Consider the following 132571-nt stretch of genomic DNA (forward strand, 5'->3'; position numbering starts at 1 on the left):
CTCGGCTTCGTGGCAGCTGCATCCTGAAAAGGTCCCAGCCCGTATGACCTTGGCTAAATGGATATAGAGAATGAACAGATGGAAACTGAATTATGATTGAACTTACAACCAGTTAATGGATGCTTTTACATTCAATGTACTAACTCTATTATATGACTGTATTACAGCTCTTTGCTTTGTCAACTCCTCTGGTGGACAGGAAGTGGTGTTTCTAATGCCAGTAACAACAGTGTGTCTGGAATGAATACAGGAAGAAATAGGTTGCAGGTTGTGTAATGAGTTCTGGATGCTTCAGAGGAACTACTGTAGTTCATACACTGATGTCCAACCGTATCTAAAGGCTAAAGTGTTTATAGCTGTTCTGAATAGCTACACTAAAATGTGGGCCAAAAAGCCGGTTGTCATAGTTCCTCCTGGGTGCATTACACTACCTCCCTGATCTCTTTATCTCTTCAAACATTCTGTGCCTTTTGTGTGGCTTTGTAGTCTTGATGCAATGAATTGTACAAATGAGGATAAAGATTTTGCACTGCACTTTTGTAAAGTCTGACCTTTGAGGCATTTGTGGTGTTGCGCTCAGTTGCACATAGAAAAAGTGATGGAAATGGTTGCCTTAAGTCGTCATGACTCAACAAATAATGCTCTGATAGATGGGAACCAAAAGCAGTGCCACCTGCAGGCAATACATCCTCAACAGCTTTACAGCTAAGCATGAAAGAGGACCAGTATAAAAACACATTGATTGACAGGTAGTCAGTGGGAAAGTAGAAAAAAGAACCACATAAGTAAATTGAGAGTGTCATGGTGACCTGAGTCTTTCCTTCTCTGTTCTCCTTTAGCCTCACAAGTCCTCACTCACTGCACAGGAGACAGAGGTGGATGCTTCTCGAAAACCTTAGCGAGGCAGCACTGGAGGTGGTAGAGTTTATCAGACCAGACTGCTTAACTAGTTCTCAACATTTAAACTTCAAATCTCACATGTGTGCAGCTTGTGTATTTCTCCCCAGGATGAGGCTGTGCAGCAGTGACACAGAGGTAGCTAGCTGGATGTTTTGTACACTGCATTTGATAAGTGGCACCACAGTTTGGCTCGTTTCCCAACTCTAGTGTCTGAACTTAAAAGTTATTTTCTGGTGTGCTCATATTATTTTTCCCATTCGTGCACTAATCTCTCTCCTGTGCAGCAGAACACTGTACTGTAGAGAGTGACTGTGAAGTAGAGCAGTGCTGCAGCACAAGCAGGATGAGACGGACCAAACATATTCAGTACAGAAAAGAACAAGCAGACAAACATTTTGTTTTAGTTGATATTAGTACTTTAACATGTGTCCTTCAGCTCATACGTAGTGATAAATCGAATGCATTTGGGCAAAATAGCTGTTCCCCTGCTTCTTTCAAAGCCTTATCATTCCCTATTTGTACACTACATATCTTCAAAATGTCCTATTTGTTTCCAGTCACCTGGCCCTGCTCCTCTCCAGTATATTTATACTGCCAATATACCACCATGTGCCAGTTGTTCCAAGTCACATTCTTGGAACAGAAATAGACACAGATTGGAATGTGGTTTAGTCCTGCTGAATTCATTCAAAACCAGTTGAGTAGAAAGTAAAAAGAAAATGCATGGTCGCATAATAAAAATGGAAAGGACATATGCATCTTGGAAAACACAGCGTGAAAGAAAAAACATTCAGCACGAAAGAACCCATCTAATAAAAAAGATGTTTTTTTCAAGGCCGAACAACACAAGGCTGCTGCTGACACAAGCCCCGGGCAAGTGGCATTCAACGCTTCATTCATGGCCTCACTACATTTCTCCACTGGCAGTGAATATTACATCTTTATATTCATCTACAAAAGAACTACAAGTGGTGTAGCTTGAATAGTACTTGGATGGATAATGGATTCGAAAGCACCACAGATTCTGCCCTAGATACATGTTTTCATGTGGAAGCCCTCCAAAAGCAGGTCTGGTTGATTCTGATGAGAAGACAAACAGCTGGATAAAGAAGATCTCATGTGTAAACCAAGAGATTTATTCTTTGGAAAAGCAAGAAAAATACTGAACATAACAATGATGCTAATCTCATGGGTGTTAGGACTGAAAATGTGGTGGGTGGGTGTGCGGATGCATTGTTCCAGGCTCAGATACACCTTATCCCTGTGCTGCAGTTGGAAAGAAGTCAGCGCTGCAGTGAAGCACTGTCACCCAGATTTTTTGTTTTTGTTTTTAGCATTTCTTAGACCGGGACGATGAATGTGCAAACAGCAAACGTTCTGACATTTTCCAGCTACAGTCAACTAAGGACATATTTGCTGTTCTGGAATATATTTAAACATTAAGACACCGGCTGTGTTACTTTTTTCTGAAACTTAAATAAACTGGTTCAAACTGAATTTAACCAGATTTTTGAATTCCCACTCTACTTGACGACTGAAAGCTTGGAAACACCGAGTGCAGTAAGTGGAACCTCATTTACTATTCTTGTCAGTTGTACAACATTTACTTTCTGGATCTTCTGGACCCAACCACGCAGGCTTCAATCAAATCAAAGCAAAGCAAAGCTTTTCCTGTTATACTCTAAATCTTTCAACTAATTAAACCAAACAATCTGCCCACAACCAGAGGCTCTGGCGTGGCACATACATATAAAATTGTTGCAGTGTAGATTCATGCACTGACAAACCACATTGGAGAGAGCTGAAATGCACTTTACAGGCTCAGTGAACAGCTTCTCCTCAAAGCCTGGTGCCACCACAGCAGCCACACAGTAAAGGAAAGAAGCCAGTGAAGAATTACTGTCTTTGTCCGAGAATGACATCAAGTGATGTCTGAGGCAGCTGCCTAATATAATAGCAGATGAATCATTTCCTAACAAGGATACTGACATACTTCCTGTGAATAAAATGCCCTCTGATTAAATTGCCCATTTGGCAGAATCCCAAGTGTAAAGCCCTTCGTTCTCCCTTGATGGTGATCTGCTCCTCCTGAGCCACGTAAAGATGTGTGTCCTCATTAAAGCAGGAGGAGGTGGTGAAGAATTCTCTGCTGGCCTCAGTTCACCTCAGACTGCCCTTACTGAAATGCTGATCCCGGCTTATGTCTCCCTGCAGGTGAGACGACAATCACACCTAACAAAAGGAGCCAAGTTTGGAAACGGCGTCGTGCTTTGGTGACAAACAGAGGTTTGATCAGAGGTACTATCAGTGAAGTATCTTGATTTAAACACACTCACTAACACACAGACAGACAAAGCTCACGCTGTCCCAAGGGGAAAATGAGGCTGCAGTTACTGCTGTCTGTAATCCTGCTCAAACACAGTTAAAACACAGTCTGCTGTGGCCCTTTTTAGGTTTATGGAACAAACTATCCTGAGGATTACTGTTCACATGGACAGACTGTAACTCCAGCAAAAACAACAAGTCAGATTCACTAAAGCAACACGACGGCTCTAACTTAGGTTTAGGTTTAAAAGAAAGACATTTAATTTAATATTTGAATAAAAGCAACAATAGTAAAAGTATTAATAAACATGAATAAACACAAACCTTCCACTGCACCAATGCAGTAAATAGAAATGAAATCTGAATTCTATTTGGAGATGGAAGGACATAACAACCCCTTTAACACAAATCTCCACATGCAAACACAAAGAAGGAGTTCATAACCCTGATTGCTGAGCTTATCCAGACTGGAGCAAAACCACCAGACAGAATAAACATGTCAATCATCAACCTACCAACAACAAAGAAAAGTGAGCCCAGAAAGCTCAGTTAAAACTGCATTAACTAGTTTTATAAAGGGGATTCAAGGGGAGTAAATGAGGCACGATGAACAGCACAGACACACTGATCATTTACATGGATATTAGAAAAATTAGAGTTGGACATTAACTCTAAACTCATTTAATGCTAAAATAAATCAGAGCTGGTTTCAGTTTCTGCAACAGAACTCATTCAAGGTTTTAGAGGAAACGTCTGAAAACTGTGATGTGAGCAAACTCACCAGGTTTCAGTGAAGGACACATCGCAGCCAAACCCTCACTTCTTTCACCTTCAGCGTCCGAATCCAACAGGAAAACATCTCTGCTCAGGACACTTTCCTCCTTCCTCTTCTTCCCCTCCTGCCTCTACTCAACCAGAGTTTTCCAACATCTGTCACATCAGAGTCGCGCAATTTACCTCGTCCTCCTTTTTCATTAATTTCCTTTTTCCGACTGCCGAGCACCTCGGGGACTTTTGGGATAATTGCGCTACTAAAATAATTTAGGTCGGTGCCGGGCGCGTTGTGCGTGGTGATGCTGTGGAGCAGCCGCTGCGCTCTGACCGCGGAGCTGCTGATGCTGCGCCCTGCGCATCTCCTTCCCTCCCCTCAGCTGGAACTGAAGTCCCACTGATTTAAGGCTGGTAAAGCCTCCAGTCCACATGTAACGAGTAGTGTAACGAAGAATGCAGCTGTAATAAACACAAACGAACCTGTTCCTTTATTTTACACTTAAACACCACACTCTGATCTTCGACAGTTTCCTCACAGCAAGCAGCAGATTGAAGTATGTAAAAGTTCCAATGCTGCAGTCTGAGTCCGGGTTTTTGCACGACTTCTATGTCCTGCTCTACATTTGAAATGTGGAAACTGCTCGTTGACAGCTCTAGTCTTTTACCAGAATAAGGTTTTACATATAAAACGAACCATATGGTTCATAAAATGTTACCCATGTTCTGAGTGTGTCATCCAGCTGACAGCAGCCCCCCAGCCTCTGTGTTTTTATGTATTTCTAGGGAACCCTCGACTATATTTCAGATAAAGTATGTTGGAGTGCAGTTTCTCCCAAGATCCTTTGTACCCAGAGCATCAATCTGGAATACTGACAGCTCCAACTTCGTTATTCTTGCACCTTTCTGCCCTTTTTGTGCTTGACAGCAGCAGTACAAGTAGTGAAATGACTACAGATTGTATTAGAGAGTATTAATAGTAGTATAAATTAGTAGTAGTAAAAATTCTGTGATACAGCTAAAACCCCGTCATCCATTATGTTACTTAACATTTCACTAAACTTTGAATTACATTATTAGATTATTATTCATGCACTACTCAGTTTGTACACAGTTTCAGTGTTGCTAGTAAATGTGAATCTAATACTTATAATTTGAATTATTTTACACTGTTCTGTGAAACTTTTCCCTGCAAGGATAAAAAAGTTTTATACTGTATTTTATTTAAATGAATCTAATAAGTGGAGCAACAAATAGATTTTTTGCCTCTGAAATGTAGAAAAGGAAACGATAAATCAGAAAATGGAAATCAACAGTCAACCTGGACAAATGCACTTATTTCCTTTTCTCCACTTCCAGCTTGTGTTCATTTATATTATATATTTTTATTTATAACTGTTGTGTAACAAAAACCAACAACCTGCTAAGAACAGAAAAGGTCTCAGTGTTGATAATGTTATATCTTTACAGTTTATATTCCAATGATGTGATTCAATGCCCCAGATTCCCAAATTCCACTCCACACATCATGGACTGTACCATTAGCTGTTGCAATGTTTTTTATTTTTTTAAGCAACAGTACAGCTATGGTGTCATTTTGGCGACCGTTCCCCCCACATTGAAAATACTACACTCACCAAGTTTACAGCCTGTTTGATCAGCTCATAGCTCCCAGGCTCTAAGACAGGCTCTAAATGAAGAGTTCTTTAAGCAGAATTGATCAGTACAGAAATATAACGGAGGACTGTGGGGTTTTACCACCAACCCAGCTGCAGTTTCAACAGGCTGATGCACATAAAAGCTGATTTTCGTCAACAAACTAACTGTTACAACGCAGCCAGGATGCTGGAGAGACGTGCAAATAATAATATGGGTGGTAAAATCCCCAAGCTGTCAGCTCGGAGGGGATTTGTTTTTTTTTTTATCCGCTACACGGAGTGAGTGCTGGCATGTTTCCAGGACAGTACATTACTATCACAGCTTGCAGGGAGAGACGGGCAGATATGCATGGGTCAGCCAAATCTCTGGATTGAACAACAGCTGGATACGATAAAGATGAGTAGGCACCCACCCTGTAGTAGAGGCGAGGAATACCCTCCCTCTCTCTCTCGCCCACACACATACAAACACTGTCTATTAATGAGGCTGCCAAATGCAATCTCAGACTCTTGCTTTAAAACATTAATAGCCCTGGAGGTGGTCCATCATACTTCTCAGCTCACTCCGAGTCGTCCTGTTGAATTAGGATCATCATGGTCACACCGGCGGATTTGCTGATTGTGTGAAGATGTTGTTTATCTGTGCTGCTCCGCATGACGAGGCAGGAAAACAGGAGCTGTCCAGAACAAAGTGACTCCTTCTCCTCTCTGTCTTGTTTAGCTTCCCCCTGGTGAAGCAACCTTTCCTCTTCGGTCACAACAACAGAGATGCTTTCTACTCCAGGCTGAAAAGCTTAACATGGACCTGGCGTTACGCACACACACATCTGTACTTGCTGTATTGTGAGGACTATTTGCACAGTGTTCTCTGACAAAGTCTAACAGCAGAAGTGTTTACAGCTGTACTGAAAATGGAAAAGAGTGTGATATAAACGTAAAGTAAAGATAAGATGGACTCTCTCAAATTCTTTATCCTCTCTCTTTTCGATTCAGCTTGTTGCCCCCTGAACATCTATTCTTCAAATCTTCATCTAACCGCTTTGTCTGCAGCTACAGATGCTCCATGAAGCACTAGGACCTTATAACAAGTCCCCAACCTTAGCGCCCACACAGGTTGTGAGTCTCTACTCTCTCATTACTCTCACATAGTGTTTGTTGTATGAATGCCCTCACATAGGGAAACAGGTGTCTGTTGGAATTACCTGTGTAAAGTTCTCTGCAGCCGCAAACATGTACTGCACTGCATGATGTAGATGTATTGGTCAATATTGGCTGCTGGTACCTCTACAGTGATATTTATAAAGTAAGTGTACTGTAGAAAATAAAAACAAAAGTTCTAATCTAATCTGTCACTAGACCTACCTACCATCCTACCTGGATGGTAGATAGGTAAGAGAGAGAACAGATTTCAGTTTTGCATACTTTCTCACCTCCACACCCCAGTGGGAAGTGGGCATGATTATCAAATTATGATTTTCTGGAAATCATAAAAAAATGTCTGCAGCAACTCTGTTCAATTAAAAGTCAGAATTTCAGACTCTGTTTAATGATACAACAAACACATGTAGAATATGTGTAACCTAAACATAATGCTAACTGCAACCCTAAAACCTGAAACATCCGAAAAACTCTTAAAACTGTTATAGATGTAAATCTTCAGTGGGTCCTCACATGTTCTAAAAGCATTTGCACTATACAAGATTCCCTCTGATGAGACTTTAATAGTTTAGCTGAGAAAATCTCAGACTAGGTGAAATGTGTTTATTGACAGAAACTCTGGGTCTGAACTTGCTGTTGTTGCTTTTCTCCACTGAAGAGCTGGTTGAATGCACCAAGTGTGCCAGCTCCAAATAAATCTCAGAAAACAGTCAAAGTGAAGTTACACGGGGTGTTAAAGGCCACTCAGTACACTTGTGTTTTTATACATTACTGCTCCATTGGTTTCTCAGTGCAGCTGCACTGGTTTTCAGTCCCAACACACGCACCAAATGGGAGCAAACATACCACAAAGGCCATAGCCAAAATATGCCAAGGTATTGAAGCATTCAGCTGTTGCAAACGGGTGCAGAAACATTTTCACAGTGACTGCATTCCAGCCTAAAATGCAAAGCTATCCACCCAGAGAGACCTACACTCTCGATTTTAGCATGTGTGCCTATCAGGGTTCCATTCGTGAGCAGCCCAAACAGACGAGTGCACCCTGAAAAAGGCAGAGACCAAGGTGAGAGCAGACATCCAAAACCGAGGCTGTCTGCAGAGATGGACAGAATTTAAATGAAATCCACTTCACTTTTATTTCAGTCTAGAGGGAGCGCACCATCAACTCCTAACATCTTCAGTCTGTTTTCCTGACAAGCAACATTTTGTGGCAATGGGAAACTTTAAAAGCATAAAAGCTGAAGGGGACACGAGGTTGTTAGAAAATAGCAGATTTACTGCGTGGTTGTCACATCAGTTTGCACATACTGATGAAGTATGGAATAAATGCACTAGTGACGGTTTGGGCTTTTAGGGGAACGTATTCTCATTCATTGAATAATTTGGTGAATGTTGTTTTCTGCTGCGTGGACCCTCATGGGAAACTACAGCTGGAGCATGTGCTGTAGATCATAAATAGTTACAGAAATCAGAAGCGAACAGAAATCACTGTGTGGTTGCTGCATTTTGCTCTTTTCTCTAACTTTTTATTGAGACCCAGCTAAATTACTACAGCTCAGTTAAACCTCATCTGCTATATGAAAGCATCGTTTCAGAGCACTTCTATGTACCTGCATTCTTTAGGATTCTTAGTTGCAGTTATATGTGGAGATGACTGCGTAGCCCGAAGGTGAATCTGGCAATTTACATATGATGCTTCATCTGTCTGTGTTTTGGCAGGATGGTGGTACTCCCTATAAATTCCAGAGGGGTTTAATTAGATATGGTTCCTTCCAGAAAGGTCAGCATGGCCTGAAATGAATGGAGCCAATTAGGAGGGAGGAATAATAAAGCTTGACCTTTGGCCTCTAAGTCCTAAAACTTACAGCAGCACGACAGCGAAAGATACGTGATTGATCAGTAGAGACTCGTTTATGCATTCTCATCACAGCGGTATAATTAGGAAAAAACATATTACAAATATCACTTGTAAATTTGTATATTAGCTCCATTAAAATGTACCTGTGGACCTAATTTGCTTCCATCCCCAGTCTTTTTTAAATTAGTGTAATTTGTAGAGTGCAGTTTCTGCATGATTAGGCAAAGACGTGACCGGATTCTCATCAACATGGGGCCATGTTGCAAGACAAAAATAAACAGCTGATGTGTATCGTGTCCACGTGCACATGAGGAGAATAATAATAATTTCCTGTCTGTCATTTACCAAGTGTGTGTTTGGAAAACAAAATACTTGAGTAACTTTCAACATCATTTCTGCTCAGGTTGACTGTGCAAACAGGAGAATAATGATGAATTGATTAATTTGGAAGAGATTAAAACCCACAATGACATAACCATTTAAAAGAGCTTTAAAGATCTCACATTCAACAGAAACCCAACTCCAAGTGGTCCAGGTTGTAAAGCCGCTTCAATGTGATTTGACGTTAGCTCGTTACAGGGTCAGTGATTATGAAGCACACTGGAAACAGCTGAAACCAATATGAGTCCAACTTTGACTTGTTTGACCCGATCTTATGTGGAGTTCACACATATGAAGTCAAAAGGCTGAGGAAGCGACAGCTGCTGTTTATTGCTGCTATTAATTTTAAGCAAATGTCCACTGGTGTAGTTCAACGGAGTCAATCAGGATCAAACTATTTGCCACCATGGTCGGCATGTCTGACTGTTTTGGTGATGGGGGGATTTGAATCAAGGAGAGTGGCTTTAAATTGGATGATCGCTGTCTGAAGATTGATGTCTTTGTAGTTTCTTATGAATTTACTTATATCAAAATAAATAACAGAATTTAGACTGTCATAGGACATTGAACTTTTCTCTGATACAAATAAAACAGAACCTCTTTATGTACTAGGTTACTGCTGTGTCTATTAAAGACTGGGACAGCGCTTTGGCACTTTGCTGCCTGGCTGATATAATATTTAATTTAGTGCATGTATCAGCAAAGTAACAATGGCTTCTGTCCAGCATGCACCTCCAACAGGAAGAGTGTCGGGGGAAGAAAAGGGAGCAGGAAGAGAAAGAAGACTTCTCAAGTGCTCATCCTTTTCATAATTGCTGCCAGTGACATCTGGTCATCCTGCTACCATCCATCAGCCGGGTCTGTTCTTATAATCATGAACATTACATAGGGATTATTTCTTTCTGCAAATCAATTCCATTCTGTAAGGTTGGCTTGTAATGAGACGTAGACAAAAGGAAGTTCAGCCAACCATTTCCTTCAAACTAAGGTGGAAGAAAGGCTTCAGTTTTTGCAAAAAGGGGACACTTAATAAAAAATATACCTAAAAAAACAATGAAAATAACCATATTATAACAAAAGACATACAACAAACACATTGTAGTCACAGGCGTTCTGTAATAAATGTCAGCAGTCCAGTTTTAATCCCTCTTTTCATTGTTTTTTCAATTAAACATTTGCCAACAGGGCTCACTTGCCCTGAAGCTGCTGAAATGAAATCTCTACAAACCCACTAATGTAAATCTGCATCTTTTATCAGTGGAAGCTGAGCTGGACAGTCAACTTGTATAAATAAAGGTTGCACTAATGCTTTTCCACAGACCAGAACATACTAGCACAAATAGACCTTTTAGCTTTTTAATCCACGTTGTGGCCTCAGCTGTTGTCTCCTTTAATGAGAGTCCAACTAAGGCTGAGTGCTCAAGTATTCTTTCGGGTTAAAATCTTGGCACGACTATAGAGAGTGTCACAGAAGCTACAAAGCTTGAGCTCATTTAATTTTTGCATGTCAGCAATTTCTGTGTAGCCCCCATCTAAAAATGTGAATTAAAGGACATGAGAGTGAGGCACTGCAGCACTTTAAAATCTCATGTCAACTGCTAATCCCCAAAGAATGAACTTGGAGATGGATCAGCACATGACAGACCAGTGGAAAAATTATGAATGTGAGCTGGCAGCTTGTGTTTGTGAAACAGGCTTTGATTTCAGTGTGCGTGATATGAGGGGTTTTCTCTCTCTGCTTAGAATAAATGCTAATCCCTTAAACACCACAGCACATGTATGCATCTGTGGACAGCACAGACACACAGCAGCCGGGCCATATAAAGAGATTAGATGCCAGAAATCATGAATGACTTTGCTTTGCTGTCAGTTTATGACAGGATTCGTTGATAATTTTCTCCACGACACGTGACAATGGCAGTGAAAGAGAGGAGTCAGGGACCGCCACACCCTCACAAACAAACAGAGCCATGGTGTTGCAGGGACAGCAGTCGAACCAGTGATGCTGGGTGACGGAGCTCCTAACCCTGTCTCTAAGGGTGAGCCCAGCCACCCTGTGGAGGAAACTCACCTTGGCCGCTTGTATCTGGGGCCTCATTCTTTCAGTCATGACTCGAAGCTCATGAGCATAGAGGAGTATAGGAACATGGATTGACCGGTGATCTTGCACCACGACAGACCTTTACATCGGCCGCATTACTGCTGACATCACACAGATCCGTCAATGTCACGCTTCATCATCACTCATGAACAAGACCCCAAGGTACTTAAACTCCTCCACTTCAGGAAGGATCTCTCCTCCAATCTGTAGAAGGGAAGCCACCTATTTTCAGTTAAGAGCCATCGCCACAGATTTGGCGGTGCTGATTCTCATCCCAGCTGCGTCACCCTCAGCTGCAAATTGCCCCAGTACACCCTGAAGGTCCTGGCTTGATAAAGCCAATGGGACAACGACTTGACAACGTCATCTTCAAAAAGCAGGGATGAAATCCTGTGGTCCCCGAACTGTAATTCCTCTGGCCCTTGACTGCACCTAGCATTCTGTCCATGAAGACAATGAACAGAACCAGTGACAAAGGGCAGCCCTGCTGGGATCCAACATGCACTGGGAACAGATCTGACTTATTGCAACCCCCACAGAAAACCACAAGAGACATAGTCAAATGCCTTCTCCAAGTCCACAGAGCACATGTGGACTGGTTGGGCAAAATCATGAACTCATAAACCCTCAAGCATCCTAGTCCTAATTCTCCTCTCCAGCACTCTGGCATAGACTTTCCCGGGGAGACTGAGGAGTGTGATCCCTCTGATGGTGAAACACACCCTCCAATCCCCCTTCTTGAAAAGAGGGACCAACACCCCGGTCTACCAGTCCAGCGGCACTGTCCCCAACCACCACACAATGCTGCAAAGGCGTGTCAGCCATGAATATAATTGCAAATAAATGGACTCAGGTGTGTATCTAGACTAATTTATTTAAAAATGCAGCGTGATCAAATATAAAACTAGAATTTTTTAATTTGTCTTCACTGTGGACATTGATTGTAAAGTAAGACTTCAAATGGTTCAAATAAAACACAACTTTTTTTGGACTGACTATAAAGTAATGGAATATTATTATTAGTGCAATAATAAGTGCACTATTAGGGAACCGAAACAGACCATCAGCCAGAACCATAGTTCAGCTAAAAACCACCTACACTTGCCAAAGTCCAGAAGTACTGCTCAAAAAAGAATTGGCATCATTTAGGCACAGATTCACCAGCAGGCTGTATTTAGAACACCACTCACAGAGACAGATTCTGTCAGGAATCAAATTTTATCACCCATTTCTCTAGAAACTTAACTAAATGTCAGTATTGTATATGCATAAGACACTTTGTGTGGGATTTTGACACCATGAGTGTGCAGTTTATTACACAGCATCCAGCAGGCTGATACCCAGCATTCCCTGTGGTCTTTGTTTGTGAATGCTGTGGCACTGATGCAACCCAGACAGGAAGGAGACACTGATTAACAATGTAGATCAAGGAAAACATAGTGAAGGTACAATCTGGATACACAGACACCCTAACGAGTGAATGCTAAGAAGGATAACAATATTCTGATTAATGTGGTTCTATCTGTAAACACCACCCACATGCTGTTTATTGTATCACCAGGTCTGAGGCTTGTATTTTCTTTCTTATTTCAGCCCACATGATCCATACACCCCTCAATAACATTCACTCTTGAAGCAGGTGGATCTTATACATAGTTTGCACTCATGCAGTACAACGTGATGAGGAATTTGATTGTCCCCTTCTTTTCAGGCCCTTGTGTATTACAGTTATCTTAAGCTCTAAGGAGATAGTTTGGACCTCAGGGACAGTCTATGTCAAGCTTGTTTAGATTTGTAGTAAAGCCAAATTTGAACTTAAAATGCACATTGATGTAATAAATGATTAAAATCTGATAGGTCAGGCTGGACTAGTAACAAGCAGGCAGTCACACAAGGCATACAAACCAGGTGAGAAAAAGACAAAGAAAAGTTCAGGGTTCAGGTAAAGTTGACAAGAAAGCTGCAAATAAATAACTACCTGATAATGAAGACAACCTGCTGGCATATGTAAAGAGGGCAATGAGCAATGAGAGCAGGTACACAGACAAGACGGAGGTACCTGCAGGGAAACAAAAGGCAGGTGAGAGAGTTTAGATTAGAGCCAAAACAGAAGCTGCCAACATGATACTGATAAGTTTTTCCCACTATACGAACGTCCCGACCTGCAGCTGTATTTGTACCCGTTGTATCTTCCTGTGCATTTGTATTCATTGTCCTCCACCTGCCTTACAGACATGTTCTGGGAGTTAAAGGAGGTAGTACACTGGACCTTTCAGCTTTTTAATTTCCCTCCTCTCTTGAATAATTTTTTAGGAACAATGGAAACAGACACATGACAATGTCCATTTTTAAATATATGACTGATGTTTCCCTCATCCAGGTCTACAATCCTTCCCACCTGCTGCACACTGCCAGCAAATCACATCTTATGGTCCCTTCACCTCAAAAGATCCCAGCCCAAACTTTTCAGCTCAGTGGTTCCACGTTGGTGGAACAAGCCACCCACCAACAGAGACAGATAAAATATATAAAAAAGCACGACAGAACGGACAACCTTTGCCCTACTGATTCAGGTCATTGCAATGTCCAAGTTACAGGTCATTAAACTCCTGAACATGAATTGGTTTGATTAGTTTACCCCATAAAGAGCTGTAGATTTATTACTTATTTATCACTGTTTGCATCATCACTGAGAGCAAAGTGGTACCAATTTAATATTTCATAAATGATTAGGATTGTTTGCAGAAAGCCTTCTGCACACACTTGATGGCACCATACACTGGATCAATTTGGTCGCTGTGATAAACTGTTGGCAGGTAATTAAAGTGTATAGTGCTTTGACACATTCATGAGTTAAATTGACCTTATAATGTGTCATGGCTGGGAAGTTAGCGAATCAGTGTCTACTTATAGCAGCAGACAACCAGCAACATTAATATTTCTGACTTCTAGTTTCTTCTCCAACAATTATTAAAGAAAACATTTTTCTGGCCTCTGTAAATGTCCTGTTTTCACCAACTGGCTGCTGCTGCTTAAATTGAGGTTGTGGTTGTGGTTAATTTGAGAGACTTTCCCTAACCCTCCAACCTTAATCCAGAAGGTCACAAACCAAACCATCGAGAATGTACCTGTGATTCATTGTGTACGTGTGTTTGTACTAACAAATTGTCTGTTGTATGTCCTTGTTCATGCTGTTGTCTGCAGTCTGTTGTTTGTTCTATTTTTTGTTCCACGCTGACTTTGTGACCAGGAGGAGGTTTGAATCTTCTTCAGGCTAATTCAGCTCCCTCTAATTAACCTACTGAACACTGTCTGGTTGGTTCAACCTCATTATACATTCAGATTAGATCTCTCATCTCTCTTAACCCTGATTACATGAATACACCTATTCTTATTATGAACATCAACTTTGTTTTTCCTGCATCCTGTTTCATCTGGACCTCAGTCTGTCTGGATATTTTTACAGAACTGCAAAATCAGGTCACAGTTTTCAATTCTTATTTCTCTTTATTTCAGAAAGAGCCTCTTAATGTGTTGTCTTTGCCCACAGCAACAAAATACAACTGTATTAAAACTTGTTTTCCACCAGAAAATCTAATCGGCTGCAAGAATTTCATATAAACTGGTCACAGAACAGAACAAACTATTTCCATCCATCCATTATCTTAACTGCTGATCCTGTTTAGGGTCGCAAGGGTAGCGAGCGGGGGGGTGGAGTGGCGGTGGGCTTGAGCCAATCCCATCTGTCGTGGGACGAGCGGCGGGGTACACCCTGTGCAGAGCACAATTCTACTGCAGGGCCAAACATAGAGACAGACAGTCCTTACCCGCAAGAACCCACGCAAGCACAACTCCACACAGAGACGGCCCAAACAGCTGGCGGGTTTGACCCCGTGACCTTTCTGCTGTGTTGTTCAAAGTGGCGTTTTGGTGTTGTTGTGGCTGCAGATGCTAAGTTTATAAGTTATGAGTCTTTATTCTCCATCTGTTTCCTCCCTGGTGCATTATTCCAGCAGAGGTGAGTGTTGTTTTAATGTTTTCATTTATGTTACCACTCATGATCATTCTACCAACGGCTTCGTCTTTTATTAGTCTTTAATTAAGTTTAAGGTTATTGACTTTGCACCGACAACTATTTTCAGCCACTGGATACTCTCAGATAATAGTTTGTGCTGCTGTTCATCAGTTGTGTCATTGGCCAAATCGGAATTTAATATTATCATTTTGATTTCTCATTTCATTTGGGTGTATTACAAAGCTACATCACTGTTATTTATAATTTTGGGAGAACTACTCATTACCTGTATCAGCAGCCACCAGGTGGCATCTGGGAGTTTGCGAGTGTTCATATAAATATTTCTTTGACACCAGTCTTACCAGGATATAAGATATAAGAAAAGCTCTTTATTTAAATAAAAATACTGAAGACAGAAGCAACTATCTCTGAAACCAGTCACAATTCTGGATTGGGAGCCTCTCTCTTGTTTGCAGTGATCTTAGTTTTACCTAAAATGTTTATTCTTCTTATTAGATTCAGGTTGCAGAGTTAAATTATGAGACTGTCATCTATGTTACAGGTCATGTGATGCATCAACCAACAGCTGGTTAGCTTAGCTTAGCATATAGATAAGGATAGGAAACAAAGGAAAAACTGCTAGCCTGGTAGTCTGGCTTTATTCAAAGGTTTAAAAATCTGCCTAAGAGCATGTGTAATGCTGGCTGTGTATGCACCAACAGCTAGCTACAGCCTCACATTTTATACATATGAGGATCTTCTTATCCAATTATACCAGTTATAATGTTAAAATGACTTTCTAACACAGCTGCTGTATAAGCTTCCTCCAGGAGTGGGTAGTATTGATTTATTCAATTTATAAAACACCAAGACAAACAAATTGCTCCATAAAATTTAAGACTAAACTCGCTTCTTGAGTTAACAGGCAGCATATTGACACAGTCAAAGTGGTGCTCATGGAACAACAACTACTTCTGCCCTTGACGAACAATGCATGCTCAGAATAAAAAAAGACAATCTAATCTGTTGGAATCCAAACAAGCCTTTAAAATCTCTTTGGTGTCTGCTCCTCTAATCTCTGAACTGGTCAATGAAAAGTGCACAGGTCAGACCAGGACTTAAAGCCTCTCAGACTACCTAAGTATATTGGCAGGAGAGAAGGATCTGAATGAGGCCTGATGTTTTCTGGTACTTAAACACAATTGATTTCAGAAGTGAACAGCATTAGCGTTACGCAATCTGTCCCTGAGGGAGTTCTATGGATCAGGGATGCATATAGAGAATAGGATGTTATTTGTTTTTCTCTGCAGTGCCGCGGTGCTGTGATGTAAGATTACTTCTTTCCATTACTGAGCCAACTCGGTTTTGCAACAGCCAGATGCCAAGATCCCGTGATGGTCTGAGTCAGCGGCTTGATCATATGACTGGAGCAAAGGATCCTGGGAGCTGAGCTGCTTCCAGTTATGTGTTGGGTTTGGACGGTATGTGCTGAAATGAGAAACAGATGTAGCCTGAGAGAGGGAAGAAAACAGGAATTCACTGTCAGGCTGGTCCTCAGAGTACTTTTCATCTTACAGAACGAAAAAACAGAAAATCAATGACAACATGTGATAACTTTGTCAACATCAGCTTATATAGAGATATTAATAGATTTCCTAACATTTCAGATAAAAATAGATCTGTTGCCTGTTTGCTAACCAGAAATATCTATCGCTGCCTGTAACGCATCCCCTACACACACCCATAGATTTACTCACAGGTCGTGACCTTCTGCCTGATGGTATGTTCACTGGTGCTGAGAATGGACGGTAGATCAATGGAGATACTATCAACCATGAGTCTCATTATCTAAAGTGGTCATGGTGAAAGCAGCAGGAAGAGTTTTAAAGAGGCTTAAGATGCTCGGTGGTGCCTTGTGAAAGCCAACGAGCAGACGCTTCAGAAAAAGAGAATTGAAAAAAGGGCCCATTGATCAGATTGATAGAGAGGTGTCAGTGATGAGAGGCCGGGCCTGCAAGCCACTCAACTGGGCTGCACTTAACACAGCAAATATCTTAACACAATGGAAATCTTGGCACTGTGTCAGAGATTGTTTGTGACCTTGAAGAGCAGTGAATCAGCCGACTTAAAAGAGACAAGAGTTACATATTCAAACTAGATAGCCGTGTAAAACAACGCTCACTTCACTGAGCAGAACAGTGGGAATAACACCAAAATGAAATTTACAGTAATAAAGAAATGCATAAGTTGTCTTCGGTGCTAAAGTCGAACCATAATGATCAATGTAATAAAGTGCTTATTAATGTGGTATTAAGGGCAGTTTCGTTATGTGACATTACTTCTTGTGGAGATCCATGAAGGCTCTCCATTTAACTTACTGTTCAGTACAAATCTCATTACATGAATGAGTAACCTGCTGCAACTCAGACATGCATCACTGGACATATGAGGTACACGGGACCCGTATATTTAGAAAGGTGACTACATGCGCTGCACTGCTGCAGGAGTCACACGATATGTTCATATATAACACACAGACCTGACACAGGCTGTTGACTAAGTGCATGAGGAAGTATGTGTCCACCAAAAGCGACCAGACGACACAGCACAGAGAATAAATATGGTAACAATATTTTTGACCTGCTGGGGGAAATTTATTGAAATTGTTAAATTTAACAACTGGATGCTTGTGATCAAGTTTGATATGTTCATGCACTATTAAAGCTTCGACCTTCCATTACTAAAAGTACCATCACAAAGGCACTTTGCCAGCTGACAATAAACATATATGAACACTCTTTATTTTTGAGAATCTGTTCATAAAAAGTGTTTGTGTATTTAGTTAATTGTTGTTTACAGCTGTACTGTATGAAAAAAGAATCAGGATATTGTTTTTTGTTTTTATACACTGCTGTCTTCCTGCATCTCCACTCCAGCAGAGTCTATCGTGGAATATCCAACTACACAAAAACTACAGTGTTCGATTTTCCGATGTGGTTTTGCATGAAGATGTCAGTGTTTTACAGATTGTTTCACTTTGTATTCCACCAAAACACCACCCTCTAATATGTCGTTTAAAGGTGCACATTGTTTGTTTTCTGTTCCGCGCACATATTGCAACACACTTTATTTCCTTATTCATTCCAGTAAGACATGAATACAAAAGATTTCTGTGGAATTTTCTGTGGAGTGAACCTCTGACACGGCCAGAGACACAACTCTGCTTCCTGACATATTGTTTTCTCATGATTATTCATTCAATTTAGCCCATTTCAACTATTCCTCATGCAACACAAGGGACTGTTAAACCTAGAGAGATTTCGAAATGTCTGCTGGGAGACATGTCGATGTTTAGTTCTGATCGATCGCCTGCTAATAGACAACTAAAGTATTTTTAGAGCAGAAGTAGTGCAGAAGAAGTGACGTGTGTTCTTATTGTTCTTAATTTGGTTTCACTACTTACAAACACCGGAGCCCAGGTTTTCTTCTTCTTCTATTCAAACATGCACACTCTGCCCTGTGAATTACACCAGGGACCTGTGCCAGAATTACCAGGGACTCTTTTGGCTAAACGTTTGTTTGTTTCTTGCTTTATAATTTACTTAGTGAGTTTAGCATAATGATGTCACATACAGGAAAAAGCAGTTCAAACCCGGCAGTAAAAACCTTTACAATTTAATTGAAATATTCTGTCTGAGAAGAACAGAGAATTTTCAGCTTCTTAACAAATAAAGATAAAGTTGTATCCAAAGTCCAATGTTTGTATCAGAACGTGGTGACAGTTTCAAACCACACTGAAACACTCCTGTCAAAGTTAAATAACATTTAAAATATCATTTTTTAAGGTTACAGAGAAGTAGCAGAAGTTCTCACAGGTCTGGAAATGATGTGCTGATTCAGAAGCAAGAGGTCTAAATGTGCTACAGTACTTTTACATTAAAACTGTGTCTAGACCTTTTTGACTGAATCCTGTGCATTACAGCTAAGAATGAACGAAGCACATGTTCACGTTTTACTGTGCTCTGATAAATAATATAAGTGATGTTTAATGTTAAAATAAAGTAATTTTGATGAAAGATTCAAAAGCATTCTGGGTTATCGAGCAGTGATCCAGACTGCAGCAGCGTACAGACTCTGTGAAGTTTTCAGACGTGTAATCCAACACCTGACATCATCTGGTTTAGGGATCTTTGCTATTTGAGAGAAACCAGATGTGATTCCCCTGCTAGGAAAAAAAAGCCTCCTCCCAGACTTGGAGCTCCCATTGTACTTCCTCAAAATCCAACGATATAAACACACACACACACTGACCTACTTCCACAGCCGAAGAACGAGGTATCAGACTCAGAGGGCTTCACCTAACTCTTTAACTGCTGGACATGAGGTAAAGATCACTGTTTACTGATTTCCTGGTGCAGAGTTTTACTTTCAGTTTAGTGAATTCCTTCTGTTGGAGGGCAGATCGTATTATTAAGTCTACTACTAACGTTTTGTACTAAAAGGGAAACTGAACCGTGTATAACTGAGCTGAACCGAACGAAAATAACACAGAACCCACTTTAGTGCAGATTCACAGACACAGATTCTCCAGTAAAGACTATGACTCTGTAGATCTCTCCCTGAATTTAGGCTCAGATGAATTCGTAAGTATTTTTTCCAGCTTAGAATAGGATTGGGATTAGAGAATGGTTTTTGACCCAGTTGTACCTTAATAGAATGATTTTTGGACGTTAGGACTGCAGACTTATCTGTGAGTTGTGTTGAGGTGTGCAGCATTAGTGGAAAATCTACAAGAGGTATAAATATTGATGTCTCGTGTAAAATATGAATTCATTTCTAAAAACTACTATCAGGAGACTTCTTGTGACTCATGCAGCCACTGCTGTGCACATACAGTTTCAGGAAACTGTAAATTATTTGCATATAGATCATGAGACTCTGCTATTTAAATCACTGCTTTGCCATCAAATCAGCCAGGGGTGAAGTCATGGCACATATATTAAATGTGTGTAGGAAGTAGTTCACTGTACACAGCCTCGAAGCTAAAGGAAAGTCTGTTATCTGCTGTTATTTTAGTTAAGCTGAACAAGTCAGAGGCCTTTATGGGAAACTATGGGCACAAATGCATATTAGAGACAGGATGTCATAAAACGACGGCAGGAAGGTAGAGAGACGCAAAGGTCGTGAAACAGGAGTGTGAGTTTTTTAAGGTCCTGACTTGAACGTGCAGAGACAAAGAATCCCTGATGGGAGAGCAGCGGAACCTTTTCCACACAACAACCAAGCGTTAATCTACTTTGATCCTTCATGTTGGGACTTGTACTCATGTTTGGTCTGAAGCTGCAGAGGGACGATATTCATTACCTTTCATTCTGATCACATTTCTGACAAAATAAAGCAGCAAATCAGCAGACTGTGCACAAGCTCAGCAAACTTCACAGACTTTTGTTGCTGGCAGATTGGAAACAGACCTCAGACCAGCAGTCACATGTTTTCCACTGCTGAGCTTCTGCAGCTTTTCCCTCCAAAACCTGCAGTTAGAGCAATTCCATGAGAATAGAAACTACATTTTACTCTTGTTAAAATGACTGTGACTGAACACTAAAATATTCTTATCGTGAAATGCAGGGTAACAAACTAGTTCAGCTTGACATGAGCTTTTGTGTGTAACTGTTTTTGCAGGATGTTGTCGTGTGTCTGCGTGTTGCTGCTGGCGGCCTCAGCGTTGGCCCACCTGGATGAAGTTACTCTGGATGCACAGTGGGAGCAGTGGAAGGGCACACACAGTAAAGAGTACAATGGCCTGGTCAGTGTTTGCTTACTTTTACTGCATTTTAAAGGTTTCAATTACAAAGGCACAGAGTGTTGTACTATGCAAAGAAGGAGTAGAGAAGGTTTAAAAGACAAAATGGGTGTCAGAGTTTAAAAAAGCCCAAAATAAAAGGGCATCAAGGAATTTAAAAAATGTTTAGCAGTAGTCTGAGTATAACCTCAAGCTTTTGGCAAAGACGTTATTTAATCATGTCAAAATATAGCTACTGTATCGAGCCTGAATTTAAATGCTAAAAAAGATTTTTGCAGCTTGATCCCCAGTGGGACTTTTTAATATTTCAAGTCTTTCTTGTGACTGAATCACTGTCTAACTGTAAAACGCTCGGTTCACGACTTCATTTATATCTGATTCCAGAACACGTCCACTTCTTCCCTTTTGTTTTTCATAATCCATGACTTGATTTTCTTCAGTTGGAGAAAACAGGATTGCACAACCACATGCTTGAGAAGGGAAAGTCAAAGAGCAGCGTGATCATTTATAAGCTGCATATTAGTCTGTGCACTTCTGTGGTGAAGCTTTGTATTTTAATTAGCAGGCCACAGTCCACATCTGAGCATCTGGATAAACCAACCAAACTGTCTTTTAAAGAAAATGTCTGAGAAAGTTCTTAAATTCTGACGTGCATTGGTCTAAGTTCAGCTTTTCCCAGAGGTTTAACCAGCAGAAAAGATCGGAGTGACATTAATGGGAGAAGATGTCAAAATTTCATTAAAGCTGGAGCCTCTGTTGTTCCAGAGAAAATGTGCACGTTGACGGAGTCACTGAAAATGTTCTTTTGTCAGCGCTGACTCTTTGCAGGAGGGAGTGAGTTTTCATTCCAATATTTATCTTAAAATGTCACTTTACCCATTCCACTCTATGAATTCACAGGCATGCTCTGCCTCATCCTGTGGTCTTCTTTTGCTTTGGTCTCCAACTGTCTTTGAGCTTTTTGTGTTCCCTCCCTCTCTCTCTCTCTTTCTCTCTGCATCAGTGAGCAGCTCAACATGTGGACATCTTTGTGTTGTGTTTGACTCACTGTCTGTCTACATCTGACTCAATTTAACAGCCAGTCAGGTCAGTGTTAGTCTCTCTCTCTCTCTCTCAGCTGGCCTGTTTCTGCTGTTGCCAGTCTGGTGAATATTTATTTGAGAGAGGAAGCAGCTCTGATGGGAAAACATTAAAACAGAGCAGATGTTCCTCATAGAAGTTTTAAGTATCTTGATGCTCAATACAAAATCTCCATCTGTTCGGCTGTATTGTTCTGTTTCTCGACATTCAGGTGCTTTATACATGTTAAACAAAACTAAGTAAACATAGCAAGTTAAACGTTGGGTCCAGATAGAGGAAAGGATGAGGACGATGTCTGAATGATTAATATACAGTATGTTATTACATGTTTATCTTTTGTTTGTAGGAAATTGGTGCAAAGGATCATATCAATCAAGAATTTAATGTATCCAAGAAGAACTCTATTGGGTTTTTGTCCATGTCATTATTCTTTACTGATATAGACTAGTCTGTGTAGCTGTGTTTGGTTTTGGTGCCTATTGACACACCTGAAAAGTGTTGTGGTGTAGAGGCAACAAAGAAGTGCTGGTGAAAATCTGTGCTGACTGGTAAAAAGCCCTAAATACTAAACAATTCACCTTTTTGCTGTTGAAATTGTTTTTGTGACTATACTGTAGCTGATGCACAGTTTAGAAAGAGAGTTTTTCAAGTTCCACAAGTGGTTAAAAAAGTACTTTGGTTAAGTTTGTGGTTGTGACACTTGTGATTTCTCCAGTATTGAATCAAGAACACTATTGTTCCCTACATGAACGTTATTTAAGTGTTATTTAAGTTTTACTAGGTGATGGTTTTGCTGTATTAATTATATGTTTATTTCAAAATTACCTGATAATTCAATAATATATCAATGTAATTTGCAGCAGTTTAGTTACAGAGCACAATAATCACAGTAATCAGCAGCATTAGTTGGTATGATAATACTGTAGCTTTTAATACTGTTTCTTTTACTTAATGTAGGGCATCTAGTCCAAAAGGCTGAGAAAGTTTTACAAATGAGCAGTAAACTGTTTTGTTACAGAGGAGCCAGATGCTACTTAAACCTTATTCAACTTCTCTCATTTACCAAATGACAGTCTGGTTCTGGTTATCTGATCTGTTCTTCTGTAAATGAAGGAAGTTAGTCATCATTAATACACACGGGCACTTTCCAGATGTCCTGTACACCTGGTGATGATACCTGAGCTTCTAAGACTCATCGGACAGAGAAAGAGGAAGCTGTTAGACGTATGTACGATGTGTTCACAGCACACAGCAGCAAGTTTTCAATTACTGTTAAATTCAAACACTACAATAATGTTCTTTACTGTAAATGTTAAAGCCGAACAATGTCAACTGGAAAAGTGAGAAATGTGAGTCTGGCACTGGTTGCTCTACTTCTGGGTTTTGGCCTGAAGTGGAAACAAGACAGATGGAGTAATAGAACACAGAAGCAAAAGTAAAGCAGGACGTGCACAATGAGAATTTACACTGACTGCATCTTTGTTATCCTGAGCCAGTAGTTCGGAAAAGTTCATTTCCAAAAGACTGCAGACCCACTTTTTCCAAGCTGATTTTGCCTTTTGTATTTACTCGTTTGAGAGTTTCTAGTTTTAAGGATTATAAATTAAGCTTTAAAAGAAGTCTCATTAAATGAACAAGCTGTTTCTTAATCAGCACTGGGATGTTCTCCTCACTTCTTTTACCCGTTTTGTCTTTGAGTTTCATAGTCACAGCATTTCCCACTTTTCTTCTGCATTTGTTTCTTGGCTGTGAAGAAGGAAGGAAATGTAGTGTAGTTGGTGTCAAACTAGAGTCGACTGCAAATTTCCTTCCTGAGTGCTCGCTGAGCATCTGTTATCTCCTTGCTCTTCACCTCAGGCTAGAGGTCACAGCTCCACAGCTGTGGAGTGTGTTGGTGTGTGGAGTAAGCCTTTCATCAGCAGTTCCTTATGTACAGTACATGAGCATGTGTTTTGCTGTTTTTATCTGTGTGTACACGTAGTGAGCAGAACAATCTCTGTAACATAGGAGACAGAGAGTATAAGAGACATATAATGGGGCCTAATAGTCTGAAGAATAACATGGACAAAGCTGTATTTTAACACACATTGTGTTATGGCATGGACGGTAGCTGTAACTATACAAGCTCTATTTGGGAATGTGCACTGGTTTAAATGTCCCAGTTAATGAAGTTGGGCTGTAACACAGACAGGCTTTCTCTCATCGCTAATTAAAATGTAAATTTGGCCTATTTGACCAGATTAATTTCTTTCAGCTGTCAGGTGTTGGTGCAGGAGGGAAACAAGAGGGGGAGCAGAACTTAAAATTGAAATAGAGGTGACAGCAGAACATGGCTCCATCAGCGTTCATGTTTCTAGACAGAACATGCTATAAAATGTGTTACAGCCAAGACAAGAAATTAAACCTGCTATTGTCTGAATTTGAAGGACAACACACTAGTTTAATGGTGCCTTGGGGTAAATCTTGTCAACCTCATAATCAGCTATTATTGTGAGATCCCTTCACATTTATCAGCTCATGGAAGCAAGAAATAAACACTTAACTTAAATAGCTCAGAGGATAATTTAACTTGTACCTTTTGACTTGTAAAGCAAAGTAACGCGCTCGTCTGTTTGTCCCAGAATGAAGAGGGGATCCGCAGGGCCATCTGGGAGAAGAACATGCTCATGATCGAAGCACACAACCAGGAGGCAGCGCTTGGCATGCACTCCTACGAGCTGGGGATGAACCACCTGGGAGACATGGTGAGTCTGACACAGTCCTGCATGACTCCACATCTCACCCTTTGTCTGTTTCAGCAGATACGGTAGGTTGAGCGTAGGTAGAACGTTTTTTTAATCTTATCATCGTGTAGTGCTCTTCATGAGGCTCTAGACTAGTACGCCTCCACTTCCTTTACAAGTCTCCAACATGCTCTGAAATACTTTGGATGACAAGACTATAATACATTTATTTGTGGCCTTTCTGGTACAATCATCTTAGCATTTCCTACAAGCTGTGCACGAACTCGTGCTATGAGTGGTTAATATTTGATATATATTCACATTTCATTAAATTAATGTCTGTGGTGACTTTTCTTATGAAAACTAGCTTCTAAGTGCATAATTTTCCCTTTTCCTCAGCACTTATGGATTTTCACAGTTTGTTTTTTCATTCACTCATGCATACTGCAGCTTAGTGAGGTGAAACAGGATGTCTTCAGTGTCCCTAAATCAGTCAGCATATGTCATGACTAATGGTTGTTTTTGCATGATGACGCTGGGTGTAACTAGCTATTTATCAGTATAGAGCAAAATAAGACAGCGTGCCAGAGCGTGGCTCATTTATTAGTGACAGGAACATGTATACACATCCAAATTCTGGATAAATGGCCAATTTCATGTTCATGTAGGAACAGGTGGCCAGGAAATGAAGGACGTGTTTCCATTTTTGTTTTGACTGCAGCACTTAAGTGAAATGAAAGAAATTAACAGATGGTGTGTATTTCTTCCATTAATGATCTCTCAGATTACAGCCTGAGATTCAATGCAAGCACCGGGGAATTCTGATAATAAGACGTAGATGACTGCTAAATATTAGAGAATCTGCAGTGTCATTCTGACAGATATGAGATACAGATATCACTTTAATTCCTCTTTTACATTTCATATTTCTCTTTTGTCTCTTGTTCTTGTTTTTCTAGTAGTTTTAAATCTGTTGTGCTGTCTCTCTTTGACATTTACACAGTGACATTTCCTTTTGGAGTAAAGTGTGTTAAACCCATCTCTTCATGAATACGTTTCATCCCCAGTCACCCCGCTCAATCAAATCCCCTCTCTTCCATATCTTCTTTTACTTGTCCTCATCTTAAGTCTAAAAATAAATCCTCTCTACCTCCCTCCTCTTGTTCTTGTCCTAAAACATTTTTATCTCACATGATTATTCCAGAAACCACGGAAAGTTTCGTTCCATCTATATTCAGGCTGGTGCAACCAATATGAAAAGTGTGTGAATGAGAACTGTGTCTGTGTTCATGTAGACATCAGAAGAAGTAGTTGAGAAGATGACCGGCCTTCTGGTCCCATTGAACCATGAGTCCAGCTTCACCATGGATTTGGACGACAAGGTGTCCAAGCTTCCCAAATCTGTCGACTACCGCAAGAAGGGCATGGTGACGTCCGTAAAGAACCAGGTCAGACAACAAAGATCTTAGTAGCTACTGTACATAAACAGCAGAACCTGTGGAACCCTTTAGATTTGGTTGTTTTTGGTAACGGTTCAATGGGATGTGTTGTTTATGTTGTTCACTTACAACAGGTCTACACAGAATTGCACATGGATAGCGATAGCTGAAGAAACTAGTAAATAAATAAGAACACTACATAAAGAGATCTATTTTTACTTCTACAGGAAAACCCTAGAGACTCTACACATGACTGATAAAATGAAACCGAGTTCCTTTTCGGGCAGGGAAGTTCAACAACCTGTTAGTTGACTACATTGTTGGAACATGGTGTGTTGTCTCTGCACCCTTGGCACCAACATCAGTGGCCACACCAGTTCCAGGAACTATGATAATAAACAAAATAGAGAACTAAAAATTAACCTGATCGAGAATTGAGCTCACACTTAAAGAATTCTCACGTTGTCTCATGTAGGACGTTGTTTTGTTTGCAGCTTCATGTTCTTGCCTTTAGCTTTGTCAGTAGCTGCAATGAAACATAGAAATATACAGATAGTGCTTCCTGCTGGGTTTTGGCGTGTGATGCTGTTTGTAGGAGAAAAGGTTCCCAAGCGTGTTCTGGAAATGTGGCTGTTGCAAGCAGAAGCAAAAAATAATGACATCAGCTGGGATTATATAAAGGAAGTGTTTAAAACAATAACATGTTCATCCAGTAACAACACAGTGGAAATATCTGTCAATGAGCAGGTTGATTAGGCAAAATATGAAAATAATTATTAGTATGAAAACATTATCCAGAAGATATAAGGTCGTCACCCCAAAGTGAAAAGGCTTTTTATTTATTTGAATGAAAAACACTCAATAACGTTCTCCAGCAGCGGCCTTCTCCAGAGGGAGGCTTGGAAAAAGGCCAAATAAGACTCGGTGGATGTGGTGAATGTTTTGTTGCTGAATAAAGAAAAGAGACTTTCAGATAATAGATAAATATACATTTACATATATTATTTAATGATAAATAATCGCTGTTCGAGGTTCGATCACACAACCTGCCAGAGGAAGCAGCCTGATCTCACTGCTAATGGACTTTGAAATAAAGGAATAAATGTGATTATTACTTGTAATTATTCATTATGAAAGGATCGGACAGCCGGACGTTATTTATGTAAACTAGGGTTGAGCTGAAGAGGGAGTGCGTGGATAACTCTAACCCTCACAGACAGATTATCAGCAGAAAGATGTTACTGTATGTTATCTAACGTACATCAGAGCTGCAGCCTGAAGAATTCAAATACATTTCATTTCTTTCTCAGTTGTTTAAAAATCATCATTTGGCAGATTATGACTAGGCACCGCATCATTTTGTTATAATAATAATGGTCAATAACTGGTCAAATCAAGGATAAATATAATTACTATGATAATTAACAATTATAAACAGTAGAAGCATCAACATTGAGAGTATGATTACAGTCATTACTGTGGATACTGTCAGTTGGTGTCGGAGGTGTCGCCCTCTGGTGTTTGAGAATCAAACTGCAGCTGTAAACAGGATTTACAGCTCTGCCTCTCAGCTTCCCCTGATGAATTATTCAGCCTGAGTGATGTTTCTGCATACTAACATCTCTGCTGCTTCCTTTATGTTGTTTGAATTGTATTTTATGCAAATTTCAGTTCACTCCACGCCAGAGATCAAAACAACACTGAGAACAGCGCCCAGTGCACAAAGTAATTACACATTTACAAAGATTGGAATTGGAGCTTCACACATCAGCACAATGTCAGAATATTTTCTTTGAGCAGCAGCAGCAGCCGATGTGTTTGAACTCAAAGCCAGTGCTCGGGTTGATTCTCACACAGTGACACTAATGAAGTTTTATTGTTTCAGCACCAAGACGACATGAACACTGCAGATCTGTTCTCCAACAGGCAGAGCTCGGATCTTTATAGCAAACATGCTGGTCATTTGTATATTTATAATCATTTAAACAGTATGATCCTGAATAGGATACAGTATGAACACGTACAGTACAACAGTCTACATATATTATTCTAGAAAGATTTTCCCAAAGATTGTGATAAACGACTATTAATGAATAAAATAATTAAGAGTTCAGCTCCAGGTCAACTCTGTGCGCAGCGGCCGGTTCAAAACAGTAACTGTGCTGAACAAACTGAAGCAGGTTTCAAACCAACGTTGTCAAAGTCTGACACCCAGTGGGCCGACGGGAGAAGACACAAACCAAACTGTTTTCCACTGATTTTCTTTAATGCTGACGACGTATTATCGTGCCCTCTTCTTCTACTGTATGATGTAGATAGATAATATACAGACTGTACATTTATGATCTTCATTTGACTTTTATCAGAATCAGTCACAACCTGAAGCAATAAGACATTCTGCTATTTACCACCCAGCAGTCTTCTCTATATCATAAAACCCCTGTCTCCCACTTCCTCCTGATAGGGTTCCTGTGGTTCCTGTTGGGCCTTCAGCTCAGCCGGGGCCCTTGAGGGCCAGTTGGCCAAGAAGACGGGTCAGCTGGTGGACCTAAGTCCTCAGAACCTAGTGGACTGCGTCACAGGGAACGAAGGCTGTGGAGGAGGATACATGACCACTGCCTTTGAGTATGTGCATCAAAACGGAGGCATCGACTCTGAGGAGGCCTACCCGTACGTCGGAGAGGTAACTAACTCAGACGTACACACTGTTCTAACCCAGACTTTCCCTTCAGTGGGCGCCCAAACATTCTGGTCTACATGTACCCTGTGACTGTGGGAAAGCGTTTACTGAGGCTCCCGTCATGTGTTGACACTTGTTCCTTTTCCTTTACCGTAACATCCTGTTCTATGGCCACAACCACAAACAGCTCAATTCCCACGCTGTGACATGTTCCTTTATACACTAACACTTTATCCTGTCGCCTGACAGCTCAGTGCAAGGTGGGACAAAAAACAGCTGAGTAACAATGTACGTCCACATCCATGTAGTGTTGTACCTCTACAGAGTTGGGTCTTGTTTTTTTAGGTAGCCTGACTTTTATCCCCAACAGTCTAAATTAAACTCTCAAAAACTCTTCATGGTAACTAAATCTGCTTGTAAACACCTGAGAAGCACCTCTCCCTGCATTAGATTCTCCTTTTAATTGATGCTCACACTCTTGCCAACAACAGAGTGACAGCAGCACCCGTCACTCGTTTTCACCACAGCTGAGCTGCAGACACAGACTGAAACCAAAGTGGTTCCTCGCTCGGCTGTCGGGGTTTCTGCTTTGTCTGATCACATGTTTGCACACACAAAGGAAAAAAATCCTACTCAGTTCTGACCTTAAAGTATCAGCAAATGTTTAACAGAGGCCTGGTGAATAACCAGAAATGATGAGGAGGTTACTCTCACATTTTCTTACACAGCAAACATTAGTTTCTGCTTCAGTCATCTGTTGGTGAGAGAAGGAAGTAGAACTGCTTGTTAATGACCAAACTCAGCAGTGTCCTCGTTGTTTCAGTACAGGAAGTGCTTCGAGGCTATAATCTGACACTTGACATGTGACCTGTGCGTGTGACAGATTGTGTTAATACATTTCATCTATTAAACTTCAGAAACTGTTGAATGTAACTTGACTGGATGTAATAATTGTACCTACACAGCTACAAATGTAGTCGGAAATCAACATGTAGATTGCACTGAGTCTTTATTTGACTGGCTTCACAAATACATATAAATAATAAGCACTTTTCTCTCCTTTATCATTGTGCAGGACCAGCCGTGCCGCTACAACTCATCAGGCATGGCGGCCCAGTGCAAAGGCTACAAAGAGATCCCAGTGGGCAACGAGCACGCGCTGGCTGTCGCCCTGTATAAAGCGGGTCCAGTATCTGTGGCCATTGATGCCATGCAGAGCTCCTTCCAGTTCTACCAGAGAGGTTAGTGCAGCAGAGTTTTCTGCTCATTGTAATGATACATGTCATTTGGTGCAGTACACTACCTGCATGCACACGCTGCTAAGAGCTGTCTTCTGCTCAGGACTTCGAAGATGATGCTGCAAACACATTCAGAATCACAAACAGGTGAATTGCTGTGTGGGATTTTACCTACAAAGAATTTGACCTGGTGATAACAGTCAGGCTGTGTAATCAGAAGCCAGCCTGGGAGTGGACTAAAGTAGCCAAACATTTAGAGACACCATCGCTGAATGTAAATATGTTGAATCACTAGTGCGGAAAAAAGTGGCACAAACAACTCAACATGAAAACCACGATTCCCATTTTACATATGACCACTTTTAGTACCTGCCCTGAACATATGCACCGTCATGAAGAGTAGCTTTGAGAGGTTACCCACCTCTTCTCAAGCCAAGTTGAATTTAAACACTATCTATAAGGGGTCACTGATTAAGTTTCAACTCTTCTCATGTGCCCAGGTATTTACTACGACCCCAACTGTAACAAGGAGGACATCAATCATGCCGTGCTGGCAGTGGGCTACGGCGTGACCGCCAAGGGGAAGAAGTACTGGATCGTCAAGAACAGGTGGGACACATCACCTGTCTAAATGGCTTCAGGTGGTGCAGAAGTCGGCCATGATGATACGACGGGTTGTTTGTTGTTGTACAGTTGATTTGATGCCAATAGTCGAAGTTAGATGACATGAAATGCTACGTGACTCCTGGTTTCCATCTGTGTCACTGATGTTTGTCTATCCTCTGACAGCTGGGGCGAGACCTGGGGCAACAAGGGCTACATCCTGATGGCACGCAACCGTGGCAACCTCTGCGGCATCGCCAGCCTGGCCAGCTACCCCGTCATGTGAGGAGATGAGCGTGGAGCTCAGGGGAAGAAAAGGGAAGACCAAGAGGCTTCACTTTGACTACTACACACAAAACATCCATCTAGAAATGTGCGCACATCCATTCCAAAACCTCAGCACCCACTACAAAAAATGACTCTGTGCCGATTCTTTAAAATGCAAACACACATTTGAATTATCAGAATAATAATAATGATAAAAAGTTTGACTGCCTGTTGGAATAAAAAGGGTTAAATGTTGTCGACTCTTGGATTGAAGCTCTTTAATGTCTGATGAGGATGTTGAGTTATCTCGAGTTACTTGAAGCACTTCGTACCCCTCAAGTCTTTTCAGTTTTATCTCCAAAGCAACAGACTTTCATTGTGGCTGGCTCCATAAAGAAGCACAGTTTGTAGTAGCCTACCTCCAGGGCATGGGTTAGTATCACTAACCCAGAGCACAGGCTGGTTTTGTGCCAAAGTGCTGAGTTAAATCTAAAAACCCACCAGGCACAACCCACATTTCACACTATGGGGTTGGTAATGTGTGACAATTTCAGTCTCTAGTTTTAATTAGTTTGATTAAGAAAGTTTCAATAAGAGCTCCTCTGTTCCTGTTAGTTTCTTTGAAATCGTAACCAGTTTTCTCTTCATCACGTCGACTTTCGTTGTTGTTGTTTTTCTGTTTAGCACTTTTCCAGTGATTCAACTGTAAATTGATGTTTTCTATGAAATTCAATAAAGGTTTCATTTTGAAGTCGAGTGCATCATTTGGACTTTTTAATACTAAGATATAAAGATGAAGAGACAAAGATATATGTTTTAACATATTTTAAAATGCTGTGTCTCAAATTACAGACCCTTAATTGAATCCCTGTTCATAGCTGAAGGAGTGCGTGTGCGTGTGTGTATTTACAAACGAGACGATTCAGCAGATACAATATAATACAGAGTGATTTAACATTATAAACCACATCCACAGCAACGTCTTTAGAACACTGACATTCTATGAGATCCTACTGGAACTACTGGTTTCTACAGTATCTGTCCACCCAACACTTCGGTCCAGAGACCTCAACAACATCTGGCAGGCTGCCATGAAATGTGATGACCTTCTGACCTTTCAGCCTCCTTCCAGCCTCCTGGCAGGTCAAATATTCATCTTGACCTACACTCATGTCCAGGGTCACACATCCCAACATCCACTGTTTGGATTTCCAAGACATTTGCAGTTCACATTCACAATGAATCCCCACGTTTTGAGAGACCTCTCTGACCTTTCCCGCTGTACCAGCTTTACAACATAGGAAATGTCAGAATCTAACGAGTTTGCCATGAAACATAATAGAAGAATGTTTTTCCCCGTTTTGCTCACAGGATACATCACTGACTGACTGATAACTCAGTATTAATAAAGTCCTAAATGCTTGTTTTAGCTCTTTGGGAGGTGTAATTCATATTACAGGGTCTAGGGGGCACTGTTTGGGCCCAGATTTTACTTTCATAAGTACCAATGTTCGCTGTTTTAACATATCCCCTGTCTTCTCTTCAGAAAGTGGTTTATGACATTGATTTGTTCAGTTCTGACTCTCTGGGCTCCTACGAACCCTCCATCATGTCCTGGTCCGGCGCTGCGTCGTGCGCCGTGCGCCCGCTGCGCCGCAGGTGGTTGGAGAGACTCAGCGTGATGCTGCTTTCTGTTTCTGAGGAGGAAGAGCTGCGAAACATCATGTGACGGTGTCTGTATAAATATCAACCAGGAAAACTCGACGGACTCAACGGAGCAACAGAGACGCAGCGATGACACCGACTGTCCGAGGCAAGTGACACTTTGACTTTTCATCCCAGTTCTGTGGCTTTTGATAAAAAAGGAGAGGTCGAACGAGCTGTAACGTGGATTTGAACTTTTACTTTCGTTCTTACTTTACTTTCTCTAACACTCGTGTACAAGCTTCAGGTGAAGGTGATGATGAGACATATTGGACATTATCCTCCTCTGTACACTGGTTCTGGGGCCTTTTGTTGTTTCTATACATTAATAATGAGAGTGAAACCAAATGAAAGTCACATTGTCAGCTTCTAAAGGCTTCAGTGAGTTTAAAGAGTCATACATCCCCAAGGCACAGAAGTTAGTGGGGAAGCAGATAAGTTACAGTTACTAGTTATCAACCAGTCAACTCTTCTCTTTATTCAGTTATTTAGTTGATCGTCCTTCAGCAGATCAGGTAAAACTAGTAGATCTGGTTATTAAGACTGTGTTTGATCCAAGATCTCATGAACCAGACTTTAGATTCCATGAATTAATCTTTGTACTTCCTTGATTAGTTGCTGAGTCTGTTTTGTGTTGTAATAAAGTTCTAAGTATTAAACAGTAACTGGTGCATTCAGCCGTATTTCTTGCCGGCTCATTAGTTTCTGTTCAGGTCTTGTGACTGGGAACTTTATTTACACGGCAGCTGAATAGTTTTCAATATGTGGAATTGATACACAAACATAATAAACGCCCAGAGTCACGCACCCTTTTTTTTAAAGAGCCTGTTCCACTTTGTAAATGGGAATTAGTAGAAATCTCAAAGGTGTCAGTGTAACAGCATCTAAAATAACACCAGCAGCAACCACAGCCTCGGAAAGAACCACGGTTTTAACCAGCTGCTAACCTTGACCTTATCAACACCACCATCTATTGTGTTATGTTAACTAAGCACTGAGTTAACCAAACACAACCATCAAACTAGAAGCAGGAATTGGTTACCAGGGGCAGACTTACATATTTTCCCACCATGTGTTGGAGCCTGTGTGGTATTTGAATGTACAAATGATTTAATGATTTGTCAGAATTGGTTTTGATAGTTTTCATGTTTTACTTCAACTTCATAAAGAGACATTAGGACATATCATAGGAGGAAATACACAGGAGGAACTGATAACACTGGAATTCCTGCTATGACACAATGAGCATGAAACCAACTTGCAGCCATTACACAATTTCTCCAGCTACTGCCACATTTGTTCATTTCAGTTTTGTTGTTATTAAAAAGTGAAAATTTAGGACGCGACCAGTTCACTCTCTAATCTGCTGCAGACACATTTTAACTTTCAGAAATAAGCTGCAGTGTGACTCCATCTGTTAAAATGCATGTGTGAAATAAAAAAAAGAGAGGGACATAGTTATGAATTATAATTTTTAATATAAATTTTATTTCCTGAAAATGTCCATACTGCTGTGCAGAAGACAGGTAGGTAATGAAGACAATAAGACATGAGCCAACTTTAACCTCATGGCTGTAGAAACTTCAGTCGAGCCTCTGTATCTGCTGTTTCTGAGCCAACTGAGGGGCAGAGCACCACATTAGAGCCCATTTATGAAAACCACTTCCTCCTTATACAGAAAACAACTAGCTCACTTTTGTTCCTCGTTCTTATTAATAGATCTACAATTGGTCTGTTCTCAAATTCATGTTCAGTTAATGGAGCTACATACAAATTCATAATAGTTGTTGAGTTTAACCTCACAGCAACTTAATCTGTGTTGAACACAGCACATGAAACACAGGCTGCATTGAAAAATAATAGTTATATTTAACATCAGTGTGTTTGTTCACAGTTAGCCACAAAGCTAACTATGAAGTCTATGGCATACGTCTTAAGATGTGTTACATGGTTTTAGTAAACTTTCTATATTTCTGTATTTCTGTTCTGTCAGGAACAATATTTTATTTATAAATGACATTATTATTTATTGATTCCTTCTTAGCTTCAGTCTTTTTTTTTTTTTTTTTTTGTCCAGATCTAATTCAACCTCTGGACACGTTTCGTTACATCTAATCTTGCCTCAGACTCTTTTATAAGTAAAAAACATTAAGGCTTGAACTCTGGAGGGCGAATCAGTGTGTGTTAGCAGTCGTCTAATCAAAGGTCAGACGACATGTGACCCTGTGTGTGTCTCTGTGTTTACAGGTTTGATGTTGGGGAGCCTGCTGCTCGTCTCCCTCTGCGCCGGAGCAGCAGCCAGCTTTGACAGCAGGCTGGACGTCCACTGGAACCTGTGGAAGAAGACACATGGCAAGATGTACAGGAATGAGGTGGGCTATATCATGGAAAGTTAGATGCAAGTATGTTTACAGCCAATGAAAACTGTGAGTCTGTTGGTACAACATATGTAGGATTTAGCGTTTTCTTATACAGCATTTGTACGTCTTTGTGTTGAGGTGGAGGATGTGCGCCGCAGGGAGCTGTGGGAGAAGAACCTGATGCTCATCACCATGCACAACCTGGAGGCCTCCATGGGGCTTCACACCTACGAGCTGAGCATGAACTTCATGGGAGACCTGGTGAGACACTCGCTCTTTTCTACAGCAAATGTTTTATGTTTGTATGGATTTATGATTTATTCATGTAGGAAGGCAGCAGACAACTAAAGGCTCTGTGTCAGTCAGTAGATTAACAGACGCAGATTTGTTTGGGAGATTTTATACGTTCATGCAGAGTTAACACAGGTGTTGCATAATCTCCCCTAACTTTTAAAATCTGCTAAATTTCTTCATATAGTCTATTTGAATGTGATTCATTTAATGTGAAGACAACACTGTTCAGTTGGAAGTAGCTCCGTTTTAGTTCTGCTTGTGTTTATGTTTGATGGAGGCTGACATAACATAATAATAATAATAATATCTGCTACTCACACTATTCAGGACGGAAAGTCTCCTTTTACTTTCTCTGCATCTTTGGCCAAATGGAAAAAGTGCAAAAACCTTAATTTACAGTTCAGGAAATTTAGATTATCAATAGCAAGAGAGTAAATAATTGTGAAATTAGTAAATAAACATTCTTATACATTATGATTGTGTTACTACGTACAGCACTGTTTCACACAGCAGCTACCTGTAAATACTCACTGCTGTGTGATTACGCCTGTATAATCACGTTGCACTTGTTGAACAGTTAACCCAAGCAACACAAATGAAAGGATGGGTTTTAATATAAAATTAACTGTTACAATCCAAACAGAGAGATAATTGTTTCAATGCGAATCACATAAAGAGTTGGAGATAATGAGAAACTAACTCCCACTAAGTTTGTTTTAACCTCATGCAGATTGTGAACACGTCGTCTTTTAGCCTTTAGCTCTTGCGCTGGTCTAACTTCACTTTGCTTAAGAAACCGGAGTTTCTTGGCTTCGGCCTTTTAGACTTTACTGAAATAATGAAATGATTTCTGCTCTGAGCTCATTCGCCAATCAAGCTCACTACAGTCGTTCTCCACATACAGTATGTGGTCAATAGCCTACAGTATGTTCTGGGTCTGACTTAATGAAGGGCCGAAGTACTGCACACTGGAATATTAACTAGTGGTGTTTTGATTTGTGTCCTTTAACCTACCCGCTTCAAACTGGATCATTGTTGAGCAGAATTCAAACTGTATTTCAGTCCAGCCTTTATTTATTTATGTACTTATTTATAATCTCTATTTATGCCACAAGTAAAAAATGCTTTCTGAGAAGTAAACTCAGATAGAGGGCAGAAAGCTGATAATGTAATTAAAGCATAGAATGAAATATATTCATCTGTTTGAACTAATTGACTTGACTCTGAGTAGGAGTGTCAGCAGCGTTATCTGGGGCAACACAACGTGAGCTCACAAAGGTTGGACATGATAAAGTTGTTGTGGCAAACGAGTTAGAAACTATTTGCTCATTTACACATCCAGCAGTCTCAGAGCAACATTATGACATATTTAGAGTCGTGTTTCTGAAACAAACGTCCAACATCCGTCGTTCATTTAGCTGCTTTTTAGGTGATTATCTTAAAACCGCTGATGGGAACCAGTCCGATGGGAGCTTTAAATGGAAACAAACCATAAAGTTGTGGGAGATAAAACCAAAACCGAAGCTGAAAGATGTTTAAATGTTCAGTAAATCTGACAGGAACTGTTAAGAATGATGCTTCTCTGTCAGTCTCGTACATGACACATGGTCCTTTTATCCATTATTAACATTAATATTGTGTAATTCAACTTTGAAGTGTTAAAATAAGTTTGTCACATTAAACATGTGAAGATCAATGAAACATTCAACAAACGAATTTCCATCTTACCACAAAGTAACTATGTTCAATGTAAGAAACTTGGATTATTCTAACTTCCTACATCCCTGACATCGATGGTGCATATCATATCATCTCTAAAACTTAAAACGTATTTGAAACGAAACACTGTGCTACTAATTTGTATTTGTTATCTACTTCCCCACAGACAGGAGAGGAGATCCTGCAGCATTTTGCTGGACTCAGTCCTCCAACTGACATCCAGAGGGCACCATCTTCCTTTGTGAGGACATCGGGTGCTGCTGTTCCAGACACTATGGATTGGAGAGAGAAGGGCTGCGTCACCAGCGTCAAGATGCAGGTAAAAACCAAACCGTGCCATCTGAACCCTTTCATATGTCTGTGACATCGCTGACTGTGTCATCAGCTCCCCTAGTTTCATTTCCCACTTTTCTCTGGTTTCTGATTCGTCACATGGTTTGTTGTTCGCACAGGAAGTCGTGACCACAACCACCAGCTTTTGCAAGTTGCACGTGCCCGACATAGATTAACCCAAGAAAATCCAACTCACCATTCAACAGCTTTTAGTTTTAATTTAAATATGTTTTTCTTCATCCAGTTAAAAAAAAAAAGGTTTTGTTCTTGGATTTGAAAAGTCCTTTATAAAAAGTGGATTTTTTTTATATTATATATTTTAGATTCATCCAGTTATCCAACATAATGACTATTTAGAAGCTCTTATTGGTACATGTACACGCTTTAAGATTTCACATATGTTATTTTGTACTCTGCTTTACAACTGACGTGCTTACACGTCTACAATTATAATCAATTTGAAATCTTTAAGTTTTTGCTAAAAACAAAAAGTATTTTTTATGACCTTGACCCAAAAATCTGCAATTTAAAAATAATATTACTGAGTTTTTATGTTTGGGGTAAAATAAAAGTGCATAAACTCAAGTAAGTACTAAAGTTGAACACTAGTCAACTAGTCAGCACATGAATATCATTCAACCAGAGCTACATGAGTATTGATTCTGGGATACCTTCTGTTCTGTGCAACATGTTAAATATAATTGACAAATAAACATAGTTCCCAACAAGTCAGTAGAGTTCTGTAACCTCTTTAACTGTGCTGGACCCTTCATGAGTCCTTCTTCAGGAACTCCCATTGTGATGCTTGATGATGTCATGTGTACTGTATGAGTGTTTTAAGTGTAATATGTCCTCAAATTGTGTAGAAGGGCATTGAATCTCGTATTGAATCCATTAAACCAGCAGTTGGTTTTGATGTTGTGACTGTAACTTTTCATGACATTACAGTAACACTAGTCTTTTAAATCCAGGGTTCGTGTGGCTCCTGCTGGGCCTTCAGTGCTGCAGGGGCCTTAGAGGGCCAGTTAGCCAAGACCACAGGGAAACTGGTGGACCTCAGCCCCCAAAACCTGGTGGACTGTAGTAGCAAATATGGCAACCATGGCTGCAACGGAGGCTTCATGAGCAATGCCTTCCAGTATGTTATCGACAACCACGGCATCGACTCTGATGCTTCTTACCCCTACACGGGACAGGTAAGTTGAAGATGCATCAAAGCAGTTTGGAGCAGATCTGTTTGTCACACCCGACTGTAGATGCTCTAATTTAACCACACACAAAAACAATAAATAAAATAAATAATAATAATAACAATAACAATAATAATAATATTATCTTAATGAGGTCAGTGTACACAGGTCATATGTAAATAATTAGTTTTAAACTGCATTGCATTCTCTTTTCAGACACAGCAGTGCCACTACAACCCTGCGAACCGTGCCGCCAACTGCTCCACCTACAGTTTTCTCCCTGATGGGGACGAGGGGGCCCTGAAGGAGGCGCTCGGCACCATCGGACCCATTTCAGTGGCGATTGATGCCAAAAGACCAAAATTTGCTTTCTACAGGAGTGGTAAGTCATGACCTTCAGCTGCACAGGCACCCATCACTATAACTGTACAAAAAGTAAACATCTCTGAAATGTAGCTTAAGAATAATAATTCCACTTTTTACAATATATTTTCTTTTTTTCAGAACATGAGAATCAATTAGGGAAATAGGAAAAACGTTAAATATCTTTATTTAAAATCCCAGCTGAAATAAGTGTAAAATTAATTAAAACATTTTAACTCCTATCATGTCAGGAGTGTATGATGACCCGTCCTGCACCCAGGATGTGAATCATGGAGTGTTAGCCGTGGGCTATGGCACCCTGAATGGACAAGACTACTGGCTGGTGAAGAACAGGTGAGACTTTTTCACTGTCCTGTCTAAATCCCCAGATTGTTCATAGGTGCATAAACACATAGTTAGTCACTGAGTACATGTTTACCTCCTATGTTCCTCCTACATTTAGTCAAACAGGATGTGAAACAAAGAAGTCAGCACTGTGCAGGGAAGTCCACAGCTTCAGCAATCAATGACAGACAGTTACATTCTGTTCAGGACTTGTCACTGACATCAAACTTCACAAACATCTGCCTCAATAAACTATAAAGAAGGAGTTTAATTCCTCATCCCTTATTTCATGAAGATATACTGCTGACCTCATCAGGGCTGCTTCTAAATGTGTGTTTGATGCAGCCGTTCAAGGGCTGAGGTTAGAGAGACCATAAGGTGATAATTTCTGTGTGTTCCAGCTGTTGTGTCACAAAAATTGCCTAATTAGTTAATAAAATCGAGACTCACAGGGAAATTTTAAATCATCCAACCTCTTCTGGACCATATAAAATGTTTTAATTGTTTAAATTAAATTTATATTAAAATGCTTTAAAACCTTCCTACCTTCAACTTTTACTGTAACAAGACCGTACAAGATAATTAAATACGCTGGAGAACATGTTCTATGCTCTTAATCAAATATCTTTTTTCCCACTTCACTTGTGCAGCTGGGGAACTTATTTTGGAGACGGCGGCTACATCCGGATGGCTCGCAACAAGAATGACCAGTGTGGCATCGCCCGGTATGCCTGCTATCCTATCATGTAACTGAGGAAACTGAACTGAACTGTAGCAAAACTAAAATTCCTTTTTTTGTTTAGTTTTAATTTACTACAAAGCTGCAATTGGAAAATCTTTAAATACTAGATTAACTAGTTTCTGATTAAACATCTGCATTTTATGGTGTTTATTTTGTAAAGTTACACATAGAATTATTCAATGTCTTTGTCTTGTAAGATGTTTGTGTCTCACTTTATTCATGTGTGTTTGAATCTGTAATAAAGACACAGATGTGCTCCTTGTTGGTTCAGTCCCAGTGATACACACTAGGCTGACACAGGAGATGTAGATGGAGGTTAAAGTCTGATTTTACACCATCAGCTACATCTGCCATAAACAGTGTCTGAGAGGGTTCAACTGACTCATTTGTAAATTAGTTTGTTGGTCACTTTAGCGTTTACCTGTTATGGCAGAGGGGACTTCAGAATCAATGTGTAATAGGTAAAAACAGTCTGTCTGTCCTGTGCTGTGCTGTGCTGTGCTCGTGTGTGGATACCATAAAGTTCCTCCCTGTAGGCCAGTAGCATTGTTTGCACAAAAAGAAAAGTCTTAAAAAGTTTTTATTCACATCAAACATTTGGCTACTTTAAAGAGTCCTTTAAGATATTAGTTAAACAGCTTGAGACTGATGTTTTTGGAGAGAGGAGAAGACGAGCATTGATTAATTTCCCTCGCTGTCATTAAGTCTGTAGCATGAAGCATCAGCGGCATTAGTGCGGCATAAAGAAAACTGAAAGCTTTGTCTAAAGGTAACAAGATGTGTCTCACAGAACCTCCAAACCTAACAGAAAAATGACAAGTTGTGGTTTTACAGACGGATAATTTGAACATTATTTCTTGGCTCTGCGTAGTGAACTGTGGAGCTGCTGCTTGGTTTTTATCCTTTGGACAGAGTCGTTCTGTTTGAATCTAACTGAACTTAACACTGAACCACCTCATTTGTGAGTGTGGGCTGGTTTCTGCTCTGACTTGTTTCTAATAAAGTGACTTTAAAAGTCAATTTTGCACATTTGTTTTATGTTTTGTTTAATTTGAAATTGATAAAACTGCCTCATGTCACTGTGAAGACAAAGTAAAAACATGTTTTCTCATATGATGTCGTTTATTTTTCTTGCTGTGTCTCTGCACCTTGTGGTCAGGTGCATCCTGTTTCCTTTAATTATCCTTGCAACGTGTCCACCTGTGGCAAATTGATCTAATTGGGCAGAGTTTAGAAGAGCACACACCCTGCGCACTGCATGTGTTTCCTGATTGAACCTTAACCCTGAACTCGATCAGGGAACGCATATCAAACATTTCCATAGCTTTGAATGAGGTGCTGGACCATACCTGCGGTTGTTTTTAGCACTTTATACAGAACTAGATTAACTTTTTCCCGTCTTTGAGCTTGAACACCTCGCTGCTGGCTGTGACTGTATTATTTATTACACGTGCAAATAAATGAGTGACCAAAGGGGAATACTGCAGCGTAATGAGGGGGATTCCCAGTGGTTTTGTAGTTTAAAGTTTAAAGAGTACAGGAAAACATTTTCCAAGAATATTGGTGCCAGCGTTTGCTCTTAAAACCCCACAGAGCTTCTCTGCTAACACCTCCAACAAGGTCAGAATAAAGTCAACAGAGATTGTGTTGGGTTACAAATGAGTCATTTTTATTTTTTTTAGTGCAACATCACAACAAACAATTTTCACATGAGGTATTCAAAGGGATTTTCTTTAGTTGTTGATACAAAATGTCCCACCATGATTGACGTTTAAAGTGTTGTGTATCTTTTTTTTAAAGCCTTTGGTTGGTTAGCCACATTCATTAGTAAGTCTAACACATGAACAAAGATGGCACGATAAAGCATGGTGGGTCGAGTCCGAGCTGAGGAAACTCAGACTCAAATATAATATTTCCCTCAGCTCTTCCCCGTTTAAAGCTTTTTGTATGGAGTTCATTAATTCCTACTTACAACAGTGGGATCGGACAGTATTTCAACTACACTAAACATTTTGGAAAAAAACAGGTGGGGGTGGTTTACAAATGTGGAAAAATAGCTTCTGTCTCCTTTGACCTTTATTTTTTATTTTTTAATCTTGAGATGAGAGCTTTATTTTTGGGCTTTTTCTGTTACAGCAAGTCACATGATTCTAGTTTTTGAAAACAAGGAATAGGCAACGTTGATTACAGCAAGATCCTCCTTGCTTGGATTGTCACCTCCTTCTTTTTTTGGTCTTGAGAATGATTTTCTTTATATACAGAACATGGATCAATGGGACATCCTAGCATACTGGACTTAAGCTTTGGCTGGATGGGGGCCTCGTTTGGCTCCTGTTACGGATTGATTCCAGCACATTTGGTTCGGAGTAAAAGGCATGAAGAACAGATGGATGGACAGACAAGTTAGATAGATCGATAGACAGACACCCTGACAGGATGGATTCTTTGGTTAAGGAATATCTTTGCCACACAACATCTCACACAGTTGAGGTAGATGGGTAAACTCTTCATGTACACACAGGGGAGAGGCAGGGACAGACAGGGGGACACTGGGATTTACAGAGTCCAAAGACTTCCATCTGAAGACACTGCCTCATGTCAGTTTCTCAGTTCCAGTTCAACATAAAACTGTTTTATGCAACATAAATAATCAGCACGCGGAACCCCACTGGTGCTTTTTTGAATCCTCTGAGTGCTACGGTAGCTCTGACAGGGAACTGCTAAAACTACCCATGATACATAACGATTCAGCAGTTACCCATCAATCTTTGGTTGATTTTTTTGGTTTAAACATGATCAAAAAAATATTTTGTCTTTTTTTTTTTTTCTTTCAGTTTTGCTATTTATTTGCTCTTACTCCAGACTTGCTCTTCAACAGCCTTGTCTGCCAGTCTCATTTCAGGATCAAGTTACTAGAAAAGCCACTAGGGGGAGCCACAGGCTAAACTGCAAACACGGATCACCTGCAGCAGTCAACTCAATTCAGGCCCCCCAGTCCTCCCTACTTCCATCTGTACAGAAAGAGAAGAGCTTCTCTGCTTGACACGGAGCAGAAGGTGGCTCAGTACAAAAAGCTCTGTCTCCATTTTAGGCTCCTAGTCAGAGAGACAAAGGGAAACCTGAAAGGTGTCACCTCAGCTTTGATACTATGACAGTAGCAAGCAGGGGTCGGCAGAGGAGCCTCCAAGCTCTTTTATTTTTTATCTTTCCCCCCTGTTCAGAATCAACTGCACACCCCATCCATCGCCCCCCCTTTCGCTCTCAGCATGCTTACAATTGTTGCTCATTAAAGTTTAATTCAGTTCTATGCCCCACTACTCCAACACCTCCTGTTCCTCAAACAAGCCCCCCTCCCACCTCTCCTACACACACACACACACACACACACACACACACACACACACACACACACACACTACCACTATCCTCATTCTGGATGATTCAGCCTCCTCTCTGATCTCCCTCCGCCCCCTTTGAATGCCCCCTAAAGCCCACAGGTCTGGCCAAGAGCGGACCCCAGACCAGATACCCAGAGAGAAGACGGGATGAAAAAAGCCTCCCCTTTGAAGTCGGTGAAAAAGTCGATGGCCTCTTTCATGACCGCCTGTCTTTCAAGTGCACGCTGTGAAGGGGGCCCCGGCAATCCACCCCTTCCAACGTTAAAGACAGAGAAAGAGAGAGAAAAGAGACAGAGGGTGGAAAACGGCCAAGCTAGCCTGGCAACATTTTCACAGAGGTCAGAGAATCAAATTGTAGGTGATTTTCTCATGATTTAGGCACTGACCATGCAAAATGCTGGAAAATCAAATCACTTGTGCCTGTTGCAGGAACAAATTCAACCTGAGGGGACTTGGACAGCCAGGGCCAAATCCTACAAGCCCCCAAAGCCTTATCACAGATTCCTACATGATGACAAATGAACTTCAAGTCCTTTAGAAATCCAGGGACCAGAACCTCACAAGTCTGAGAAGCCTCCCAACCAAATCTGATATCCAAAGAAGATGAGGAACAAAGTAGTAGAACCCGCAAAGGCCAGGCAGAAACCAGAATACCCTACAGCACCCCTATGACATAAACCCATGATCCCCACAAGGCATGGAATAAACCTTTTAGGAACCTGAAGTCTGGCAAAGCATCCTAGCACATTAAGTACCTCATGAACAGGAACAAAACCCAAGAACCCTCAAAATGCAGGAGCAAACCCTACGAAGAACCCTGGTGGAACTGAGACAACTGGCAGAAGGGCTTGGCATGTGGAGGACGGTGAGATCACACACTGAGTTGGACATAGACAGGAGTGTCTGCACTGGGTGGGGGGGCAAGTTAGGGAGACTGGACAGGGTGGTTCACAACTATGCATTTCCCCAGGCAGACACACAGTACGCATGTTTGCATGTGACCCTGAAGGACTCGCACTCAATGGGGCCTTCAGACAGAACCTCAAGTTGGACTCCAGACACTTGGGTCTGAACCCAACTCGGAAGCAACCTGTGAACCTATGGGATGCCACATCTTCATCATTATTACTGTTATTTTTCATAGTATTATTAATTATAAATATTATCACAACATTCAAACAAGCTTTGGCCTTGGCATTAAGAGCTGACCGCAGAGACATTTGCAAGAGTAAAGAAATCCCCATTATTCTACAAAAAAATAAAAGGAAAAACAAAGGCCAGGCCTTAAAGATAGATACATAACATCACTGGGTGGTTGGGCTGGATTGGCTTGGGATTCAGGAACAGGGTTTAGGGATTCAGGCCGTACATTCAGGGAGGCAATGTTAATCTTTGGTATTACGATGGGAATCTACAGCTAAAAGTGCCCATCAGAAAAAACGTCTTCAGTTTCACACAGACATACAGAGCATTGTTAAATAAATACTTACAGTATATAGATAGCATAAATAAATAACCAAATAAATAGAGATAGGAAAGAAAACGGGAAACAATAAATACACAAATGCAGTAATAAATATGTTGATCAGATCAGCAGTTGCATTTGAAATGTTCTTGGTTTGATTTAACTATTGGCTATAAGGAGGCACGTTAAAGCCTTTCCTTTGTGGACCAAAAAAATGACCTTGTACAACAGGACTGAAACAAACTGTCCCGCACTTCCAACGTGTTTCTATAAATAGAGCGATGTGCTTGAAATCTGTACAAAAAGGGCTGAAAGAATCACATTCCTCCATTTTTCTAGACATCTGTAAAAAAAACAAAACAAAAAAAAGAAGATCTCATAATGGAGCAAACAGTTGTACAGTTGTTTGGAAATGAGTGGAGAAAACGTGACAATGTCTCTATACATTGTGTTTGACGTACATCTTCTCCATGAAACCTTTGTGTTTTTCTCTTTTTTGGCTTAATATTTTTTTGAGTCAAAAAATGGCTGTGGAGCTTTCATTCGGAAGCTCGGTGAGAGTCTTAAAGCTAGACGTTTGCACCAACAAGTCTGTTTCTGCGTCCTACTTGTGTTTATTGATTCTGTTCGGGCGTACCGCATGATGCACTGCAATTCCTCCTTGAAAACTCTGATTCATTCAAGGAGGGATGATCTTCACAAAATACAGGACAAGCTCCTGCTAACGGTGAATGATTGACGGCTGGGACTCATGGATGCTACAGAACCCTGCTGATAATCCCAGGCTCCAAACTTGGAACAACGCCATACAGTACAGGGAACCATCACCATGGAAACACATGCTAAGAAGGGAAATTAGATTCTTCAGACGAAAACGAGAAGATAAAAATGCCTTCTCTTCCTCTTTCACCTTGATTCTTGAGGAAAAACAGGACCGTAAGAACACTGGGGGAGGATTAACGTCTTTGGATGGTGAACACTTTTGATTAAGAAGTTACACAATGGAGCTCTCCGCATGTGAGCAAATGGCACCTCTTGATTCTTCACATTGGAGAGATGACAATAGATTTGAAGGTACACCAAAATATGTTTCCTCCTGATTTGTAATACCCTCATTATCTCTAATCTACATAATCAAAATAATGCAATGAGATGGTGTCTATGTAAGGGCGTGACTCTTGTTTGAGTCAATTCATCGTTGCACCCTCGACTATACAAGCAGGACCTCACATCCTGCGATCATATCACTCTGGGTATCGCCCCCTTCCATTTCAAGGGAGCGATCAACTTTGGTTTGGGAAAATGCTTCTTCTTCATAAAATCATCTATAATAGCTGGCTCCGTCACTCCTTCTGATAATGAGGAGGACATTTATTACAACTGATCTCTGCCTAGACCAGTCTATGTGCCCCCTTGCTCCCTCGGTGCCCTCCCCACCGCACCTCGCCGGCGGTCCATCATCACGCCGTGCTGCAGGACACTGCGGAGGAGGAAACACTGGAGCCCGAGGAACCCGTGGAGGAGGGACGGCCCTCATCTGACCATTTGTTGAGGTTGCGTCGGCGGGCGTTCATGAAGAAGTTGCTGACAGTAGAGAGCTCCAGGCCCAGCTGCTGGGAGATGGTGACCTGCAGCTCTTTGGTCGGGCGGTGGTTCTCCCTGAAGATGGCCATGAGCGTGCGCCGCTGCAGGTCTGTGAACACCAACCTGGTGCGCTTTGGGCCCTGGTTGCGCTCCAGCTTGTTCTGCTCCTGCTCCTTTCGCTTGCAGGCTGCAGGCAGATGGATGAAAGATAAATTTAAAAAAAGAAAGGGGAAGCAGGTTAGCTAACAGACCGGCTGCCTAACTAGGACAAATGGATTAAGTGAGAGAAAGTGGATTTGTTGAAAGAAAACAGATTAGCTAAGCAACTTTGATTAGGTAAAAGAGATGAATCAGCAGCTTGTTTCATTCTGCAGTAAAGGAATCAAGATGTTCAACCTGACCCATCTTATTGCCAGTGACCTGCTGTGAGGCTGCTTGGATAAAACCGTCCAAAACATATTTCCCTTAATGGTTTTCTTTATGCAGTTTATCTTTACATGCAGCTTTTGTCTTTTCTTGCTGACAATTACAATAGTTTCCATAAATAACATAAAAAAATACAAGGACACATACATCGACACAGTAAAGACCCAAACAGTAAAATAGATTTTCATCCTAACTTAACTAGGATTTTCTACAGTGTGATTGCAGTGAATAGGAGGTGAAATCCAAATATTACAGTCTCCATTCATATTAGTACTGTTTTTTTATTCCTACATGTATGGTTTTCATTTTAAGCTGCAAAATACATTTAAGATGAAATAAAGACCAAAACAAGAGAAATGTAAGAAATAGATTAGTAACTGATAAGTCAAATACTAACATAAATTTGATTATTTCTTATAAATTCAAGTGAATTAAAAATGAATTCATCTTTTAACTTTCCACAAATTTTCCATCAGTGCTTGTTCAAGCATTGACAGGGTGATGAGGAGATCTTTTGGTAATTTGTTTTTTTAATGTCAGTCTTGCTTACACCAACCACAAACTACAAACTCAGGGTCTGGGTTAAACACCACTGTACCACCGGCAGCCCGCCCAATTATATAATCAATATTTCCTCATGAAAAGTCTGAAATTAAAATAACTGCAAAAATAAAAAAAATAAAAAAAGCCAGTTTTGCTCAGTGAGGAAGAAAAATAGCCTGGTGTGTGTGGGTTGAGCTCAGATCCATTTTGAGAATCAGACGAGCATTTTGAATTCAGGCTGCATGTTCCTCTGCATATCCATCGCTGAACCTTTCACCTCTAACACGCTGTAATTCTGTATTTACAGGAAACACAACACCAACCTCTGCCTTTGTGTACCGAGCCAACTTCCCAGCCCCTCCCTCCACCCTCTCTCGCTCTCTCTCCTCCTCTGTCCATCTCCCTCCACTTTCTCTTTTCCCTTTCCCTTAGTGGACACTTCAACATCATTAGTTTCTCATAAAAGTCATTTACATGTGGCGGCAGTGAGTGAGTAATAATCACTTTAGGGGGAACTAATTTATTTTCTATTAAAGGTGGGTTACGTCAGGGGTGAGTGAAACAAGCAGAGTCTGCATTGCCCAGGGTGTTTAGAAGCCTTAAGTGGACTAAAACATATTTGGGGGAGTCGTGCAATTACCTAAATGCACACTTTTAAAAGGTTTCAATCAGCACTGTGCAGTTGAGCGACTGTTTTGCTGATGGTATCAAATGCATTTCTAAGGGTAAGCACTGGTGTCTGCGCACACCACAGGACACGGACATGCACACAAACACACACGCACGCACGTTCTAATGGAGGCCAGTGGATTGGTGCTGATAGTGGGTTTTTATTAGTAAAGTACTGTCCTGGAAACAAAAGTGTCTGTTGTTCGTATTAGTTTGACAGTGCAGGCATTTTATTTAATGTAAAGAATAGGGTTTGAGATTTAAAATACTGCTTCCAGAAGAATAACATTTAGGGAAACAATGATTCAATGAACAACCTTTAAACAGTTACTAATTTAAAATGTTCTGTTAATGAGCTAAACTATTTGCTGAAACAGTAAAATTTCAACCTGTTTCTAATTAAAATCATGTCACAAGAGGCAGATCACAGCACTAGAATCAAGAACAAGGGCAAAACAAACTCATTTCTAGTGAGGACTGGTTCAAAGTGTCCTGCTGCACTGTCGCATCTCTTCACTTGTTTTAAGAAAACAAGGCTTATGGAACTCTATTATGGTCAAAAATGACTTGATTAGATCGAGATATCAGCTGGCTACAACCTCGAAATCCTCAATTTTATCCCTTAACGCACTATAACACACACATGCTACAAGCATGAATTACATAAACCATAGACGCTGGCTTTTCCTCTCAAAACAGCACCGACACGTTCAATTGACTGACTAATATTTTCCATTGAGAAGCATCTAACACAGTGAGGGCTGCTGCTGATGTTCGCTGTATGACCGGCGCTTCACTCCTCAAACTCAGAGCAGCACATATCTCTCATTAGCAGAGAGCTTGTGAAATAAGTGTGACCTTACTGCTGTCTTTTCCACACAAGTGGCATCACAAAAGCTATATCAGAGCCCGGACTGAGAGCCAGCACCACCAAGCTTTGATTGGTCTGACATCTGAGTTTCTGAGACATAAGTACTCAACTGGACGTGAATATATCTGGCTTTGAATTCTCTGCATATGTTTCCTCTAAAATCATTATCTGAAGGAAATGTTTGGACTCGGATGCTCTCTTGTCAACTTGAGATTACAGGGCCCTGTTAGCTTTTAGGCATCTAGAGCTCATTTGCATTTCTGAGAGTTATCGAACCACGTCTCATTAAAAGCAGAACAGGCCGAGATGTCAGCGCCGTGTCAATATCAGTACAAGTGAAATTATTTTTTTCTCCAAATACTACTTTTTTTTTTTTTTTTTTGCAGACATTACACCATCCCCGCCATCAATATTTCTGGGTTGGGGGTTGGGAGGTGGGCTGCAGCTATAGAAGGTATATACAGCGGTGCACTCTCAGCTCATGTAGTAATGAAAGGAATGACATGATAGTGCTGGCTAGCTTGCTTGTAGTGTGGATTTATGGCTTGTTGGAGGAGTCGGGGTGTCCTGCCGCTCTCCTCCTCCTCGCCTCCTTCCCATCCTTAGCTCTCTCCCTTACTCACGACCATAACGCCAGCCATTAAGTAAATGCTTCCTTATGCTGTAATCATGTGTAAAAGGCTCACAATTACCATGCTATAAATCCCCTACGTTGGGGCTACTCCTCAAGACATAAATATTCCCCTATAGGCTTCTTATGATCGTGGGAACAGCCTCTAATCATGATGTATGCCCCTGTCTCGTGTTGCTGAAACGTGATCGAAAGCCCTTTCCCTACCCCCCGGCGTCTCAACCTACACCCCCCCTCCCAGCCAGATCCCCCCTCCCTCCCTGTCCTCTCCCCTCCCACCCCCCCACACCCCCTCCAACCCCAGCCCACCCCCTGCTGATTTCTTGGGCCAGGGGCTGATAGAAATTATTGATTAAATCTGTGCAGCTCAGACTCCTCGACCCACAGAGGCTGGTTAACCCCTTCAGCGCTGGAGTGGGGGGCGCTGCAAGAGGCAGATAAAACAACAACAACAAAAACAACAACCCTGATTGTTGGTTTTCGTGCAGCTAAGGCCACGTCGACCTGTTTACGTGTCCTGATATGCAAATGGAGTCAGCTTTGACCTTTGAGCCGCCCTAGCCAAATGTGAACTGTACGCAGCGAGAGGTGGACGAGCCTTTGTGGCTTTCATTACTGTGGGGGTGGTGCAGGCACCGGAGTCGACACGTAAACCGCATTGACCTTTCTTATTCATTTAGACCTTTAGTCAAGGGCTTCGGCCATCATCTTTAAAGTTATAGTCTCTGATCCCCTCCTCGACTTTAAGTGTCAGGGCAGGACTGTGTGGTCTTTATCCTGCCTGCGTCTCTGACTAAATCCTGATTGCCTCCTCCACAGCCTGAGGTTGGGCTGTAGATGCATCTCATATACAGCACAGTAATCCATAGAGCACACGTACACACATACACACAGACATACACAAGATACTGCGGATAAATCCCAGGGATCACCTCCTCCATGCTTAGCAAAATGTCTCAGAAAGACAATTATTTGAAAAGACAAAATGGCAGGAGCTACACTCCCTAATTACTGAGTGTCCAGCCTCTGCAGCCCTGCAAGTATAGAAGACAGTAATGGAAATAACACAGTAGAACTGGCTGACACTGAAGGGCCTTCTATGTATTTAAGCGAGTGCTGCATTAAGGAGGATCATCTTAAAACTTGAGGCGTGAAGCAGAGAGCACTTGAGCTATCTTCAGACTGGGAGCACAGGGCACCGTGCATTCTAATTCCAGTCTCGATTCGCCGATGCAGCCGAGGTGTGTGTGGGCAAGGCGTGCTGCTCTTTCCCATGGAAATCAATAGAGGCTTGTAATTAAACAAAAGGGGGTTGGCCGGGGGGGGAAAACAACAACCCCCTTCGGAAAGTAGGTTATGTAGAAAAGTGCCGAGCTGTCCAAATTGTGGCTTTGCCAAGAACTAAATATGCAATTTCAGAGTGTGTGGGAGCAGAGAGAGGTGCATTGTCAAACATTAGCACACTTCTCTGTGCAGGGACTTTAATTTTTTATGAGTCTGATTGATCGGCTACTCAGACTCGGAGTACTGACTCGTTAAAATAATGTTTGTTTTTGTAAAGATGAAGAAGCTAAGATGCTGCACATAAAAAAAGAATGATTGGCGATTTAAAAAAAAAAAATCTGCTCAAAGAAACAAAGAGCTGTTTAATCATGAGGACGATGAAGTGTTGGTGGGACGGGAAGAAGTGTTTTGCATACAAAGCGTTCACACGTTGCAGGATAAGATTCATCAAACATTTCTGTCGAATTGCAGAACAAACCCACAGATAACTCGTCGTTAGATAAGAGGTTTCGGTGTGATTGTTGTAAACATTTGCTGAATGGAGGATGTACACATGTGCTCTCAAAGCCGAACAATCAAAGATCAATAATTGTGAAGGGATTGCAAGAGTGCACAATCATTACCTATGAACCCTATTGTGTTGTTGGGCTTAATCAGTCGAGCTGCTGACAGAGAGCGAAAAGCAGTGATCAACTGGGCAGGCTCACACACATGTACCACTCACAGACCCCCGCAGTGAGCAGGCTACTTGTAAAAGCGCACACACACACACACACACACACACTCAAACACGCGCCTATGCTCATCTCATATTACTGTGTTCACTTGGACATCTTTCTGTGCTCCGTGTATCAGATGGGCCCTCGGTCCCTGTGGAGGGACAACACTGTAACACGGCACTGTACAGCGTGCTGTCATGTCTTCAATCCACATCCCCGAAGAATATTAAATGTCAAGCAGCAGATTACAATGTGCCTTTCAAAAAAAAAAAAATCTTTACCCCATGAAATCTGAATAAATACGACTCAGCTTGCATCCAATGATTTTTTTAAACTACTTTTTTTTTATCATTTTTTAGCTAATTTTAGATCAGAAAATAGTAAAAATGAAGAAATCTGATGTTTTTTGTGACTGAGTGACAACAAATTTGTTGAATTTTCAATAATATAAAACAAAGAGAGCAGATTCTCACATTTGGAGAAGGTGGAACCAGCTGATATTTAGCTTATTTACTTTATTTATGAACTGATAATTAAAATTGTTGTCATTTAATTTTTCAGCCCTACAAACCACACACGTCTCCATTTAAGCTATAACATATTTTTTCTTGGACATAAGGAATCTCACAAACCTACAAGGTGCTGCCTCAGAGCAGAACATCTGTATTTAGCCTCAGAGTAATTGCCTCAGTGACGACGCTGATAAAAGATGTCTGGCAACAGCTCAAGTCTAATTTGCATCAGCTACCTTGCCAACTCAACTTCAGCCGCACACTGAGCAGATATAAATCACTGCTCGAATTAATCAATCGCTCCAGAATGGCATATCTGCACAAATTATTTTGTGGACTCAAAAGCGATTAAATTGCCAACCGCTGCTCACGCTGATCTTCATGGTTCATTTAAGAGGAGGGCAAATGTCTGTGGCTTTTTTATTGTAGCTACTGTACAAATCAATAGGAGCTGTTGGGGAGCAAAGTAAACAAAGGAACGGCACATATGGCCCCGTCTTGCACAAACTGTCCTCAATGTGCTCAAGTTCTTATTACCTGGGCTGTTAAGACAATGGACAAAGCAGTGGTACGTTCACAGTGCCGTGAAGAAGGGAAACATCGCTATGATGCTAGTGCTTTTCCTCATGTTTCAACCTGAGCTGCATACTGAGTGCTGGAGAGGAGAATTTTTTAAGAAGACATGGAGAAGGAAGGTGTTTGGGGAAAACAAGGGGAGAGAGTGTGTCTGTTTGTTGTTGTGGTTTCTGTGTGAGCGTGAGTGTGTACATACATATGTGAGTGTGTGAGACAGATAAAGAGCAAAGCCAGATCTTACCCTCCAGCCGCAGTGAGGCCATTCTTTGAAACTCAGGCTCCTGGAGCCAGCGGGACATCCTCTTAAAGGTCTCGCGGCCAGACTTGAGCTTGCCCCAGGGCTTGGGGTTCCTTAGGAGGTCAGACAACGTGCCCTGTGACCTACACAGAACCCTCTCGGCGAAGATGGCCTGGGGAATGCTGTATCTCTTCAGTTCTGTGATGATCCTCTGGGCCACATCCCTGGTGTTGATCTCCTCCCCAGCACTGCCTCCGCTGCCTTGCGAGCCTGGCAGCATGCCCTCGCCAGGTGAGGACGAGGCAGATGATGAGGAGTGCAGGTGCTCACTTATCTTGGAGGTCTGCTGGCTCGGGTGGTGGTGAGGTTGGTAGTGCTGGCTGTAGATGTGAGGGTGGTGGCCTGGGGCGTGCTGGTGGGCCTCCATTTTATTCAACTGATGTCCCACTGACATGTCACCTCCTCCAAGGCCCGGTGGCGACATCTCACGGCCAAAATCTGACGTCCGGCAGAAAAGGCTCCCCCCGTGGACATCGTAGCCACCGTGAAGCATCTGGCCGCCATTGCCATTGGTGCTGTTGCCAATGCTGCCATAGCCGTGCATGGAGGAACCCAGACCTGAACCTGTGGAGTGGGGCGACAGGCTCTGGGACATGGCCAGGTCCTTGCTGTAGGGGTTGTAAAAGTTGGTGCTGAGGCCTCGGTCTTCACGCATGAGAGTGAAGCTGCCGATAACGTTGCTGACAGGCAGGCAAGGGTGGTGGTGATGGTGGTGGAACTTGTCGTCAAAGGGCTGTAGGGGGGTCAGGGTGGTGTAGGTGCTGCCAGAGCTGGACGGGGAGTCGCCGCTGTAGCCCAGTGCTGACATGGAGTGGTCGAAGCCCGGTGGACGGGGCTCGGGCTCCAGAGACACAGAGGGGCCCCCGAGGGAAGGCCTGGGGAAAGCGGCTGAAAGATCCCGGGAGTGCAGCATTGCCCTGCCGTCCTGGCTGTGGGCCAGATCAGCGTGGCTGTGGAGGGACATCTCCCCTAGACTCCCATCCATCTTCTATTTCAACAAATAAATGAGTACTTGGTGTGTTGCTGCTCTTCTCTTGTTATTGTTGCTCAGCAGCCAGGCTCACAGTCTGGAAGCTCTCTCGTTACACCAGACTATGGATTTATTGATTTGTGAATTAATTGATTTCCGGGCTTATGGGGTGTCTAATTAATTATCTGATAACGTTAAGTAGTGTCTTCAAACTCCCTCAAACTCCAGGAAAATGAGTTGTAACAGCACCAGGAGTTTTAATAGCGCTTTAATTCGCACTTGTGCATCAACACTCTGCTCTCCTCTCTTTGGTGCTCAGCTGTGGTCCTCGGCAGGAGCCTCACTGTTGTGCCTGCGTGAGACAACACGGGTCAGTCCGCTGTATTTAAACTTTCACCTTTACAGACGAGGAAAACAACCGAATAACGTTTGTTTCTCCGGTTTTAAACTCTAATTTCCACTCGTTCATCTCCAACAACGACAGCGTGTCGTGTCGCGGAAACAGGAAAAAAAAAAACACCGACATCAATGTTTCAGTCACTTTAACCAAATCATTTCAAAAACACATTTTTCTGTCTCATCTCAGGTTCTGATTAAAGAAGTAACGCGCATGTTCACAAAGCGTTGAACATAATTGGACCGTTTGCATATTTCCACATGTTAAGGACTGAACGACGCGTTAAGTATCAAACATGACGGTGATTCACACTAAATCTCCAACATGTGTCGCTTCGACAAGGTGAAACATCCTACCTTTATTATCCACTTCTCAGAGCGCGTCCACGGCTGTTGTCTGTCCTGTGCATCTCTCCGATTGTGTCGCCGAACAGCCCTGCAGATTCACACAATTGGTCCGCTGCGCCCCGGGGTGCTACATTCACCAAAACCAGAGCGCAAAAACCATCTGCGGTGTCAAACGAAGCTCGCTCGCTCTCTTCGTTCCCCTTTTTCCAGTCTTTGTTTTCCCACTCCAAAAATCTCCGGGTCTAGCCTGGTTTTTTGCTCAACACTAGCAGCTCTCCCCTTTTTCTTTCATTATCTCGTGAGATTTTCCTCCTCCTCTTCCCTCTGCCTGCCACTTCATCGATCTCACCACCAACTCTTTCTCCTTCTCCTCCTCCTCCCCCTTGCTCACATTGACTCTCTGCTTTCAGTGCGTCACGGCCTTAAAAATCTGACAGATGTGCGATGAAATTCCTACTCCAATTAACCCTTTCTCTCCGGGGGGAGGAGGGAGGGATGACAGGGCGGGGGAGGAGTGGAGGTGGAGATGCTCCCTTTCTCATAACCCCACAGGTTAGGCTTTCTTCTGCTGATTGCATGCACAACTTATGAATTATGTGCACACATCCTGGTCATTCTGCTGCGCTCGGCTGTTTATTGGATGTGATCAATGGATTTTCATGCAGCTAATGTGGTTTATTTCGCTTTTATGTAACAAGTGATGTCTTCGCTGCTGTTGTCACCATGAAAACAGCACCTGTAATATGGACACTGTCATTACGCACGGATGTTCCTGTTTTTATTTTTTATCTTTTTGTTTTTAATGTTACTAAAACTCCCACCTCCATTTCTTAATTCTAGCAGCAGCACAGGCTGTTGAACAATGTCCTGAGATTTAACCGTGAATATTCACTGGTGTGAGTCGCTTCACTAACTTATTGAGCGCAGATGAAACCCAGCTCTCCACACGGTGCTGTGCGCCATCTCCTCACCAGGCCACATCAGGTGAATTCTGGAGCCCAGGTCTTCACTCTCCGGGCTCGTGATGTAAATCCCACCTTTCAGGAATAAGAAGCTGTCAAGTGGCGCTCGTGCTCAGCCCAGCCCTTAATCAGCACTCAGCACGCGGCTCCGTTCACTCACACCCACAACACTTCAGTCTGAAAAGTCCCTCGCGACCCTTTTTCTCGAAGACCCTCGACCTGCTGCTGCAGCGTCGAGCAGACACGCGCAGGCCCGGCCTGCCGGGAGCGCGTGCGCGTGAGCTCGTGCACTCACTGAATGTAATTTCGTGTAAACTTGATTTGTTGCCTTGAATTCGTGTCGAATGCGTGATGAGCGCGCGCGTGTGCGTGCAGGCCTGTGCTTTTGCTGGAGTGCGCGCATGCTTGTGTATGCGCGCGTCCACGCGACATTAGTGTTCATTTATGTGAGCAGGCGCCTGTGTGTGTGTGTGTGTGTGTGTGTGTATAAGATACATAAATATACATCTGGTCTGCATGGGCAGGCCCGGGCGTGCGCGTTTGTGTGCGCGCCGGCCGCAGAGAGAAACACGGAGACAGACAGAAGCAGAGAGGCAGAGCGCATACTAATCATATCTGTCTGTCAGTTTAATTTTCAGAGATGAGCAGTTCTGGCGTTTGGAAAGAGCGGAGCGGTGCGCGGTGTGGGACCGCCGGCTTCCCGGAGCAGATGCTGCCCTATCGATCCGCCTGCGCGCAGCCAGCACGGATGCGTGTGTGGATGGAGAGTAGCTGGAGGTAAAAATGGTCAACGGCTACAGAGGGAAAATAAGGGGTCTTCTACGAGGTCGGGGTGAAAGTTCACCTTCTGTGGCTGGAAAACCCGAGAAGGCAGACTGACACCCGAGCTGCAAGACTCGACATCTCTCAGAGCCACTACCATGTTCCTGTAAGAGTTCTGATGACAAATCTATCCACATGACGTGATGAATTCAGGAATCCAAGCCAGGCAGCAGCAGTGAGGCCATTTTCATTTTCAGCATTTAGCTGATGCTCCCATCCAGAGCCACTTTCCTCACGGGGGGGGGCAGCAGCAGCAGGATCAGCAACATTACAGCCAAAACATTTACATTTCAACCATTTAGCTGATGCTCTCAGAGGGAGTTACAGTGAGAGCACCACGAGCTTCAAACCCTCCATTACCAACAGGGACACTCACATTTTGGCCATTTAGCTCCAGCTCTTATCCAAAATGGCTTCAGATACGGTGGCTGTGTAATAAGCTTTTAATCTAAAGCCAATATCGAGCGTGTTTAGATTTGAACCATTTAGCTGATGCTCTCATCCTGAGGGACGTGTACGGCTGCATCAAATCCTGCATCACCAATATTACAACAAGCCAATTGCATGGAGGTTAGGGGTCAGAGGACATTGTTGTGACCTTTAAATGACCATACGAGCGCTGGAGAACAAACTGAACCAGAAGCAGAGAAAAGGCTCCTCCTCAGGTGCTGCAGCGTGAAGCGAGGAAGAGGAGTCGGTTTTCATTCTGCGACGGAACAGTGTCAAAATTCATAAATTCACATTTTATTAGGAGCAAAAACATGAACAGAAGAGTGGGTTTTCTGCAGCCGTGGACGTGTTGTGCATGCATGTCGACCTGAAGGCCTGAACACATCCTCAACAGCACCACGACAGTAGGAAAACATGCAGGGCGACATTATTCATCCTGTATTTTACACTCAGCCCCCAAATCTGCAGTTTAATCACCGAGTAAACGTGATCACTTACTGCTAAATGATAATGGATGGAGAGTCGGCGCCGGGTTGTGGTGTCGAATGAGATATTGACTCATTGTTTGCAGCTGCAAAAAAAAAAAAAATAATAATAATAATAATAATAACAAATGATGGTTTTTATTCAGCTTCTATCAGAGAAGAAGAATCTAATATGAAAAATTAAAAGCTGCTTCCTTCAGTTTCCTACATCATCAGTTCAGGCCTGTTGGTTTTTAATATTTCTAGTGTGTGTGTGTGTGTGTGTGTGTGTGTGTGTGTGTGTGTGTGTGTGTGTGTGTGTGTGTGTGTAATGAGACTTTGAGGACGATGGTGTCGTTGTTACTGGTGCAGGTTTTAGATTCTGACTCCGAATGGGTCGTTTTGTTTTCACTTGGACATTCCCATGCATTATTTAATCACACACACGCACACACACACACACACACACACACACACACACACACACAGTAATGACATCTGAAACTAAACATACTCACTTTGGCTGTTTTTTTTACAACGTGTGTGTGTTTGAGAGAGAAACAGTACAGTAGTAACCACACACACAAACACACAAAACACAAATCAATGTTCCAAGTTATTTATTATCATATTAATACACACACATAATAAATATATATATATATATAATATATACAAATATAAATACAGTACGTTTGGGCATTCAGTATTTTCAACTCTTATTTTGAAAAGATCATGAACGTCAATAAGCAAATACACACTCTTAAAATCTGAGACAGAAATGTTGGTGAAAAAAATACAGATAATAATAATAAAGAAATAAAAAAGAATGAATTATGGCTCCAACATTAATGTATTTTTATTCATTCTAGTAACTCTTTAGTCACTCCGGCATTTATCCGGAACACGACCTGTTGTTATAACATAAAAACTAAATTCTGAGGGTCTGACACAAAATACATTTGTGCAACTTTCTGAATCTGTCTTCAAACAGTTAAATCATTTCAGGTTTTTATTATTATTATTATTATTTTGACCACTGAAGTTAGAACTGTGAAACCCAACAATCAGACGGATCATTTTCTTCAGGATTTCCTCTCTCGGTCAGTAAAAGAGGAAAAACTGAGATAAAATTAAAAAATATTATTTCCTCAAACTCCCAGAATAAAAAGAAAAAAACAGCTACAACAACTTTTTCAACCAACGAAAAACAAACATGAGCTGAAACCACTCTTATTTATTTAATGCGTAAATACAACGTGTCGAGAATCTGTGGAAACATTTATGGTTAAATATTAATAAAAGCAGAAAATAAAAACTTCACAGTGAATATTTCCAAAACTTTATTTGTCCAACTGAGAAAAAATCCAGCTCTATAAATAAAATCAGACTTTTAAACTTTTATATTTTCAGCACCAGGAGAACTGTAATTAGTTTTATTCTTGTTTTTACAACCATGCTAAAAGTGAATTTGCATTAAAATTCACATTTTACTGTTATAAATTTTACATTTTTCATTTCTCTCGTCGTCAGCTTCCTGCTCCTGGAGGTGTATTTGTAGAATAAATAATACTTTCTCTTTTCTTTTTTTTTTATTGCAGTAAACACTGAGGATAAAAAAAATTAAAATGTGTTTTATGACATAAAACAAATTCTAATGAATGAATGCGTTTGTCAACCGGAAGCAGCTCATTCATATTTAAATATTAAACTAGAAGCTTCATCCCACAGTGACACAGTCTGTTTCTCCGTTGAGTTGTTGTCAACTCCCTTTTTCTTTTTCTCCATCTCTAACCAGTCGATAAAATCAATGATTAGCACGAGTCCTGGCGCTGCACACATCACAATGTGAATAATCGATAACTGAATTAATTTGACCGGTCTGAAGGAAAAAGAAGGGAACAGACTGATATTAACAATAGTTACAGCAGAATTTAACATGAATGTAAAACCATCAGCTTTTATTGACTCACTCTTTGATTCTTGTCTCAGTAGCAAATATGAAGCTGCTGCAGTGATGAACACAGCTGTGAGGCTGCAGTCATCAGTGTGGTGAGATTTATATGATGTGGTGCAATAAACAAATGATTTAAATGATTTAAACTGATCTGACACTGGCTCAGTTTCATCAGCCACAGCTTTTAAAGATGCTGTTTCTAAAAGTGCACCGGCTACAGCTGCAGGTAAACGTGTGACCGTGCAGGCCTTTACAGTTCATCTGCATTAACAGCGTGTGGCCTCCTGCACAGACACACACAAACACACTCTACCTGCATATAAATACACAGCTGACTCCTAAAGGGGATTTTTCCTTTCAATTATATATGAAAATAAAATAAATGAAGATAAACCACATTTTATATAATAAAATCTGAACAATTCCACAAACGGTGAACAATCATTTCCACAGTGTGCATGGAAGTGTTGACACTACACCACGATTCAAAACCAGAAACAGAAAACACTAATTGATGAAATCAAATGCACTTAAACTGCACCTCAGTCCACACTCAGTCAAATCGAACATGTAAAATACTGTAGCTGCTGCTGGAAACTTTGAGCCAGTGAATGAATGATAATCACATTATTTTGCAGGATTATTTGCAGGTTTAGTTGCAGTAATGATCGTGTACTTCATGATGTGGAACTCGACTTCACAGCGTGAATAATGTTATTATCGATCATATCTGGATTAATGCAAATGCACTCGTTTAATTCACTGGATTCGCCTCCTGTGCAGATGAGCCAATAAAATACTACAGCAGCAAGAAGTGGAGGAAAAAACTACAAAAACTAGTTTCACCTGCAAAAATTAAACATTATATGAGAGCTGGATATTTTTCCATAGTTAGTGTTTTTTTTTTTTTATTTTTAGTTTTCTAATATAATTTAATTTAGAATAAATTAAATCAAATAGTTTAAATATTTCTGCAGGTATATTGTCTTTTAATAAAAAAATAAAAGCATTAATTTTTCATTTAGAAATTGAAGCAATATTATGTGTGTTGTTGTGTGCGCGCGTCTAACATGAGCGCGCACCAGCCTGTATCGATCCATGCATTTTAAGCAGCCTCCCATTTGCCCTACAACTATTTTTCATATAAAATGTAAATATCTCCCTCTGTAATTGGCTCCGCATTCTTTATGCAAATGAAATTATCTGGTGGCCCGGACCGCGCGGGGAGGATGGGAGAAGTGTTTAATTTATGCAAAATGGAGCTCAAGGGGGTGCAAAGGTCGATAAGTAGCAACTTGTTTGAGTTTATTTCTTTTCTTTTCTCCTGTTATTTAGTTTTCTTCTTCTTTTTTCACTGAGTCAGAGCTCATTATAAGTTTTTAAAGTTAAACAATTGGTGATCTCCATCATTACTCACAGCCAACAGGAGGCAACTGAAGTCCTGCACTTAAATGTTTTAAATAGATTTAAATAAAAAACAAAACTCCCCCTGTCACTACCTCACTGGAACATTTTCTTTATCTTTCCTATTTATTTATCCAACGTTTTCCTCGGCTCATATTTACGTTGTTTTGTTTCAGTCATCCTTTTGATTTGATCTTTAATATATATCTTAATTTATTGAACCTAGTGACTGAAAGTATTTGTATTATTGGTTAAAAGAAATGTTCAGATCATGTGGTGTAAGGAACAACAAGCAGCCACATGAGATCCACAAATATAAATAAGGCCTAACAGGTTTCTATATTTGTAATATAGAAATGTAGCTGATGCTCTCAGAGACTTCAAACTACAAACCCTCCACAAATTAACATGTGTTCAGATTAATAACAATTAAAGAAGGTTTTAGTTTGTTGTTTACTTTGGTTTCTAATTTAAGATTAGAAAATATGAGCAGAGTGAGACATCCCTTCAGCAAATTAAAGAAACACATTAAAAACACATGCATCACATAGATCACAGCAGGAGTTACTGTACATCAACAGTCACCTACAAGCTGCCTGCAGCTGCTTTCACCAACACGACCATGTAAATGTCAGTTTCTGCTGAGATTTGGCCGCCTGGTGAAATTCTCTGCCCCCCCCCCAACCTCCTTCTCTTTCATGGAAACCAAACATGCCGACACACCCACACAAACAAACAAACAAACAAGTCTGCATCGTCCTGCATCCTCTGCTTGTCCCCCCCCCGCCACCACCACCACCACCACCACCACCCCACCCTCCTTCCTTGCTTCTCCTCCATCTTGCCCTCCACATCTTCCGGTCCATCTCGGAATAAACTGCGTCTTTCCCGGAAAACTCAGCGCACACTACTTCACGTGGTGACGTGCTGACAACAATATCATTTAAAAAGCATCAACATATTGATCACACACACACACACACACACACGCTGAGCTATTTTCTGCTGCAGTAATGCATGCCTTTGCCTTGGCCTGTCAGCCTCATAGTGTGTGTGTGTGTGTGTGTGTGCAGGTGTGTATGTGTGTGTGTGCAGGTGTGTGTGTGTGTGTGTGTGTGTGCAGGTGTGTGTGTGTGTGTGTGTGCAGGTGTGTGTCTCACAGCTGAAAAGTGTGTGTCAGTCTTCAGCCAGTCAGCCAGTGTAACTCGGTGGGGGATCAAAGGCAGCAGGGTTTCTCTCTTTTTCCTTCCTTGGTTTTCCAGTCAGGTTGCCCCCCACCACCACCCACCCTTTGCACCCCCCACCCCCCACCCCTTCTCCTCCTCTTCCTCATCCTCCTCCTCTTCTCTTGCAGCCGCTGCTCGTTTCCGTTTCTCCTCCTCTTCCCAATTATTCCCCGATTTTCCTTCGCTGTTCGGCTGTTAAATCCACTCTGCATCCATTTCTCTTTCTCGGCCACAGCTGCTGCTTCCTCTCCGTCTGAGTCGAGGTGAGGAGTGTGTGTGTGTGCAGCCTTGTCTGCCTCTCTTTCACTCCGTCTCTCTCTCTCTCTCTCCCTTCTCTCTTTAATCAGCATGTTAATAAGAAAGGTAACTAATCAATACATTCAATGGCCTGGCTTGGCGATTGATACCATCTCCATCCACCTCCCCCTCGCTCTCTGCTGCTAAACACACACACACACACACTAAGTGACACACACAAATATACAGCTGGAGGGCTGCAGGGTGTAAGGGCCCTTAGTTGTGATTTAGTCAAGTGCTGCACTATTCTCCACAATTTCGAAGGCAAAGATGCAAAAATAAAAATCAGCCGTGTGAGAAGAAGGAACACATACAGCACACACATTGGTAGCATCTTGTCATGCAGCTCCTTATATCAATTAATTAATTAAAAGGACCTTTAAGACGACTTGAGAAGACTTTAAAGCTTGAACTCTGTGGGCGCTCTTAACATTAACACAGAGGCCTCTCCCTTGTTCTTAGCCACTACAGCAGTTACAAAATCTACAAAGACTTAATTTACCAGACATGAACCTCTTATAACTATACTAAACATGGCTACTGCCTCTCAGAAGAGGAAATAAAAACCTTGCAGGGATGAATTTGGAGAAGATGTCTACCGGATCTCCTGACAAACTACGGATTTTGTCATTTGCACCATTTGGTTTCAATGTAGAATGGACTATTTAGTGCCTTAAAATAAAAAAGAAGATTTTAAAATCAATTCTATTTCCAACAAACAAAGCCCAACACTTGGTCAGTCAGGCTCCCTTTTTCACAGGGTTTGGCAGCCTAACATTTAATACGTATGGTTAACTTTCTGCAGATCATGGAGTCAGAAGAGAGACTGGAAATAGTCAACAGCTGTAGGAAACTAGACTGAACTGTCAGATGTGTTTTCCTCCTAAAACAGAGATCAGAATCAAAAATGACAGCAAGAGTTTGGCAAAGGATTTAAAGATCTCCAGCCAAGTTGTCAAGATTTTTAGTTATTTTGATGGTAAAGTCTTGAGAGTCAAAGACAACATTCTACTGTAATAAATGACCATTTCCCATATGATTCACTTTATACGTTTACTCTTTTCCCCTTTCCTTACTTCTTCTCTTTAACTCTTTCGTCAGCCATCCAGGACCTAAATCCTCCCATTTGAAAATATCGGTAGCCAATTGCTGTTAAAGGTATGTGGATATTTGGCCAGGGAGGTCCATGCAGGCCTTCAGGGCAAGAGATAGTTTGGAGTCACAGGGGAAGGGAATATTTAAGCGCTGAATGCTCGCACAGCTTAGGGCTGCAAACAGAGAAACATCTCGCCTTGTACCAAAGCAAACATCCACTTCTATCTCCCTGTCTCTCGCTCTCCCCAATATTATTAATAGATAGTAGGGAAGAAAATACACAAGCGCACACACAGAGACGCATAAGTCCTCCCTCCTCGGGATATGGAACTCCAACAGACATGAAAACACTCAGGCTCCTTCTGAGGAGGACATGAGAGGCATGGCACAGGATGAAGGGAAATCCTTCATACAGGAAGAACACAGGCAACAGCCAGAATGCAAGGTGGCCTTTCAGGGCCGACTGGATGGGTTTCTCCCCATGACCCTCAACCCAACACACACAAACACATCCCACCCCCCTCTGTGCTGCTTTTTTGCCTTCTGGTAACTTCTCTCTCAGTGCAGAGCTTACAGTGTGGTGTAGATCCTTTTACATTTGTCTCCCAGTTTATATCCACCCCCTACCTTCTTCTTCTTTTCCTCCTCCTCCACCTCCTCCTGCTTCTCCTTCTCTCATGCCCTCCGTATCATTTTTCACTCGCACAGTGGAACAATCGATATGTAGAAAAGCGCTACGGTATCATGTATCATTGTGGAATATGTGATATAGATTATGGCCAGTTCATGTTTACAGTATTATTCTTTTGTACTGTTCAGATCAAGAAAGCTTCGTGAGACGAAACATTCATTCTGCTTTAAGACTGAAGGGTTTCACGGACTGACAAACATAAAATTGTAAAAATAACAATATAGTTTTATGAGGTCGGGCCTTGTCATGAGTCACACTTTAATAAAAAGCTGTAAATGTTCCACTTGTACATGTGTAATCAGAGAGAGAGATAGTTATATAGCCAGAGCTATAAAGCTAGGTTAACGTGTTTTTGTTAAATGCACAGATGTCTTGTTAATAAGAGTAAAGCTCTTCAGGCATCCCATTTTATTTCAAAATGTGAATGCAAAAATTGCCAGTTTTCCAGTATAGACCAAAAGGACTCCATGCTGAAGATTTACTTTAACAGAACCATGATAATACAATTCTTGACATCCTCCATGATTTAGTAAATGTTCCCTACTGTATCGGTAAATTGCTTTGGTTCTGTAATGAGGACAGAGGTGTGTTTTTGCTGCGACTGTTAAAAGACAGATGAGCTATTTTTTCACATTCAGGCAATATGTTTTGGACAGTGACTATTTGAATAGCCCTTTGTTTGTCAAATCAATATTTTCATATATGGCCAATAGCCCTTTGAAATCACTTGGGCGTCATAAATATTTTTCAGGGAATCTATTCTTTTGGAAAAAAAAATGCCGCAATGTGAAACCTCAGATAATCCCGATAAAATTGACCAACGGCTGTTCATTTATTTTTTCTGTAATGTGTGTCATAAACTTACATGTACATCGCAATTTGCAGACTTGCATTGATAAGAGCCAAACACACCAAAGATGGTGGTGATATTGTCTTTCTATATATTTGCTTCACCCGTCTCTCAGAGCAAGCTGAGGTCCAGTTTCATTGCATTATCTGCATGTCCGGAGTGTCCCAGAGGGGCTGCAGAATGACCAGTGGCCCCGCTGACCCTCAGAGCTGCTGTCACCCTTCATCTTGCTGCTCTCCATCTTGGATGGTGTGGTCACCTAGCAACCAGGCCAGGGTTCGCCGCTCATGGACCAGAGGCTATTGGGAAATCAATCGATACGCCTCGGCCCAACCTAGAGAGCTGCCTGCCTGCCTGGCTGGCTGACTCCCCTCCCCTCCCTGTCTCTCCCTTCCTTACACTCCTCCTCCCCCTCTCCCTTGTTATGGCCAAATGAAGACGATGCAGTTCTCACTTTTCCACACCTCGCTGTATGTGGATATCCTGTTACAGGTTAAGAAATGCCTCTGCTTGCCAAGGGGCTTGCAGCTCTCGAGGCTGATGTATCTGTCCTGTCAACTGGCCTCCATTTCCACCAATGTTTAGATTGAGAGGCGGAGAGACAGCAATTAATCAAATTTTAGAAGAGGATTTCTTTCCTATCACTGTACCTGCCATGAAGAACTGCTGACCAAAGATTACATTGGTGCACAATTGCTGCCCACCCCACCCCTCCACCACATTTATGAATTTCTTTCAGCACACTGGAGCACTTGGTGTTTTTCTGAGCAATAACTCCACCACTCCAATCCTCCCTTGGCTCATCCTTTGGATTATTTCCACATGGATCTATGTGAATCTAATTAGAAACCTATCAGACATGAACGCAAAGATCACTTTCATTAGCAGAACAATGATAAATGTTAAGGGGATAACAGGATCCCCAAAAATAAGGAGAGCTTTTTTAAGCTCGTAGAAACATCTAGAAGGTCAGATCTGGTTAGCAGGACCTCTATTTATTATGGAGGTTCCCCTCCACAACCTTTACAATCAGGCTGGGGTCAGCAACCTTTGATCCCCTTCCACCACACTGGGAGGATGGGCAAAATTCGATCACCTTAAACAGTTTAAGACAAAGGCCAGGGGAGAAAAAGAGGATGATGACAAAATTGGGGGAAGACAGAGAGTGGAGGTGGAAGAAAGAATGGGATGTGGAAAAGGAGGAGGAGGAGAAGAAGGAGGGTTGATGTTAGCACTGGCAACAAACCGCTGTTAATCTGTTCCCCGATTAGAGCTATCAAACTGAATGGATGAACAAACAATCTGGTGCATGTGGGCTGCTGGGTGACCCCATTTTCTTTAGAGAAGCAGTTTGAAATGGTTTGAAATGACCTTTTACCTTTCAAAGATTCAATTTCAGTATTACAGTCATACACATATTTAAAGTATAGCAATCTTTATTAGTAATTTCCTGATTATAGACCCATGGAAATGATCCAGCAACAATTAATCAAATAACCAATCAGTAAAATGTCTGACTGACAATCAACCATTTCAATAATCAACACATCATGAAAGTCATTTATTAATTTAAGCACACTGTGTTTTTTAAATATTGGTGACATTAGACAAAAGTCAGTCTGAAGATGTTATGCGGCCCAAATATTGACATATAGTTGTACCTAATTAAAACTAATCAAAAAGATGAGAGACATTTTGAGGTGCAAACACTGCACTGCATTGCATTAAACAGCAGATGTGCACCACACTTAATGTCAAACAACAAGCAGCTGTAGTGCCCCCTCCCAGATCGCTCTAGATTAGGCTGACAGATTTCTTGACTTTTGTTGTTGTCCATTCCTGCAACTAAGAAGATGATGGTACCTCTGTTGTGGGGTTTGCAAGATCCCCAGATGGTCACCCAGCACGTGGCCAGAGGTGGGCCATGAAATAACCCCCCAGCTGGACACTGCGGCCAGGTCACTGATCTCTGAGCCTCCCCTGACCCTCCTCCCTTTTCTCCCTTTTTAAGGCCAGCTGCCATAGCTGCAGTTCTATCCTAATGGTGTTGGATCAACCACCCTTCACAACCCCCACATGAGCAGATAGCCACGCATGGGGAGTGTCCAGCTGCCCTCTTCCCCTCCCCTCCATGAATCCACCGGCCTTTCACTGGACAGGAGAGCCCGAGGGGTTGGGGGCAGAGTGTAAAAGGATTGACTGTCCCACCACCCCAGTAAAAAACAGGAAGAAGGGCAGATGAGAGCAATAGCCACAAGGGTGAGACATAGCCACAGAGGCATGACATTGACACGGACGAAAGAAAAGAACCTTTTAACCATAAAAGTGGAATAGTCGCCTCTGGAAATCGGAGGCGACAGTAAATGTGTTTGCGAGTGCCAGGGTGTCTCACTCATTGTCCCCATTACATATCCCATTGAGTGCAGGAGAGATGAGGGGGGACAGGGTGAAACTAGATGAGCAGAGGGAGGGGATGATGCCTAAAAGCATTCTCAGTGACATACACAGACATGCATCCACGAGAAAATAGTGTTCAGTTGTGTGCAGCTAATGCGCCGCTGCTTCCAGAGAGCCTGGTACAGTTGGATGACTTGGCATGAGCCCACCCGGCACAGGGGGAGGTATGCCTCTGCTGGGCTGGAGTCTGGCTGCCTACTGAGAGAGGGGGCTTCTGGGTTCGCTCGCCTGGAGTAATGTCGATAAATCAATAGGACACACGTCACTGCAGGCCCAGAGAAGCCACATGAAACTGCCATTGATCGGCATAAGGTGGAGTGTGTGGGGGGAGAGGGGGTAAAGGGAGAGGGGAGGTGTTATGATGGGAGGGGTGAGGCTATGGGGGAGGGAGAATTCAAACACATGAAGACCGAGGGTCATCTATCTCCCCCCGACTCCTCCCAAAACAATGAAGGCCGGTGCATGGATGGAGTGTCAAAGGTCAGTGCAGTGGCCAGTGGCCCCTGAACAACACTGCAGAGCCACGTGCCTGTTGATAGCTTGTTGTCACAGGTCACAAAGCACAGAGTGCCTCTGGTGCTGGAGGACAACCGCTGTGTGGTCCACAGTGTGCAGCTCGCTACACGCTGACATGCTGCGTTCCTGCTCGAATTTCACTCTGCTGCCAGTCAAGCAAATCCATTGCGGTTTGTGATTTGTCATTCGTGACTGCTGCATTGACGACAACACACCCTTATACACCAGTACAGATGGGGAACCCTCAAACAAATGCATGTAAACTAGCTTCATCCTACTTCCAAACCGCCATATCTTCTCTGTTGCAATGTCGGTAACCACAGCAGCCTGACACAAAGCCACTGGCTATAGTGAGAAGCCACAGCTGATTGCTTCCCTCCCACTCTCTTGCTCTCAATTTTGCGTTTTCAGCAGTAGTTTCGATTGGCGATCAATACGGCACATGATCAACACAGGCTCCAGATCATCATATCCATCCCTTTCACTTAGGGCTGACCGCGTTCAGCACCATGGCTCTGGAGCCAATGAGCCTCCTGTTCAAAGAGGGTTGGAAGTTCAATGCCCAGTGATAGTCTGGGTGTCAAGTTCTCCTGACGGTCTGTCTGGCTCAGCCTTCTGGGTGTCTGAAGTAAGCTTCGGTTAATCTCGACCAACAGCGCCACTCCTTTCCTCCTCACCGCCTTTATTTCTCACTTTGTTTCTGTATCAACCCTGTTATATTTCTCTACTCTAGCGTCCACAGTTGCTCACAGCGAGCTAATGGCCAGCACATTGATCATACTTGTTTGCCCTCCAAATTGAGGTCAACTACAAAAGAGGCCCTTTTTCCAATGTCAGGAAACAACTGCCGTTTTCAAACTGTCATCTGTGCGTGTTATTTTGAAAATAACTCAGAGTCCAGACACCTGAATTTGCACCTACGCTGCTGCAACATAGTATGTCCACATGCATCCTTCAACCCACATCAGGGAATGAAGGAGGTCACTCAAATCTCCCCCAGAACCCTGGACCCGACTCCTATTTTTCACCTCTCTTTTCCAGTAAGCTATTAACCTTTATGTAATTTCTTTAATTGTGGAAGTTGACACTGGGCTGGAGCCTCACGTCACCTTTGCATTCGTTTCCCTGACAGTTTCATTATCACAATAGGTATATGAAATAGACAGGTGCAAAATGCATTGCAACCCTCTGTCCTTGCTCGGCCGGTTGCCATGGAAACGGCTGATAGAGTAGGTTATCGATCGCTGTGTCCAGTCCCCCTCCGTTCCCCCACCTCCTGAACCGACTTTTTTTCTGCAGTGATGGGCGTGGATCAATAGCCTGTATATTGTATGCTTTTCTCGCCATTCGTCCTCCATAACAGCAGAAGAGAGAGGGATGGAAAGGAATTGTAAAAATGTAAGTGATAGTATTTCACGTGAAAGAAGAAGATTTGAAAGAAAAGGAGTGATGCAATTGAAAGAAAAAATAGTGGAGTCTGATGACATGTAAATATAGCAAAGGCTTTTAGTATTTCAGGCGCTGGGATTCCCTTTTATTTTGATTGAAAGAGAAGAAAGAAAAGGAAACAGGGGTTGCAGGGGGCCTCAGCATTCCTCCTGTCTGTCTGTCACAGTCACTCCAAATATCAGCCCTTTTCTTCTCTCTAGCACACTCTTTACACATACATGTCACGGGCATTTACCCACACATGTAAGTTTTTATATCAATTTATCCAAATCTTCTCTTCTTTATTCAAATAAATTTCACAATTAGCCATCAGAGAGAGCCAATTCATGTCTTTAAAAACGTGGTGAATAAAGGAGTCGCTGCGGACCTGGGGGAGCTCGTTTAAATCTCGCCTGAGGGATCCCTCTAGCAAGAGGTCATGGTTGAAATCATGGAGCAGCGGATTTAAAGGTGGGCGCTCCTCAAGGTGTCTCTGTCGCCCCGAGGCACGGTCATCACAATTCCAAGAGAGGTGGAAATAAAAGTACACTGAGGACACAAAGGCTTTTGGACACTTCTGGAGATATTAGCCCGGCAGCTCACTGATGGTCAACAACCTTGGCCTGGCTACAAACAGCCCCCACCTCCATGGACTACCTTTCTAAACGGCTTGATCCCATACATCACAATTCATTTCAGCATTTCCCCATACAGTATTGATACTGCACTGACAAATGCATGTGGAACAGACAGATTAGCTGTAACGATTCTGTGAGAGCAAACTAAGAAGCAGGAAATAAAACTAAAGAGAAAAGAATATTGCATGCCGTTCATCTCTGACCTGCCAGGTTCTCCATATATTCACCTTTCTTACTGTTAAACATATTTACAGCAAAATTAGAGACACAACACGTGTAGACTGAGGTTTAGTCTATATGAATTGTTGCATTGTCCATTTTTCTCCTCCACTGGGCTGACATATACAGTCTCTCCCCCTACACATATATGTCAATATGTTTGGTCTTCACTGGGAGAAATGTGCCCTGAGGCTCCCATATAAAATTAGCAGACCATTCCCATGTTGGCTCCCTTTCATGCCCCTACTTGCAAAGTGGCCAGCGCCGCTGTATCAATAATTCAACCACAATTTAGTTGTAGTTGGGTCGGGTCAGTTGTTACGAGTGCAATTGCCACTGGATGCCTGATGTGTCTAACGGGCTCGTTGCAGGTTTGTGGTAAAATGGCCTCATGTCCAAACGTTGAGCTTTGACTAATGTGAGCCTGTCGAGATCTGTGGCAATGAAAACCAGCAAACATACAGTTTGGGTTTTAGTGCACTATGGCAGAACAGAGCAGCAGTTTAATTTGTGTTTCATTTTAACTCATCCCTTTTTAAATCACAGAGTTCACATTAAATTGCATAGGATATATATGCAGCATGTGTTTCTAAAAACTCTGGACAAACAACAAGGACTAAACAATAAATAAATGGTTAATCAGTTTTTAAAAGTCATTTTTCAGATGTCAGTATACAACATAAAAAACAGATGTCACTTTAAACCTGTTATAATAAAATAAATGTAAACTACATGACTCCAAAGGTAGTGAATAAAATGTTTTACATCAGTTTTAATCTCACTGTTCCGTTCTTCTAATCCATTGATAAAGTAAAATAGTAGTAACTAAAACAGGTGGTGTGGTGACTATGCAGTAAGTCTTGGATTTAAGAAGTAAGACCTAAAATCAAAATTACATTCTTTATTTTATTGACATGACTGTCTCAAGTAATAATAATGAATAAAAATAAAAGCTGTGTTGAGACAAAAACAAAAGAAACACTTAACTTAGATAAAAGTACAGTGAACAGGTAAATGTTTTATCATGCAGTGCAAGGTTAGCTGCATGTGAAGCCATCAGGCTGACAAAAATTTGACACTTAACAACACAGCTCATCCTAAACAACCACATTTGTGTTTAGAGGATTCATCCATAGAATCCACCGCGGCCTTAAACAAGTCTTGGGGGATCTACTCCCCCACGTGCATCCCACCAACACTGCTGCATGTCTGCCCTCCTGTCTTAAGCCAGCCTTGGGGTGTTGGAGGTGTTAATCCAGAGTTATAGCTGAAATGGAAATCCACATGTGTGCTGTATGTGCATGCTGGATGGGAGGAAGGGGCTGAGAAGTGGCTGCCCTTGCACCTTGGCGAGATGAAAAGCCCTCAAAGCCTGGAGAGGAGGAAAACACTGGCAGGGCAGAAGTCAAACTCCCAAGGCCATCAGAGAGAGAGAGAGAGAGAGAGAGAGGGGGAGGAAAATCTACCAAACTTTTTCTTCTACCCTCCGGCAGATTGCGTATGTGGTCAAGCTGTAGACCTGGAGTGGAACCTCTGAGTTACTGTATATGAAATGTACATTCAAACTTTCAAACTTCTGGGCAACTTGTGAAAGGCTGCCAGACTGCAGTGACCTGGCTTTGTGTTTCGTATTTCATTGTATGACGAGTTTGACAGAATCTCTTGTCATGTGTTGAGCACTGTTTTATTTATTTCCCAAAAGTGTTGTGTGATGTAGTACTTTTTTATTTAGTTTTTGGTCAAATGGATTTGAAATGTTACTGTATTCTATGTGGGTGGTGCATTGGTTATGTCTGTCTAACTTGTTGTATCTTGTGTGCACCAAAAACCAACCTGGAACAGTTAACAGAGCTAGAACCACATTACTAATACGTCAATTTGCACATGGTAACATCAGTTTTCCATTCAGGTGATTCTGTCATATTGGATAACAATCAACAGCACATCAAACTAAATAAGCACCAAATATCTGGTTGAGGAAAGTTTACTAAAGCATCATATTCTGTTTTACTGCCTAATCACAGTTTTTAACTTCAGTCTGTACAGACAGCTGAGATATTATTTAAAAAATGAAGTTTAAAAAGACGCACTGTGACATAAACATATGAATTAAAGGTTCTTAAATTTTCTAAGGGACTTTAATTAATAATGTTAATATTTTCTAAATCTCCCTGCAGAAAGCGTGTTTGACACACCACACGTCTGTGTATGTCGCTGATTGAAGTGTTTGGATGAGACAAACATGTTAGCTTCCTAACATGTTTTTTAACTGCGTTGCTTATTTAATTGTAAATAAATTCCCACTGTAAGTTCCATATACACACTGAATGTTTAAAGCCGTGTTTTCAGGTATTTGCTGAGTTGCAAAATTTGGAACTGTGAGAAAACGTTTTTCTCCTTTTTCTGGAGCAATAGAAGGAAACACTTCTGTTTTTGTATCTGAGGACAACATCAACCACACACACATTGAATCCATATCACAACACATCACAACATATCGCTTTATTGATTATTTGTCACCCCCCTTTATTAATCTGGGTTAAAAACACTAAACAGGAAACTGATTGTGTGCCCTTCTTAATGCTCAGTCATCTTCTGGCCCTCTGTGCATGTATACAAGCTCTTATAGCTGTAATACGTGATGGCGCTCACTGTGTTAGGAGGAAAACGGAATAAATATCTGTCCCTATATGTTAGTGTTTTGTCTGTAGCCATCCACCAAATGACTTCATGAATAGTCAACCACTATTTTACTTGTTTTAGTCTTAAAAAAACAAACCAAAAAAATTAGAATTCATGCCTCAAGCTCTGGCAGCGTTGACCCTAATAATGTCTTTGTCCTTTTTCTATGTTTTTCAGAAACTACAGTAAATTCAACCATTTACAACGATCAATACGGAGTCCGAGGAAAAAAAAAGATCCACTCCAGATGCCTGAACAGATGATGCTGGAGGTTAAGTGTTTCCTGAGTACACATAGAGGTATATGCGCTAAAAAAAAGCGTAAAGTGTAAAAGTGATCTATGTTCTTAAGCACCTCAATGTGCTTTGCTGGCGCTCTTGATGAGTTGTCGCTGTGACTGGGTGGAAAAACAAGTCTAAGTGATGTGGCCCTGCAGTCACCTGACCATCAGTATGGCGCGTCTGCCATCGCGGGCCGTTGGCCGGCCTGAGTCTGTGTGGCATGGCGACGTATTGCACAGGTATGCGGCAGTCAGTAGTTATTCATCATCCATAATGTTAACGATTACAGCATGTCGATAACAAACCCAGGAGTTAAATGAGTTTGTGCACTCAGCTACGCCTGTGCCTTTGTGGTTCAAGGTCACTCCCTCCCGTCCATGACAGGAGGGATGATTCCCGGGCCAGGCTGCAAGCACACACATCTTGCCTCAAGGTCAAGTGTGCCACTATTTAGAACAAATAGATACATAAAACACTCAATCTTGTGGGTGGGTAAAGTATGGGCCAGGACCTTGGGCTGGGATAAAGTTGGCCGGCAGCTCGTATATTTCGTCCTGTACTTGTATTTCAGCTCGACACTTTGTCACCCCACATCTCATCCCGCATCGTTCTCCCCTCTCTACTTGCTTTAATGTTTTGGAGTCCCTCCTGTGTGACTGAATGCAAAAGTTTGCATTGATTTTTAGCATGTAAGCGCTATGTGGACACATCTCGAGTGTCTGGAGATGACAAACTGTGTTTATCATTCTGCTCGGTGGCCTGCTGAATTTAGACTGTGCAGCCTCCTTTAAGCTCCTCTGTCAAACATACCATGACCGAAACTACTATTCAACCTATGGATGGTTAGAAAAGTAAAAACACAGAGGGCCTTTGTGTTTGAGCAAGAGCAGGACAAGGCTAGGGCGCGTGGCGAGAGGATACACTTGATTTGGAGTCAGTTAGCAGCTCATGCCTATCGTAATGGACAATGGGACAAGGGCAAATGTCTCCCTCCCCTTAGCTTTCCTCTCTCCCTCTCCCTGTCTCTTGGCGTGCTTCCCCCTGGAGGCACGAGCCAGGGGCTGGGTGCTCTGATGGCCAAGCGTGACATTTAAACCCCTGCCCTCCGGTAGCTTTAGGGGGGGCTTTGTGGAGGAGATGGGGGGTGCAGAAAGGTCCATCTGAGCATAGAGAAAGAAAAAAGGGGGTCCGGACAGAAGCTCACCCTATAAACCCCCTATCCCTCGATACGCACGCACCACACCCCCGCCTCCCACTGCATCCCCCTGCAGAAATCCTCAGTGTGTCAGTGTGGTGGGGGGCCCCATTGTGCGTGGGCCTGCCGCTGAAGAAAAGGGCCCTTTGGTGGTAAACAATTCAGCTGTCCACTCTGATCACAATGGGGGCACATCCCATTGCTTTGAGCATCTGTTTCGAGGAGGTATTGGTCCCCTCGCTACTCAGCAGCGCTGACCATACGTACCCGGTGAGCGACTAAATCCCTGAATCTGCTGGCCCAGTAACACCTGCTCTCAGCCCCCCCTCCTTTTATCATTCCGTATTTGGATCAATACTGTTGACTCTACTGCAGCATCTCTCAAAAGACAAGTTGAATAGCCTCGTGTTGGCTGTTTAGTAGGATCGCATGCTTTTTAAATTGTCTGCCATGTGGAGGCCAACTGTACGAGCTGATTAAGGCATGCATGAAAAGGAAGATGCTTTTCTGTCATGACACCAGGCAGCTGAAGTTATGTATGGGGCCCCCCTCTTCCCTGCTCATTCCATGGCTATTTATCACCACCTAGTGTTTTTTTCTGGAAACATCATTCCTGTTAGTGAATTCATTTTGTTGTTGTGGTGTTGTTTTTCCTCGGCGTAAACATAGGATGGTGTAATAAATGGTTGGATTGAAGTGGCAATACTTCAACATCACACCAGTGCAGGCAGAATTCCTCAAATCAAAACCTGCCCAATTTGCAGAGTGCATAATATGCATTTTGATTTTAAACCTGGCTGAGATGGAGCTCATTTTATTTATTTGGGGAGTTTAATCAATAACAATACATCATATAATATATTCTATAAATGTAAGTATAATTTTTAAAGTTACTACAAAGCATCTCTAAAATATAGTAGAACAGACAACATGTCAGTAATCCTGCAAATCGAAGTATCAGATAAATAAGGAAGTAAAAGTACACAACTGAACCTAAATGCAGTACTTTGTTACTTTTTACCTGGGAGCATACTGTGTGTGTTACTGTGAAACTGTAAACTTCTACTGCTCCTACTAAAACGTCCAAATTCGCTAAACGTCTCTTTAAACCTGAATGAATGGGCCCACTACCTGAGTCCAAAGGGTTAACAGTGAGCGCAGTACTCTGCTGGGGAAGCGCTAATCAGCTCTGAAACATTTGCTGCCCTTCTGGCAAGGTCAAAGGGGTCACGGTCCCTGGGCTGGATGTCCACTCCATCCCTCGCTCCTCCCCCTCCTGCTGTAAAGCCCGGCCCCCCCTTGGGGCCTATAGGCCCTGCAGGCACAATCACCGCACAGCGACCATAGGCTCACAGAAGCTGGCTTTAATCTACGTGGAGCCTTGGGATGGACTGCGGCTGTCTGTCCATCAGTCAGTGTGTCTTGCCTTGACCGTACACAGGCAGTCCTGGACCCGAGTTATCGACTCGGTCAGACCAAACCCAGATTTCTGATTGGTCTGCAGAGGCATCCGGCGGGCCCCTCCTGCTGTTTGACCAGCTGATTGATCTGTTAACACTTGCCACTGGACGTGTGTCCCTGAATTTAATTTTAGAATTCATTTCTGGGAGACGTGTGTGTACAGAAATGATGTAGAGTCCCTGGATCCAAGTGAAGGATTGAGGGTGGAGGCGAAATAAAATTGCAATTTAGATTCCTTTCCTCTTGTATTGTTAGATATTCGGAACATGCTTGACGGGCACACTGGTCTACCCATAAAACATTTTCTCCTGTTGTTTCATTTTCAACTAAGATGCGATAGAAAGTGGTCCTTATTCATGTTTTTGTGTCCTCAAGTGTCTGATCTCCAAGGGGTGCCAGATGAGTCAATCTCTCAATATGTGTATTTTTCACTGTATGTTTGTTTTTATTTTCCATGCCACTGGATGCATTTTGCCTTTTGGGCTCAATTTATTGGTTCATTTCTGTGATATAGTGCTGTTGTGATGCCTATAGCAGAGATATTGGTTATCTACAATACATGACCAAACCTGCAAAGGTGCTTTTACTACCATTGCATTTCATCACATATCAATCAACACCCAGAGAAACCCCTGCTGTCAAAATAATAAAAAGTGTTGAAAAATGCCACAGGAGCTGGGCTGTGAGGTTAGCTAACCCTGATTCATTTCACAGCTCATAAAGAGCATCGGTGCTTTATGCTTCTCAGTCATCAGAATTACCCATAAAAACTCACAGACAATGAAATAAATGTGGTGAGCAAGACAATGCCCGTGTTAGGAAGTGAGGACTGATTTGATGGAGTCCCTCTCTCTCTCCTCCCCATGGCCTGCTGCAGACACAGGGGGGGGGGGGGGGTGCTTGGATATGCATCACAAAGGCTTCCTGCAGTATTGATCTGCACTGGGTTAAGGCAGTCTATCAGCAAATGTCCCTCTCTCTAGAAAAACAATAGGAGATTAAAAACACACAGCTTGCCAGGCGGGAGGCTGCTGATGGGCCCTTATCTAGGCCCAAAGGTCACTGTGTACAGATATAATCCACTTTCACTTAACAGCTTCATTTAAGGCACCTCACATGCAAATGGTGGCATTTTAGGCTCTATTCAAAGATAGACGATAGTTTTACAAGAGGCGGAGGATGAGCTGACGGTTTTTACTGGCAGGAAGCTGAAAATACTGAATCTTTAAAGTACAGAAGAGGACTGCACTTCCTTTTTCCAGCCCACTAAGGAAGCACAGATGTCTGACACCATTTAAATGCTGATGGCAGCAGATGTTGAGCATGATGACTGTAACTGTCTTTATTTCAGAACAATGAATTATAATAAATAAAAAAGGAAGGAAATACACAAACATACATATCACAAAAGAACCACTGAATGGAAAAGCTCATTATCACCACTGATACTGTACAGTATAAATAAAGAGTGCAGCAGGCTTGTCATATTTATTGTGTGCAGTTGCTGATAGGATTTAGCTTTAATTTTATTGTTGTCTACCTCCACAATACAATACTGACAAGGTTCCTTACCACTGCCAGCTTACAGCTAATAAAAAATATGACTCATAAAATCCTGGCATGCATCATAGTACCCTCATAGTTTGACTGTAGTCTCTGCTTGCTGCTCTTTTTCTTCTGTGAACACGGGCGTATTCCATCTTTGTTCCTCTTTCAAGCAGCTGTACAATAAATCTAACTGTATAACTTTCTAAGAGTTATAAAACTGACACCTCACTGATGGACAGTTAGTATTTTATTGAAAAAACCTGCTTTGTTTACACATAACAGAGGCTGCTAACAGTAAAACAATCATAACCATCAACATAGAACATAAACTGTTTTCTTAATTAGTATTTCAACTTCATGGATGAAATGCATCAAAACAATTTCGGTCTGTGTGTCGTCAAACCAACTGTGCGCTGAGAGTAATGTCACAACCTCAAAATCTTGCTAAAATATGTTCACAGCAGGTGTTAAAAAACAACTACTTAAGCTGTAATCAGATGTGAAATAAAAAAACATCCTGTAAACCAATCCAGCGATGCTGCTGTGCTTGCAGTGACATGTGAGGTCAATAGCGTTCTTTGGGCTCGCTGAATTTGCGTTTCTTCTTAGCTGCGGAGGTGGATGGTATTTCCTGGCTGCTGGGGATGTCATACTGAGAAATCTGAAAACAACAGAAGAAACACACAGGTGACAAACGTCAGCCACAGTACTTTATGTGTCTACTGACAGATAACATCCCACTCTGTGCAACCAAAGTGATCGCTGCTGACTCATCTGTGAACTAACAGGGTTCCTACGCATTTTCCACTTCAAAATCCATCCTGAATCTGCCATAGACATGTTTTTAGGTAAAAGAGTAGCCGCTTAGTCATCCTATCGCACATAGTGAAGGTGGTCTTTTTTCCGAATTGACTTAAATGTCATGTGTGGACATTTTTCCTGACACAGATCTTATTACATACACACAAATGCAGTATATTTAAGTGATATGGGGCCATAGGCAAAATATTGCTCTTACTTAGCAAGAGAGAGGGATTTCTTCAGTCACTAGCTTCATTTAGAGCTTTATAGCCAGATTAAATAATTTTGACTACACCAGTATCTGATTTAAGTTTACAGAAGCTGTACAGATGAGTAACTCACCGCTTTGTCTTTCATAGCAGTTGGCTTGATGTTGTTCACAGTCAGGTTTGACTCCTGCCCACAGACACACACACAGAAGCCAAAACATTTGAAATGGAAAATCATCATCACTCCACTAATCTGCTCTTTATAATTTAGTGCACACATGCATAATGTAGCTGTAACCATCAGTTGATATAGCATCAGTGGATGTAAATGTAGTGTTTCTGAACCCATCTAGCTGTGGTGGCTATTAAGCTTTAAGTGGGTGACTGACCGTAGTGGACTTGATGATCCGTCCACTTCTGGTCCTCTTCAGGCCCACCTCCATGTCAGAGGTCCTCTTAACCAAAGTGTCTATCTGAGAGGGGACAGATGGTCCGTAACGCCAACGCCCATAAGTGCCACTCAAAGTGGCCTTTTGCTTCATGTTTACAGAGACACTGCAGCCATTCAGCATCTTCAGACTGCTAAGAAGCCCTTCACATTTATTTCTCAAAACCAGCTATTAAAAAACTCTCTTCACATTTCACCCGTGTCTGCTCCCGCCACACAGGAATAAATAACCTTCAATTTTATTTTTTAAGTGTTTTTTGTTGCTGAAGAATTGATTGATTTCCCAGTATGTCTATATGCAAAATAAACTGCCTGACTGATGAACAACTATCAAGCATGTCAATAGGATTACTACTGTGTTGCATTAAACTAACAATATGCTGGGGTTAGTAGAGTTCATGTCGCACCTACCTCTGTGACTTCCTTGCAGCTTTTAATCTTCTGACAACAGCTCATCTGGATTTCTTAAGAAAATATACATACATGCTGCATGTGTTTCAGATACTGTACTATAGTATTTAGTATTCTGTCTCACGATAGTAGTTCTACCTGGATCATGAGGATATCAGTAAGTTTATCGTTAAATATGAAAACATTTTTACAGTATGTGATTCCAAGTGAGGTCCCCAGTTAATTTCCTCCTGTATACTGTTATACTGAAATATGCAGGAGATTTTACCAGTGTTCCCCAAGTCTGTGTTCTCATTATCAGGCTTCTCCACATCTTCAATCACATGGCTCTTAAAAAAAAAAAAAAAAAAAAAATACCATGATCAAATAAAGTCAACACACTCACCACAACAACAAACAGCTTTTGATAAAACAGACTGAAACTCAGACTTCATTCTCAGACCTGCTACATTTATTATGCTGTTGTATTTCCCACTTTATGTATTTATCACAAAACTGTGGACATTCACACTTATGACGCATCTAATGATTAAAGGCACATGTCAAAGAGGTGTCTAAAAACTGTGATGAGGAAAACACAGAAACCAAGAAATTGTAAATAAACAGGTGTAAAAAATTGAGATTAGTAATAAGTATTATTGTTATGTAAATAAATTCACATAATAATATCTGATTTGAGAGTCATTCCCATATTACAGCTAACATTTATTGTTTTTTTTTTCATAATTACATTCTGATATGACAATTTGCTGCATGCGTACATACACTCCGCTCCAAAAGTATTGGAACTTTGAATTTCTCTATTTTTGCTGTAGACTGAAAACATGTGGGTTTGACATCAATAGATGAGACAAAAGTTCAACATTTCAGCTTTAATTCCAGGTGTTTACATTTGGATTCGATACATAAACAAGATAGCACCTTTGTTTGAACCCATCCTGTTTTCATATGAGCAAAGGTATTGGAACAGCCCAAGACATGACATTACCTCCACTGTGTTTCACAGATGAGCTTGTGGGTTTGAGGTCATGAGCAGATCCTGTCTTTCTCCAAACTTTGGTCTTTTTAAAGGTTAATCTTTGTCTCATCAATCTATAAAAGGCTAATTTCAGTACTTTTGGGCAAATTCCTATTTTTGGCCTTCTTATTTTTCTTGCTGGTTCTGATATAGTCTGTCTTTAAAGTCTTTTGCGAACAGTAGATTGTGATGCCTTCACTCCTGCCCTCTGGAAGTTGTTGTTGATGTCACTAACAGTTGTTTTAGGGTCTTTCTTTACAGCTCTCACAGTGTTTCTGTTGTCAACTGCTGTTGTTTTCCTTTGTCTATCTGTTCAACATCTGTTACTTAGTCCTCCAGTGGCTTCTTTCTTCTTCAGAATATTCCAAGTGGTTGAACTGGCTATGGCCAATGTTTGTGCAATGGCTCTAATTAAACAATTTCCCTCTTTTTTGTATCCTGATTGATTTTCCATCATCTATCAGCTTCGCTATTGCTTGTTTGTCACCCACAGACAGGTCTCTGGTTTTCATGTTGGTTACACCGCTTAACTATAAATGCAGCTTTAACAGGCAAAATGCAAATCTGAAACTGAGCATAGACATCGAGTGTTATTTGTCCTTTGAATAATCAATGTACTGGGTAACACCTGGGCAACAAAACATACCTGTCAGGGTTTAAACAAAAGATGCTATCTCCTAAATTGTGTATTAGATCCAGATGTAAACACCTGGAAATAAAAGCCGAAATAAACTTTTGTCTCATTCATCTTTTGATGTCAAACCCAAATGTTTTCAGTTTACAGCAAAAAATAACGAACTGGCCTCACTGTTCCAATACATTTGGAGGGGAGTGTGTGTAAGTGTGACTGAAATTACTTTGCCCTGTCAAGTGTAAACACACTCCATGTCTCAATTGTTTCTGTGCTGACCTGTGACAAGACGCCATCATCCTCCATCTTCAGAACCCACTTCTCCGTAACAGAAAAACTCTCCTCCACCTGGCGACATTTAACAAAATGCATAGCTGGGCATTAAAAAGCAGCTTTCAGAAATGCTGACATCAATGATTCTTGCTGATGTGGATGTTAATTAGGAGACTAAGTTGAAAAAGCTTCGGTTAAAGAATAAATATCATTATGAAAAATTAAATACAAATATGTGGTAAGAGTGAAATATCTCTGACACACTGATTCAAACTGTGCATTTAAAGACATTTAGGGCAACGTTTTATCACACCGCCTCATGCTTCATTTCCATCACCTGTTCCAGTCTCTGTCGTTCCGTGGCCATGTCCAACTTCAGAGTGTGGAAGGGGGTGACCACCTCGCCCATGGTCAGTTTGACGGGCTCCCTCTCAAACTCCATGGTGTCGCCATCGGCCTCCTTGAAGCCCGGTGGTTGGTAGTCCTGAGGGGTGACTGGCAAAGAGACAAATAAAGAGAAAAACTGTGATATTGTTTTTAGAACAAAATCATGACTCAGCCACATGTTCAAAAAAACTTGTGGTACATGAAGAATGACGTGTTTCTTCTGCCTAACATGTCAGATACTATAAACACAGATAACTCTACAGCTACTCAGCTTGTTTTGTGCCACTTTGTGTCTATTATTTAATTATTTTTTTGTTTTTCTATATTTGTCTATTTTTTTTTTTGTCTATATTTTATCATAGTTAGTGTACTGCAGTTGTGTTGGTGCGTGCTACCGTCATCATAGTAAGCCAGCTTCATATTGAGGCAGACATTGTCTGGCAGAGGACCCAGATTCTGCATCAGAGTGTAGAGCTTCCTCACCAGCAGAATGCTAGCCTTCTTGGTGTTACCGCATGACACTGATGACAACTTGTTGTTGTCGCTGGTACACAAAGGAAGCAGTGTAAGAAACGAACACAAACCATCTGCCCAGTGCTCAGTCAACTTAGCTAACTTGTTCCCTGCACTCATATTAGGTTTACTCAATGTATAATGAACTTATGATAACTCAACCTTTCAAAGTCCATCTGCGCTCCTTTTAATGTGTACTGGATCCTAAACTGGTAAAACTCAGTCACTTTCTGAAAGAGAAGATGAGACAGCAGCTGTAAATGGGATAATCAACAATGATAAAAACAGCTTTGAACAATGGCTTAATATAGTTGAACAAGGACAATGGCAAGAAGACAAAGTGCCCATTACCTGTGGGTTCTCTGGGTCAGTGTAGATCTAAAAATGGAGCAAATGGACAAAGCAAAAGCACCATAAACATTTCTGGATTCTGTTGCGTGATGTGTATTTATCACATCACGCAAAAGGACCAAAAATAAAAAAGCAATGATTGAGCATACTACTTACCGACATGATAACTGTCCGGAGCTGGTGAAGAAAAATAACATTAACTCTGAGTATGTTAGTTACAACAGGACACAAGAATAATTGTAAATGAACACTTATTTTGGTGGTTGTGTAAATTTCTATGACAGGTGATGACTTACATATTGCTTCTGGATGGCCTCAAAGCATCCCTGCATCCTGGAAAATAAGAAAAACAAATGATCCAAGTACTCTGGCATTTTAGTTTATGAATACAGTAGCAACTGCACATTAGACTTCTTATACTGCATCTGATTTTTCATTATTGTTAGAGCTAGATTTTTAAATCCTAATGAATCCTGGTTTTTGATTTCTGTAATCGTCACAGTTGTAGAGTGTATGTAAATATATTCTAAAAGCACGTTACAATTAAATATCATATATATATATATATATAAATACAATATTAAATATGGTATGTTTATTAAGATGTTTAACATTGATTGATAATGATTTGATTCAATATCACTCAATTCAATCGAGGTTATGACTTGCCCAAATTATATTTTTACAATAATTAAGTTAAAAGATTTTAGGCATATTCAAATAGATGCATAAAAACCCTTATCAAAAGCTCTGGCCAGTAAGTGTCAAGTGTTTTTTTTTTTGTTTGTTTTTTTTTACCACTGAACAATCTGACTAGCACCAGGACAGCTCCGCTCCTCTCGAAGGATGAGCACTTTCTGGTCTGTGGAAAAAAAGGAAATTGGGTAAGGATGAAATCTTAAAAAAAAAAAAAAAACACAAATGCAGCATTTTTTCATATATAAACATTCTTTATATATATTAAAAAAATATTTCCAAATTTATAGTCAAGATAGGCTCTTAGATTTCCATGTGCAAACTAACCTTCGACATACTTGCTCCCATATGCTTTCTCTGGGAAAAGACCCCGAAGGTATGTGATGCCAGACACTGCAATTGCCAAAAGCTTCTTTATAACAACCAAGGACTGCTGCTCTGTGAGAACCTGATTAGGCAACAGCTGAGTATCCTGCATGGGTGACACAAATTCATCACAAGCTGAGTGCTGCTTGTTCACCACAGTTAACACAAACGCCGGAAATTTAGAGAGACCTCACTTGCATTTGAAAGATGATGTTAGATTACAATAGTTCATATAAAATACTAATTTCACTTTTCCCATTTGTTTATTGTGTTGATGGATGTAGCACCGCATTTCTGAAATACACATATAAACATACAATACACATTCGAATGCAGTTAAAATAACTACTCAGATTTTATTAAGTAAAAGTAACAATAACAGAATGTAAAACACTCCTTTACACATTTATAGTCCTGCAATAAACCTTTTAATCAAGTAAAGGTTTACATTCATTCACATGCACACAGTGATGAACACATGTACTTTAAATAGTGAGTAGTTTAACATCATATGTTCTCAAATCTGAACATACAGTCACTAACTAGTTAAAGCTCTCAAACAAATACATGCACATTAAATTAAAACAGAAATGTTTTTAGGGGAAGTTTCTCAATTTGCACTAAGATAATGTGAATGAATAAAAGCACACTAGTTATCTAATGATTACAACCTGACTGAAAATGTTGTAGCTCCCTAAACTGCATCAGCTAGTGATTCTAAACTTGATTCATTTTAGTTACCTGTGAAGTCCTAACTCGTTGTACACACGCCATAGCTTTGATGAGAAGTCACAAAATAAAAATCTGCAGAAAGAACGTAAGAAAGATTAAAATATACTTTAATATCATTAAGTTAGCTATTTTAGCAACACAGCTAAACTAACGTTACACATAACGTAGCTACCTGTTAGTTAAGCTAACCATTAGCCTGTTAGTTTAGCCTGTCTCTTATTATTGTTTTTAACTTAGCATGCTAATGAGTTTGCACAAAGCAAGTAATATAAAAGCGAAACATACCAATTTAAAAGGTGTTAAGTGTTAATAAGTGTTTTTAATATATATATTTTTAAAGCTAAGTCGGATAGTACCGTTCCCGCTAACAGCTTGATTGACGGGCTGCAACACCGTTACCAGCAAGTGACCAATCACAGAATCGACTACTTCTACCTGCAAACCACATCATTATGACAGTGATGATGACCGGTCCCTCTGGAAAACTACTTTTGATGTGTCCATCTTTTCATATAACACAAATCGTGTAGTTGTATGTAGTTTTAGTTCATATTGCAGTAATTATGTTATATCTATATTTTGCGTTATTTCGGTCATTTCTGTTGATGCAGTGCGGCCTCCACATCGCCCCCAGTCTGCATTGTATAATATGATTGGCCGATGAGCTGTCAGTCACAGGCAGTGGGGGCTTTACCTTTATCCCATTGGCTACAAGTGGAAGACTACTGCGCTTCTATTGGTTACTGTACATGTCGATCAGTAGGACCCGTCCTTTCTAGTGGTGATGTCATTTGTCGTTACGCCATTTTTGTTGGGGCGCAGTCGTGTTCAGAAAAGGAGGATTAGATCAGTACAGGTACAACAAACGGTACCTCGTATATTCAGCAATTTGAGTTGTCAAACACTAGCGGGACAATTGCTTGTCCGTCACACTCTCACAATGTCGTCAGAAAACCTGGAGTCAGATACTCAAGTGGATTACGAGGACGAAAAACAGGTGGGTTTCTGACTGCTGTCTTGGTGTTGTTGGCTAACCACCGTGCATGCTAGCAAGAAGTGGCTAACATCAGCTAGCACAAGTGAAGTGTTTGGATATGCTCAGTGCTGCACCAAAGCAGGGGGGGGGGGGGGTGCTCCTGAAAGATACGCAGAGCTTTTATAAGCTTTTCATTAGATTGGACTTGGACTGTATTGCCACTGTCCCACAATACAGGCCATCGTGTCACTTTGTTTTGTCTCAGTTGTTACCTGATGTCATTGGCTGGTGAATGTGCAGCAGCTCTGGCCTTATTGGCCTGTCCTGGGGGGTTGAGAATGTACCGTGACGGCACGACAGTCTCTGAATAAATACACGAATGAGTGATTCGTTTTGTATACTTTAAACCAGTTAAAGCACCTGCAGTGGAATAAGGAACACTGTTTTCGCCTTTTAATTTCTCATGTCCTGACAGTGACAACAGCTGCAGTGTGGTAGTGCTTCCGCATTTCCATATGCTGCCATAACAACCGCAGTGATGTGCACATCTTGACCAGTGCATTAGTAAAGGTTTTCTTTTTTTTTTTTTTTAATAAGTATGGGATGTATTCTACATCTGGTGTGAGGTCTTGTCCTTGGAGGCCTGTGGTTACTTTCTCCTTTTTACTTTTGTTTAAGCAGTACCAGTAGTTGAGTCAACAGAAAAGTTAATTGAGAGAAAACACATGGGCACATAACGTGACAACTGCAATCCCAGGTCTTAGCACTGCCCCAAAGGCTTGTACAGTGCACACTAGGCATGATGGGAGCATCACTTCACCTGCCTCTCTTCTTACCCTGATGCCCTCATCACTCTGGAACAGGGTAAATCTGGATTCATCAGACCACATGACCTTCTTCTTAACCCGGTTTTAGTAGTTGCTCCCATCTCCCTAGATGTTTTCTTTGCTTGATACATGCCAATAATTTCACCCTTCTGAAACAGATTAACCTATTTTCCAAAACCACAGGATGTGTCTTTCTACATACTGTAGTTGTAAAAAACTTGTTGCCAGCTAAATAATAATCATCCATGCAGTAATTATTCAGTGAGAGACTCTCACCTGTTAAATAAAGGTGGTGACTTTTTTTGGCAGGCAGTTTATAATGATAGTAAATATTAAATATTATATATAATATAATGTAATTTCTATAAAACATCTGATTAACTGGACAGCATAGGGGCAGTTGCAAATGCAGATCACTGTTAACAAACTTTTCGAATACTGTGCAGAATTTTGGATGTGTACCTATACCTCTAATTGTGAACTCACCCTCTTAGCCTGTAATTACTTAAGATATTTATGTCACAAAATTAACAATTTATGGTCACGTCTAATTCTGTTCCAAAATTTGTCCGTTATAACATGTTAATATGCCGTGAAGATTTGTGTATAAGTTTGTGTGTTACACAACTAACATTTTACAGTTTGAGACTGAGAGTGAGAGACTGCTTCAGTGTATTGTAACAACCATATACTGTGTCTATTCACACTGTGGAAGGTCAAAGTTTGAAGCTGATTTTACACTTCTGCACATAGTACTTTAAAACTGATCTAAGGGGTGCACAAAGAACATATTCTGCAATTTCTCTGCATTGGGGCCAAATATAGTAGCTCATAAATTTCTCGTCATGGACCCAAGTGATTCAGCAAACTCTGTGCCACAAATTGCCCCCTCCACCTGAGGGAATCCGTTCATCGGCCTCTGTGTCCTGAGTCACATTTTATCCCATCCCCAGCAAGCCTTGCAGGCTGAGTGCCTATGTTGAGTGCACAGTGGAAGTAGGACTGTGTTGTTTGCTGCACACTTTAGGTTAACGTGTGCAGGGAGTGATAAATGGCCTTTAGAGTATATTTGCTTTAGTCTCAAGTGTACTTCATACCTACTTTTTTTCTGGGATAGTTTTAACAGCAGTTGATTTAAACTGTGTACAGACACGAGGTGTGCCCTGATGACCTGAATTATCACCACCTGTCTATTTAACAGGAACTTGAATGACTGGTGTCTGGCGAGTTTGGCTAGTGTTAGTGATTTGCCAACAGTCATTAAATTGTCAGCCTTCTAGGCTTCTATGAAGTTCTTTCTGCTGTTTTATGAACTTAAAATTGTTATTAAGTTGTTTGTCTTCACAAAAATTCAGTTTCATGATATTAACTATAAACGTTGCTGGATGTGATTTGGTTATTAGCAACACTCTGATTGTCTTTCATTGTAAGAAGGAAATTGTTGAATACTTAAATGAGTGTGTGTCACATAACCAGTTGTTCTTGAACTTTTCTGAAGATGTACCAGGTGGCAAAGTTTCTGTTTTATTCCCAAAGAAAATGCAGCTATGTCAGTTTGGACTTGTCTCTGCAGGACTCCCAGGAGAAAAATGCAAACCCTGTAAAGGCTGAAGAGGCCAAGCTGAAGGCCAAGTACCCTGGTCTGGGCCAGAAGCCCGGTGGAACAGACTTCCTCATGAAGAGACTACAGAAAGGGGTAGGTGGCTGAGGTTTGTCCATGACCTGGTCGAACACAAGAACAGTGGTGAGGCAGGTGTGTGTCTAAATAAAAACTGGAATAATAATAACAACAGAATAAAAACAGAAATCCTCTATACACATACCTGCTTAAACATGAACTGTGTCAGAAAGTGTTAACTAGTTCAACTGTATTTAGTGTATCACAGTCATTGAAAAATTAACTTGAACAGCTTTAACCACTGTGAAAACAGCATACCTCTTTATGTTTTTCTTAGTTCTGTAAATAAATAACCTCACATAGATGTCATATTTGGTTAACTACAAAAGAGCCTGGGCTTCTGTCAAGAGCTGCTGTTTTGTGAGGTAAATCTCTTAAATCTAAGAGTAAAATTTTTTCCAGGAACCAACCATCTGTACACCAGAATGTTCTCCAGCCACATCTTTAGCATGTTAAATCTGTTTGATTATTTTTATCTGTAATTTGAACATCAGGACAGAGCACACAAAGGCATCACTATCTCCTCGCCTCTCACTTTCCCCTCAACTAGAAAATCTGTTGCTCTCTCCACCTACACATTACTGTATATGCTACAGAGAACATCCACCTCTGGAGATTGTTGAAAGTCATTGTGGGAAATCACTGACTAGGAGTAGGTGTAGCTGAGGCATTCTGAGGGGAAAGCCAAAAGCTAAATTGCAGTGCTTCATCATAAGATAACTCCCAGAATGCACATCATTAGATATTAGTGATAACAGAAGTTTGAGAATTTGAGAGTGATTTGTTTCATTTGGGTTTTTTTGGTAATTAAATTCACAAGATGCAACTTACAGATTTCATAAAATATGTAATAATGAAATAATTTAACTGTATTATTTGTTGATAAACCATAGTCTTACTTTAATAATTAATTTTTTCCATTCTGGCTTTGAAAAGATCCTTCCCAATGGGAAACCAATCTAAGCGACTATAGGACGAAATCAGCAGTTATGTTTCTGTGTAAAAATGCATTCCTTGGAATTTCATACTAAAAAGCACAGCATACTCTCCCACGGTTCATTTCCTACATGCCCACTAACTACAACATGTATTTTGTGAATACTTTACCAAGTTGTGCACTTGTCCATGCGCAATGTGCCGTTGCTCTCTGACACTGGTGTACAGGAAAAGCAGCACTAACCCAGACTCTGCTCAAAATAGATTTGGCCAGACTGGAATATATTTTTGCACAGAATGAGGACTGTGGACTTTGTCCTTCATGTTTCATGTTGTATTGCATTATGTTGAGATGGATCCTCTGCATAGGGATGGAACTGTTCAAATCAAATGTCTTGGTTCTCTAGTTACGCTATGCTTCTCTAGAGCATGTATGGATTGTTCTGTTTAATTGAGACCATTTATGGTGTGCATAGAAAATAAAGTTATTTGTGGGGGAAGCATTGCACCAATAAACCAACATAAATTAGGGGGGTCCACCAGCACTGTTTCAATCCTCTGCATAGAAGCATTGCAAATTTAACGTGGCCTAAGACAATGATGGAAAAAAGTGGTATGTAAAACAGCAAATGTGTGCAATTCCTTATGGTGGTGAAGATTCTCAGTCGTCCAGGTGATTATCTCTGGAATGTAGTCAATGCAAACGGACCTTCTTTAGTTAGGTGAAACGTTTCGCTACTCATCCAAGTAGCTTCTTCAGTCTGAAGAAGCTACTTGGATGAGTAGCGAAACGTTTGTAGCTTCTTCAGTCTGAAGAAGCTACTTGGATGAGTAGCGAAACGTTTCACCTAACTAAAGGAAGTCCAGTTGCCATGACTAAACTTCCAGATTCCTTATGGTAGCAGCAATACAAGATTAAAAAATTGACTAGTGTTCTGATGAAATTGTGAATTTTGTGACCTGTTCCACTTCTACGTCCACAGGGGCAGCATAGACATCAGGGGCATCAACACAGTGTTGTCTTTTATGAAAACCCTTTCCTGACTGATATCAGTAGGCAGCATTTCTTCTAAAGTTACGACCTTGTGTCTCTTCTCAAACAGCAAAAGTACTTTGACTCGGGCGACTACAACATGGCCAAGGCCAAAATGAAGAACAAGCAGCTTCCTGTGGCGGGCCCTGACAAGAACCTGGTGACTGGTGATCACATTCCCACGCCGCAGGATCTGCCCCAGAGGAAGTCCTCCTTGGTGACCAGCAAACTAGCCGGCTAGCCTTTGTCATCCCTGATGCACCCTCACCCCCTGGGGCTCCTGGCAAACGTCCCTTCTCCTCCTCACCTGTGTCCCTAATATGTCCAACCTCTCACCTACCCTCTCTTACCTTTTCATCCCCAGGCACCACTGGCTTTAACATATCGGGCAGAGTTGTATAAGTTAAAATTCCATTTGCTTGTATGTGGGTGGGGCGGGGTGGGAGCAATGGAGGTTTTGGCAGCCCGTTAGGTCGCAGCCTTCACTGTCTTCCCACTGCGCACAGCTCTGCCCCCTCTGCGCACTCTGCTCTACCGCGCCTCCCTTATGTCTTGGTTTTCGGTGTTCCAAGATGCATTAGTAGGTGTGTGTCATTGGACAGGGGTTGGATGGGGGGAGTTATTGCACTTTGTATTCTGTATAGTATGTTTTGTTCTTTTTTTGCATCCTGAATGACACCAAAATATTGTGTGTAAGGGAGTTAGGAACCATGATTACAGTGTGTTCTTTGGTCTTTATGTTCCCTTTGTATGCTGGTGGCTGGCTTCATTGGGAGCGGTTGGAAGATGTATGTGAATAATTGCTTACATACCAAATCTGTGAGGGGCATAATTCTTTAGCATTCACTGACACTTCATCGGGGGATGAAGAAAGGCTTCCTTTCATCTCACCCTACAGTTGCTTTTTGTTGAACAAAGCCCGGGGTCATCTGCTGCAGCAGTCAAACAGAGATTTTAAACACCACTCTCTCTCTCTCTCTCTCTCTCTCTGCCCATGTTGCTTTAACTCTTGGCTCCACTTTTCTCTTAATATGCTGCATGATTGTAACTTGAAAAAAACAAACTTTACATGTTCTGCTTAATGATAGGAAGAATCCAGACAAACACATGAGGCCTTGAGGGCCACAGTCACACTTCCTTCCTCCCCTCCTTTTGTTTTTGCTGTCCTGACAATCCATGTACGCATGCTTCTCTTCACAGCCAACGACAGGAGCCAGCTAGGTGTATCCTGGTAATATTTCATTAAGGCTGGATACCGTGGCAGTCTCACAGTTTGTTTTTTTTATTTACCTGGTATTGAATGGCATCAAGACATGTGTTTGCTACAAGCCTAAACCATTTGTAGGGGGATTGAAGAACCCTGCATAGTATATATGCTTCTCTAAATTATACTCAAAGCACGTCATTGTGTGATGAACTCTGCAACTCACTTCAGATTACATCCTGAGACTTGTGGCATGGAACTTCAGTTTGTGTTTTTTTTTTTTTTAACCAATTGAGCCACATTTCACATTGCAGCTATCAGGCTCAGAGTTGGTGAATGCATTTGTCTTTCCAATGTGACTGTCTAATCATCTGGCTCACATTGTGACGCGATGAGGCAGACTGCAGCTCAAGCTGGTCTGGCTCACATGTTTGAACATGACAGCAGATATAACTGTGCACATAAGTTAGCTACAAAGGCCTGTTATCTTTCAAACACAGATCAATGTTTCAATCTGTGTTTCTCTAGTGACAGACCAGTAACATCTCTAAAAATGAATGTGAACACATGTATTTGACCGCTATCTCCCATCACATTACTCATGATTAAAAGTAGCCACGGTGATGTTCACAGATGTGTCCGGCTGTGGCACGTGCAATCAAAATTGTTTTCAGACATTTGGGGACTGACCAAAAAATGATGTTCTAACTGCTCGTTAAAGCTGAAAAAGGATGTTGATTTTAATACCTTTGGATTTTATCTCAGAGGTAGATTTTATCTCTTTTCCAATTCACATTATGAAACACTAACTTCTACCTACCGAAACTCTTAGCTGGTGTTTAAACTTACTTTTACTGCCAGCCCCTCTGGAGAACCATGCTTCTTTTGTTTTTTCTTAACAAACTGGCACACTACACAGACTGATTTTTGATCTCAGGGGTGTCAGAAGGTAATCAGGTCACTACCTGAGGTGTCAGCCCAGCCCCCAAACATTATTGTGGGCTCAATGTGGGACACTTCATACCCCCAGGAGGTGCTCGCTCTAACACTTGTCAGAACAGGGAGAGAATTTGTAACGCATGGTGAGGGGGCAAAGTGTGACTGTGTGCTCTAAGCTCAAGTCCCACCTGTTCCGATGTGAAACAGGTCAATGCAACGATCACCAAATCTGCTAACTTTGAATGCGTTCCATCTGCACATTCAAGAATCTAAAGACGATGCCGGCGCTCACTGATAATCAGCCTCCTTGTATAATACTGCTTCAGGGAACCTTCACAAACGCACACTCCATCACATAGGCTAGGTGATAGGGTGCATGCACCATCACATTCTCAACCTCACTTGTTTTTCATTGAATGTGTGTCAAATTTGCAGTGGGTGAAAGAGAACTGACCTGTACGTATGTGCTTGTTATGGTGTTGTGTGACTGCACTGCTTTTCTCTGTTCCAGCCATTGTAAATAGACTTCAACAGGAAGGGATTTCTGTGTTTTTTCCCACCTGAGCTATTTCTGATTCACTGGTTCCTCTCTCCTTTCAGTTTAACACTACTTCTGCTCTATCTCAGTGTATTGCAGGGGCTATGTGAATTTGTATCATATGAAAATATGTGTAAATGCTGCTGATTCAAAGACAAATCTAAGAGATGATACCCTGTAAAGAACACTTGTCCTCTTGATTCCACCAGTCAGACATTCAACTCTACCACTAAATTTTAAAAGTGCATTGTTGAATTTAATCAATCTTTTCATCTGGCCAGAACTCTAAAATAAAATTCTGAAATCCTTTCTCACATTTATTGACATGTTGTATTTGAAAGCCTACAGTTCCCTCCTTTTTTAAGAAGTAAAGAATGCTAAAGGAAATGGGTGAATAAGCTGCTTAAGTGTTCTGTGATACCACAGTGGACAGGAGTTCTTGAATGCTACTTGATGTTTGGCTTTGCACGGGGCAGGTCGAGAGGAAATAACAGGGTATGTTTCAGACCCACAACACAGGGTGTCTCTCGTTCAGCTATGATAAACACGTGCCAGAATGTATAAAGAAATGACAGGCTGTGTGCTCTGAAATACTTTTGTGCTGCTTTTACCTTATCTTGTTGTTTTGCAAGTAAATCTTTTTTTTTTTCTTGTGTTCTCTTATTGCATAATTAGTATATTTCCTCCTGGCCCACGATAACTGCAGGGAAATCAGAGGCACCCTTGCTTCCAAGACTTAAAAAAAAAAAAAGGGTTTACATGATAAAGAGGATAACTGGAGAACTTGGGATGATTTTACGACTTAGGAAAGTAAAGGCGTGCTTGGAATGTTTCAGTTGTGTGGGAGTAGGTGAGAAGATTTTTGTCAGTATTTGAAATAAACTTTTACATTAATAACATGTTTCTATCTTTTTGTCTTTGATCTGTGTTGTAGTAACTTGTTTTACTTATGTATTAAGTCTAAAGTGAAAATGTCCCGAGCTGAAATCTAAAACAGAAAACTTTAAATGAAGGCTGTATAACCTCCTTCTGTCCACCAGAGGGAAGCACAGTCATTTAGTTCTACCATGGCCTCATGAAAGACAAAACAGAAAGTTCTGGTTTTTTCCAGCATGGCCACCAAAACAGTGGAATGTTTACTCCTGTGGAAAAGGTCCAGTGGTTAAACTGTCTCACATGCTGGGATGACAAAACACCTGCTGTTCATAAACTTGAGGAAATGTCGCACAACACTTTGTGCAACACAGGAAGTCGTTCCTGCCAGTAGCCCTCACCCTGTATAATGACTGGGTATTGTCTTGTAACAGGACTCACCTGGACAATAACATATTCTGTATCACATCTGTTTCTCTGCTCTGCTTTGAATTGCTCCGACACGTCATAAACTCTACCATACTACACCTTATGAATGTTTAGATGCTTTATGTAAGGACACAGAATGCATGTACCTCATGTGCAGGTATAGAATATTAATATTATTATAAGTAATCAGTTTATACTAATCCTCATTCAATATCTTTATGCCTTACTCCCTATGAAGCAGGAAATCTTCACAATTTAGACAGTCAATGACAACAATACAGATATTTACATGTATGACTGAATAGACTGTGAGCAGGGAAAACACTCAGTCATCCACAGGATTCGACAAGAGAGAGGACCCAAGCAGCCTGATTTTTATATAAAGCACATATTTATATATGTTGGTCTTTAATCTCTATTGTTATCCTTCTCTGTGTCATTGTTTTGTTTTTGCTCCAACATGGAAATTTGCTCTTTAAATAATTTCCATGTTTAATATGGTTAAATATATTGTTTATAATCAATCCTACTCTAAGTATTACTACTAGTGTTTTTCCTTGTCGTCATTATTGATGCTATGGAAATATACCAGAATGGCCCATAGTTACCCCTCAGCTTCATTTCTGTCATTAGAATAACTGGTAAAAAAAACAAGAACCAAAACAAACAAACAAGCCTTTAAAAAGCGGAAGTGGTGACGTCACGACGTCGTGACGTCACGACGTCTGACGCGGTTGATAAATACAGACGACTGCAGCTCGACGTTCCCAGCTTCACTTCCGTGTAACCTCCAGGAAGGATGCGTAACGGTCAGGCTACAGGCTAGCTCTTTGTGTAGGACAGGCTAGCATTCAACACATATAGCTCTACTTTTAACCTTAATCTAAGCGAGTTGGAGAGAATTTTTTAAGTTAAAAGAAGAAGAAAAAATGTTACCGTCGGGCAGAACAGCTATGAAACTAGCCACGGGAGGAATGAGCTGCTTGATGCTTCCTCAAAATGGAGTCGTAGAGTACAGCTCGGGAGTCAACTCGCCACAGATCACCATGAGCTCCTCGATAGACGCTTGCAACGGGAATGCTGCTCTGAAACGACCCAAGAACCTGGACGTGAGCTCATCGAATGGCTATGCAACAAAAAACATTGGGGCTAACAGCGACGACATCGAAGACGGATCTTTGCCGTGCACCCCGGAGCTGATGTCGGACAGCGAGGTCGATGTCTCCAGTTGTCCAGCAGGGGACGAGGTGCTGGAGAACGACACGAGGCAGCTCCTAAGCCAGTTTCTCCAAGACTTTTCTGGACTTACTAAGCCTCGTTGGTGTGAAACCAAAGAACTATCAACAATGAAAAGGGTTGTGAATGACGTTCTGGAAAAACACAGATACGCGTACAATGGTAGGTTCTACAAATGGCTGCTTTACAGGCTTCGTCTCTATCCAGACTCCATGTTTGGAACAGCTGTTCAGAGCAGTAGGAGCCATTTTACCCTCACAAGACAGAGGGAAATGATTAAAATGTGAAATGAAAGGCTTAGATCAGCAATCGCCTACATGATTCATTTTACTTGAACTGAAGTGTGTGTGTATATAGACACATATAATATAACGTAATATAGATAGTTGATAGCTTCCAGAACTGCCATCCTAAATGTACAAATGGATCTAGACCTATCTTTTTTTTTTTTTACAGGTATGATCAACAAACTCTCACTGGATGACAAAGTGGACGATGTGAGTTTTATCACGGCAGTAGCCCAGAGCCTTTTCTCAGATGGAACCACAAACTGGGGTCGTATCGCCAGCCTGGTGGCCTTTGGGGCAGCAGTGTGTCAGCACCTGAAGGAAAAACACAGGGAGAACTGTGTGGATCTGGTGGCACAGGAGATCTCCTCATACCTGCTGTCAGCCCAGCGAGACTGGCTGGTCAGGAACAACTCATGGGTAGGTTATGACTAATAGTTGAATGACAGGATGTGGCAGAGAAGTGGTTGCATAACTGTAATCATTGTGCAATTAAGACTACGTGTCCCATGAATATGCACTTCTGTCCCTTTGCTTTACCCTCAGTATTCCACCTAATGTTTTCTTTAATCCTTTTTCTTTTCAGGATGGTTTTGTTGAATTCTTTCGAGTGGCAGACCCTGAATCCACAGTGAGGAAATCACTCATGGCCTTTGCAGGATTGGCTGGTATTGGGGCATCACTGGCCCTGTTGATCAGGTGAATTTGGACACTTACAGACTCTTTTATGCCGGATGCTTCTTCTTGTAAGGAACATCTTAACTTTGGATTCAAGAAGATGGAAATGAAAGCAGCAACCTGTTCCTGTCTTTTTTTTTTTTTTTTTTCCCCATTCATTTCTAAAATTTGATTTTTTTTTTCCTGTAAAGAGCTGATGCATAACAGTGATGTAAAAACTAGTAGACCTTTATTTAATTATAAATAAATTTATTTTTATAAAAAATGTTAAAACTCTATGCAATGACATGGTTATGGGAAATCAGTTGATCCTTCTTTTTTTCTGTTCTTTTTTTGGTTCATCTCTTGGCAAAACACAGTACTCTGGTAGTATTGTCTGTTAGGCCAAAGCAGCAAGGGAAATTTGTTTTTCCATGAAGCCCATTTCCATAGAGCCATTCATGACCATAGAATACTTTTTATGGACAGCGCACTTGGAGGGAGGAGGGAGTGGATTTGCATGAGAGTAGCTCTGCTTCCCTATAAAAATAATGGATGTGCAACCACATTCAGTAACGTTGGCTCTACAGCTGTGGAAAATGTTAGTGCCCTGGAAAAAATGAACAAGGACTGCTTGTTAGCAAGTTGCAGATTGCACTGTGGAACATACACCTTTTAAAGATGGAGGTGGATGTGGGGAGGAATGTTATTCCTCATGTAGCAAGCAGACAATGTGGATCCAGCTGTAAGCTAATATTCTGTAGGATAAAATAATAAAACATTTAAAAAATGTAATTCTTGACCTTTTGATACCGTCTTTCTGTTTGGGGAGATTTGCAAAAGCAGAAGACAGGTTACATCTATCTACAGTCTTTGTGTTGTGCTGAAATTAATCACCTCGCACTTAAATTTAACACCATTGCAGCCTTTGATGTTTAGTCACACCACAACCCAAGATGTAGCACTGGCTGCAGGTTCCTAGAAATTTGATGAGACTGTAGCAGCGCCTCCATCCTGCTAAGCACTCAGCTGCATCCGCAGATTTGCGAGTTGCAGTGTTGGGGCTGTTGCAAAGAGCTGGTGCACAACAGCTAAATGCAACAACACTAGCTAATGTAGATTGTGAAACTGGGGTAAACAGTTCACAACATCCTCAAAATTGCATAACACTGTCTACTTCCTGGTCTTTTGGTTACCCAGAAACAGTTGACTTAATCAAATAACTAGATTTTATTAGTGCTTTAGATGTTTCATTTGTCTCTCTTTTTTCTGTATTTTAGTGATTTGTTACTCAAATTTTTCTAATATGTTGCAGTCGGGGAGGTTTCTAGATAGTTCTAGGCTATAGTAGCTCCACTCTGTTCTGCTTTCCTGTTGATGGAGGAATTCAAGAATCCTTTTACATCTAATACCAATCTGAGCTTGGTCCATGTCGAGCCTCAAGCTGGGGAATCCTTAGTGATGATGTGTGCTGCACCCATGTTTGTGCCGCCCTCCCGTTGTCTCGGGTTACAAGACAAAACACAACACTCATCGAGGTCTTAGGAGGAAGAAATGGAGTAGAGCTTCTCCATGGTGATGAAGACAGAAGACCTCCCCTAGTGCTCTCCTGCGGCTCGTGATGTTAGCTACCTCCCTGGTTACCCTCGCACAGTTCATTGTTAAGAAGAGACTCATATACAATGGGGAGTTGGAGGCTGAAGCAATTTCATAGAGCAGGTTGCACCATACACAGGTGGATTGAGGGTGCAGAAAACAGCACTGCTGTGTCTTGGGGCCAAATATGCAAAGTGCAAAAGTCTTTGAACAGCCCTGATGTCTGTAGCCAGCTTCTTAGTACAATACATAATTTTCTCTACTGCCTGGAGTAATAATGCTGAGAAGTATTATTACTTCAAACAATGTTACATCCAGCTACACAGAGAAGTATTTGTGAAGGAGTAAAGAGTCGAAGGTTGTGCTAAACTCAACAGCACAGATAGAAACTTTAGCTGTGTCCAAGTAAACAAGGAAATTGATTCAAACTTAATGATAGGGTTGTGAATTATTGGAAGGGAAGTTATCAGTCATTACTAAACTGCCATGGATTTTTATGTTGAACTGAAAATGAAAGAGTTACAGTTGACAGAGTTAACACAGTAGATCTTTAGTGCTGTACGTGGTCGTTCAGCTCTCGCATACAATGCACCCTGATGAGTGAACTGTCGGGAACGTCCTGCCTGCAGTTTTCACATTTTTCAAGCTGAACTTTTTCTTTGTTTTAAAAGCGTCTGAGGTGTAGACTTCCTCTACATTCCTACCGTGGGATAGGTTAAGGAGTGGTATTGAAACTATTATCTACTCACATATTTAACATTTCATACTCACACGAAGCCTTTATTCAGGGTAAGACTCATGCTTTATTTTTTGGAGGATGTGGTCCTTTTATTGGCTGCAACACAGAAAATGTTGTTGACGCATTTGACAATTTCTAAGAAACTTACAAAACAGCTGAATTTCAGAACCAGTTAAATCCTATTTCTTCCTATTTTACTGTTTACATTTCTTCACACACAAACTTTCCACATAAACTGGTTTGCTGCAGTTTCGTAACTTGAGCTCAGAGAAACGCCTCGGCTCAGGCAGTCAGATCACTGGCTGCACGCCCTGCCACTTCCCCCTAGTAACAACCCGCCCCTTGGTTTTAAAAAAAGCAACAGTTTCTGAGAAGTCAGCTGACGCACAAGTTTTATCTTTAACAGGAGCACTCATCTGCAAGTTGAGAATACTCAGAATCGGACCCTGAGATGCAAAGATAGGCTAAATGTTTGCAGAGTACCACGGTGTGAAAGGAAAAGACGGCCTGTTAAGTTTAAAAGCTGATTAGGTTCTTGCAAATTTTACCAGCAAAACACAACCCTCTTCAAAAGAGTTTCTAGATCTGCTCCACTGACAGAGAATTAGAGACATGCAGTGTGTCTCTGAGCATCAGAGGAGTCTTTAATTAAACGTAGCACAGTCTGTGCTCTGCTGTGCATTTGCTGTACAGTAAAAAACATTCAGATCTTCTCCCTTTTTAATGCTGTACTATTTCCCTGTTTGTTTTAGTCACTGCTCTGATGCTTCTGCACTACAACAGAGATCACTTATGTAGCTCACTGTACCCCAGGCTGTCAGGGGTTTTTGCCTAATCTTTAACTTTGCAGAATTCTTCTGCTCATCCACGGTCTTCATCGCAAATATGTCAAAACTTGAATCCAAGTTTTAGATTGTGGTGCTTGAAATTAAATCCACCGCTTCCTGTGTGTGGAAACACCTGTTCAACACCAGACACCACTTTCATAACACTATGCAAAATGCTGAAATATATTCACACGGTTTCTCTCTGGTTATAAAAGCAAAACTCCATTTAAACCGTTTAATTTGAACAACAAGATGTTTTTGTTTTGCTAAAGTCTAAAATCTTATATCCTAGAGAAATGATAAAACTGACATTTGTTGTTTTAATTGAAAAAGGCCAATTAACCAGAAGACAGCTTGATTTCAGTGAGGAAAGTCAAATCTAAATTGACTTCTTAATTTTCCCAGTGCTGTCCGACTTCAGCCTCTTCACCTGCATTAACAGCTGTATACACCAGGAACAGGTGGGTCCAGATGCACATCTTTGCATATCCTGTATTTAACAAACATATCGCAGTTTCATATTTCTCAGTGTGTGCAGCTATATTTATAAACACACCGTTTTCATGACACGTGTAATAACAGAAAGTGTAAATTATACAAACATGAGCTGCATGAAAGTCAATCACGTTGGAGTAACCTAGCCATGATGGAGTTTATAGCAATTGGCCGTGTCTGCTAGTGGAGCTCCAGGCTACATGACTCTGGTTCTCTGTTCAACATTGCAGACTTGAGAAGTCACAGCAAGCCTTTGCTAAGTTGTCATTCCATCTCAAGTTCTGCAGTTCAGGAGAAAGGTCAGCAACAGATGAGCAGCTAAGGTTGTCCCATGCAAGCCAGTGATGAACCCAGTCAAACATCAAGGATGCAGGTTTACAGAGACATCAATAGGTAACACACACAGTGAGAGTAGACGTCCTCCACCTACTCTACACGCGCTCTTATTTTGAAATAGAGTGCAATGTCAATGGAAAGTCCACCCACATGGGAAAATTAAGTTGTCAATTTATTTAAAAAAATTTAAAAATCACACGTTGCACCTGTTAGAAATTCTTTGTTCTTCGTTTTTTTCTCAAACCCAACAGATAATGGCATTTTAAGCAGGTTTTCTGTCAGTTTTGTCAGGAAAGATTTTGTCAGTGCTGCCACTGTGTTAAAATGAAGAGGTAAAAAACGCTGTGTTCTGTGTTACAGCTGCTGGTTTGAATTCAAACTTCCACTCACCTGAGAGGTTGAACTAATCATCCCATGTGCACTAGTCGTACACATGTAAATGTGATTGATCTGAAACTGGGCACTGGTCACACAATATATGTTCATATCCATGAACACTGAACATGAGCTGTTATGGGATGTAGAGAAGAAAAATAGCCTTGAGCAGAAGTTTCAAAATGATCTTTGGCCAAAGGGCTCCCATTCATCAACGCCTGAGCCTGAACTCTGGACACGGAGTTCTTTGTCGTGAGAGGATAGTTATCACAGATCAAATTTAAAGCACAGGGTGACGTGTCAGATTCCTTTCTCAGCAGAGTCATCTTGTCCTTTGAAACTTTATTCTTTGACATATTGCAGTATTAATAGACAGCTTAACCGTGCTGGCAGTGACATGCAGACACTCCACTGTTGCTTAGATGATGAATACTTAATTCAGTCTGTGGTAAAACTAGGATCATACAGGACTGTAACCTGCTTTAGAATGTCTGTTCGTAAAGTATCATCAGACGTGACCTTCACTACAGATTATTAGATTATTTTAAACTGAACATTTGACTCACTGAGTCGTTCAAACAGCAGTCGCTGTGACCACATATGTCCTGATGTCAGTGTTGTAGGGCACACTTCAGCTATACACATTTCTAGACCATCATGCAGAGGTATAGCATAACTACTGGTTCTCCATTTTGTAAAGAAGTGTGTGTATTTATAAATGACCATATTACAGTGTTGGCTGCTGTGGAACAGCAACGGCCAACGAGTCCTTTTCTTGGCTCAAGCAGAAGTTGTAACCGTCTCCTCTTTGTCTAAAGCAGGTCGTTGACCCCACTTTAGGTCATCCCACGCTTTCCCTGTTTTGTTTGACTTGCAGACGAGAGAACAGTTCAGTAACAAGCCCAGCGTTCTGTTTGGAAGGGGCGTGATGTTCCCAGAAAAATTCCCAGTTTGTTACAGACAGGAAGGAAGTAGCAGAACATTTGCACTAAGAATAAATAGCAGGCCCCAGCAGTGTACACATGGCTCTAGTGAAAGTGGCATGTGTTCAGTTCCTTTACTCTGAATTTCTTTTTGCACAGACTCAGAATAACAGGGTCTTTATGTTAGCACGTGCATGGCAAAGACCTTTAGTATGTGGTAGAACAGTGATGAACAGAAACATCCTCAATCCACTGCTGGATCCGTCCAAAAGATAAAAACTCTCAGGCTGCCTCTAACTTCCCTTACAGTTACAGTCCATCCTCTTTTTAGATTTATTGCACTAATGTCCTGCTTTAACCTTGATTTCTCCCAATAACTTTTTTCTTTTTTTTACATATGCAAAAATTCAAGCTTCCCTGATCTGAAACCAGCACACGGCTGAAGTTGGGATGCTAATTCCTCCTTTTTAGCTCATTTTGTATTTTTGTTGATGACTCCATTGTTAGGAAATTGCGAAACAGTACAAAGGGGTGACAAACATATGAGATGTAGGTCAAACATTTCCTTTATAGCTAGTGAACGTGTATGAACCCAGTGCTCGGGAGCTTCCTGTGTTGTGTTTGCAGACGCACTGAGCTTCACTGACTTCTGGTATTTCAGGGTCAAACTGTAACAGGTCTGTGCTTGTTTGAACAAGTGATCCAAGGTGTGAAGCTGTTTTTGTCTGGATCTGGTGGGTGGAGGGTCAGATGGTCAGGGTCAGTCACAGCTCGTCTGCCCCCCACTGTCTTCACCTTTTGTTTGGAAACCACATGCCAGTGATGCTGGTTTGTTGACTTCTGTAGTCTCGAACATTTCACACATTTGCTGAACTGAGTGTTTCAAAAGCCATTGAACTTATTTGAATGAGATGTAATGTGTCAAAAACTGTGCTTCTGTTAGTCATCCGGCTTGTGGTCATTTGGAGAAGCTCAGCATGTGGCTGTACGTCATTCATAGGTCAGAGTGTGTTGAAGTTTCTGTTTAAACTGGAAAATGTGTAATGGTCTTATTGTCAGCAGGTTGAGCTCAGCTGAAGCTGAGATCAGCTCTTGGTCAGCAAAACCACACATTTTAGCAGGTTAGAGAAACATTAGGGCAAAAAGGACAGTACAGTATGACTGGTGAGACCAAGATACACAGAATCTGTTCTAGTTCTAAAACATGGATTAACAGCTGTTGGATTGAAATATTTTCATCCAGACAGTGTTTATCCTGAGACTAAAGGGTTCAGAAGTTATTCGAAGCTCTCAACTGCTTGAATGATACCATGTCTTTTGCAGCGTAATTACTAACAGCATTTGTTATGTCTAGCAATCTGTTGCTTTTCTTGTCGTGAGGCACTTGTTTTTTGCAGAATGATTCCACTAAAGTTTGCTAAATGTGTTTTTGTGCCAGTGTCTTGGCTGGTTTAGGCCTGTTGTGAAAAGCTGATCCTAAAAGCTTTTCACATTCTTCATAGTCTGTGTTTTCTGCTGGCTAGGTCCATGCAAGTGAGGATGAGCAATGTCTAGCAATTAAATTTAATGATGTAGTAGACAGCAAGGCTAGTGGTGTCTGTATTTTGTCTCCTGGTGCTGTTTATTCACTCATTTTTAACTTCAGTCATGCTTTTTTAGGCAGTTACACTGACTTAACTTAAGATGCGGTGTCCAAGTACTGGCACATTGCATGCACTCTCAGTGGGTATATGCAGTAGTCTGTCTTACTAAGCTACGTGATGTTGTAAGTAATTTAAGTAACTGATATATTTGATAACATCTTGTTATTTTAACATCATTAAAACCACAATTACAATATGGTTGTAGACAATATACACTCACTGGTCACTTCAGTATGTACACTTGGACAATCTAATGGAATCCAATACAGCAGCTCTGCCATGAATTTACAAAGTTGTAATGTCTCTTTTTGTTGAATTTGTAAGAACGGTGATAATCTACCGTATTCCACCATAATTTCAAAAACTTAAACAGCTTAAAGCTTAAACATTAGGAATACCTCTTCATATAATGCACTGCAGTACAACGTCACACCCACTATTACCCAGATAATTAACAAACAGTTGAATCACATTGGATATACAGGCGTACCTAATAAAGTGGCCAGTGACGGTATATTGCACACTCTAGCGTGGAAACATACTAAGCTCCTCATCTATTTGAATGTGGTCAGTCTGGTGGCGCAGTGAGCTAACACAGACGGATGTTGCAAAAGAAAATGCAGTGTCGTCTGCAAAAGAGTTGAACTTAGCTAAAATTCTGTTTCACTAATAAATCTTCAGGTTCAAGGAACAGTTACTCAGATTTGACTTTTTTTTATTTATGATTATGATTATTATTATTATTATTATTATTATGCCATTCACAAAGATTTCATCGGCTCTGGTTGTCAACCACCATCACCTAATATCTATTGTTCTTCAGATGAGAAAGAAACACCATCAGTATTTGGGGGTTTCCTTGCTTAATATAGAAACCAAAAACATTAAAAAGAAAATAGAAACTACTCCGTAAAAGTTTATTTAACAGGGAGGCAATCAAATACACATTATGAAATGTTTGTTGAAATGTTGTTGACTTATAACATTTTTTTTCCTCCATCGTCCCACAAAGACACCTACATGGGAATATAGTGCGGCCTTGACTAATTAACATTACATGCAAGGCTGCTATGATGTTATGTTGCAAATGTAGGCTAATGTATCTCCCAGGAGGGTACGTTTGTGAGCAGAGATGGTTTCAGATCGAAAACAGAAAGTCTCTGAAGGTAGTGCATAACAACAATGTTTATAGACTTTACCTGAAAGGGAAACCCCCGACGAATCTCAAAACGAAACTCTTCCCACATGATGATTTGGAGAAATATTCAGGTCACGGCACAAACCAGAATTGATTTGATATTTATTGATTGATTGATTCAACCTATTGTTTGTGCATTCTTGCTGATATGGGGTCATTAAAAATGTTTGTGTAGCTGCTTCATTCATCATTGAGACAGACTGTGTTGACTTAATCCCGTTACTTTAACCTAATCAGTCAGATCAGCCGCATGTAGATGTTCTAAGGATTCTCACATTAGCCTATGATTTTTTTTGTTATTTATTTATTTTTTATTTTATTTTTTGCACATAATGTGACCTCGTCTCAGGAAATAAAAAACAACCAATAACATTTAGCTGTTTCCAGTGCTATAATTCCAACGAAGCGGCTGTCAACCCAACCCACTGACAGTGAACATGGAAAATTGCATTGTATTAACGTGAGTGTGATCACACCTTCGGGTTTTTTTGTTTGTTTCATCCATTTGTGTGTGTTTTTAAGTTCACACTCATTAACCACAAAGGAAATTAAATCTTTGTAAACAACAGTGTTCAATAATGGGTTATGAAGAGTTGTTGCTGTGGGTTTTAGTTGTCTTTACATTTTGTGGGATCACTACGTTAAAACACTTACAGGATTATTTTCTTCATCTCTTTACATTGTTTGTTTCTGGATCGTGTTCAGGACCCACACTTCTTATTTTTGTTTAATCCTGCAAACAGTTGGGTCAGAGATTTGGCTCGAACCACAATGCTTCATGCACTTTTCAGAAGATTTTAATATTTTTTCCTCCAACTTCACTCCTTCATTCAGGTACTTACACACCTGTGACATGACCAGTTAAACCACAGCCTTTGGATATTAACCACTTAGCAGCCTACTGGGGGATCATTTGGGGTTAAGTGTCTTGCTCTGGGGCACTTCAGCAGTGGGCAGTGAATAGGGAAAACACTACCTGTTCACTTTCCTGTCCAGATTTCTTCCTACTGCTGCAGATCCAGGCCTGGTACATTTCCATGGGCTACCTGATACTCAGACATGTTAATGTGCAGTTATGTGTGGGTGTAATCTGCAGACAATGAAACTGATTTGGTGCCAGAATTTTAGGTGTTGTCCAGACTGATAAATGTTTAGCTAAGCAACTGAATTACTGTTAGTGTGTGGTTCCCCTGCTACATGAAACAGAGTGCACCTATACGTTATAAAATAAAATAAAAACCACCATTAGGGGCTTTTGCTAGCTTTGGTATTGTTATGTCTCCCAAGGCCTTTCTGGGAATTTAGATCAGGGGTGGAGTATTTCATCCTCCCCCATGGATGGCATTAGAAGGGATTACAGCACAGACAAAATAAACGCTCTGCTGATAACCAAGGACACAAAGAGGCCTGACAGCTCCAGTCTATAATCAACCAATCGAGAGAAAGAGAGCTGGTAATCTGTCATTTCACAGAGACAAAGAAAAGGTTGCTCAGTGTGTTACAAAAAATACTATTTGAAAAGATAATCCACTCAAATTCTGCCATGAATGCTCATCAGATGTATTTTAGAATCATAAATATTTGTAATATTGTGTACTCTCTGCCAATACCTTAATCTGGTGTTTTAGCTTCTAAATCCTGCTGCACTAGAATTCAATCAAAGTTCCTGTAAATCTGCAAAGAGGTTTAGCAAACAGTCAGATGTGTTCATAAACAGCCAGCGTGTCCTGTTTGAAGTTCCTCTGAAGAACATCTTAAAGGATAAAGCTGGTGATGTTCTTTAATTCTGTGTCAACACAATCCACAGAGCACTGATCACACTAACATGTAGACAGACCTGTGGAATCACTGTTGTATTCCTCTGTGCCACAGAGCTCCATTGTTGTCCACAGCTCCATGCTGTAGGTCCCTTTTTCATCAGTACACTGCCCTGCTGCCAGAAATACCCAGAATCAAACCCATAGTTGTTTTTTTTAATGGGGTTTAATGACCACGTAAGTAGAGACGTGGCAGTTCTTCACACTCTACATGTTCATATAGGTAAATATAAACTAAACTCAGAACAGACAGACAGTCATCTAGAGAGCTTAATGATTGCCTGTGTGATTGAGTTAATGAAAGGTTCACTTGATTAACACTGAACGACTGTAACCTCTCTTCTCTTTATTATAAACTACTCGACAGCACAAATAACATCATCAGTCTAATGTTTTACTGATTAATTTAACCAGAAAGAATCAGAGTTAATTATCATCGTTTATAGTAAATTGAATGTGAAAACAAAAATTGCCTTACGGTCCATTTACTTTTTAAATATAAAGTATGAGATGAAGCTACATCCTGAGGCCAAACATACTGTAGTGTTGACAGGAAACAGTTGGCTTAGATCTGACATGGTTATGTTTTTGTTCTAAATGGAGTAAACAGTTATCAAGCCTGTAAATGAGATCAGTAAAGAAGGTGTGGGATCAAACTCCCTGAGATAGGACTGTGTGGGCTGTGAGTTTGATTTGATCACTGACATGCTGCTTGGATGAATGTTTGACTTTAAGCCTACTGTTTTTTTTTAGCTTTCCAAAGTTATATCTACTATTCCCATCCATCCATGATCTAAACCACTTATCTTGCTGAGGGTTGTGGGGGTGCTGGAATCAATCCGAACTCTCTTGGGCAAAAGACTGGTTACTACGTTAGGGCTGACATATAGGGGCATATAGAGACAACCATTCACACTCACGTTGAGGATACAGGCAATTTGGAATGAAGTGGACTGTGGAGAAAACCTACACATGCACACTGACGACATGTAAACTATCACACAAGGTTTCTAATGAGACCCCTGCACACACCACTGCTGGAAGTCAATTTAAATCTCTTCTTTTTCTATGCAGTATATAAATAAATGTGCGGCTCAATTGATCTGCATAACACGTACCTAAAGTCCTGTTGCATAAACAAGAAAAAAGTTTACACAGCTATTGCCGTGGATTGTGATGTGACACAAACACAGTAGTACCTGTACGTTAGGGTTTTTCAGAAGCACCTGACCTGACACATAACGATGTCCCTGCAAAAACACTGAGCTGCCAGGTGCTAGCTGGTGTACATGCTGGTGAAATGTGTGTATACAAATGCAGCATTTTTGAATAAGCTATCCAGTATGCCATTTGATCTGAGTGTGTTTGGGAAGCAGCTGTTTGCATTTCTGTATTTGCTGTTTGAGTTAAGGTGAGTTTACTTTCTTTTAGGCAGTATAGACTTTCCATATCCAGTTCCATAGTGTTTGGTAATCTGCTGACCAATTGAGCATCTGACTCGGCCGTGAGTACATTGTGTCCTGTAATTTGAGTTGATTTAGCGTCATTACTAATGCACCTATGTTCCCAGAATCTTGCCTTGTCTGAGGAATGCTGAAAGTAATCTGGACTAAGTATCAGCTTTTGGCACGCACACTAATCTTAAAAATCTTAATGGAATGTGTTTCCATAATGACCCACAGTGGCAAGAAAAAGCCTTTTGCTTGCAATTGTCTGGAATTACTAGTTACTGGTTTGCCCCGCTGTTGGCAGCAATAACCTCAACCAGGCTCTTCCTGTAGCTGTGGATCAGACCTGATATCTATCTATCTATCTCTCTTCAAGTCGTTCCAGAGCATCTCTTTTCGGTTTAGATCTGGATTCTCCAAAAGGCAGATTCTGTTTTTCTGAAGCCATTCTGTTGTGTGTTTTGGTTCATTGTCCTATAGCATCACTCAATTTCTACAGAATTTCAGATGACATACAGACATCCTTTGATACACTTGGAAATTCTATTACCCCCCAATCACTACAAGCTGGCCAGGCCCTGATGCAGCAAAGCAGGCCCACATCATGATGTTTCCTCCACCATACTTTACAATGTAATGCTGTGTGTTCTTTCCTGCTATAGACACCCTGACTCTTATTTGCCTTTTAAAGGTCATTATTCAAAGGGCTCACATATTTTTTTATGGTTCTTCTCAATAGAAAAAGAGTTTTCTTAACTTTGGATATGTTACAGTTCCTCCCTCTGCCCCTGTCTGCAGCTTTGGTTTTGTTTTGTTCTGGTCTCACCCTCCTGTCTCACACCATATATGGACTTCCTCTTCCCCCCACTCTCCAGTCTGGACTAATTACAGACTCATTCAATGCACCTGTGACACCCTAATTTCATTCATGCAGCACACTACTCCTCCACAATCTGGTCAGTCAGTTAGTCTGTTTGTTTGTTGGTTTGTCTGTGAGGCACTGTTCTGTTTTTGGTTTGTCGGTTTGAGTTGTTTGGTCTGCGCTCATGCAGTGTTTTTCATTTGATACTTTGTCCTGTTAGTTTTGTATGTTTTGTTCTCGTTTTCCTGCCCTCTGCAGTGATTTTGGTTTGTTACTTTGTACATCTGCTTTGTCCGTTGGTTTGGTCCACATTAGTGTGTAGTTTCAGTTGTTACTTTGTATGTTGGGTTATGGTTTTGTTTGTATGTTGTTACAGCGTTTTTGGGTCTCTTTAATTTGGTACTTTGTTCGTGTTTGTTAGTTCCCTGTGTCCCCTGCCCTTTTTGTCAATAAATATATACTTTTTGCTGTTACTCGTTCGTCCCGTTAGTCTGTTCGTAACAGAACAAACCAGCCACTATTGCAACCATGGAACCACCACGTTCCACCACTGGTTGCTTCTCCCTTCCGTCTTGCCCCAGTTTTGTGCGCTATGGGGGCCTGGCGGATATTCTGGAGGAGGAGTATTTGGACCTGTATTGCAGTGCAGAGCATGTGGTCGGTTGGCTACACTCGGGTGTGGACCCCGAGTGTTTCGAGGCGCTGTACAGGGCAGCAATCGGAACCTTTGTGAAGAAGGGATACATGATGACGTATCCAGAGTTCCAGTGTCTTAAAGACACTGTGATGTCTGCTCTGAATTCCTTCAAGCAGGGGTTTCGTTTGACTGCCCTGCCTAGCCAGCACTGTTTGCTCTCCTCCTCCTCCAGTACTCCCCGGTCCCCAGCGTTTGTTAGTTCTGCAGCCGAAGCTGCTTTTGTTAGTTCTGCAGCCGAAGCTGCTTTTGTTAGTTCTGCAGCCGAAGCTGCTTTTGTTAGTTCTGCAGCCGAAGCTGCTTTTGTTAGTCCTGCAGCTACTGCTGCCTTTGTTAGTCCCGCAGCCCCTGCTGCTTTTGTTAGTCCCGCAGCCCCTGCTGCTTTTGTTGGTCCCGCAGCCCATGCTGCTTTAGTTAGCCCAGCAGCCCATGCTGCTTTAGTTAGTCCCGCAGCCCATGCTGCTTTAGTTAGTCCCGCAGCCCATGCTGCTTTAGTTAGCCCAGCAGCCCATGCTGCTTTAGTTAGCCCAGCAGCCCATGCTGCTTTAGTTAGCCCAGCAGCCCATGCTGCTTTAGTTAGCCCAGCAGCCCATGCTGCTTTAGTTAGTCCTGCAGCCCATGCTGCTTTTGTTGGTTGTGCAGCTGAAGCTGCCTTTGTTAGTCCCGTTTTAGTTAGCCCCCCAGCAGCCGATGCCGTTTTTGTCAGTCCAGCAGCCGATGCCGTTTTTGTCAGTCCAGCAGCCGATGCCGTTTTTGTCAGTCCAGCAGCCGATGCCGTTTTTGTCAGTCCAGCAGCCGATGCCGTTTTGTCAGTCCAGCAGCCGATGCCGTTTTTGTCAGTCCAGCAGCCGATGCCGTTTTTGTTAGTCCCGCAGCTCCCGCTGCTTTTGTTGGTCCTGCAGCCCAGGCTGCTTTGGTCTCGGCTCCTGTTCCTGTCACGGATCCGGCTCCTGTTCCTGTCACGGATCCGGCTCCTGTTCCTGTCACGGATCCGGCTCCTGTTCCTGTCACGGATCTGGCTTCTGTTCCTGGTCCTTCAGCTGTCGCCGCAGTTGCAGCCACCTTTATTGCTGCAGTCACCGCTGCTCTGGTGTCAGCTGCTGCTCCGGTCCCTGCAGCCGCCGGGTTCCCAGGCGGGTCGACGCACAGGCCGCCGTCGTCGCCGTCTCTTCAGTCTCCGGACGGGTCGACGCAGAGGTCGCCGTCGTCGCCGTCTCTTCAGTCTCCGGACGGGTCGACGCAGAGGTCGCCGTCGTCGCCGTCTCTTCAGTCTCCGGACGGGTCGACGCAGAGGTCGCCGTCGTCGCCGTCTCTTCAGTCTCCGGACGGGTCGACGCAGAGGTCGCCGTCGTCGCCGTCTCTTCAGTCTTCGGACGGGTCGACGCAGAGGCCGTCGCCGCCGTCCCTTAACTTTGAACTTTGTTTGTCACCCCAGGAGATGTGGTGGGATGACAATGAGGACACCACCACCCTGCTCCTGTCTCCTTGGGGGGCCCCTGAGAACTGTGCTCCTGTCCTGGCCCCTCAGCTCCAGCTGGCTCAAAGTTTGTCGCCGCCGGGCAGTCCGCCCGGGGCTCTCCAGCCTTGTTCGTCGCCGCCGGGCAGTCCGCCCGGGGCTCTCCAGCCTTGTTCGTCGCCGCCGGGCAGTCCGCCTGGGGCTCTCCAGCCTTGTTCGTCGCCGCCGGGCAGTCCGCCTGGGAGTCCGCCTGGGAGTCCTCAGCCGTCTTGCTGCTCCCCGGCTCTCTGCTCGCCATCCGGCAGTCCACCTGGGGGTCTCCTGCCTCGTGGGTCGTATCCTGGCCCCCGGCCTGGGGGTCCTCGGCCTGCTCTCCGGCTGGCTTTCCGGTCCCTGGTTCTCCAGCCGGCTCAAGGGTCTCGGGTTCTGTCTTCTGGTTCGCCGCCTCCCGGCCGTCCGCCCGAGGCTCTGTCTTCTGGTTCGCCGCCTCCCGGCCGTCCGCCCGAGGCTCTGTCTTCTGGTTCGCCGCCTCCCGGCCGTCCGCCCGAGGCTCTGTCTTCTGGTTCGCCGCCTCCCGGCCGTCCGCCCGAGGCTCTGTCTTCTGGTTCGCCGCCTCCCGGCCGTCCGCCCGAGGCTCTGTCTTCTGGTTCGCCGCCTCCCGGCCGTCCGCCCGAGGCGCTCCTGGTCCGTTTGCCGCCTCCTGGCCGTCCGCCGGAGGCACTCCTGGTCCGTTTGCCGCCTCCTGGCCATCCGCCTCCTGGCACTCCTGGTCCGTTTGCCGCCTCCTGGCCGTCCGCCGGAGGCACTCCTGGTCCGTTTGCCGCCTCCTGGCCGTCCGCCGGAGGCACTCCTGGTCTGCTGCGCCCGGTCCCTCCTCCGGGCCTCCCTCCGCCCGCCCGGTCTGGTGTTTCGGGCCCTCCTCCGGGCCTCCCTCCGCCCGCCCGGTCTGGTGTTTCGGGCCCTCCTCCGGGCCTCCCTCCGCCCGCCCGGTCTGGTGTTTCGGGCCCTCCTCCGGGCCTCCCTCCGCCCGCCCGTCCTAGTTTGTTTGGGGCTGTCTGGGATCCGCCCCTTGCCGGGGGGGTTCTGTTACAGTTCCTCCCTCTGCCCCTGTCTGCAGCTTTGGTTTTGTTTTGTTCTGGTCTCACCCTCCTGTCTCACACCATATATGGACTTCCTCTTCCCCCCACTCTCCAGTCTGGACTAATTACAGACTCATTCAATGCACCTGTGACACCCTAATTTCATTCATGCAGCACACTACTCCTCCACAATCTGGTCAGTCAGTTAGTCTGTTTGTTTGTTGGTTTGTCTGTGAGGCACTGTTCTGTTTTTGGTTTGTCGGTTTGAGTTGTTTGGTCTGCGCTCATGCAGTGTTTTTCATTTGATACTTTGTCCTGTTAGTTTTGTATGTTTTGTTCTCGTTTTCCTGCCCTCTGCAGTGATTTTGGTTTGTTACTTTGTACATCTGCTTTGTCCGTTGGTTTGGTCCACATTAGTGTGTAGTTTCAGTTGTTACTTTGTATGTTGGGTTATGGTTTTGTTTGTATGTTGTTACAGCGTTTTTGGGTCTCTTTAATTTGGTACTTTGTTCGTGTTTGTTAGTTCCCTGTGTCCCCTGCCCTTTTTGTCAATAAATATATACTTTTTGCTGTTACTCGTTCGTCCCGTTAGTCTGTTCGTAACAGGATAGAGTCAGTTTGACTGTTTCCACATGTTTGTAGTCTTTATACTAAGTGTAAGCTACTGGCCGGCTGGCTCCAATTCCATATTTATCATAGAGATATTAAAGTATCAGTGATTACACGAAAGCCAAAATATTAACCATCACAAAGGCACATTTAAAGCAGAAGCCACCTGCTAATTGTTTGATGCCACATACCAGCGGTGAAACACAAGCCTCTAGGCCACCTCTGGGATGTATTTCATCTTTTATCTACAAATGTTGCTAAAATTCCCCCTAGAACCACAGCTGACTATTTTAAAATTTGTGCTACTTATTCTGACGAATGCATGTCACATAGAAATGTACTCCTACACGACACCAACACAGGAAACTGTCTGAGTATTTAGTGGTTAAAGTGCATGTCGGAAACGGGCTATAAACACAGCGTTGTACTCATGACAGCACCTGAGTAAACAGCCCTGTTCACCTCATGTTTCTGTGGACCAAACTCTGCCACTGTGCGGGTGGGAGGGTATTGTTCACAGACTGACTAAGTGATAGACACTTACGTTCAAGGAGAGAGAAAAGGTCACTAAGGAGTGAGGCTATTCCTTCATTCAGCACAGCTACTTTTAAAAGTTTACGGTCGATGACAAGTGTTCACACCCAGCACCGGAACTGTTTAGCAACTTGATACCCAAATATGGTACAGGAAAATCATTAACACATAAAAGAGTTATAACATAGGCATAAGAATCATGAGTGTTTTATGGTACAATGACAGTTAAGCATTCATACTGTAGTCATAAGGAAATTTGTCCTGTTGACCTCAGGCGCTGCTGACTGAAAGCAGATTCTTTTGATAAATCTGTGATAGGTTATCTGACCTCTGTGAGAACAAACTGCTGTTGAATGTGTTTGATCTCGAATGTGCTGGGTGCAGCATTTTGTTTTTCTGAACAACAGACTTCCTTTGAGCTCAAATCAACCTATGTAAAAAAGAGTCATTGCTACTGTAGTAGTTGTTGTTGCCTTTGCTTTTTTGCTTGCTTTCGTTTTGATGAGCAGTCCCAGGAAGATGATGATGATTATGGCTGAAATGGATCATTTATCTTCGAGCTAACGGGAAACTGACACGATACAGTTTGGATCCTGAACGATAATTCTTATGTATTATTGTGATGATGACATTGTACTAACCACAGTAACTGTAAAGTGTAATCAGCTTCACCTGAGAGGTTCAAGAAATGCAAGCAGTCATATTGCAAACAAGCCAACAGTTTGTCCAGATGATCTGACTCACTTTATTCTGGACTGTAAGTTAAAAATAGGATCCACTTGAAGGAAGAAACTACAGTATATATACGTACACTATGTGAAGTGTTGTACTGTTCACACATGGAACTGCAAGCCATGTTCTGCACACTGAGCCTTTATAGTAATAAATTCTTTCTTAAAAAAAATTATGCTCTATTAAACCACAATTATTGTTTAAAACTGGTCATTCTCTGTCCCTTATGTTGTTTACTCAGTTGAACAGTTTGACTAAGATCTACCCTTCACAACTGGAAGCCTTTGATACCTCACCGCATAGTGATATACAGAGCTCTCGTTTTCTTAACCACTAACTCTTTATAGTGTCAAAGATTGTCAGAGGAGGTTGGGGTGGATGGACAGGACTTTCCCACAGAAGACCACAGTTTGAGTCCTGTATAAAAACAAGTCACATGACAAACTTAATTGCTTATAAAAGCATTTGTCATGTGACAAACGTCATGTGAAGTCAAGATAGCAGTACTTTTTACTAACCTTAACCATGTTTATGTAGTGCCTAAGACTAAGCTAGACGTTTTTGTGCCTAATCCCAACAAAATGACTGTGGTCATATGACGAATGCCACCTGAAGTTAAGAAAGCAGTAATTTATCAGCAAACATTCATTTTATTCATTAACCTTGTTTATTTAGTGCCTTAATCTAAACAGTAGTCTTTGTGGCTAATCCAACCTAAATCGCTTTGTTTGCACAGTTGTCATCCAGCCTTTTGATTGTTTGGGGAGAAATAAGTGTTACACCAGACGGCAGCCGCCATTGTGGCGCCTGATGCCTGACATGCTCATGAGAATACATGTGGCAGCACCTGTTATGTGATGCTACACATACAATCACAAGGAGCTAGTGGTGTGAGGAAAACCAAGATCATACACGTGCACTTGACTCTTGTTTACGTCATACTTTTAAAAATGTATCGCCATTCAATCATTCAGAGCATTTAGATATTTGTATATCAAGTATTTGGATCACACGCTTTGTGATACGTTCATCAGTCAATGGTCCTTAAGATAGTCATTTCATAAATGGGATCATGATGAGAAATATTTTCTTATTCTCTAATATTCCACAAAATGAACCTGGGAGCATGTATTTTAACCCAAACGGTGACGTTTCTGACAAACCCAACCAAGTCGTGTTTGTGCCTAAAGACTTGTGATGGTTTCATAATCATAATTGCAGGTGAATGAGTGTCCATGGCCACTCAGGTTCGGTACACCTATTTGTAGAGATTGTTTGATAAATTAAATCAAAAGCAGCTCTAACCACCCCCCATCCTCCAGTGTGTTGTCTTCCTTCCTCTTTGTCAGAGGTTGGAATCAGCAGGTCAGCTACTCAGTGACTCGAGGAAATATTGTTGGTGACACCTGATAGGCGTGAGACAGAGGGGAAGAAACGTTCCTGAGAGAACAGTCCCACGTGACATGGTGTAACCCGCTGATTAATATTAGAGATAGGCCAGTGACAGCACGTGAGCGAGAATGCACATGCAAGGTCAAGTATTTCCCCTAGCTCTTGCCTTTATGTCCCCAAACTATGTTTACAAGTTGTAATTTACACGCTGAAAATAAACACCTCTCTTTACAAAGATCCACCGGCTTTTCTTGTTTCCCATTTCCTCCTCACATGTTAATAATTACAGAACAGCTTAAATGAACAGCAGACAGTCTTAAAATCCCTACTTTGCATTGTAGGAAAGAATTTGAACCATCACTGAAACTCAACAAATAGTTTTAAAGCGGAAGCACCTTAAGGCTGGAGGCCAATCATACCTGTATGTGTTGTACTTGTCCTCCAGAACGCATCTTTCCAGATCCTGCAAAGGCTCAGCTTTCAGCTGCAGAGTCTAAGGTGCTGTCAGGTAATGTAATGTTTTGTGTTGAAAACAACACAAGAGAGTGAATTTTATTTGACATTAAACAGATGAAAGACGTTAAACGTCACATTTGAGATGCAGGAACCAACAAGAGACAAGCATGTGGCCGAAGGGATGGGAACGTGTGTCTGTTTGCAACTTTGGTCCAGACTCAAATATAACATAGATCACCATTAAATACTTTGCAGATATGCATGGTCTCTAGAGGATGAAGCCTATCTTACACAAGGGACATTTAACTGCAGAAGGAATGAATTCTAATACTTTTGGTTAACTTTAAATTGTCCAGTACCGATATCCCTGCAAAACGAATGACATTCCTCAGCTGCAATTTGTGTTTCGTGCACTTATATTTACCATGCAAATGAAGAAGGCAACCAAGGCAAATATTTGACCTGATGAATATCAGCACACCAACTTTGGCAGTGTGAGCACTGTACTGCACATTAGACATTAGTACTGCTATAGCAAGGGTCAAGTCTAGTTTCATAGTATCTTACTTATATATTGGATCCCTATTCATTGAATCACCTTTCTACTCCTCAGGTTGAGCTGAATGCAGCTGGTGTAACAATCAAAGCTGGCTGCAGATATTTCTTTCCTCTGGAAAACTAATCCATAAGGACAGAGAAGTCTGCCAGCAATGCAGGCGTGTTGACCAACCAGATTTCTGTGGCCTGTACTTCACCTGGCAAGTTCAGATGGTCTTATGCAGTGTGCACTTGAACAGCATTGCATTAGATCAGTGATCCGCAGCATGGTCAGGCTTCACTAATGTCCAGCAATGCCTTCAGTGAGTCAAGAAAAACAAGAGCTTAGCGCAAAGGAATGCAGAGTGCTCTTCACTGGACCCTGGAGAGGGTTACACTCCGGAAAGACTCGAGCTCTGCAGCCTGTTGAAAGAGGGAGAGAAAGGCAGACTGTCTTTCAAAAAAACACAGTGGAACAGATTCAAACCTAGAAAACCATAAGTACATGGCCTGAATCTGCCAAGTCGTCATGGTATCTTGTACCAAAATTATGGAAAAGCAATGATATGCTTGCACATGAGCCAGTGAAGGAATGAAAATAACTGTCTGAAAGAATGTTTTTTCCCTCTGGAGTCTACTGTTTTTTTAAAGATCATTCTTGTGGTTGGGTGGATAACACCCATCAAATATCAGAGGCTGTATCTAAACAGTGTCTTAAGCATAGCTTTTTGCCCCAGGCTCCTTGTACTGTAAACACAACCCACTCGAAATCACATGTCTGAATAGTTTTTCTCTCTCTGGTATTTAGCTTTAAGTTTCGATCATTTCTTCATCACAGCTTCAAGTCAAATCCAGAAGTGCAGTTTCTGTAAGATCACCCCCATAAAAAGTTCCCTGCTTTACCTACATTAAAAGCTCATGTTCTCAGTGTTTCGAGTGCGGCCAAATTTTGCTTCCCCTGCACATATTTGACTTAATTGAAACCCTGACACTGGAGTCTTTGGACTGGGGGAAATACATGTCTCTGTTCAGAAGATATGAGGCATTGTTTGGCTCTCTCTCCACCAGCTCGCCCACGCTCTTAAAGAAACAGTGCTTGCGACACTCCTACACAGGTTTCAGTTTACAGCATGCCTTTGGTGATAAGAGCAGCTGCGTTAAAAAGTCTTCACCCAAATTCAGTGTTTTTGTTATGAAATGCTCTGAACTTGAAAAGTTGTTAGTTTGGTTTTCTTCATGTGAAACTCAGGGTGTCAGGAATGCTTTGCTTGCACTTTTACAGCAGCAACATGACATCAATAACAAGTCTTATGAGCTTCAGCTCCAGAAAGGTCAACTGCAAAAAAATGAATTTGTAATCTTTCAGAATAAAAGCGGCATTGCCACGAATGAATATAATTCAATTAGACACATAAGCTGCACAAACTATGCATGAAAAATAGTATATCCCAGTCCATTCAATCTCAGATGCAGCCCAAACGACACAGTGCATTATCTACAAAAAATGACGATGTGCTTTTTAAGGCAGACCAACAGTATGTGAATAGTGTAGTGTAGTGTACTGCTACTCACACACTCAACTATGATGCTGTCAGTGTTGGTGTTTGGGTCTTTTTTGGCCAACAAATCGTGGTTGATCATGATGATCGGTGGCCTTGAACCAGGCCTGAGTATGATTAGACACTCTCTGAGATGAGGTAGTGGTATGCAACTTCTTTTCTTAGTTTGTGATCCTCTAATAAATGTGAAGAAGAAGAAGGAGAAGAAGAAGAAGAAGGGCTGAGCATGGTTACTAGGATCACTAGAATGTGACTTTTTGTGTTGCACACCCCATTGAAGTTCCTGGTTGTAGTTATCTTCGGATACCCCTGCTGCCATAGCTTTTAAAAGTCACCTTTACATCCAAATATATTAAAATCATCTAAACTTGGTGGCCTCACTTGCATTTATTAAATGGCAGTTAAACAAATCTGCAAACCAAGTAATCCATATGGTATTTTAGATAAGATTCTGTAAACTACACCTTTTAGTTCATTTTGATTAGCTTTAAGAATGATTTTGGATTTCTATTCTTAAAGAAAAGTTGAAACCATTGGTAATCTACTGTGCCACCATGTAATTACCAATGTTTCAGGTGATGTGTAAGATTTAAAGGCAAGCTTGTGATCCACCTTCATCATTCATCAACTCATTTAATCAGGTGATGCCCATGTGAACTGTAGCAACAGTAATTAAAACTGGTCAATCGTGTCCTATGGTCAAGTTATCCAGTTGGATTGCTCCGATGTTGCTGTCACTGGACTTTGTCCAAACTCTCGCCACCTCATGCTCGTTAAATCACATTAGTCACCTATGAAGAATCCTGCTATATCATGCAGCCAGTCGTCCAGTCTACACAGGAAGTGAATAATCGTGTGACTATGTGATGATCATTTTAGTCCCTGTGGGGTTAGGCATTTCCTCTCCATGCTTTATTTATTTCTCTAAATCCTTAGTCATTGTCCTTTGCTCTTTATTGTTTTGGTCATCTGTTCTTCAGATGACACAAACCTTTCACCACAGTCCTGACAACATCTTTCGGCCAGTCTATTAAAACCTTCTTGCATGTCAAGCTGTCCTTCAAAGTGGCTGTTTATTCTGCTGCTCTGCCTGTTTTTCCCGGCTCCACTATCAGCTGACTCTGTTTGCTTCCTCCTAAAGCAAATTTACTCAGTAATGGATTAGAAAACCAAGTCACATCACCAGGCTAGTCTTTGACAGTCGTAAACTTGTAAACGCAAATCAGCGTTTCATTCCCTCTGTTCCTTCTCCATCTTTTTTTTACTCTGTTGTTTTTTTCTCACTGCAATTTCTATATGGTACCATACTTCTTAAATCTACACTACTGTAAATCTACAGGGAGAAGAGTCATTTGTGTGTTTGGGATATATGGAAAGAAGGAGGATAAAAGGTTCTGGGAACACAGCGTACAAATACAACTCGTATACATAAATAAGGGTGCGCAGTGCTGTAAATGGAGCAGGTGACAATGTAAAGGGTTTATGTGTTTCTTTGGAAGGTATCTGAAGCCTGGAGGGTTAAACAGGAAATACAAGAGCTTTTACTTCAATTGCAATTGATTAAAGCCTTTCAACTGAGGCTTTTGTCCCTGCTTTCAATAGCAAGGTAGGCTTTGAACCACTGCCCTGAAACAGACAATTGAAAACCACCAAACAACAACAGCTGGCAATGCAACTGTGTGTGTCAAATCAAGATCCAACCTGCTCACCTTATTGCAGTCACCCAGTTTGGTTTTTCCAGTTTGCCTTTTGTTTAGGGTATACAGATGCTGTGTGTGTGTGTGTGTGTGTGTGTGTGTGTGTGTGTGTGTGTGTGTGTGTGTGCTGTTGCTGTACATAACAAGTTGTGTGGGAAACTTATGAGGCAACAACCAGTTTGCAGCTCCAGAGTTCCAGAGAATTAAAATCTCACAAGTTTCTCACATGTAGTATGAGTCCAAAAAGGAAATAAACATCAGTGAGAAGCAGCTCTAAGAGCACAACCCCCCCATGTTTATGTGACCACAGAACAGTAACGATGGGGACATAGCCAAGAATGCTAAAATCGTAGCAGTCACATTCCCATGCTCTTTATCCATGCTGGTATCTTATCACATCACTCAAAGTCATGGAGTAACTGACTCATCTTTCAATGCTGGTTCGCTGTTTGGCCAATTTCTTCAATGCTGTTTACCTTTAGAAAGCAACTGATAAAAAAAAAAAAAAAAAAAGATGTGCACACGTCACTTGCAACGCTAAATAAACTAGTCTAGAAGTTGCCCACATAATAGTGTTTTTTATTTTGTACACAGTGAAAAGAAGGAAATAATTACTATTATTAATAGTAATAAATATGATTAGGACATTGCATTTTTTATTCAAACATTGCAAACTCCCACCAACTTCAAATCAGCTCAAAAAGCCACAGGTCTCAACACAGGTGCAGCCTGTTTCAAAAGGAAAGAAGCAGTTTGTACATTTATAAACCTTTAAATAACCAGCTAATTTCTTAAGAACCATGTAAACTTTGAGTCTTTGAGTCTAAAAGTATCCTAAAAATGTCTAAATAGATTGAAAGAACATCGAATATCTGTAAATATTCCTCCTGCCTGTGCACGCTGAATAAATATAAAAGAGCTTCATCATCGGCATACTGTGCAACAAATTCAAGAACTCATGGATCCGATCATCAGCATCCAATGTTCCCACAACAAGGATGCACAGTTCTTTATAAGTCTAAAAACAACATGTAGTCTCATGTAATGTTACAATATGTTTGCAAAGTAAACAACTGGAGAAAAGATGATCATAAAGTGCATCATTTACATGAAAACTGGAGGATTTAAGGTGACACATGTCAGAACTACACAATTCTATGGGTCTGTAAAAATGTTTTGACTTAAGTACCACAGAAGATTTAGGGGTGGAGTACCTGGCTGTTTAGTAGCCCATACAGTATTAGCTGGCTGTGGAAAGGAAAGTACCTAAATGTTGCCCTCATTTACAAAAACTAAAACGAAAGAGGTGACCCATTCTAACCTCTACTGACAGATTTGACTGAGAACTGAGACTAAGTCAAACTGAAAAGGCTGCAGCTGTGGCCTCAAAAACTCGGCTGTGTCACAGCTTATTTTTAGATGTGTGTCTCCCCTCAAGTCAAAAAAAGTCAATATAGGTGAAATTAAATAGCTTGTGGTTTTTACAGTGGATTTCCAAAAAGCTACCAGTGATTAATGTAGCAGTGTGACACTAACTTCCTTTTGTCAGTGCTGCAACTGGACAAATGGTGAAATCACAATTTAAGAATGTAAACTACTATTTTAGACTGAATAAAACCATTCATATTCAGGAACACTATAAAACCACAGCCCCAAAATCTTCTAAATAACAAAAGTGATTTAGAAAAATGTTTAAATTTTAAGGTTGAAAATATTATATTTTAATATGAGCTTAAGTTTTCAGTGTACTCCTGAAACATCTTAGGTGCCTCTAAGGACCTGTGGAGACGCCCGTTCTTACTCACTAATATCAGTTTGTAGGAACCAGTTATTTTAAACTCCACTGTTGTGTCACTGCAGCAACAGCTGAGAGAGGATCAAGGCTCTGATGACAACATGCACTCTAAATAAAAGGTTCACATCGTGGGTAATTGGGATTGCATAGCAAGTTAAAGACCACTTGTGTGAAGTATTGACTGTCATCTTGTTTCCCTTTAACCTATATTTAGATGAAGAAGATGAGGCTTTGTTGACTATGCTTGTTTCTTTTTTTTAAATTCACATTTAGCCCACACTGCAGCTACAGCAGCTGCTGCTCATAAAGAGGCTGGACAGAAACAGATTGTCATTAGAGACAGGCAGGGATTCTCAGACAGAACTAATCTGACTTGTCTCCATGAAGCACACTGTGCAGGGCTTGAGCTCAACAGTTTATTTTGAGAACTTACAATATGAATCCAACAACATGATGTTTTGACCTTTGTCAGATTAGGTGATGATGCCCGGAAAGGAAGTTCCAGAGGGCAACTCTGCTGTTCCACCTGACAGCATCAGTTCTCTTTCGCTCCAACACAGCTGTTGGTTGTCGTGAGGTGTCCGAGATGTTGTGTCAGTCAATGTGAATGATTGTTTCTACATTCAGATTGTATGTGTTCTGTCACAAGCATACGTTAATATGCTTGTGACATATGCTTATATATATATATATGCTTATATATGATGCTGTTATTGCTCCTACTGCGTTGTGAGGAATCTCTGAGTTATCTTTGACCAAGATATCTCCTTTACTTCATACATAAAAGAAATCTCTAGAACTGCCTTCTTCCACTACTGAAAAACTAGTCCATGCATTTGTTCCTTCCAAACTGGACTATTGTAATTCACTAATAATAGTTTGACTCCTTAAAAGCCTCCAGTTAATCCAAAATACTGCATCCAGAGTTCTGATTGAAATTAGCAAGAGAGATCATATTTCTCCTATGTTAGCCTCTCTCTATTGGCTCCCTGTAAAATCCAGAATAGAGTTTAAAACACATCTTCTCACATTTAAAGCACTTAATATTAAAGCTCCATCTAATCTTAAAGACCTCATAGTTTCATATTTTCCACTCTCTCCGTTCTCAGAGTGCAGGTTTACTTGTGTTGCCTAGAGTTTCCAGATACAGAATGGGAGGCAGAGTCTTTAGCTGTCAAGCAAACACTGTTAAGTGGACATTGAATTGTTATAGTGCTGCACAATGTCCTTGAAGCTTGAGTGCACCAATGCATGACTTTGTGCAAATGGTTTCTGTAAACCAGGACCTTGACCTTTTCCTAAATTGTAATCACATTTTGTGTTTAAGCAGAAGTTAATTCAAATCTGCATTTTGAAAGGTTTTGACAAAATGTGTTCCCCAGACAATAACGGTACCAGACGGGAAATAACAATGATAGACAGTCTCTCAGTTGCTGGACTGCATACAACAGCATCCACCTGCAAACGTCTGTAATCGTGGTTAGTGTGTAGATCCAATGTGTGTCTTGAGAGTTGTCTGTCTCTTGTTGTGTGGTACCCTTAACCCAGTAGCTAATACTTCAGCCACAGCACACCAGCAACCAGAGGGGCAGCGTGTACCTAACCCTAACCTCCTAATCCTAACCCATGTGCAGGGTAGGGGGATTGAAGCATGCATGGCGAGGTGTCCTCAGGTAGGCACTGCATGGACAAAGATTATGGAAGTAGGTGCAGGCACATAATTTCTGATCACATGCACTTTGTAGTTTGTAGTTTGCACCATAAAACTTTATATGCCCATGGAATGTGATAGAGACAGAACTCTACATGTGTCAGCACCATGCTACTGCAGGGAAACTCAAATTTCTGCTAACCTTCACTTTTGTGCTTCAGAATGAACAGTTTTTAGGAAGTGCACTGTTTGTTTTGACTCTTTGTAGTTCAGTTTTCTTAAGCATACTGTTTGGATCCATTTTTCATGACAGCCAGATCGACACACACACACACAGCTTTGTGCACACACCCATTATTGCAGTTGCTGGAAGAACATTTCAAACAATGACCACGCCAAGTGTAATTTGGCTGTGGTACAAAGGTTTAAATACATGAAGATTGTGATCGATGTTGATTTATAGTTGTGTGTGTGTGCAGTACACCTATTCCTCGCAGAGAAGCTAAAGCGAAAGTACATTTCATTTATCGTTAGGTGCTATTAACGGTCAAGGCTGGTACTTGAAACCCGGATGTTTACTAGTCTGATCAGTTTTATAACTGATTGGCTGCCTTCATCATATTTATACCAAATTGGAGCCATGTTTTGAATAAAAACACACACACACACACCATATCAGCTTGATGGCTGTTGAATCACCTATTTGTTTGTTTTAAACACAAACTTTGTTCGTTCTGTTTTAAAGATGGACGGACGCCTGAAAGGGCAACTTTTTTAGTCATTATGTTTTTTTTTTTTAATCTAATTTTGCATTCATGCATCAGTGAATCCAAGGTTCTGCTGGGGTTCTGGTTCATGGATGAGGGCTTTTGCTTTGCTGTCTTTCCTAATGAATGGTAATATGATGATACTAATAACCTCTGTTGTCTGACTTTTGCAGCTCCTGTAGTGTGATGTGAGGACTGATGATTTATGACGTTCTCCACTGGCATCGACAACATGGAAGAACATTTATCAACACAATAAATTGTGCAAATACACAAGGATTGTCACAATAAGCACCATCATCGACTGCATCTCTCGGTAATCAAAAAAGCCCATGACATTTTAAAACAGGATGGGACCCTGTCCCCGTCAGTGCACATTATATTCGTTTTGGGTTTGTTGGGCACTTTAGTATGGCCTTTTTACTTGACTGAATGCTCGTTACTGTGCAATGAGCACCTCCGTTAAATGATTCCTGCATTAGATTCACTTTTCTTTTTATCATGTCTTGCACCATCATCAGCTCTGGCGTATGTCCATTTGTTCATTTCATCCTCGTGTGAATTCTCAGAAAGGAATTTCTTGAAATGTGGCACCATCGTCGAGTTGGACACAGTGATGATGTGATTAGATTTTAGTGATCAAAGGTTGAGGTCACTGGAACCTGACGATAAGTGCAACATGAAAAAAAGTCAAGCTTTAATCTTGACAATCTAAAAAAAACAGACTTTTTTCTCAACAGCTACACTGCTTTAATTTTTTTTATTTTCAAAATAAAATACATTTTAAAAGTATAACATACTTTTTGCACTTTGAACTAATGACCCTCATTTAGTTTTCTGTTGGAGCATTTTATTGCACTTAGACATATGAACCTTTACTGCTGAATGCAAATCTTGCATCATTAAACTAAATATTAATGTGGTACATTGACGTCATCATCTTAAAATGACGAAGGGAAGTATTACTGAGGAAACACTTTTCTATTTATCTGTTCATGTTGTTATCCTGTAACTAGTGTGAAAATTGAAGCGCTTATATTTTTTTAAACACCTGCAGTACCTGAGATCTACTATTTAAAGTGTAAAAATGATGGAGACATGCTTACTTTATATATAATATATATAATAAATAGAAAATCAATCATTTGGGTTTTTCATTTGATGGATTTTAGTGAAGGTTTGGAACCCTTGATTTAAAAGCTTAATCAAATTTTGCAGCCAAAAGGTTGTCGTTTAAAAAATACAAATTCACAAAAGGGAAATGTGAATGTGTTGTTTCTTACTGATTATTTGTTGGTATATCAGTGTTCACAAACTTTACAAACATTAAAAACTTCAATATGGTTTAGTATTTGTCTTAATTTTAAAAAGCAGCTTCTTGTCAATGTTTTTTTTCTTACATGTGGTTCATGAATTGGACCTTCAGTGTGATGTCTGTGTAGGTGGATGAAACTCTTCACTCCTTTGTTCTCATGGATGTATCCATACAAATGCAAATCAGGTTTTATCCTGACTTTAACACCATCCACTGTGTTGTGCAGTTCTTCTAAACGTAAATCCCTCCCCACGTCCTTAAGCTATGATTCTGGAATCTGACATTTTTCTTCTTCAATTGCCTCAAATGTTTTCAATAGAAGTGTGTGGGCGGGCGAGTGTTTTTCCCACTCTGCAGTTGTTGAATGTCTCTGGGGAGTCTGCTGGATTATGGAGGGGATTTCGGTCGGATTTTAGTGAAATAAAAACTGTTTTTTCAAACCACTGACGAGATCTCCTGTTGCATCAACCAATCGCAAAACCTACAGACGTGATTTACCCTTAAGTGCTGTTTAACAATAGATGTCTGTAAACTGTATATTATGGTATTGCATCATTTAAGTGGAAGCAGAGTGTCTTTGTGAGTATAAGCCTTTTAAAAACAGTGCTGACCTACTTTTGTTATCTAAATGAACAGTGTTACAAAACCTATAGATCTCTGTTGTAAGTGATGACGTTTTAAAGGTCACAGCAATAAATGACAGCAGAAGCATAGTGAACGTGTAATGTAAAGGGCTGTTTGGTTAATTAGGTCTAGTTAAATTGATGACACGCCACAACTGAACAAAACTAACAATGCTAACAGCTGTGTGAGGCTGTACTGGGGCCATGTGCCACTTTAAGCTAAACTCTAATGTCAACATGTTAAAAACATGAACATGAATCCCCACAGTTGTTACAGTTCATCCTAAACCAGGAATGCATGTCTGACATGTTTTTGAGGTATTTCACTTAATGCTTACTTGTAATCTAGAAGAGATCATCAAAGTCATTGGGATTCATCCTCTGGGAACCACGAATCTGTCTCAGCAGGCCACTTAATAGTTACTGAGTTCAGTTTGGAGCAGAATAGACAAACATTGGCATCCTTAAAGCCATGCTGCTGCATGACAAAATAATAATAATAATTTAATAATCTCAAAAAGCTACACAATTTTTTTTTTTTTTTCAGCATAAACCAGTTTTCTTACTGGCAGCAATTTGGCCTTGAAAGTGTTAATTGTATGCTCCTTTCCTGTGCATGTAGGGAAGACGTGCAGATCCTGAGGCTGTTGTTATGCTGCCTCACATTCCACATAAATGCTGCATTAGCATTGGGAACATGCTGTTCTGAGCACAGTGGTGAGACAGAATCCTGTCCTGGGCTGAAGAAACTGGTTATAGCTGCATGTCTGGACTTGCTGAGTCTTACATAAGAGGTGGATGTAATCTCATCAGACGTGACTGTGCCTACAATAACATGGGAGGCTCATAAGGAGGAGGTCAGCCGCTGGCCTTACTCCAAGCTCAGCTGATGACACGCCGCAGCAAGAAGATGGGGAGCATTTTTAAGTAAGACGCACTGCCACCAGTCAAACAGAGTCATCACAGCTGCACGGTGTGTCTTGCTGGTTTCAACACACCTGAGCAAAGTCACGTTCAGTCAGTTGTGTTGTCTGTAATGTTTACATGTGACACCATATATACTATATACACTTACTCTTACTTATAGAGGCCATATTGTGCACACTTCATCATCATCATCTCGTCATATTTGTACTGATATGACTGATTGTATGTGTGTTTTGGAGAAATGAGGCGTCCTTTCCTCCACAGTCGTCATCTGCAGCGATGCCTGTTTCTGATGATGGCAGCTCAACTTGGTCTGCAGTTTGTAATTTCCAGAAACTCATTTACCACCATCAACACAGAAAGCTTTTTTTACTGGCTCTGTCTGTCTGTCTATGCTCAGATGCAGCTATGCATTCATTCAATAGCAATAATAATAATCCTCCAGGAAAGTCTCTTCACCTCCCGTTGAACTCTTGTTAATATTATGCAGCTGGATAATGTGGTGGTCACATCCCCGCCCTGCAATGGGGGAGACTGGGGTTCAAATCCCGGCTGTGGTCTGATTCCTGTACCTTGTAAGTCGCTTTGGATAAAAGCGTCTGCCACATGACTAGATGTGAATGTAATATAGACACTCATCATGGTTTAAATATCCAAACAAAGAATTACAGTGAAGCTGTCACTGTCAGAGAATCGGTCCACTGTTCATTCATTAAGAAGAAATGTAGAAGATATGATCAGTATGTCTGAGGTATTTTCATTTTTTTCATCGCACACACTTCAGGGAGGGAGAGGAGCTCTGACGTGATGTCAACACTCCTATCACTGAAATCAGAGTTTTCAAATATCTCCGTGCAGATGTTTGGTTTGGAAAAGCGGTGACCAGTCGTCACACGTGAAACTGGGTGATGACTGTGTCTCATCACAGTTTAACCAGCTGAACATTCTGTCCTGCACAGGATGAGGTACATCTGAGTCTATTTAATCAGATGACAAAAAGACAACACCCTTAAATATATATATATAGGCTGTTTGACGACAGAGACATCAAGTCGGATTATTCTGGTTGTTAGGTGTCTCTATTACTGTCAAACTCTGGCTCTAGTCATAACAGTGACTTCTGTTATTCACAGGCTTGTGATGTGATTGGGTGGAGACTCAGTCTAGTACAGTACAAGTCTGTTTTGACTACCTCTTAGTTTAATGCTGCTGACAACATAAAGGTGAAAATGACAATTTATAGTAATTTATAAAAAAAAAAAAAGGTCAGAAATGATCTTAGCCTCTGTATTTACTGACAGATGGTCACATTAATGTAGTAAGAAAATACTCCCACATGTGAGTGACTGTAAAATAAAAATAAAAGCTTGTTCTTAGTTGATTACCACCTCTGATCTGGATTTACTGACATCATTCTGTCTTTGTTTTGTATCATCGCAACCATGAATCATACCAGAACAGACCTCAGACCTCTGCTCTGTTCCAGCCTGAACAGCTCTCCTGAATATTTTCCAATGTTTGCATCACTTGAACCTGGATCAAAAACATTTTCATATCAACCAGTTTTTAACTTTCACTTTTCGTCTGCTCTTTCTCTTTCGTTCTGAATCTGTGTCAGTTTGGGAACAAATCTCCTTTTCTTCTTTTACTGTTATCTAATCATTTATTCTGGCAGATGATTTGATCATCGGGTATTTTCAGGACATATCGGCTGCTCCTCAAGTATAAAGACGTACATGGACCACACCCTGGACGACATCACTACAACAACCTGGGATATTCAGCCCCTTGAGTTCAGCAGCAGGTGTTTTTCCTTTAAGGCTAAAAAAAGCAGTATTTCCCTGCCCTTTCTGGTTAAAAGTGTAAAGTTATCTTGTACACTAGAGCAGCAGTGTCTCTGCATCTAGATCATGTCAACCTACTAAAGCACTACGTGCATGTTCCCTCTGCTCCTCACCCTCCCTGCCCCGTTGCTCTATCTCAGTCTGCGTGTGGCATCTGGTTTGGACTCCTGCCAAGGACTATTCAGTGCTGGAGAACAAGCCCCCCAGTGTGCTCTGTTTTGCACATTCCTCAGCCCTGACATCAGCCTGGCTGCAGGAAGGACGCTGCCTCAATAGCGAAACAGCTATTTGCGGGAAGAGGCCCCTGACCTTGGCAGTCTGGCTGGTGGACCCCCACCAAAGTGGGTGTCCCACTCATTTTGACAGCAGAAGCCTGCACAACAATGTAATCAAAGGGATGCTTTACATACCACATGTTGTTTTGCTGTATAAATTAGACGGAGACACAGAGTGATCGTTAAGATGGATTATCCCCGGGGCCATATGGAAATTTAGGTCACATGCTGAATGTAAATATTAGGCTTTGCAAAACTGGAAAACTGGAGAGAGACGGCAACCGAAGGGTTTTAGTAAAAAAAAAACATAATTTCACATGTAGAACATTAAAACACGCTGAAGGCTCAGTGAGTCCGTGTGTTAGTTTCCCTTTTCCTTTGTTGGCTGGTTTGGTTACGTTCAGGGTGAGAACATCAAGCCAATCAGAGACAGAGTAGGTGATGACAAAAATAGGTCTGATCTAAATATACACAGAGTCCATTTTCTTATTAACAGAACCTTTTCATAGTACCAGGACTATAGAGAACTCCTACACCAAAATAGGGGACTCTTGCCTCTTTTACTTTCCATGAACTCACACGATGACCCTGATGTTTTAATCATGCTGAGTGTGGACTTTGGTTATCTGAGAGCTGAGGTATCAGGGAGCATCAGCACTAACGAAAGAAACCGGCTTATGTTTGTGCAAAGTCACTTACAAGCAGACGCTTTAAATAAGTGATGCACATTCATTACAATCTAACATTAGTAGTTCCTAGTTCTCAGTGCTTTTCCCCTTAAAAGGCAAAAGGCAGTGTGTGAGTGTGTGTGTGTGTGTGTAAGTTCTCAGAAACAGGATGACGTTCAGTTCAGACCAAAACTGGTGAAAGACCAGTCTGGAAGACTGTTTATGGTCGTTCTGTGATTCTCTGTAAAGGCTCCGCTGTCACGGTGCCATGAACAAAACGCTGGTGGCGTCACACTTGGTTTTGGTCCTGGTGAATACTTCATCCCACGTTTATTCCACATGCGGTCTCTGGATGAGGTATTCTGGCTCAAGGCCACGAATCAGCTCCAGATTCAGCCTTGTGTCAGGTTTCCAGTGTGTGTGTGTGTGTGTGTGTGTGTGTGTGTGTGTGACGAGTGGTTGGTATGAGGAGTGGAGGAGAAGAGGGAGGATGGGGAATGAGGAGGCGTGGAAGCGTGGGAGGGGAGCATCAAAGACAAGTGGAAATCAGATCCCCTCGTTCAGACAAAGGGGCTCCGAGACAAAGGAAACGCGATCCGCCGTGTGACCGTGAACGCTACGCACGCCTCTGCTGTCTGGCTCCATTCAGTTTTTCACTCATTCAGCTTTATTAGCCACAACAAACAGGAATTAGTGTGTCGTTTTACACGGTCACATACTTTTTTTCCTACTTTGTGGTTTTGTGTCTTGTGGAGGGGTTCTGTTCTCTCAGCTGTCTGTGGCTTTCGTATTTAATCACGTTGTTTCAGACCACTTTTCGTTGTTAGCATTAAATCATCCTGTTCCCCTGTTCCTCCGGTTGAGCATCACTTCCATGTGATGTCATTTTTATTTGCTTTTTATTTTTTTCTTCAGGGTTACACACTCTGCTGTCCTCTGCACTGATTAAAACAACCAGACAACAAATAAACCACCTTGATAAATCTGTTTAAAACAAAAGACTCTGACTAAATGATTGTCTATATGCTAACACGTAACCCAATTCCTTGGACACTTTAAGGTCAAAAGTGAATCTTAATCTTTGGTTTATTGCAGTTAACTAAACTTCAGGTTATTCTATTGTTGTTACTGTTAAATCTGTGTTTGTGATGGATGGAGGTCTCACACAGCCCTGAAATTCGTGCCCGTACAAACCGTCCTTGCTGCACGTGTGAGAGACAAAAACCAGACGCTGGTTTCATGCATCAAAGTTCTGTATTGTTTCAGTTTTTTTATGTTGTTCAGCCAGAGACAACAAACAAAGGAGCTCTTCATCTCTCTGTTGCCTATTCTCAGCGGTCGCCTGTATGTGTTGTGTGTGTGTGTGTGTGTGTGTGTGTGTTTATCCCAGACTGTATGAATAGAAGCATGTGTTTGTCTAGTGTTGTTGACTTCACCTGGCTTTAATGTCTTTCTTGATCTGTGTTTTACTAAATTGAAAGTCACATGTTACATCACAGAAACAAACATACACACCCACAACAGTCTACCAGCCTCATCAAATAAAGATATGTAAAAATACTGGGACTAACATCCAGTGTCCCAGCATGCACTGTGCAAAGGTAAAGTACTGTGATTCTGTTTCTCCACAGATCAACACGTGCAACTAAAACACTTGTTTCTGCATCGACACTGTTCATGTGACAGTTACAGTTAGACTGTGCTCAGTGAAATACAACAAAGAAGTTCTTCTTCTCGCTGTTGCTACTGTCCTAAATTGTTATCATGACTCGTTGTGTGCATGTGGGGAACATCCCCGTGTCCCCTGCTGCAGCATGAGTACGAGCGTGTGCGTCTGTAGAGGATCCATCGCAGGGCAAATGGAATGATGTGACCTTTACGCTGCTGAGGTCAGGATGTCACGTGAAGTCACGAGTGGCGACTTTTTAGGAAAACAAATCACATGAGTTGGTGAAGATTACACTGTAGTGTGCAGAACAGTTCTCAGTAGACGTCTCTTTTAAAGCTGAAAAGACAATTACTCCTTTGTTTAGTAGAAAACATCAAACACAGGTCTGAGTCTGAGTCTTGGAGTCACCACAGACAGAGTCAGTTCTGTGAAACCACCGTGCACCAGCATGTATTCACCAGTTTGTAAACTGTAAACTGTGAATTGCTGCCATGATTCTGTTAAATTCATCTTTGGTGAACTTTGACCTATACATTACATGTGCAGGACAGCAAAACCACTCCCACTGGTGTCCAGACCTTTACGCTGCTGTTATATATCTTTACTGAAAAGTTCAGTCTTCAGCAGTTTAGACAAAATGAATCAACACATCGAGTTTTTTTTTATCTAAAGGATTTTTGTTCTTGCAGCCTGGTGAGATGTGATGTTGCTGCGTGCAATGAGTCAGCAACTCTGTCAATTTAATATTTATCAGACAGAAAAACAGCTGAAACATCTGGCAGGATGAACCTCGCTGCCTGTTATTTCACCAGATTACATCATATTACACAGAAAGTCTTACACACCTCACAAGCAGCTCCGTAATGCAGTAAAACACAAGTTATGTAGGACATCATCAGGACCATGCCTCGACATGTCTGAGAGACTGTTAGTAAGTCAGGTCCTCATCCTGTCCACAGAAACCTCTCATGTGTTTACAGGTGTTTGACAAATGCAAGAATATTTTCCTTCTGAACAAATGTCTGAGAATAACTGTTGTCAGTCCTCCTGCAGGTTCAGGGTCCCTCCAGTGCAGCTCAGAGACAGAGGGTTCACGTGATCTTTAGTCTGTTAAAATGGCTTTTGGTAGTTGTTCACATTGGATTAATTTCCTCTGTGTTAGAGAAAATACTGAAAACATTATTTTTCACAGCAGTGGTGCTCACTTGTCCATCTGTATTATTAGTATGTGTCGAATGTTCACTTCATGACAGCTGACATGAAACTTCACTGCTTTACTGAAAAGACTGACTGAAAGTGGTTTTGGGAGATGAAACTCGTCTCTCTGTGATTCACGAAGTGTGATCTCAACACAAAAGGGCGCTCATGGGAGACGCTGAAGGGATGTGTCAGCCACCAGCATCAAAACACAAATAGGTGACTCAGTGGAGCCCTAGAAGAAGCACCAAGGCTGTTCTGGTTTGTGGTGGGACAACACCTTAATAAAGAGCTATGTCTTGAACGTGTCCCCATATGTGTTTTACCGCTGGATGATCTTCAGAGTGACACTGGGTGTGAACAGTCTCTGCTGCAGAGCTTTGCTGATTCAACAACTAAACAGTAAATAGTCGATTCACTCAAAATAAAAATATTCATTAGAGCCACTTTAAGCATTTCTTGTTTTGCTGTACTGAACTTCCCAGTAGAAATATCTAGCAGTAAATAGTCGAGCTTCATCTACTAGTGCACCACCAACCTGTTCAGAGTTCTGTATTTTACATGTAGTCATTTGATCTAATGGTGATGCTGCTGCAGCTTTAACATAAAGGCCTAAATACTTCATTTATCACTGCAACACACACCATTCAAACTGTGATTACCATACAATATAAATGCCACCAACGCTGTCCTTTGACCTTTAGTATCAGATACATGCTCTGCTGTAACTGCACCTATCCATGATACAGTATCTATTCATCAGATCACCTGCTGTATGCTCTATTCCCTGACCATGTTTAACCTTCATCTAATCAGTTTATGAGCTGTAAATGACAAAGCAGCACCACACCTCACTGTGCAGACTAATGTCACTGCTGTTGAATTTAAATCCCATGATTTCTACATGTTTAACTGAAGGTAAGTAAACAGAGCACTTAACTAATGACTGTGCAGCAATGCAACCTGGTTATCACCTTTGTTCACTGTCTGACATTCCACTGTACAGG

The 132571-nt window shown here is 41.5% G+C and overlaps 6 protein-coding genes and 2 long non-coding RNA genes across 12 annotated transcripts; 4 read left to right on the forward strand and 4 right to left on the reverse strand.

Annotated features, from left to right (window-relative positions):
• Positions 1–15531: 15531 nt before the first annotated feature.
• On the reverse strand, positions 15532–17205 carry LOC113170371. The gene is made up of 2 exons (XR_003299632.1): positions 16922–17205; positions 15532–16652 (listed from the first exon to the last, which is right to left on the reverse strand). It is a non-coding gene; the product is annotated as an uncharacterized LOC113170371 (long non-coding RNA).
• A 2191-nt stretch (positions 17206–19396) lies between these two features.
• ctsk (cathepsin K) lies at positions 19397–31252 on the forward strand. The gene is made up of 8 exons (XM_026372608.1): positions 19397–19548; positions 20847–20970; positions 24669–24791; positions 26066–26218; positions 28674–28892; positions 29965–30130; positions 30628–30736; positions 30917–31252. Exons 1-8 carry the CDS (start codon positions 19544–19546, stop codon positions 31014–31016), a joined length of 999 nt encoding a protein of 332 aa, XP_026228393.1. The 5' UTR covers positions 19397–19543; the 3' UTR covers positions 31017–31252.
• On the reverse strand, positions 20382–20838 carry LOC113170500. Its single transcript, XR_003299649.1, has 2 exons — positions 20696–20838; positions 20382–20662 (listed from the first exon to the last, which is right to left on the reverse strand). It is a non-coding gene; the product is annotated as an uncharacterized LOC113170500 (long non-coding RNA).
• Positions 31253–32662: 1410 nt separating the features above from the next.
• Positions 32663–41074, forward strand: ctss2.1 (cathepsin S, ortholog2, tandem duplicate 1). The gene is made up of 8 exons (XM_026372607.1): positions 32663–32810; positions 34949–35073; positions 35200–35322; positions 37241–37393; positions 38379–38603; positions 38814–38979; positions 39212–39314; positions 39956–41074. Exons 1-8 carry the CDS (start codon positions 32792–32794, stop codon positions 40053–40055), a joined length of 1014 nt encoding a protein of 337 aa, XP_026228392.1. The 5' UTR covers positions 32663–32791; the 3' UTR covers positions 40056–41074.
• Positions 41075–46370: 5296 nt separating this feature from the next.
• On the reverse strand, positions 46371–54008 carry onecutl (one cut domain, family member, like). Its single transcript, XM_026372183.1, has 2 exons — positions 52967–54008; positions 46371–46681 (listed from the first exon to the last, which is right to left on the reverse strand). The coding sequence occupies exons 1-2, from the start codon at positions 54006–54008 to the stop codon at positions 46371–46373; spliced, it is 1353 nt and encodes a 450-aa protein (XP_026227968.1).
• A 23610-nt stretch (positions 54009–77618) lies between these two features.
• Positions 77619–84825, reverse strand: hormad1 (HORMA domain containing 1). 5 transcript variants are annotated; one of them, XM_026372186.1, is made up of 16 exons: positions 84652–84825; positions 84226–84288; positions 83446–83590; positions 83221–83284; positions 82719–82755; positions 82579–82599; positions 82423–82449; positions 82234–82301; positions 81954–82102; positions 81509–81666; positions 81178–81246; positions 79518–79578; positions 79250–79302; positions 78780–78863; positions 78524–78577; positions 77619–78041 (listed from the first exon to the last, which is right to left on the reverse strand). In XM_026372186.1, the coding sequence occupies exons 2-16, from the start codon at positions 84256–84258 to the stop codon at positions 77946–77948; spliced, it is 1119 nt and encodes a 372-aa protein (XP_026227971.1). In that variant the 5' UTR covers positions 84259–84288; positions 84652–84825; the 3' UTR covers positions 77619–77945. The 5 variants fall into 5 exon arrangements, with proteins under 5 accessions (XP_026227971.1, XP_026227970.1, XP_026227969.1 ...); XM_026372185.1 differs by lacking the exon at positions 84652–84825 and adding an exon at positions 84573–84607; XM_026372184.1 differs by lacking the exon at positions 84652–84825 and adding an exon at positions 84502–84591.
• Positions 84826–85000: 175 nt separating this feature from the next.
• ensab (endosulfine alpha b) lies at positions 85001–93114 on the forward strand. Its single transcript, XM_026371823.1, has 3 exons — positions 85001–85213; positions 87593–87715; positions 89737–93114. The coding sequence occupies exons 1-3, from the start codon at positions 85001–85003 to the stop codon at positions 89905–89907; spliced, it is 507 nt and encodes a 168-aa protein (XP_026227608.1). The 3' UTR covers positions 89908–93114.
• Positions 93115–94412: 1298 nt separating this feature from the next.
• mcl1b (MCL1 apoptosis regulator, BCL2 family member b) lies at positions 94413–96435 on the forward strand. Its single transcript, XM_026370135.1, has 3 exons — positions 94413–95047; positions 95342–95592; positions 95759–96435. The coding sequence occupies exons 1-3, from the start codon at positions 94579–94581 to the stop codon at positions 95873–95875; spliced, it is 837 nt and encodes a 278-aa protein (XP_026225920.1). The 5' UTR covers positions 94413–94578; the 3' UTR covers positions 95876–96435.
• The last annotated feature ends 36136 nt before the right edge of the window (positions 96436–132571 follow it).

The sequence above is a fragment of the Anabas testudineus genome, chromosome 16 (genome assembly GCF_900324465.2).
Source record: "Anabas testudineus chromosome 16, fAnaTes1.2, whole genome shotgun sequence".
NCBI classification, from domain to species: domain Eukaryota; kingdom Metazoa; phylum Chordata; class Actinopteri; order Anabantiformes; family Anabantidae; genus Anabas; species Anabas testudineus.

Bases quoted from the DNA above. Each gene is read 5' to 3' on its own strand.
- mcl1b (XM_026370135.1), top strand. From the start codon at position 94,579: ATGTTACCGTCGGGCAGAACAGCTATGAAACTAGCCACGGGAGGAATG. The intron at 95,048-95,341 runs GTAGGTTCTACA...TTTTTTTTACAG, and splicing joins ACACAGATACGCGTACAATG to GTATGATCAACAAACTCTCA. The intron at 95,593-95,758 runs GTAGGTTATGAC...TTTTCTTTTCAG, and splicing joins TGGTCAGGAACAACTCATGG to GATGGTTTTGTTGAATTCTT.
- onecutl (XM_026372183.1), bottom strand. From the start codon at position 54,008: ATGGATGGGAGTCTAGGGGAGATGTCCCTCCACAGCCACGCTGATCTG. The intron at 46,682-52,966 runs GTAAGATCTGGC...ATCTGCCTGCAG, and splicing joins GGCCTCACTGCGGCTGGAGG to CCTGCAAGCGAAAGGAGCAG.
- ctsk (XM_026372608.1), top strand. The intron at 20,971-24,668 runs GTCAGTGTTTGC...TGTTTGTCCCAG, and splicing joins GTAAAGAGTACAATGGCCTG to AATGAAGAGGGGATCCGCAG. The intron at 30,131-30,627 runs GTTAGTGCAGCA...TCATGTGCCCAG, and splicing joins CTTCCAGTTCTACCAGAGAG to GTATTTACTACGACCCCAAC.
- ctss2.1 (XM_026372607.1), top strand. The intron at 37,394-38,378 runs GTAAAAACCAAA...TTTTAAATCCAG, and splicing joins TCACCAGCGTCAAGATGCAG to GGTTCGTGTGGCTCCTGCTG. The intron at 39,315-39,955 runs GTGAGACTTTTT...TCACTTGTGCAG, and splicing joins TACTGGCTGGTGAAGAACAG to CTGGGGAACTTATTTTGGAG.
- ensab (XM_026371823.1), top strand. From the start codon at position 85,001: ATGTCATTTGTCGTTACGCCATTTTTGTTGGGGCGCAGTCGTGTTCAG. The intron at 85,214-87,592 runs GTGGGTTTCTGA...TTGTCTCTGCAG, and splicing joins ATTACGAGGACGAAAAACAG to GACTCCCAGGAGAAAAATGC. The intron at 87,716-89,736 runs GTAGGTGGCTGA...CTTCTCAAACAG, and splicing joins TGAAGAGACTACAGAAAGGG to CAAAAGTACTTTGACTCGGG.
- hormad1 (XM_026372186.1), bottom strand. From the start codon at position 84,258: ATGGCGTGTGTACAACGAGTTAGGACTTCACAG. The intron at 82,756-83,220 runs GTAAAAAAAAAC...CTTATTTTCCAG, and splicing joins GCTAGTCAGATTGTTCAGTG to GATGCAGGGATGCTTTGAGG. The intron at 82,450-82,578 runs GTAAGTAGTATG...CTCCATTTTTAG, and splicing joins TCCGGACAGTTATCATGTCG to ATCTACACTGACCCAGAGAA.